This window comes from Ornithorhynchus anatinus, chromosome 17 (assembly GCF_004115215.2).
Source record: "Ornithorhynchus anatinus isolate Pmale09 chromosome 17, mOrnAna1.pri.v4, whole genome shotgun sequence".
NCBI classification, from domain to species: domain Eukaryota; kingdom Metazoa; phylum Chordata; class Mammalia; order Monotremata; family Ornithorhynchidae; genus Ornithorhynchus; species Ornithorhynchus anatinus.
In genome coordinates this window covers 282945-420913 of record NC_041744.1, presented here as the reverse complement: position 1 = coordinate 420913, position 137969 = coordinate 282945, and the positions used below count along the sequence as shown (strand labels likewise).

Sequence of the window (137969 nt, the reverse complement as noted above, 5' to 3'; positions counted from 1 at the left end):
CCATTGTGCAGCATGGCTTAGTAGAAAGAGCACGGGCTTGGGAGTCAGAGGTCGACGGTTCTAATCCCGGCTCCGCCACTTATCAGCTGTTTGACTTTGGGCAAGTCACTTAACTTCTCTGTGCCTCAGTTCCCTCATCTGTAAAATGGGATTAAGACTGTGAGCCCCACGTGGGACAACTTGATTACCTTGTATCTACCCCAGCACTTAGAACAATGCTTGGCACATAGTAAGTGCTTAACAAATACCATCATTATTATAAATGTTATTATCATGTGGGACGGGGACTGTGTCCAACTCGATTTGCTTGTATCCACCCCAGTGTTTGGTGCAGTGCCTGGAACAAAGTAAGTGCTTAAGAAATACCACCATTATTAGTATTATTATTATATAAACCAGTGCCAGCCTCATATATAAACCAGCTCCGCTCCCCTTGGTAATCCAACGTCTGGCCCATATATGAACCAGCTCCATTCCCCTATATAAACTAGTGCTGGCACCATATATAAACCAGCTCCACTCTCCTGTATAAACCAGCACTGGCCCCATAAATCAATCAACTCTGCTCCCCTCCCCAATCCAGGCCCAGGCCCATATATAAACCATGCCCTCTCCTCTATATAAAACAGTGCTGGTCCCATACTAAACCAGCTCTCGCCCCATATGTAAACCAGCTCCACTTCACTTTGTAAAGCACCGACAGAACCATATATAAACCAGCCCTGCTCTAGTATAGAAACCAGCTCCAGACCCTTAAATAAATCAGCTCCCCTCCCCTTTCCAAACCAATGCCAAGCCTATGTATGAACCGGCTCTGCTAGCCTGTATAAACCAGCTCCACTCCCCTTTGTAAACCACTGCCAACACCATATATAAACCAGCCCTGCTCCACTATATGAACCGTGTCCAACTATGTTGATTAAAGTAGCACCAGTCCTATATATATGTATGTATGTGTATATATAGCAGCTCTGTTCTTCTCTGTAAGCCATATCCAACCTTGTTGATTAAAGCAGCACCAGCCCTGTCTAAAAAGCTGCTCCGCTTCCCTTTAAAGCCACCGACAGCCCCATATATGAACCAGCTCCGCTCCCAGCTATATAGAGCAGCTCTGGCCCCTGGCACACCTCCCCCACCCCAGCCAGTCCTCGCCGATGCCACTATCGCTCGCCGCGCGCCCAGACGTCACTGTTCCCACGGCAACCCGTGCTCTCGGGAGGGGCAGCGCAGCACCAACTGCACAAACTAAGTCACAGGCACAGGTAACACAACATGTTGTGTCGGGGAGTGCTCGACCGCCGGGTGATCCTGCCGGGGAAGAGACGGGGGCATCCCAGCCCGCTGGCCGCCCTGATACCCAGCCCTGGGGCACCTGCCGGTTGAACCTTAGTAGACAGAGAGGGAGAGGACTCAGAGCCCTTCACTTGTTCAGCTGAACCTCAGAGGGGCTGGGGAGCAGGAGGACCCGGGGGCAGGGGCCGGAAGGCAGGGCTGCTGCTAGGCTCTGGTGCCCCAATTCTCTCCCCGCCGGGCTGACCGCGGGGGCCCTCCAAGGCAGCCATCTCTCCGTGAGCACAGAATTCGGATCCTCCCACGTTAAATGGAACGTTCCCTCCGCCGGTGATGCTATGTCCCTAGGGTTATGCAAACGAAGTCCTGTCCAGCCCCAGTGGTACCGGGCTGAAACTGAAGTGAGGAACCAGGTCACCTGTCCAGCTTCAGTGGTCCCAGGCTGAGGCTGTAAAGGGGGAGCCAGGTCACCTGTCCAGCCCCACTGGCCCTGGGCTAAGCCTGTAGAGGGGGAACCGGGTCACCCATCCAGTCCCAGTGTCCCCAGGGAAAGGCTGGAGGGGGGAGTCAGGTCATCTGTCTGGCCCCTGGCCAAGGCTGGAGAGAGGAGCCGGGTCACCCTACCCACCATCCTAGCACCAGCTGAATAAGGGAGTGCCCCTCTGCCATCCCTCACGAGTGTTACACTGGAGAGAGCCGCAGCGCGAGACCCGCTGGTGGTAGGACTCACCTCTCCCCTCTTCTCTTCCCACCCAGACTCCTGTTCTAGAAAACATAGGCAGCCATGGGTTGAGCTCTGGCAGAGGGAGAGGACCTCCACGTTGAGACTGTATTCACAGGCAGAAGAAGAAGAGGCTCTTCTATTGGAGAAGCAGCGTGGCTCAGTGGAAAGAGCACGGGCTTTGGAGTCAGGGCTCATGAGTTCGAATCCCAGCTCTGCCACTTGTCGGCTGTGTGACTGTGGGCAAGTCACTTAACTTCTCTGTGCCTCAGTTCCCTCATCTGTAAAATGGGGATTAAGACTGTGAGCCCCACGTGGGACAACCTGATTCCCCTATGTCTACCCCAGCGCTTAGAACAGTGCTCGGCACATAGTAAGCGCTTAACAAATACCAACATTAATTAACAGGCCCAGATTTGGCACTAACCTCATCTCCGCTGCCACAGTGTGGCCCGGCCCACATCTCCCCGGTGCTGCTGGACAATTTCCACTCTATCTCTTGGTCAAAGTGCAATCATTCATCTCCATCACACCTCCCCTCCACAGTCCCACGGCCTAGTGGACGGAGCCCGAGCCTGGGAGTCGAATCCCGGCTCTGTCGCTTGCCTGCTGTGACCCTGAGCGAGTCACTTAGCTTCTCTGGACCTCAATTTTCTGATCAGTAAAATGGGGATTCAATGCCTGTATTGTTTCCGACCTGATTGATTTCTAATTACATGTAGCAGGCGCTTAACGAATACCACGATTTTTTTTTATAGTGCCATCAAGACCATCTCCACAGAGCAGCCCAGACCCTTGCTTGGGGACACCCGAAACGAATACAATCGTATGTCAGTAACCGCACCTTTGCACGTGAACTTCGGCTCTGCACCTGCCACTAGGGTCTTGGACATACACGGTAGGAGTTTAGAATCAAGCCCAACCCCAAAGAGCACCAAGGTGGCTGAAGGAGACTGGGACAAGGATCAGTCAGGGAAGGCCTTCCGGAGGAGAGGGCTTAGGTTGATTCCATAATCGATTTTCAGGTCTTTCTCCCCCTCTAGACCGCAAGCTCCCCGTGGGCAGGGAAACACAGCTACCGACTCCGTTGCATTGTAGTCTTCCAAGAGTCTAGTGCAGTGTTCTGTATTGTACAATCCATTGACTGGCTTTTGAGGTGGCCCCGAAAGAGGGGAGGGATATGGTTCGGTGAAGCGGCTGCTGCCGCTGAAGGAAGGCTAGCAGTCGGCCCCTTTGAGAGGCAGAAACAGGGCAGCCCCATCCAGAGATCCTGGCCTGCGCCCGGGCCAGAGCGGTTTGTTTGCAAATGAGACTCTGCAGGCCTTGGAGGAGCGGAGAGAGGAGAGTGCATCCATTGCGCTCTCCGGCCAAGCTGGGCGCCCTCTGCACTCCATTTGTCAGCTTTATAAACTCAACCCGGGGCCGGGCCGGGGCTAATTGCTGTCGGTATTGATTGAATGGCCCCGGGCTTCACGTGTGCCACGAACCTGAGCAACCCGGCCAGGAAGCCCGCGGTGGCGGGGAGGGGAGGTTCGCAATCAACTCGCCCTGCCAGGGGAGGGAAGGCGGGGGGCAGGGGAAGAGGAGGAGGGGGCAGGCCAGGGAAAGAAGGGTGGGGGTGAGGCCCACACGTTCCCACTCTGGACTGCCGAATGGCCAGCGGAGGGAGACCCTGACGTTTGGATGAGAGGCACGGGGTGCCCAGGCCTGAGCTGCCTCCGGAGGGATGGGCTGAAGCCTGAGCAAGGAATTCCCGGGAGGGCTGAGATGAAGGTCTGGGATCCCGCGGAGAGATGGTGTGAAGGTCGAGAGTCCCCTGGACGGATAAGGTGAAGAGCTGGGACACCCCCCCAGAGGAATGGGATGAAGTAGTGTGGCTTAGTGGAAAGAGCACAGGCATGGGAGTCAGAGGTCATAGGTTCTAATCCCGGCTCCACCACTTATCAGCTTTGTGACTTTGGGCAAGTCACTTAACTTCTCTGTGTCTCAGTTATTTCATCTGTAAAATGGGCCCCACGTGGGAAAACCTGATTAAATCTACCCCATCATTTAGAACAACGCTTGGCACATAGTAAGTGCTTAACAAATACCATTATTATTATTATTATTATTATTATTATTATTATGAAGGCTGAGTGGGAAGTCCTCCAAAGGGACGGGGTGAAGGTCGGGACTCCGCCAGAGGGATGGGGTGAAGGCTGATCCCAGAGTCCTTGGCTCTCAGGAGGCCTCTGTCAGTGCTGGTTAGCAGTGAAAGGGCTCAGGGAGTTTCCTGGGTCCAGACCCTCAAGGAGGAACTGCTTCAGTAGAACAACGCTGTCACCACTGCCCACCTCTTCCCTAGGATCTTGCAGACCCTGACCCACCCCAGTCAGGCCCCCGGACTCTCAGAATCCTAGAACAATATCTCCCACCCAAGTCAGAGCCTGATACTCCCAGAATCCTGCAGTTCCCTGACCCTCTCCAGTCGGATACTGGAACTCCCATAACCCTGAGGACCACGACCCTTCCCAGTCAGGGCTGGGACTCCCAGAGTCCTGCAGGCCACGACCCTTCCCACTCAGGACCTGGGACACCCAGAACTCCACAGGACACAACCCTAGTCAGAGCCTGGGATTCCCAGAATCCCACAGGCCACGCCCTACTCAGGGTCAGGGACGCCTGGAATCCTCCTAGGGCCACAGAGCTGTCAGAAATCTGGTTCTCTGGGTCATGGAACCCTCAGAGAGCTGATTCCCAGGGCAACCGAGCTCTTGACTTTCACAGGGAAGTCCGGGAGCCGACACACGCATGGACACAGGCTTGATGCCCGGCGTTTTCTCTTTTTTTTTCTCCTCTCCCCACCCGGCTGGTCCTGGCGCATGGCTCCCAGAGGCTTGGCTCCCGGCACTGGAAGGGAAATAACACAACAAGACCCAGATGGTCTTGGGGACTCTGGACACCAATTTCAGAGGCATCTCCCACAGAAGCACAGCTCCGGTCTTCCCACATACTGTAAACAGCCCCCCCTCCCCCCCCCACTCCTCCCCGCAGTAAACATCTCCCTGGACACAGTCCTCCCTCCCTGCTTTCCTTCCTGCTCCTCTGCCCCACTCTGTTCCCCCTGCCCTCTTCTGCCCCTCCCTGTCCCTCCACGTCCCTTCATGCCCCTCCATGTCCCTACCTGCCTTGGCTCACCCTGAGCCAATTGGAGATGTGGAATCAGAGTGGGGGGGGTGTAGAAAGAGCATAGGGTGATAGGGGTTGGGGTGGGGGAGAGGGCAGATAGAGAGAGGAAGAGACTGAATGCCAATAGTCCGAGGAGGAGGAGGAGGGCAACAGCATAGCACTCACCCTGAAACCTGGCACCCAGATTGGCTCTTCCTTCCCACCTTGTCTCCCCCCATCATGTTGGGGTAGTTATAACTCCTGCCGACCAGCCCCTCCCCCTATGTGCGAGCACGTGCTTGTGGACCACTCTTTCCCTTTCAGCATCTCCTCCTCTCAAGGATTTCAACAGCACCTCTCCCAGGACACCTCACCCCCACCGCCAGGTTAGACACCACCAGGACACACAGCCCCAGGGCACACGCTGCCCAGAGTCCCTCGGGTGAGGTTGCCCGACCTGTCTCCCTCTGCTGGAGTTCTGGTTCACTCCCAGGGAAGGGAGGTTGTTGGGCTTTCACTCTAAGAATATTCATGCCTTTTCCATAGCGCCTGTGTAGGTGGGTGACTCAAACCGGCACGGATGATGGGCCCAGGAATTTCACCACAGCCATTCTCCGGTAGGGCGGCCAGGAGAGGCCAGGACTTAACGTAAAAGGAATCTCACGGCGGTCCAACCTGGAGTTGGCTCTGCTGGGGAGAACCAGATGAGTGGGGGCGGGCAGCTGGATCTGCTTGGCGCCCACACCTCGCACGGGGCAGAGGGTGGGGTGGCTCTGGGCACACCCTCGACTGCCTGAGCTTCCATTCGCACCTCTAGGAGAATAATCCAAGTGTGGGCAGGTAGACTCAACAAACTGGCAGCCCCAAACTGAGATCACACAACAAACCGAGGTGCCTGGCATAAATGAGCTGCCCTGGGCCGAGGGCGGGGGCTGATGGGGTGGGCACAGCCAGGAGAACACGGGTCGTTATACGGGGGGGTGCACCGAGAATGTCTCAAGGCACATGTCATCTATCGGCCCAGCTGAGAACCAAGAGCCAACGGCCACTCCTACAGGATGAAAATTTAGTGATATCAAGACCATAGTGATGATGATGGCGAGAATTCATTCATCCAATCATATTTATTGAGTGTTTACTGTGTGCAGAGCTCTTGGGAGAGTAATAATGATTATTATTACGGTATTTGTTAAGTGTTTACTTTGTGCCAAGCCCGTACAAAGCATTTGGCAGAGTAATAATAATAATAATGATTATGGTATTTGTTAAGTGTTCACTTTGTGCCAAGCACTGTTCAAAGCACTGGGGTAGATGCAAGGTAATCAGGTTGGACACAGTCCCACATGGAGCTCACAGTCTTTATCCCCACTTTACAGATGAGATAACTGAGGCACAGAGAAGTGAAGTGACTTGCCCGAGATCGCACAGCAGACAAGTAGCAGAGGACAGTATATGGTGGTGGTGACACAGCGACCGTAGTGATGATAATGGTGGGAATGGGGATCGTAGTGGTGGTGACAGCAGGAATGGTGGCCGTGATGTCATGACCACAGAGACGACGACGGCGGGAAAGGTAGCGGTGACACAGTGACCTCGACGATGACGATGGCGGGAATCTTAGCGGTGATACCGTGACCGTAACGTCGATGACGGCAGGACTGGTGGCAGTGTCGCAGTGACCACAGCGACCAGGATGGCATCAATGAAGGCAGTGATGATGTCACTTGCTCCCTCCCCTGGAATCTGCCAGGACTTGAGGCCAAGGTGTGAGGGGTGGCCAAGAGGAGGCACATCAGCTGGAAGGGTCCACGGGGGGTAGGAGTCACTCCATCCATGCCCCTGCCTTAGACAGTGAGCCCTCTGTGGGGTACCACTTGTATCCGAACCCATTTCCTTGTACGAACCCCAGCGTTTAGCCCAGTGATCGGCACATAGTAAGCACTTAATAAATACCATTATTAATATCATTACTGAGACCGGATGCCACCGGCTCCAGCCTGGGCCAATGGGAAGCTATGTTTTCCCTCTGTCTCCTGAGGACGTTCAGTGCTGGGATCCCTTGGTCTCCATCTTATAACCAGCCTCTCTCTCGCCTGGCAAATTTTCTGACAGTGAAGTCAGCTTGGTTGGGAAAAGCTCAGTCTTATCCACTGAAATTCAGTCAAATTCCTCATCAGTGCCAAAGACTTATGCAGTTCTAAATACTAAGTACAGTGTCCTGGGTTGAGAATGATGCCAAGCACTTAGTGGAGGCCCAGGGGCTTGATACAGTGCCAAGGGCTTAGTGATCTTGGGCAAGTCACTTTACTTCTCTGTGCCTCCTTTTCCTCATCTGTAAAATGGAGATTCACTATCTGTTTTCCCTCCTCCTTAGACTGTGAACCCCCATTTGGAACAGGGACTGTGTCTGACCTGATTATCCTGTATCTACCACAGCACTCATTATGGTGCTTAGCACACAATAGATGCTTAACAAATACCACAACTGTGGGGCAGGGCCAAGCACTTAGTACAGTCCCAGTGCTTATGCTGCCAAGTGGTAAGTACATTGCCCCCAAGAGGCTCTTAGTACATAGTTTTCCCTCGGGTTGATGCCAACCTGTGTCCCAGAGACAATCAGGAGTTACTGTCCCTGGGAGTCGGGGCTATTCCAATAATAATGGCATTTGTTAAGTGCTTACTATGTGCCAGACACTGTACTAAGCGCTGGGGTGGACACAAGTAAATCCGGTTGGACACAGTCCCCTCTCCCACAAAGCCTGATGAGTTCCAGAAATTGGGGGGGGGGGCAGGCTCCACCAGCCAGTTCCCCAAACTTCCAAATCATTCCCAGTCCCCAGGTTCCAGCAGGTAAGCAGTCAAACCAAAGCTTGATTTCCAAAAAGAGGAGCTTCCGTCGTCGTGAGGTCAGCGCACACCCAGTGCCATTCCAGGAAGTACCCGAAATGCTTCCTCAGCAACGAGTGACCTTGCTCCTGGAGATGAGATAGGGGGCTGGAGGCGGGACAGTCACCCTGGAGCTAGGATTAGGACAGTCCCCGGGGCCCAGGGCCCGGGGTCAAGACAATCATCTGGGACCTCCAGTGGCCAGAATTGGTCTCCACGATACAACTCAGTCTTGGCCCGGTGTGGACGGAGGAAGAGCATCTCAAATTTGATCTTTCTCTCTGTCTCTGTGCCCCGTCTCTGCTTCTCTCACTCTCTCTCTCTCCCTCTCTCCCCTCGCCTCCCCACATCTCTCTTCTGGCCACAGCCAAGCACCTGCGTGCAATCCTGGATTTCAGTGCCAGCTTGAGGAATGCTGTTTTTGCCTTCTTGCAGTGCAGAACAGAAGGGTAAATACGGCAACTTCCAGCTGAGACCCTTCCCTGAGACCCTCCCCAGCCCTGCCCATCCGGGGGTGGAGGGACAGGGGGTCTCTTACCGTCCAACTCCTCCACGGAGATGTTAGCGAGCTGCTCGCTGTCACTGCCAGCCGAGAGTGAACGGTTCAGGTAATTCCCTTTGTACAACAGTCCTGCCGTCACGTGGTGGAATGGCATCTTCTCCCTGCCCGTAACAGAGAACAGCTGAGGTCGGTCTATGCCTGCTCACCGGGGATGGGGTCCAAAGGAGGGGGCGCCAGCCTCAGCTCCACAGAACTTTTGAGAAGCTTTCAGAGTTGGGCAGCTGCGGTGGTTGGGGAGGCCTGGGATCCAGTCCTCTCCCACCCGATAATAATGTTGGTATTTGTTAAGCGCTTACTATGTGCCGAGCACTGTTCTAAGCGCTGGGATAGACAGAGGGGAATCAGCTTGTCCCATGTGGGGCTCACAGTCTTAATCCCCATTTTACAGATGAGGGAACTGAGGCACAGAGAAGTTAAGTGACTTGCCCACAGTCACGCAGCTGACAAGTGGCAGAGCTGGGATTCAAACTCATGAGCCCTGACTCCAAAGCCCATGCTCTTTCCACTGCGCCACGCTGCTTCTCTAGCACCCGATAGCACCACCCTCCCAAGTCAGCAGGGCTCCCGAGGTGTGGGCACCACCGGCCCCTCTCCTCGCAAGCCTTCATCCCGGCTAAGTGTGAACGTGGAACCACGTAGAGCAATGGGCACTGGTTACGGTAGTCACAGAACCACCGGTTACGGCGGTCACAAAACAGCCTCAGAAGGCGGCTGCACCACGTTCGACCATCTGACCTCTCCTCTTTAGGGTGCTGGGCATGTCTGATAATAATAATAGTATTTTTTAAGCACCTACTATGTGTCAAGCACTCTTCTACGTGCTGGGGTAGATACAAGCTAGTCAGGTTAGACACAGCCGCTGTCCCACATGGGGCTCACAGTCTTCACCTCCATTTTGTGGATGAGGTAACTGAGGCACTGAGAAGTTAAGCGATTTGCCCAAGGTCACATAGCAGACAAGTGGCTCCAGCTACCACTCACCTTGCCCGACCCTGACAACCTGACCCTGAAAGCTAACTTCTGATGGTAAGCAAGGTAAGAAACTACCCCAGGGTGTGACACCGGAGGGGACCGGGGCAGGGGGGAGGGCAGGAGGGCAGGTGTGATGACAGAGAGCAAGGTAGCAGCCCGTCCCCTCGCAAAGAGCCTCTTGCCCCGAAACCTCGGAGCTGGGCACCACCCCCATCCTGACCCCCTCTTGCCACAGGACACCCCAGCAGCCCCAGCGTGACCCAGCCCCTAGGGATCAACACTGAAACAGCCGTAACAAGTTGTTTCTGAACAGGTGTCACTCATTAGCACGACACCTCCACGATCCTGTTGGTTCCGTAGGTTCCTCGCCTGCTTCCCGGAGGTTTGTGTTTTTGTCGAGAAACGGGGAATTCGATAGTTTCATACAAAACAGGGCCACTGCCAGCCAGAAGCCACCTGGAAGCCAGCTGTGGCACATCTGTTGAGCTGTCAGCCCTCCTACAGTGGTGGGAACAGGGCCTTCAGTCCGTTCAGTAGGGCAGGGTACAAGAGGGGCGTGAGTGTCAGGGAGCCCCATCTGACCCGTCCTTTCCAAATCCCCTGTTAGCTGTCTGACCCACTGTCTGCACGGGTTTAAGCTTTTTGCTCCTACGTGCTTCCAACATGGCTGGAACGATGCCCAGGATGGGCGGGGGGGGGGGGGGAGAGAGCACAGAATAGGTGCCCGGTACAGCGCTCTATACACACTAGGCTCCCAGTATAGTGCTCTACAAACAGTATGTACCCAGTACCCTACTTGGCACTCAGTAGGTGCCACTTGCTTTCCAAACTGACCCTCTCTGCCCGGCCTCCAGCCCCATCCCTTCTCACTTTGTAAACACACTCGCATCCACTTCTTCTGCCCCCTCAACCGCCTCCTACAACCACTCACTCTCCGATGTCTCCTTCTCCTCTGCCTTCAAGCTCACTCTCATTGCCCCATCCTAAAAAACCCTCTGGATCCCACTGTGCCCTTTCTTAAAAATTTGGCATTTGTTAAGCACTTACTATGTCCCAGGCATTGTACTAAGTGCTCGGGTAGATACATGAAAGTTAGGTTGGACGTAGTCCTTGTCCCGCTGGGGCTCACAGTATCAGTGTCCACTTTACAGATGAGGTAATTGAGGCACAGAGAGGTTAAGTGACTCACCCAAGGTCACATAGCAGACAAATGGTGTCTCTTCCGACTCTCAGGCCCGTGCTCTATCCACTAGGCCAAGCTGCTTCCAGACTCCAGCCCTCGCCCCAGATCCGTGCACCTGCTTCTGTCCAACTTCCTTAAACAGGTTGTTCATACCTGCTGCCTCCACTTCCTCTCTGCCGATTCCCATCTCGATCCTCTGCAATCATTTCCACCCTCTCATTTTCTCCAAGGTCTCCTTTACAACCTCACATTTCCTCCTGCCTCCAGGACATGCCTAAATGGACGTCCTCAAGCTCAGTGAGTTTAAAACTCAACTCCTCATCTCCCCTCACAAGTCTTCTCCTCCACTCCCTTTTCCTCCCACGGCTGAAGCCACCCTCTGTCCCGAAGCCCACACGGTTGGTATTATTCTTGACTACTCCAGCTCTCTCAACTTTCATTTCAGTCTCTCACCAAATCCTGTCATTCCTTCCCCAGCTACGTTTCCACGATTGGCCCCTTCCTCTCCATTCAAGCGAGCACAGCGCTGGTCCAAGCACTTGTCATATCCTAACAAGACTACTGCATCAGGCACTTCGCTGACCTCCCTGCCTCTAGCCTCTCCCCCTTCCTGCCCATCCTTCGCTCTGCCGCCCGGGTCATTTTTCTAAACATTGCCCTGTGCACGTCTCTCCACTCCTCAAAAACCTCCAAAGGTTATCAGTTCCTTCCCATCAGTTCCTTCCCATATCGAGGAGAGACTCCTCTCGCCATCAGTTTTAGGGCTTTCAGTCAGCTCTCTCTCCACTACTTATCCTCACTCCTCTTCCACTTCACCCCAGCTCACACTCTTTGGTCCTCTCCAGCTAACCTATCATTGTGCTTTGTTGTTGTTTCTCCAGTTACCAACCACTTGCTCCCAACCTTCTCGCTGCGTGGATCTGCTTTATGTAATAATAGTAATAATAATTGTAATGATAATCATTATTAAGTGCATAGCCTGTGTCTATTACTGTATTAAGCACTAAAGTAGATACAAGACTATCAGGTCGTAGGACTCAGAGTTTAAGTAGGAGGGAGAACAGGTATCGAATCCTAATTCTGCAGATAAGGAGGCATAGAGAAGTGAAGTGACTTGCCCAAGGTCACACAGACAAATGGTGAAGCCAGCATCAGAGCCCAGGTCCTCTGATTTCCAGGCCCCAGCTCTTTCCACTAGGCTACGCTGCTTTCCATCTGGCAAACCACAGCTTTTCCCATCTACAGAGTCCTTCTGAAATCACAGCCCTTGAGGAGACCCTCGCCAATTCATTTCTCTCCCCACTCCTCACGTTTTATTCCCCCAACTCCCACCTGGCACTTTGCCCCTGCCACAAACTTGGGTTCACACAGTTGTTTGGACCACTTGTCTACCCCCACCTCCCGCCCAGCCCTGCAATTACTGAAACGCACATTAGCCTACAAATTCACTTCCCTTCCTTTATTTCACTGGCTGTCAGCTCCGCTAGACCAAAAGCCCTCTGAGGCCAGTGATCATGTCTTCTAACTCTAATATCTTAGTCTCCTTAGTGCTTAGTACAGTGCACTCTGTCGGCAGTAGGGGCTCAGGGTATGCTACTGATCAATTCACTGTTTGACTGTGGTTCCCAACAAGGTCTCTGTCAGGCAGGTGCCCTGGACCCCTAATCCCGGACCCTGGACTTAGGACCCTGCACCCTCAGCCCTGAACTTGGTACCCCGGACCCTGAACCCTGGACTTAGGACCCTGCATCTTGGGTCCTGTAGTTGGTATCCTGAACCCTGGATCCTAAATGCAGGATTCTGGATCCTGCACCCTGGACCCTGCATCCAACAATCAGTCGATCAGTCAATCAGTCGTATTTATCTAGCTCTTACTGTGCGTAGAGCACTCTACTAAGCCTTGGGGAGAGAACAGTATAACAGAGTAGGTAGACACATACCCTGCCCTACATCCTGGATCCCAGACCCCAACCTCTGGAAGCTGTACCCTGGACCCAGGAGGGGGATTGAACAAGCCACCTCTGAGCTGGGAAGAAGGCCCAGGAATCTGGTCTCGTTTTTTCCCTTTGTAATTAGGCGACTCCCTCCCCGTGGCCCAGGGAGGGCCGGGGCAGGACCTCCCACAGCTTGGACAATGATCCTTTCCCCCCGGAGACGAGCCCTGATCTCGTTGGGTGGCCTAACCGACCCGCCCTCCCAGCCCAGCGTCAGAGACCGTAACGGAGGGGTGCCAGTGAGACCCTCACCAACCGCAAACCAGCCCCTCTGGGGCCGGCAGGTTTCCGCGATTGAGGGAATAGCCAAGCTTCGAGCTGAGAATTGTCAGGCCCGAACGGGGCCTGGTGGATCGGCACCAGTGAGCCGGGGGCAGCGAGTCAGGGACAGCGGCCCGGGACCGGTGAGCTGAGATCAATGGGCCAGAATTAGTGAGCCGGGGCCAGTGATCCAGAAACCAACGATCTGGGTCCCGTGAGTCAGGGCCAGCATGCTGGGGACCAGTGACCCGGGGGCAGTGAGCCGCGGAGCTGGGACCAGTGCCCAGTGACAGGGGACAGTGAGTTGGGGACCAGTAAACTGGGGACAATGGGGAAGTTGCGTGGCCTAGTGGATAAAGCACTTCCCTGTCTTCCATTTCCTCCTCTCCCACTCTCTTCTGGCTGGATCACCCTTGCGCTTGGATTTATACCCTTTATTCACCCTCCCCTCAGCCCCACAGCACTCAAGTGCATATCTGTAATTTATATTAATGTATGTTTCCCTCTCTAGACTGTAAGCTCAGTGTGGGCAGGGAACGTGTCTACCAACTCCATTATATTGTAATCTCCCACGGGTTCAGTACAGCGCTCGGCACCCGGTATGTGCTCAATAAATACGATGGCTTGCTTGATAAAACATGGGTCTGGAAGTCAGAGGACCTGGGTTCTAATGTCCGCTCTGCCACTTGTCTGCTTGAGTGACCTCGAGCAAGTCACTTCACTTCTCTGTGCCTCAGGCACCTCATCTGTAAAATGGGGATTAAGGTTTGAGCACAATGTGGGCCCTGGACTGTGTCCAACCTGATTTGTTCGTATCTACTCCAGTGCTTAGTACAGTGCCTGGCACAAAGTAAGCATTTAACAAATTCCGTTAAAAAAAAAAAAAAGCACGTCTACAGGTTGCAGCTGTGGCTGCCCCGTCGCGTCTCGTTTCCAAGTAAGGTAGGGAGGGGCACAAAGGCATCCCTGCACGGGGGTCTCGCCTTTGAGAAGCAGGTCGGGGGCCAACCTCAGATGGCAAGTTTCCAGTCTCCTCGTCCCGTCCACCCCTAACTTAGAGAAGCAGCGTGGCGCAGTGGAAAGAGCACGGGCCCTGGAGTCAGGGCTCATGAGTTCGAATCCCAGCTCTGCCACTTGTCAGCTGTGTGACTGTGGGCGAGTCACTTAACTTCTCTGTGCCTCAGTTCCCTCATCTGTAAAATGGGGATTAAGACTGTGAGCCCCACGTGGGACAACCTGATTCCCTTGTGTCTACCCCAGCGCTTAGAACAGTGCTCGGCACATAGTAAGCGCTTAACAAATACCAACATTATTATTATTATTACCTTTTTCCCCACAGCTTCTGCCCCATCCCCCCATCCAGAAATTTTGCCTCAGAGAGATGGGGAAGGAAGCAACCCCGAGGCTGGGACCGAGGCCCGCACCCGCCACTCCTGCGGCCGGGGGTTGGACACCTCTCCTTGGCGCCGAGAGCACCGGGCCCGCGATGACCCCCTTCGGCTGCCTCCGCCACCACCACCACTGCCAATTCCCCTTCCCAAGGAACGGAGGCCAGAGCCCTTCCGCGTGCTCTGTCAGCTCCTGTGTTTCCGGGAGCTGCCTCGTGTGCCGGGACTCCCGAGGCCCCATGCACAGTGGGATGCCAGTTGTCCCCCTCCCCATGACCCTTTTCATCGGTGAGGTGGTACGGCGGTCATGAGCGCGACTAACTGAACAGCAGGCAGCTGGGGCCTCTTTCCTAATGAGATTGCGTACAGTCTCCCCAGTTACATGAATCTGGATGCGGAGTGGGAGGCCTGCCCTTTCCAGCCTGAGAGAAAGGTAAATATTCCCTACCACAGAACAGGTGTGGACACATCGCTTCGCTCCAGGCATTTTTCCTTACCGGCTCCCTTTACTGATCCGTGTCCCCACGACCCCGATTCTCTCCACCCCTCACTGACCCTTCTCATGGCCACGGCTCTCTCCCACACTGACTCTTCCCGCGACCCCGATTTCCCCGACCCTTCCCACGGGTCCCCCCCATCCCTCCCCCCAGCTCTTCCCCCTCCTCTGACCCTTCCTGCATCCCCAGCTCACCCTCACCATCCTCACTGTGGCCTGCGGGCCCAGTTTTGCCTTCCTACCCTTCCCATATGGCTGCAGTGTTAGATGAATGAGCTGAAATTTAATTCGGAGCCTGTCTCCCCAGCTAGGCTCAGAGCTCCTCGAGGATAGGATAGGTATCGTGTCTACAACTCTGTTGTGCTTTCCCAAGTGCTCGGTCTAAGTGCTTTGCACACAGTACGCACCCAATCAATACTAATAATGTTGGTATTTGTTAAGCGCTGTGTGCCGAGCACTGTTCTAAGCGCTGGGGTAGACACAGGGGAATCAGGTTGTCCCACGTGGGGCTCACAGTCTTCATCCCCCTTTTACAGATGAGGGAACTGAGGCACCGAGAAGTGAAGTGACTTGCCCAAAGTCACACAGCTGACAAGTGGCCGAGCCGGGATTCGAACCCATGACCTCTGACTCCAAAGCCTGTACTCTTTCCACTGAGCCATGCTGCTTCTCTACTGATTGGTTGACTGATTGGGAGATCTCCTGGGGGGATTCGGTGCGCGGACAAGTGCCGAGGGGCAGGTGGGACACTGGGGGACGTTTTGTGATGGGCGATGATGGGCCTCTCTTGAAAAGGCAGCGACTCCCCCTGAGGGTTAGATTTTGCATCTTGCTGGCAGGGCCCCTCTGGAATGCCAAGTAATGGCAGCATCTCTCCTCCTATTCCCCAACTCCCAGGACCCCAAAGGAAAGGGATGACTAGAATTCCAAGATGGAGACACAGGGTCGAGTAGGGTAATTTGGAGCGGCAGAGGGGAGGGGAGCTGGAGAAGGGCATGGAGAGTTTGGGGGACTGGGAGGGAAGGGGCTGAGAAGAGGTGGGAGAAGGGAGAAGCTGGGGGCTGAGGGGCAGGGAAGAGGAGGACCCCCCCCCCCCAGGATTCTGAAATTCGGAAATGCCAGGGCAGACTAGACTCAAATTTTCCTGCCTTTCTCTCCTCATTGCAGCTGCTCAGCGGCATAGAACCACAAGGGCAGTAGTCGGCTCTCACTCATCCACCCTGCGGGGAGAGAACGACTGCGTGTAGCCTAGTGGACTGGGAGTCCCGAGGCCCAGGTTCTAATCCCTGCCCCGCCACTGGCCTGCTCTGTGATCTGGGGCAAGCCACTTCACTTTTCTGTGCTTCAGTTTCCACGTCAGTAAAGTGGGGGCTCAATTCCTGTTCTTTCTCCCCCTTAGTCTGGGAGCTCCAAGTGGGACAGGGACTGTATCTGATCTGATCGTACTGTTTCTACCCCCGAATTTAGCACAGTATTTGGCAAATACAATCATCATCATCATCATCATCACATCATTATCATCATTAACATCCTGGCAGCCAGGAAGGCAGCTCCAGACCCCCTGCCTGGGCCTTGGAGGGGTGGGCCTGGGGAGACTGGAGAGAGCCACGGGGCTGACTGTGTATACTAGAGGGAGCCGGCTCACAGCTGCTGAAAGCTGCTGCAGATAATCTGGCCACGGATAATCGATCTCTGCCACGGATGACCCCCAGAGCGGACAACCTGCCCGTGGTTAGTTGAGAGCTGGCTGGGTCATGCCTTTTCTCTGGAGACCTCAACCCCTTGGCAAATGCCCTGGATCATAATAGGTCCTCTCTCTCGGCCTCACAAGCCCACCACCCTGCCACCAGCAGCCCCGAGCTCTCTGGCTGCAAAGCGGAGGCTATGGGGACACTTGGTCATGGAGTAGGGAAGTGACCGACAGCTGTGGAATGGGAAATCCCGGGTCCCCTCAGCCCGCGACCGGTCAGATCCGAGCGCTCGAGGAGTGAGGTCTGGCCAGGTTTACTTAGAAATCCCCAGGCAGACAAACCCTAGGATTCAACGTGGCTTCTCCAGTGGTGAGGGGAAAACTGACATTTTGGGACTAGCGGGGCCTGGAGCAGGCGGGGGTTGTCCACACTCAGACCTCGGCCCTGCAGGGGTGGGTCAGGACCCAGACCATGGCCTGGTCGGGGTTATTTCAAACCCAGACTGTAGATTGGCTGGGTTTGGTCTAGACTCGGACCGCTACCTGGTTGCGGAGGCGATTTCCGGGACTTAGACCGTGGCCGGTTTGGGGCTTGTGTGGACTCAGACCACGGCCCAGCGGGAGGTTGTCCGGACTCAGACCGCAGCCTGGGGGAGCCTGGCAATGGCCCAGGACCAGAGCTGAAGGGGAAGTCCCCAGGGGCTATACCCATGCGCCTCAGACCCTTCACTGGCCATAGTGGCCTTGGCTCCACAGCACCCTTGGCTGCCTGTAGGCCAAACAAGCCCCTGACGGGCAGGAGCAAAGTCAAATGAGGGCTAGCCCCCAAGGAAATTGGCAAACAACAACCTGTGGGGTGCCCTGCCCAACCCCCAGTCTCCCCGCCAGTCCCACCCCGCCACTTGCCAGTCTGACCCTCCTCGCCAGTCCGACCCCCTTAGCCAGTCTGACCCTTCTCTCCAGTTTGACCCCATCGTCAGCCCACCCCCCTTAACCAGCCTGACTCGTCCCACCAGCCTGAATCCCTGGCTAGCCCAACCCTTGTCACCAATCTGAATCCTCTTGTCAGTTTGACCCCTCCGCACATACAAGCCTGACCCCCCTCTCCGGTTTAAATTCCCTCACCAGCCAGATTCCCCTGGCCAGTCTGACCCCTCACATCAGTCTGACCCCATTGCCAACTCACCCCCTCTCGCCGGTCTAACTTCTTCACCAGCCCAACGCTCTTTGCCAGTTTGACCTCCCCCACCCACACACATACCAGCCTGAGCCCCCTTGCCAGTCCATCCCCTTACCTCTCCCTCCTAAATGAGAAGCAGCGTGGCTCAGTGGAAAGAGCACGGGCTTGGGAGTCAGAGGTTGTGGGTTCTAATCCCGACTCTGCCACTTACCAGCTGTGTGACTTTGGGCAAGTCACTTAACTTCTCTGTGCCGCAGTTACCTCTTCTGTTAAAATGGGGATTAAGACTGTGAGCCCCCCGTGGGACAACCTAATTACCTTGTATCTACCCAGAGCTTAGAACAGTGCTTGGCACATAGTAAGCGCTTAACAAATACCAAAATGATTATTATCATTATTATTAATTGGGTGGGACCACCCAGGGTGAATCAGCTTGTGGGCCCCAGAGGAGTTTATGGACCTGCCAGCCCGTCCTCCCGTGGAGGGCCCCTACCCAGGTCTGGTCCCTGACGGGGACAAAGATCCAGGCCTAAACCCATCTTTCCAGCACAGAACCAGATGTCCTGGTGAGACCTGCCGGCCCCTGACCCAGGCCAGGCAGCAGGTCCTAGGTGGGCCAGACAAGAAGGGGGACGCTGCTCTGGCAGCTGCCTCATTGGGGCTGGTTTGGGTTGGGGGGCTCTTGGCTCGGCTGAGCTCGACACATTTGGCCTCCCCTGAGGGTCTTGGCCGTGTAATGGCTCTCACAGTCCTAAAACCGCACTTGGGGCTCCAAGCCTGGCCAGCACAATCCCCATGGGCGGAAGGGCTGGGCGGCTGCAGTCCAGGACCCTGAGGAGATGCAAGCCCGCTGCAAATGCCCATCCTTCCATGCACCCCCACTCCCAACTCCAGGTCCAGGAGACCAAGTCCCCATGATGCCCCAGATCCATCTGGGTCAGTGCCCACCTTGACCCAGGACAGCCCGCCGGTTCTAGAATCTGCATGCGTGCGCGTGCACGCACGCACGCACACACACACACACACACACACACACGACAGGCAGCCCAGCCGCCCCGGACCCCAGGTACCAGGCACCCTCCTTCCCACTGGTGCGGGTCGGCTTCCAGGAAGGGCAGTGGTCCCAAACCACCTGTGGGGTCAGGAGGGCCTGGCACAGAAGTAACCCATTTATTGCGAGGGTGCCCAACCTGTCCACTGGGGACCTATGGGGATTTTACAGTTCTCCCAGGCAAGCCCAGTGCAGAGGCCCTTCCTGCTCCCCCTGAGCCAGGAGAGAAGCCTCGGGCTGCACTCTCCGGCCCCCACCTCTCCTGGGGGCACCAGCGCTGGCAGAAGCAGGTAATCCTCTTCCCCTGCCACCGCTCAGTGCCCTGACCAAGTGAGAAGGAAAAGATCAGGCAAAGCAGGGGCAGAGACAAGGTCAAAGACAAGGTCAGGGGCACGGGTAGGAGCAGGAATGGGCAGAGGCAGGGGCAGGGAAAGGAGCAGAGACAGGGGCAGGGGCACAGGCAGGGCAGGGATGGAAGCCGGGACAGAGTCAGGAGAGAAGACAGGGTGTGGGGCAGAGACAGGGAGAGGAGCAGGGACAGGATTGGACAGGAGCACGGTCGGGGCAGGGGCAGGGACAGAGGCAGGGAGAGGAGCAGGAACAGGATTGGTCAGAAGTAAGGACGGGGCAGGAGCAGGGGCAGAGACAGGGATAGAATTGGCCAGCAGCCAGGACAGGGGGCAGGGGCACAGGCAGGACAGGGCAGGGACGGAAACGGGGGCAGAGACGGGGATGTGAGCAGGGACCGGATTGAACGAGAAGGAGGACGGGGCGGGGGTGAAGGTGGGGGGAGAGGGAGAGAGGCAGGGGCAGGGATGAAGGCAGGGACAGGTACGGACACAAGTAGGGACCGGGCAGGGACGCGTCAGAGACAGGCACGGGATTAGACAGCAACGAGGACAGGGGCAGGGGCTCAGGTAGGGCGGGGACGGAGGCAGGGGCAGGGGCACGGGCAGGAGCAGAAACGGGGATGTGAGCGGGGACGGGACTGGACGGGCGTGAGGATGGGGCAGGGATGGAGGTAGGGGCGGGGGCACGGGCGGGGCGGGGACGGAAGCCGGGACCGGGGCAGGGGCAGAGGCAGGGGAAGAAACGGGGACATGAGCAGAGACAGGATTGGACGGGAGTAAGGTCGGAGCCGGGGCGGGGGCAGAGGGAGAGATATGAGGATCGGACAGGAGCGAGGACCAGGCCGGGGCAGGGGAAGGAGGCGGGGATGGGTCGAGGCCAGGGGCGGGCACGGACAGCAGCTAGGAAAGGGGCAGGGGCACAGGTCGGGGGGGGGGGGGGGGGGGGGCAGGGCCCGAGGCCGAGGCCGAGGCCGGGAGCAGGGCCGGGGCAAGCCCGCCGGCCGGTCGGCTCCATCCCTCGGGCCCTCGACTCTCCCTTTGCCCAGGGCCGCCCCTGCCCCTGCCCCTGCCCAGCTCCGTCCGGAGAGCCCCCCCCCCCCGGCCCCCCCGCCGAGGCCTCCCCCCGGGGCCGGCCGCTCCAGGGGCCGGGGGCGTCACGCGCGGTGCATCTTCCCGGGGGGCCCGGGCGGGGGGCCCCTCCCCTAGCCGCCCCTTCCCCCGTTACCCTCGCCCGGCGACCCCCGTGGCCATCCGCCCCCGCCTCGGCCCGGGGGGACGGGGGCGGGGGGCGGCCCGGGGGGAGGGGGGCTCCTCGATGGCCCCAAATCCCCCTCTCCGCCCCCTCCCTCCCCCCCGGCCCGCCGCGCCTCCCGGGAGGGCGCAGGGCGCAGAGCGCAGAGCGCGGGGCGCCGCTCCCGCCCCCGAACGACAACAGGTCCTGGCTCCCCGGGGGGCCCAGGCGCGCTCGGCCCCCGGCCCCGGGCGGGGGCGGGGGTGGGGGTCGGGGGTCGGCACACTCACCTCTGTCCCGGCCGGGGCCGCCGCAGGGTCCCCGGGGCCCCGCTGCCTGGGTCCGGACCCGAGGCGCCTCCGCTCCGCCCGGGAACCGAACCCAACCGAACCGAGCCCAACCGAGCCCAGCCGAGCGGCGGGGGCGGGGGCGGGGGCGGGGGAGGGACCCGCTCGGGCGGCGCGCACACTCAAGCTCACACTCACACTCACAACCCCCCAGCCTCCTCCTGACACACACGCACACACACAAGCACTCTGTCACTCACCCGGGAGAACAGGCACACACAGACAGGCACACACACACGCACCGTTACCTACATTCCCCCATCACACACACACACACACACACACACACACTCAGCTGCAGCCGAGTCTCTGCGCTCTCATCCCCCTCCCCAGCCCTTGGTGAGTCCGGAGAAAATAAACAGTATTCGTCTTATTGTTTTTTTTGTGTCCCTTCGGGTCGTGCGCTGTCCCCTGTCCCAACCCTCTCCCTGCCGGGCGGCCCGTCCATCCGTCCGTCCGTCCGTCCGTCCGTCCGTCCGTCTGTCTGCCGTCCGTCTCCCTCCCTTCCTTCTTCCCACGCACCGCGTGGGCACGGGCTCAGTCCCCAGCCCCGCGGAGGGGCCGCTGCCCCCCTAGCCCCCGGCCCTGGTCCGCCCGAGGCCCCCCGCGTGGCCTGGGCCCTCCGTCCCCCCAGGGCCCGGCGCCCCCGCCCGCCCCCCGACTGCCCCTCTGCTCGGGGCAGCCCGAACCGAGGGCCTCCGGCGGGAGCAGGGGAGACTCCCAGACGGACCCCACACCCCCCCCCCCGCCCCCGGCCCCGGCATCTCCCACCATCACTCATACGCTGACCCGTTCCTCCCCCCGCCGAAACACGGATACGAGCACAGACTCGCCCCCCCCTCCCCGCCCCCGCTAGATACCCTCACACCTCCCCTCCCGTTACCACACAAACGTACACAAACGCCCCACCGCCACAGATACCTTCAGACCTCCCTCTCCATCACCACAGAAACATACACAACCGCCCCCCACCACAGATACCTTCGGACCTCCCCTCCCAACCCGACACGAACACACACACACACGCCCAGAGCCCCCCGAATCGCCACTCTTTTCTGCTCTTCTCTGCCCCCGGTCGAGGGCCAGAGAAGAAGGGCCAGTGGCTCTAGCCAGATCTTACTGCTTGCTCCCTCCCTTGGTCATAACAGAGGTTGCCCTCATCTTCCTCCCCCCCCCCCCCCCCCCCAAGTCGGACCTCTCCAGGCAGGCCCAAAGCAGACGGGACACCAGCAGGTGAGGAGGGGGCAAGGTTAAGAGGGCAAAGCGAAGGCCACGGCGGGGGCGGAATCTCTCTCCGACCCTGCCTGCCCCCATCCCGCCCCACCCCCTCTCTCCCTGGACCCCCTGGGACTGAGCCCCGAGGGCCACAGGTGCCACCCCGCATCGTCGGAGGACGCGGGGAAGGCGGGACACTCACCCAGAAACCAGACCGGCCGGGCCCGGGCCTCCCAATTCTCCCCTGCGGACGGCTCTGCATCCACCTGCCCTCTAGCTGGCACAGCTGCCAGGGGAACAGGGCATCTGCCAGCTGGTGGCCGGAGCAGACAGCAGGCTCGGTCAGAGCCGCGTCCCCTGCCCGGCTGGGCCGGCGCCAGCTGCACATCCTGAGTCGGGGAGGGCTGCCAGGGTGACACCCGGGCCGGGGGGGGGGGAGGAGGGGAGGGTGGTTCCAGCCACCCGCTCGGCCGGCAGGGTGAGTCAGAGGAGGAATTGGGGCCAGGGTACATCTTCCTTCCCTTGTCCGCCCTCCCTCCCTTCTTCTTCTCCCTCTCCTCCTTCTCTCTCCTTTCCCTCCCATCCCACCCCAAACAAAAAGTCCTGCAGTTCAAGCCTTCCTGCGGCTGGCCGTGCCCTCGTCCTAAAGGACATAACGGCCCCAGTCCAGCCCAACCCGGGGCCCAGCCCCAGCCCGAGTTCCAGCCCAGGCTAGCCAAGCTCAGCCCGATCAGGAGCCCAGCCAGCTTCAGCGCAGGCCAACCTGGGGCCCAGCCCCTCCTCTACCTCCAGTCCAACCCCAGTCCCATCCCCAGCCCAGCCCAACCCGGGCCTTAGCCCCAGACTTAGCCCTAACCCATCCCCAGCACCAGCCCCAGGCCCAACTCTAGTTGCAGCTCCAGCCCAGCCCAGCCTTAGCCCTAGCCTCGGGTCCAGCCCCAGTCCAAACCAACTCAGATTCCAGTCTGTCCCAGCCCCAGCCCCTCAGCATTTGTGTAAATGGATTGTTTCAACTGAACATTCGATTATTTATTTTGGCTGTAGATCTTTGATTGTTTCTACCATTAGAACGTAAGCTCTCTGCAGGCAGGGAACGTGTCCCCTTTTTGTTTAGTACTTCCCAAGCACGTGGTTGCTTCCAGTGGGTGCCAGCTCGGGTCGATCGATCAATCAGTGGTATTTATCGAGCACTTACTGTATGCGGAGCGCTGTGTAAGATACTCGGGAGAGTATAATACGGGCTAGGCCCCGGGCCAAAGCTTTGGTGCCCAAGTGCCACTCTCAGAAAACACAGTCTCTAAGGCTTTCTTTGGGCCAATCCCTCTTCCATGGGGCCAAGAGAGCCAGGGACTCCGTCTTCCCACCTCTCCTCCCTGCAGATTAGACTTCTGCAATGAGAGGAATTGTGAGTTTGGTGCCTGAGGCCAGAGAAGCCAAAAGTGTTTCTGGGCCTCCATTCCAGCCCGTTGGACTAGAGCAGGAGTGGAAGGTGGCCCGGTCCTTCCCCAGCCTTCCCTCATTCTCTGCCTGCTGAAGTTCTCTAGATCCCAGCTTTATCTCAGGGGTCAGCCACAGCAGCAGTAGCGAGACAGGAGAAGGCTGGGCTTTTCTAGGGCTTTGCTCCCATAGAATGCTGCAGGCAAAGGGCTTTGGCAAGAGTAAGGCTGGGAGAGGGCAGTCCGGGATCCCGATCCTGGTTTTCCTACTGGTTCGCCTGCTCCGCGCTCACTGGCTTGGGTTCGTGCCGCTGGGAGCAGCCGTCCCCATAGGACAGCTCTAGAACGCCTGGTCTCTAGGGTTTAATAGGATGTTCTTCGCCTGTGGAGTTGAATGTTTCCAAAAGAATCGGAAGTGTATTCCAAGGCCAGATCCCAGGCTCTCTGTTGCATCCTCCGGCGTAGCGGTGTAGTATAAATTCAACAGGAGCAGACCTGTTACATAGCCCGGCCAGTTTCATTCAAGATGGGGAATGGATCGGACAGAGCACTTTCAGTTGTGACCCAACCAGACAGGCCATCTTGCAGCGATCTCCAAATCGAGATCAACTTTTCTGAGCAGTTGGATCTCATGAGTAATGAGGGAAGCAACATGGCCTAGTGGATTACAGCATGGGCCTGCAAGTAAGAAGGACTTGGGTTCTAATTCAGGCTCTACCCCTTTTCCGCTGGGTCAATCGTTTCACTTCTCTGTGCCTCCGTTGACTCATCTGTAATATGGGGATTAAGACTGTGAGCCCCATAAGGGTCAGGAACTGTGTCCAATATGATTTGCTTGTATCCACCCCAGCGCTTTTACAGATGAGGGAAATGACTTGCCCCAGGTCACACAGCAGACAGGTGGTGGATCTGGGATTGGAACCCAGGTCCTTCTGATTCCCGGGCCCGTGCTCCGTCCACTAGGCCACACTAGGTGGCCTGCAGAGCTGGGGACTTCTTCAGCTTTGGCAGCCTGCCAGTCTTTTGAAGTGTGACTGTAACTTGATTTGCATGTCACAGCACAGGTCTCTATTAACCTCTCTGTCATCCAGGTAATGAGTGTTGCAAGGTGTTATCGACCAATCGATGATATTCACCGAGCGCTTCCTGGGTGCGGAGCACTGTACTGAGCTCTTGGGAAAGAACAACACAACGGAGTTGGTAGATGTGATCCCTGCCCAACAGGCACTTGCAGTCTACAGGATTTTCCTGATGATATTTATTAAGCGCTCACTATGTGCCAGGCAATGTACTGAGTGCTGGGATAGCTTCAAGTAAATCAGGTTGGACACAGTCCGTGTTCTGTACTTATTACATATCTGTATATGTAAATTATTTATTAAATTAATGTCAGTCTCCCCCTCTAGACTGTAAGCTCACTGTGGAGAGGGACCGTGTCTACCAACTCTTGTATTGTCCTCTCCCAAATGTTTAGTACAGAGCTCTGCACACAGTTGGGGCTCAATAAATATAATAGATAATGATGATAATGATGATTACTTGCTTGGCTGCATGTGGTTCTTTCATCCCTGAGTCATCTTTGTTGAACCAGTCTTGGTGGCTTTGACTAGCCTTGCTCAGAGTCTTGGTGGCCGCCTGGAAGGGAGTGAGTATCATGCTTACACTGCTTATCCTGGAACTCAGACTGAGCTGTCTATACCATCGGGGCTGCTAGAATGATGCTGCTTGCTTCCTTGTAAGGTGTCTTCATCCTCCGTCATCATCATCATCATCGATCGTATTTACTGATTGCTCGCTGTGTGCCGGGCACTGTTCTAAGTGCTTGGGAGTGTACGATGCAACAGAATTGGCGGAGACGTTCCCTACCCACAACGAGCTTAACCTAAAGCCACCCCAGCAACCTTCCCAAGTCTTCCCTTATTCACTGTCGCCACCCCGGTCACATCAAGCCGACACCAACCTTAATACTTAGATCTGTCCCGTGCCTACCCTTAGCACTTTGCATTGGTACATTTTTATTTGTCTGTTTAATTATTTATACAGCTATTTTCATTCTGGTACTTTAGTAGGACTTCCTGTATAACCTTGTTCCTTCTCCTGCTCCCACTATTTGTAAATCGTTTCTCTCTGCCCAGCCCTTTGGACTGTTAATTCCTGGGGCTTGGGGATCATGTGCTTTCTTTCTGTTGTCTTTTCCCAAGGGTTTAGTACAGTGTTTTGTATCCAGTAGGTGATCAGTAGATACCAAGGATGATGAGGATGAGGATGGGGGAGGGACACAAATGGCACGAATGCTCAGGCTCAGGACACTGAGACCCCGAAGACTGCCACAGCTCCGGGAAGCAGATACACCCCCCCCCCTTGACTTTCTGATATATAGGAGTTGGCGGTTAATGGGGGGGCCTTACTGTATTATTTTTTAATGGTATTTAAGTTCCTACTATGTGCCAGGTACCGTACTAAGCGCTGAGGTCGAGTCAAGCTAATCAGCTTGGACTGAGACCATATTGCACATGGAGCTCATAGATCTTAATCCCCTTTTTACAGATGAGGTAACTGAGGCTCAGAGAGGTGAAGTGACTCGTCCGTGATCACACGGCAGGCAAGTGGTAGAGGCGGGATTAGAACCCACGTCCTTTTGCCTCTCAGGACTATGCTCTATCCACTAGGCCACATTGCTTCCCTGTTCCCTGCTTTGGGCAATTAGGGGAGAGGAGGCTCGGCCGCAGCCTAGGGCGAAAGGTTCCCTCAGGCTTCGCCCTGTCGTGGTTCGGGAACGTTCCCTTAGAGAAGCAGCGTGGCTTAGTGGAAAGAGCCCGGGCTTGGGAGTCAGAGGTCATGGGTTCGAATCCCGGCTCTGCCCCTTGTCAGCTGGGTGACTGTGGGCAAGTCACTTCACTTCTCTGGGCCTCAGTTTCCTCATCTGTAAAATGGGAATGAAGACTGGGAACCCCACGTGGGACAACCTGATGACCCTGTATGTGCCCCAGCGCTTCGAACAGTGCTCTGCACATAGTAAGCACTTAACAAATAACCAATATGATGATGATGATGATGATTGATGATGATGATGATGATGATGATGATGTTCCCCGCCGGCCATAAGGCTCTTTTTCCCGCGCTCCAATCCCCGTCTCCTCCCCGCCCCTCTCCCCGCCTCCTTCACGCAACCCCCCGCCCCCAGCTGGGAGCGACCAACCTGGAGAGGCGGGAGGGGGGAGCCTGCGCGGTTTTTGCCTAAATTTACATTTTTTCTTCGGGATTGCCCTGAGGTCGATGTTCCTCCGTTTAAATGAGATTGACTTGGGAAAAGTGCCGGCCCGTCCGCCCCGCTCCTGCTGAATTCACTGTGTCCCGAGGAGGCCGGATTGCTGGTGTCCCCCCCGCGATGCCGGCTGCGGTTGGTCGCGGCCCGGGGAGCGCGGGAAACGGCCTCGGCCTGGAGGGGAAGCCGCCCTTCCCTGCACAGACCATCCCCCTCCCTCCACCTTCCTGACCCCATCCCTCTAATAATAATATTGGTATTTGTTAAGCGCTTACTGTGTGCAGAGCACTGTTCTAAGCGCTGGGGGAGATACAGGATCATCAGGTTGTCCCACGTGAGGCTCACAGTCTTCATCCCCATTTTACAGATGAGGAAACTGAGGCCCAGAGAAGTGAAGTGACTTGCCCACAGTCACACAGCTGACAAGGGGCGGAGTCGGGATTCGAACCCGTGACCTCTGACTCCCAAGCCCATGCTCTTTCCTCTGAGCCACGCTCCGCATCGCCCTTCCATTCTCTGCTCTCATTCCCTTCCTCTCCACCTCAATCAGTGGTATTTATGGAGCACATAATAATAATAATAATAATGGCATTTGTTAAGCGCTTACTGTTCTACCCGCTGGGGAGGATACAGGGTGATCAAGTTGTCTCCCGTGGAGCTCACAGTCTTCATCCCCATTTTACAGATGAGGGAACTGAGGCCCAGAGAAGTGAAGTGACTTGCCCAAAGTCACACAGCTGACAGGCAGCTGAGCCTGGATTTGAACCCACGACCTCTGACTCCCAAGCCCGTGCTCTTTCCACTGAGCCACGCACTTACTCTGTGCAGAGCACTGTACGAAGCTCTTGTGCCCCTCGCTGCTCCCGTCCACCCCTCCGGTCTCCAGCCTCATCCCCTACCCCCTTCCCCTGGTCCCCCGTCTACTCTCTGGCCTCAGCTCTTCCCCGTCCACCTCGCTGTCCCTGTTTCTCCCCCAGGGCTGCCCCCTCCACTCTCTGGCCCAGACTACACCCCTCTTTTCCTCTTCTCTCACTCCCCCCTGTGAGGCCCCGACTTGCTCCCTTGGTTCTTCCCCCTGTCCCAGCCCCACAGCACTATGTACATATCTGACATTTGTTTATTTGTATTGATGTCTGTCTCCCCTGCTCTCTACAGTGCAAGCTCCTTGGGAGCAGGGAATGTGTCTGTTTATTGTTGTATTTTTGTCTCCCAAGGGCTTACTACAGTGCTCTGCACACGGTAAGTGCTCAAAAAATATGATTGAATGAACGAATGGCCTCATCCCCTCCCCCTCACTATTTCCATCTCTCCCCTGCCAGCTGCCCCTTCCTCTCTCCAGCCACATCCCCCGTCCCCCGACCCCGATCCTCCCTCCACTCTCCTGCCTTATTCCGCCCCCATCCCCCAGCCCCCCTCCTCTCCTCTCTCCAGCCTCATCCCTTTCCCCTCCACTTTACTGTCCCAATTTTTTATGGTATCTGTGAAGCACTTATTATGTGCCAAACTCTGTACCAGGCTCTGAGGTAGAAACAAGTTTATCAGGTTGGACATGGTCCCTGTCCCACATGGGGCTCACAGCCTTAACCCCCGTTTTACAGACGAGGTAACTGAGGTACAGAGAACTTTCCTAAGAGCACACAGCAGACGAGTGTAGGAGCAGGATTAGAACCCAGGGCCTTCTGACTCCCAGGCCTGTACCCTATCCACTAGACAACACTGCTTCCATCCTCCCCCCTCCACTCTCTGACCTCATTCCTTCCCCATCCACTTTGCTGTCCCCATCCCTCCATCCCTCCTCTGCATCTCGCTGGCCCCATCCCTTCCTTCCATTATTCTAAGGCCTTGGCATAGTCCCAGGAGCTCCTCTCTAGCCCCCCACCCCCAGTCCCAGGAGTTGGGGAGAGAACCTTTATGCCCCTTTTGGCGTGGCATTGGCTCCATTTTGTCCCATTTGAGCCTCAAACTGTTCAAAAGCCCCATAGGCTTCTGCAAAACCTGTCTCCCTGACCCCGGGACCCCAGGTAGCCAGCCAGCTGGACGGACGGAGAGTGCAACGTGGCCAGGGGTTGATCATCTGCCCTATTTGTAACTGAGGATCTCCCCGCTTCTTGACATGGGGAGTGCGAGGGGAGAGAGCAGAGCAATATCCTCTGCTCCTGAGTGCCTTCTCCAGCTTGGGAGGCTGGAGACCTGGGCTCCCGTCCTGGTGCTGCACCTGGCCTGCTGGGTGACCTTGGGCTGTTGGTTAACCCTCTCTGCGCCTTCTTTCTGGTCTGTGAAACAGGATAGCAATATCCCTCTCTGCCACCCCAGATTGGTTGTGAGGTTAAATCCTCATGTATAACTGTAAACTAAGTCGAGAGGGAAATGTCTCACTCAAGGTGGTTTCGAAGAGGAGTTACTACCGTCCCATCCATCCAAGCCCACCGGATATTTCATTGAAGAAAATGCTTTCGCCAGGTAAGACTCTCCCTCAGAAAGTCAGAGGTGGAGGTTTTGCAGAGAATTTTACAAGGAGCAGTAAATGCCTGTCTTCACCACATTTGAAAGATCAAATTTTGCTTTGGGGATAAAATAGATTCTTTCAACAATCACAGAAACCCCAAACCCAGATGCATCCATTTCCTGAATCAAACCTCTGTGGGTTTAAGTTGAGCTAGTCTGGGAGGGGCTGTGAGCTCCCAGGGAAATGTGCTAAATAAACACAAGAGGTAATTGTGCTTAGTGCACCGCCTGCTTTTTGCAAAGAGTAGTGTAAACATTTTTTAATGTTCATAAATCAAAATCTTTGCTTAGAAAACAGAGATGTTTCAAACAGAGAGGCAGCATGGATTAGTGGAAAGAACAGAGTACTGGGCATCTAAAGGCCCCGGTTTTCATGCCAGCTCTGCTACAGGTTTGCTGTATGACCATGGGCAAATCCACTTAACTCTCTGAACCTGAGTTTCCTCCTCGGTTAAATGGACTTAAGATACCTATTCTCCCTCCCTCTTGGCCTGGGTCCAATCAGGCTGCTGTGGCTCTACCCCAGAGCTCAGAACAGTGCTGTGGCAGGCATATAGGATGTGCTTAATAAATGCCATCATTTAGTATTAATTCTATGCAAGAGTACCTGCTCGGCTTGCCCCAGTCAACCCTTGGCCCTCCTTCGTTTTGCCCTGCCCGGGCCCCTCCACACAGGTGGAATGAAGCAACCAGCTGCCTGAGCTAAGACTGATCGCTGCTCCCTCGCCAGCTGGAGAGGTCATTCCTCAGCTAGACCTGCCCAGGCTGGGGTCTTTCAGTTACTGCTGGATTCTGGTATCTGTGAGCAACCCAGTGACCCATCGGTCAATCTGGGGTGTTGCCGGAGGGCCTGTGGGGGCCCAGAGGTCTACCGAGGGTTTGGGGGAGTACGATCGAGGTAGAAAACCTGGTCCCTGCCCTCGCGGAACTCAGAATCTAATGGAGACTCAAGATACTGGCTAATAACGGGAGCATGAGAAACGCCAATGCTCTGATGGTTGGTAGCTGGATAAATAACTGAGAATCTACATGTGTTTGGCAAGGTATTCAAACTTGGGCCAAGGACGGCTGTTGGACTGACATGACCGAAGAAAGGGGAAGATTAACCGGAAAAGGACTTGTGGAAGAGGTAGGTTTTCTAAGGGCTTTGGAGATGGGGAGAGCTGGGGTCTGGCGGATTTCAAGGGGGAGGGAGTCCTTGGCAGTAGGAAGGCCTGGAGCAAGGGGTCCGAGGTGGGAAAGTTGAGGGTGGGGGGGGGGTCAAGAGGATGATGAGTTGGGAAGGAGTAAAAGGGGTGGGCTGAAGTTGGGGGTGAAGAGAGCTGACAAGAAAGAGGGAGAGAGTTTGCCCACTGCCTGGAAGCCAGTAGTTAGGAGTTTCCGCTTTAATGCCATGTAGGCGGGTGTGGATTTTCATCGGGCTGTAAGCTCCTATTGGGCAGGGAACATGTCTCCCCTCGCTGTTGTACTTTCCCAAGCATATAATATGGTGTTCTGCACAGTGTAAGTGCTCAGTGAATACCGTTCATTGATTTCGAGGAGGGGACGGTTGTGTGGATTAGGACCAGGCTAACCCTCGGGGACTGCCGGAACCCTTTCCCCTGCACATCCCGGACACTCGGAGAGGCCCGCAATGAATGAGCCCGCGTTCAAAAATCCTGGTCTGGTCGGAAAGCTTCAAATGTCTTAAACGCTTGGTTGGGAGCTGAGCTATTTTTAGTTCACGCATCAATAAGACACATTTTTCCTTTTTCAGAAAAGAGTTTCATTCAGACATAAGTTGGGTTTTCAGGGTTGTCAAGAGGTGAACTTCATGGTGTTTTTCTTTTTTTCTCTCCAAGCTCTGCTTCCTGTCCTGCCTCTTGGTCTGTCTTCCTTGGCCCATCTCTCTCTGCTTCCATGTCTCTCTCTCTCTCTCCCCCCCACCCCGACCCAGCCCCATCTCTGTGGCCCAGCAGGACAATTCCCTCCTCATGTCTTTCTTCCCATAATAATAATAATAATTGTTGTATTAAGTGCTTACTATGTGCCAGCCACAGTACTAACGCTGGGGTGGATTTGAGCAAACCCAGTTGGACACAGTCCCTGTTCCACATGGGGCTCACTGTTTCAGTCTGCATTTTACCGGTGAGGTAACAGGCCCAGTGACATGACTTGCCCAAGGCCACACAGTAGATAAGTGGCAGAGCCAGGATTAGAACCATGACCTTCTGACTCTCAGGCCCGTGCTCTATCCACTAGGCCACCCTGCTTCACGTGGCCTGCCGACAACTTAGTCCACTGAGGCCTCCCGTCTCAGGGCGACTGAGGTGGGAAAGCCTCGCCTCGTCTCCAGAGCCCGGTTCTCTCAGAGAATCAGCTCGCCCTTAGGGAAAATGGGTTCTGCTACTTCGCTCACAAAGGATCAGTCTCTCTCTCAGGACTGATGGCCAGACAACCGAAGTTATTCTGTCCATTGTAGACCACGGGGGAAAGAACTAGCCTCAGATTATATGTGCCAGCAGTTAGCCCTGGAGAGCGCTGGGCTGAGCTCAACAGGGGGGCCCTGGAGGGGAGGAAACCGGCTGGATGTCGGACCGCCAGAATCAGTCACCCACTTGAGACCCTCGTGGCATTTTTAAGTGTTTTTCATCCTTGACCGCCCCAAACTCAGACGCTGTGGACCGGCTGGCACGAGTGGTCTAAAGGGTTTGAGGGTTGAGAGCCCCAGCCCACCAGCCCCAGGAGTTGAGATTTCCCCTGAGCTAGCAACTTCCCTCACTTTGCCAACACCTGCTTCAACTCTTCCTCCAGTCCCAGGCACATCTGCCCAGTGAGACCTCAGCTCCATCCCACCCTGAAACCCACCAGATGTCGTCAATTAAAGACTCAAATATCTTTAATATCTTGCCTCCACCCTGGAAGACTCACCCTCACTTCCACCCCAGGTGGCATTTTGCTCAGGCCTGCCCCTAGGCTGCCCCCAGCTTCCCCAGCCTCCCGAGAGGCCACGAAGACTTACCAGGCTGGGGAGTCGGTGTCGGGTGCCGGACCCCGCTGCGGCAAGTCTCTTCCTGGGGGAGTCGCTCCATCCGGCGGCCCGGCCCGTTTGGGGCCTCCCTCCGCCTGCTCCTCCGGCAGCGCATCGGGGAACCAGAGGAATGCTTCCTGGGGTGCCGGCGGCACATCAGGGAGCATCGGAGAAAGCCCCACGGCTCTGCAAAGGAATGGCAGAAATTTACTGCATGGGTTTTATCATTTATTTGAAGTCAATTTCTTAAATAATTCATCCCCCCTTTCCTCTCTGTCATCACAAGGCGGTGAGGGGCAGGGTGGCGAGGCCGGCCCAGCGCAGCAGGGCCAGGGCCACCAGAGAATAAGCCTCAGGTCGCGGGGGGAGTTCGCAGAAGCCCATTAGCTGGCCGGCCGTGCCAGCCTTGGCTCTCGTGAGTACGGTTTCCGTTCTTGCCTCTCGGGTTCTGCGGAAATTGGGGGGCACAGGCCCTGGCTGCCAGCGAACCCATACCGCAGAGGAACCCCAGGCGGTGCTGAGAAGATGAGGGGCCCGAGAGTCTGCCCTCGGGCTAGAAAGGTCCTTGAGGATGAGACCAGCCCTGGCCTGTCTCCCCATTCCCTTCCTGTCTGCCCTGGCCCGGACCCAACAGCCCCCTCCGCCGCTGTCGCTCCGGGTCAGGCCTCTCCCAACCCCCACCAGCCGACACGGCCGCTCTGCCTCAACCCTCTCTGTCCCCCTCGTCGGTTTCAAGCCAAACCCCTTTCCTCCTCTTCAGAAGCGATCTGGAGCCAAAGGGTCTCGACCCCTGGGATTCCCAACTAAAGACAGGCGTCGACTCTACAGCCTGAGCAGCTCCGCCTGAGGAGCCGTGTGGCCTCAGAAAACCACCGGGTCACAGACCCCTCGGGGCCAGGCCCCCACTACGCTCTCTCCCCGGGGCACCTGGGGCACCTGGGGCTGGGGGCAAGTCGGTGGGGCCTGGGGCTCATGCCAGCCCATTCTCTTCTGGAGCCCTCCTCAGGCTTTCCTTCTGGCCTCCTACTCCCCTCCCGGTGCTGGCCAAGCCACACTGTTAAGTGCAGGTAAACGGCAGCTGGGGATCAGTGGTGGATGGATGGGCAGCTACGTGTGTGGTGGGAGGGTTGCGCTGCTGTTGGCCCGGCGGCACTGGCCAACCCTCCCATCGCCACACCGACCATTTTTGCTCCTCAGAGCGCTAGCCACCCCCATCCACCTAGGACAGCGCGAAACTCTCTGGGAACTCAGGGACCGTTGGGGAGGGCAGGAAGGCGCTAACTTGGGGCTACCTTCTCTCCTCTTCTCCTCCTCCTCCCTCCGTCCTCCGCCTCCCTTCGCCATCCACCACGGTGTAAAGTCCTGCACCCTCCCACTTTCCCCGGGAATCCCAGAAGCAGAACGCAGAGCCGTCCCGTCCAGCTCTCAGGTAGCACGAAGCGGTCTCGCCGCTAATGGGCTCGCGGTCTCTGCGTCCGTCCATCCGTCCCGCTCCCCCAACCCCATCCTGGACCCCCGAGACAACCTCAGGCAAATCGACTCATTCGAACAACAAGAACTATCCTCCAGCGCATTAACAGAACCGGGACACTGGGAAAAAAACATTTTATTTTCAGGTTCAGGTGCGCGCTCTGTTGCCATGACAGTCCCAGCACGCCAGAGGACGTTGCCAGTGGCAGAGACAGGTTTCGGAAGGAAATGGTTCATGCCCACATAAGGAAGCACGCTGCTGCCGGGCTTCCTTCTCTCTTCTCCCTCCTTTCTCGCTTCTCCCCTGTGTCTCTGGTGCCCACAGCAGCGCCATGGCCGGGGTGGCTGAGGCAGCGGCACATCTCCAGGAACTCTGGTTAATTGTCAATCAGTTGTATTTTTTGAGCACTTGCTATATGCAGAGCACTGTTGTAAATTCGAGGAGAATGCAATAAAAGTAAAAGCCCCTGCCCTCAAGAGGCACACAACTTAATGAGGAAGACAGGCAGATAAGAATAATTTAGAAGTGTAAATCAGTGTGTACGTAACTAAGTGGTGTTAAGGAGGGCTGTTGGGATGACGTGACCCGAAGCGGGAAAATTAAGCGGATAATCCATCTTGGAGGACGTGGGATTGAGAAGATGTCATAAGTTCTTCAAGGTGCCCTAGTCATCACCATCTTCCAAAAAAAAAAAAAAAAAGTCAAGGCTCAGGCTGGCACTTATCAAAGGATCTCACTGCACTCCGGGGCTGGCACAATTCTAGCCAGAGCCCTCCTGGTCCAGCCATGGAAAAACATCAAAGACTGAATGCTCGCTGAATCCCACTATGGCTACAGCATGTCAGATACAGGAGGAGAGCAGGGAGTCAGTCGATCATATTTATTGAGCGCTTACTGTGTGCAGAGCACTGTAGTAAGCGCTTGGGAGAATACAGTAGAACAATTTAACAGTCACATCCCTCCCCACATTAATATAAAAAGGTAATTATGGGTATGGACATAAGCGCCGTGGAACTGGGAAGAGGATGAGTCAAAGGAGGCATTGTGACACGGAAGCGAGGGACGGAAGAGGAAAGGAGGGCTTAGTCAGGGAAGGCCTCTTGGAGGAGGAGATGTGCCTGCAACAAGGCTTTGAAGGGGAGGGAGAGTAATTGGAGCGACAATGGCCGGGCCCCCCCATGTTGTTCAGAGACAGACTCCGGTACGGTGTCAGACCCCGTACTCGGGATGTGGCCTACCCCACTGGGCTGCCCTGAGGCGCCCGTGAAAATCGTGAGGCTACTTCCTGACAGACGTGGCTGTCCGGGTCAGAACGGGACAAGGTTCCCTGTCGGATCCATCCCCCGCTGTCAGGCCCCGCGGGCCAAGGCTGCTCTGGCCCCGGCCTGTTCGGCCTAGGCCGGAGGCAGCGCTGAAGGGGACCCGCTGGGCCGGCTTCACGGCTCCAGCCCTCTGCCCTGGGAGCCTCTTGAGGCTGAACCTCGGAAGGGCCGAGAGCCCCCGACAGGAAAGCCTAGGGCTCGCAGCGCGGTCCGCAAGACCAACCGGAAGCAGGATCGCGAGTAGAGAAACAGGTCAACAACTGGGGGACCCATCAGGCCTCAGGGCAAATTTCCCTTCCCCACCTTCCAGGGCCGGAGTCACCAGCCCCTGCCCTCCGCCCGCCTGCTCCTTCCCTTTGCCAACAGGTCCGGGGCCCTCTGGAGCCCCAGGGAACGACTCCCTATCCGGGCCGGAGCCCTGGGAGCCGGGATGCTCTCGTGATACTCGACTGCGCCGGCGTGAGAGCCCGTGGCCTGAGCCGGGCCGGTCCAGATGGATGATTACTTAGCTAATGCTTATTGCTTCGGTGGCAGCATCTGTGTGATGCTCTTCCGGTGCCGAGCCCCCAGCACAGCCTCGTTGACGGAGCTGGAGCCGGCGTCGCTCGCTGCCGTCGCCGTTAGGAGTTCTGCCCTCCAGGGGACCTGGCCACGGGAGCCTCGTCGGCGTGGGGAAGGCCGGCTGGGGCCCAACGCCGGGAGCTCCTCGACGCTGCTGACCCCCGCCCTGGACCGGGCCTCGGGGCCCGCCCCCGTCCAGTGCAGGCCCCGCTCTGCCAGTTCTGGCCAGGCCTGAGAGTGGGCAAGATTTAGCTAATTCTGTCTCGAGGCTTTAACTTCTCCAAGTTTCACTCCTTTCGCCAAGGACCTTTTGGAGGAGAGGGAGGAGGAGGAGCGAGGGGGGACAAGAAACCTCTTCGCCATCTGGTGAGCGAGGAGGCAGCAGTCCCAGATTCATTTTGAGAAAAGGCTGTCTCCCCGTTGGAGGAGTCTGTCTTATGCAACACGCTCAGAATTGATCGGCGGTTCTCTCTCTCGCCTGGGGGAGCGAGAGCAGAAACTGGCCGGCGGACATGGGGTCAGCCAGCCCAGCGCCTCCCAGAGTTCCCGTGGGGGAAAGCTGAGACGCGGGCTGCCCCGCTCCCCTCCACCGGGGTCTCCCGGGGTGCCGCTCCTGCCCCGGGGGGCGGTGTCTCGAGATGGCTCTGGGACAGAGGCTCGGGGAGCGGCAGCCCCCAAAGGCGCCCGGTGACCGCCGTCCTGGACAGGAGGTCCATTCCATCTGCTGCTCTGCCACATGCCCTGGACACCTCCCGTCAGTCATTCTCAAAGTAGACGGCAGACGGATCAAATGACAGAGCAGGCCTCCGGACGGACGGATGGGACAAGCCAATGGACGTGGAGAGGTGGATGGGCAGGGAAGTCCGGCCGTCGGGGGCGGGGGGGCAGGCAAGGCAGGCTGACGAGCAGGGGTGGTTGGACGGACAGGGCAGCCGACTGGCTCAGACAGATGGACGGATAGGGCAGGCCAGTGAGTAGGGGCGGTCGGTTGGGCGGTATGAGCCGACGGGCAAGGGTGGAAGGATGGACGGGATAGACTGACACGCAGGGCAGTCGGACAGACAGGGCAGGTTGATGGGCAGGGGTAGGTGGGTAGACAGGGTAGGTCGATAGTCTCTGTTGCCCCAGAAGGGTCACTCTCCTTTAGGGGTGTCTGGAGGGGAACCTGGGAGCCTTTCAGCAGGGCAAGGGGAGTTCACAGCTGATCCACTGACTACATCCTCCTGCCTGCCCTCTGGGGTCGGGTGGCCCGAGCACCTCCCTGTCCCTCGTAGATGTCACTCCAAAGGGACCCGTGAGCTGTCCCCCGCCCGCTGATCGGCCGGCTGCAGCCTTGGCCACCAAACCCCCGGGACGGGGCAGTGCTGATGCCTCAACACAGACCCCCGCGGGCCGAGGCTCCGTTGCCCCCGCCACCCCACCGTGACCGTGAGCGACGGTGTTGCCCAGATTCAGTGGGCCGAGGACCCGATCCCCTTCCCCGGTCCCACACCCAGAACGGCTCCCCGGGCCAACGCGGTGAACGTGGCCGAGAGCGGTGTTGGCGTTGGCCGAGCGGGCTCTGGCCCCGGGACCGTTCCTGCTTCCCCGAGTTCTTGGGAGGCACTAGGAGGGCCCCCTCGCCGAGAGCTGGGGCTGCCAGGACCTGGGGGCCCCGGCACGGGGGACGGGACCGTCGTCCTTCCGTCCCTAGTGACTGAGAACAGCCCAGGGTTCCCGGGGGAAAGCCCTCCCCGGTTTTGGTGGAAGATCGATTGCTCTGGCTGCTTGGCGTTCTGCTTCCCGTTCCCGGAGGGTTTGCTGGGCGTTGAGGCAGACCTGAGGAGAGCCTTTCCCCCCGGCCGGCTGCTCCCGTGGGGACCGGCCAAGACAGCAGAGGTGCGGGGCAGCCGGCACCCGTGAGGTCCCCGTGAGGGTCGTTAGGGGGGAGGCTGCCGGGTGGTGGACCTGAAGGCTTTCCTGCCCGAACGACCATCTAAGTGATGGCATGGATGGGGACGTTTGGCGGGGAGAGAACCGGAATTTGCGGCTGGGCCCTCTGGGCACGTTTATTGAGATTTCAGGGGTCTGGCCGGCGCAGCCCCAGAGTCTATCCTCCTCCTTTTTCTGCTCCTTCTCCTCTTCCTCCTCCCCTTTCTTTGCCTCCTCTTCTTCTTCCTCCTCCTCCTCCTCCTCCTCCTCTGTGGAAACTCACACTCCTGGGGTTCACCTCCTCCAGGCAGGGAGATTAGGATTCCCGCAATCCTTTGGGGTAGCCCTTCGGGGAATGGGGTCTGTTGAGACAGTCCCCAGTTCCCGGGAACACCCTGTCCCCAACAGTGAGCCGTAGGCAGCGCGCCCCGCTCCGGCCGAGCGAACGGCCGCCCGTCGTGGAACCGTGTGCCTTCGCTGGAGCCGGCGGGTCAAGCCCCCGACGGGCAGGGTGTTTTGTCCGGGCGATCTGCCCCCACCCTCCGCTGACCACCCTGCTGGCCGGGAGTGGCCGCGGCCAGCAGAGCGGTGTCAGGTTGGCTCATCTGGGTTAGGCAGGAACGGGAGGGGAGGAGAAGGGCGAGGAGAAGGAGGGGAGAACGGAGGTGGAGAGGCGAGAGGGGCAGGGTCTACGCAGTCGGTCGGTCAGGCTGTAGCCCTGGAAGCCTCAGCGAGGCCCTTGGGAAGCGCCATACCTCGTGCCGGAGCCGGGCAGGTGTCCAAGGCCCAGGGTGCCGGGGCCGGTGGGTGTCCGAGGCCCAGGGTGCTGGAGCCGTGGGTGTCTCTAAGCCGAGGAGCCCGAGCACTGCAGCTCCTTGGAGGACACAGGCGCCACTGCCTCCGCCACCGAGTGCTAATTGAAAGGGTGCTTTGCCTCTTTCCTTTTGTGACCGCTCGGATTTAAAGGGCTAGGATCCCAGTTTGGGCCAGTGGAGACGCTGGCTTCGCTGCCATTCTCACTGCCGCCCGTTCTGCTGCCGCTCTCCAGGGCCGGGAAAGGCTCCGGCAGCTCCAGGATCTGTGAGGAGACGGAACCCGTCAGGGGAAACAGCTCTGCAGGGAGCACGGGGAGGGAGGGAGGGAGAGGAAAGGAAGGAAGGAAGGAAGGAGCCCTCGAGCCGCAGCTCAGCAGGCAGAGCGCAGTCCCGTGCCTGGGGCCGGGAGGGGACCCGGTGCCCGACCTGGACGGCCTGTCCTCCCAGCACTGCCCTCCCAGATGGCAAACCCGGGCTCGCAGCCGGTCTAGGCCAGCGGGGCCCCTCCACGGGTCAGGCCCAAGGCTAGTCGGGGGCGGTATCCATCCATCGGTGGTATTCATTGAGCACTTCCTGCGTGCGTGGAGGATCATCGATCAGTGGTATTTACTGGGTGCTTTCTGTGTGCAGAGTACTCTGCTAGGTGCTTGGGAAAGTACAGAACAACAGAGTTGGTAGACCCAATCCCTTCCCACAAGGAGCTAACTGTCTACCGGGGCCGGTGCAGCCCTGAGCGTGGGCCCCAAAGAGAATCAGCAGATAATAAATGGAGGAAGGCCTCTGAGTGGTGTGTGAAGGCGCTAGGGCCGGGGGGAAAGGCAGATGGGCCAGGCCCGTGGCTGAATGGCACGGCGGCCTGCGATGTTCTCGCCGGCCAAGCCGTGTTGATCTCCTCCTCTCTCTCAGCACCAAGTCAGATCATGGGGATTTACCCTGAGACCCCAGAGTGGGGCCCCCTTAGGCAGCAGATTGCAGGTGTGCCAGCTGGCACCGGCATGGCTGGCATGGGGGCCTGGAAGGGCTCTTAGGAGTGGCACGGGAGAAACATACCCCGATTAAGCGCCAGGCAGGACACCAGAGAATTAGGAGACACGATCTCTTTTCAGTCTAGTGGCAAAGACACGGTAAAGGGGTCATTAGTGGGTTTCGGTTATAAGTTGGTTTAGCCTAGACCGCTGGCAGGTATAGACCGTGAAATGGGTTAATCTAGACTGTTGGCTGGTACTGGCCTCGTGAGGTGTTCTGCCGTACCTACTGATGTGAATTCTGTACTGTTTAAGCGTTTGTATTTTTCCGTAACCATCTCCAATCTCTTCTTCCTCCTCCTCGAAATGATTCAGAGTCTGTCTTCCTCCCTGGAGTATGAGCTCTTTGAGGGCAGGGACTGTGTCTTCCACTCACTCTCCCTTGCTCCCCCAAGGGCTCAGTACCGCGCCGGGCAGGGGCTCGGCAAGAACTGCTCAGGATTGACTGTGGGACCAAGACCCGCGGCCTCGACCGCCGGGAGTTCCGCAGTCTCCCGCGGTCTCTCCCGGAGTCTAGACCAGCTCTGATGCCCTTCTGCCCGGGCTCCCATCATATGACGCAGGTGATTTTGCCGCAGCTGATCTCACTTCATATGCTAATATCACCGCCTCGGAGCCCCCGGCCTTTCCTTTAGAAAGGACTGGGGCACGGGAGGCTCTCCCCCGTGTGTTTTGCCTCTCTGGGGTATGGTGTTGATGATGTTTCTTTGGAACGGGATATTGATTATATTTCTCTCTCTTTCTAAACCTTCGTGTTCAACCTCAAGAGCTCTTTTAAAAGAAAAAAATGACATTTTTCCGTGAGCCCTTTCTGAGGGATTAGTCATGTGCTCAGATAAGAAGGAACAGAGAATTGAGATTTGGGCCCAGGCCGAGGGCAGCCCCCTGAACGGACTCAACTGCCCCCTGCCCTGGGTGGGCCGGACCGGGGCTGCCGAAGGCTCCCTCTGTGCGGGGAACAAAAACGGGACTGGGGCTGGGGATGGACTGGAGAGTACCGAGAGGAGAAAGGAGGAGAGGAAAAACTGACTCCCGCCTCTGCTGCCCGTGTTCCCCCACCCTGCAGTTGAGTGGCTCGTCCCGGGGTCTCACGTGGGAGTTTGCGGCCCTGAGGGGCCCAAGTTGTTCTGGTCCCCTGCACGGGTCAGAACAAGGTGGGTGGGGATTCCAACAGTGGTCGACCTAATCGACCCATCAGTCGTGTGTTCTGAGTGCTTACTGTGTGCAGAGCACTGCGCGAAGAACTTGGGAGAGTACGACGTACCCGTTGGTAGACACGTTCCCTTGCCCACAGAGAGCTTATAGTCCAGAGGGGGAGTCGGATATTAATGTAAATAATTTATGGCTGTGTACCCAAGTGTTGTGAGGCTGAAGGAAGGGTGAAAAAAGGGTGCAAAAAATCAAAATATTTTGATTTTCAATTTCACTTTTATTCCCAGAGAGTTTTCACATGCTTCATCTTATTTTTGTCAGTGATGTCTTCTTGGAAGACCAAGGACAACTATATATACATATATCGTTTTTGTCCTCACATCATCTCTGTGAGGTAGGTTAAAGCAGATACTATGATCCCCATTTTACAGATGAGGAAACTGAAGTGTAGAAAGGTTGAATAACAATAACGATGGCGGTATTTAAGCGCCCACTCTTCGCCACACACGGCACTAAGCGCTGGGGTACGTACGAGGCGATTTGGCCCCACGTGGGGCTCACAGCCTAGGTAGAAGGGAGAACAGATATTGAATCCCCATTTCGCCTAGGAGGGAACTGAGGTGATTACAATGGAAGTGACTTGCCCAAGGTCACAGCAGACAAGCGGCAGAGCTGGCATTAGAACTCAAGCCCGTATTCTTTCCACTAGGCCACACTGCCTTCCGTGATGGTGGAGATACAGACTATGTTGGCAGGGGCGCTAGCAGTGAAGGCAGTGGTGATGGCAGCTGTCAATCCATCAATAATAGTATTTATTGAGCGCTTACTGTGTGCAGAGCACTGTACTAAGCGCTTGGGAGAGTATGACGCCGCATAATTGGTCGACGCATTCCCCGCCCACTAGGCGAGGAGAGACTTTCGAATAAATGATGGATCTGTATATAAGTGGGGGTGAGGACGGCGGGGTGACTGTCAAGTGCTCGAAGGGTTCAGATCCAAACATGTAGGCAATACAGAAGGGAGAGGGAGTAGGAGAAATTAGGGCTTAGTCTGGGAAGACCTCTTGGAGGAGGTGTGGTTTGAGTAAGTCTTCGAAGGCGGGGAGAGAGGTGATCTGCCGAATACGAAGGGGGAGGGAGTTCCAGGCCAGAGGGAATGGGTGGTGAAGTTGGCCGTGGCGGCCGCAGCGGTGACGATGGAGACGGCGTTGGTAGGGACGGGGGTGACGCCGACGACGGCGGAGATGTCGGTGATGAAGCGAATCCCAAGCAGGCCGTGTCTGGGACGAGGCGGCCATCTGAGAGGAATTTTCTCATGAACAACCCCCAGCTCTGAGGGCGAGCCTGCTCCGCTCAGAGCAGTCAGTCGTGTTTATTCAGCGCTTGCAGAGCACCGTACCAGGCACCTGGGAGAGTACAATATAACCGCCCCGTTTCCTGCCCACAACGAGCTTACAGTCTAGAGCAGACCCCGGAGGGGCGCGGTGGGTTACGGCTGCCTGTCCCTGGGCCCTTTCAACAGGCCGGGCTGCTCCTCCCCATCCTCCGGTTGCGGGTGGGGACGGGGGTCACCGTCCCACCCCAGAGCAGCCGTGGATACCCTGGGAACTGATGGAGGGCTGGGGCGGGGGGAGGGCCCGACGCTTCTCCGTCTCCCTTGCCGTCGGCGACCCTGCTCTTCTCGGGGGCCCTTCCGCTCCGAGCCGACTGGGCGCCGTCTCCCCCACACCCGACCCCTGCGTCTTTCCCGGAACCCGGTGGCCGGCTTGGACCGGTTTGGAGCTGAATTTGGTTTCACGGGGAAAAAGAAATCACCAAAAAGTCCCACGGATACCTCAGCGTTCTCATTCGCATATACGAATCGTGCTCTGTGACAGTAATGGCAAAATCAGATTTAATGGACAATTAGAACTGAAATTAGAATAATAAAACACGTCCGGGACATTTTATTCAATCTAGTTTTCCGCTGAACCCGAGAGGAGGTGATGTCGACTGCTGTAGAGGAGCGAAGCAGCAGAAGCGTTGTCTTCCCCCATTAGATTCTAAGCTTCTCGAGGGCAGGGGTCTTGTTTAATTCTGTTGAATGCTCACGTGCCTAGCACAGTGCTCCACACACATTAGCTTCCAAGGAAAATGTTCTGCATACCGTGAGCGCCCAATACGGTGCAGCGTTTTGCACGTAGTTATGAGAAGCAGCATAGCTTGGGCTTGGGAGTCAAAGGACGTGGGTTCTAATCCCAGCTCTGCCACTTGTCTGCTGTGTGACCTTGGACAAGTCAGCATGGTGTAGTGGATAGAGCGTGGGCCTGAGAGTCAGGAGGTCATGGGTTCTAATCCTGATTCTGCCACTTGTCTGCTGTGTGACCTTGGGCAAATCACTTTTCCGGGCCTCAATTGCCTCATCTGTAAAATGGGGATTGAGACTGTGAGCCCCACGTGGGATAGGGACTGTGTCCAACCAAATTTGCTTGTATCTACCCCAGCGCTTAGAACAGGGCCTGGCACATAGTAAGCGCTTAACAAATATTGCAGTTATTATGTGGGACAGGGACTTTGTCCAACCGTGATTACCTTCTATCTAGCCCGGTGCTTATAACAGATAGTAATTGGTAGATAGTAAGTGCTTAACAAATACCATGATTATTATTAATTATCACTAGTGCTCAGCACGGTATTCTGGGTACCTCGGGTGCCCAGGACATTGTGGTGGTGATGACAATTAAGTCTATAAAGAGAAAAAGAGAAAGAAGAATCAAGGCTAGCGTGGCTCAGTGGAAAGAGCACGGGCTTGGGAGTCAGAAGTCACGGGTTCTAATCTTGGCTCCGTCACTTGTCAGCTGTGTGATTTTGGGCAAGTCACAACTTCTCTGTGTTTGTTACCCCATCTGTAAAATGGGGATTAAGACTGTGAGCCCCGTGTGGGACAACCTGATTACCTTGTATTCCCCCTCCCCTCAGCACTTAAAATAGTGCTTGGCGCATAGTAAGTGCTTACCAAATGCCATCATGACTATTATTATTAGAGGGAGAAAATCGGGACGTAGAGGGGAGAATCAGAAGTGTTGGCTGGCCCGTGCTGGGTCACTGGAGGAAGAGCTGCGAATAGAGAAGGGAGATGTGGGATGGTCTATGCTGGGTCAGTGGGGAGAGTCAGGGATGGAGAGGGGAGAATTAAGAGTGCTGGATGGTCTGTTCCGGTTCACTGCGGAAAGTCGGAGATAAATGTTCTCCCCCAATTCAAAGCCTTATTGAAGGCGCATCTCCTCCAAGAAGCCTTCTCTGATCGAGCCCTCCTCTCCTCTTCTCCCACTCCCTTCTGCGCCACTCTTTCTTGCTCCTTCATTCATCCTCCCTATCATCCCCACAGCACATATGCATATATCTGTAATTCATTTATTTACGTATATCGATGTCTGTCTCCCCCTCTAGACTGTGAGCTTGCTGTGGGCGGGAACTTGTCTGCTTTTATACTGTACTCTCCCAAGCGTTTGGTACATTGCACACAGTAAGAGCTCAATAAATAAGATTGAATGAACGGAGTCAGGGATGGAGAATTAGGAGTTCTCAGTGGTCCACCCCTTATCGTGTGGGTGAGCGTCCCGGAGGGCAGCCAGCACGTGGCTCCTCCCGGCGTCCCGCTCCCCTGTTGGAGACAGAGGTCTGGGCTGGATGGGTCATGGGGGGACCCAGTAACGACATTGCTCGCGGTCTGACTGACTCAACGAGTCTCCGTCGGTACTAATGTTCGGCTTTTCTTCGTGGAACCTGCGCTGAGCTCTCCTCCTGTCATTCTCACTTTGCCGAGGGAAGATGGAGATCAGGGTTAACTTCCCGCTGAGCGCGGGGCCGCCCTCCCGCTGCCTGCGGCGACTGTGGCTTCGCTACCCGCAGAGGAGATCAAGCCTGACCTCTTTTACATCCCAGCCAGCCTTCTTGGGCAACGGGAAAAGGGACAGGGGGAAGGAGTCAGGGAAAGTAACGGTCCACGTTATTACAAATGCCAGATTAGGGAAGTTGGACTGTCAATAAAAAATGCCAACCTGCCGGCATTCAGCACTTGTTACTTTGGGCTCGCCTGCCTTCCACATTGAACTGTAAGCTCCTTGAGAAGAGGGATGGGACCTTTTTACTTAGATGGGACGCTCCCGACAGCGTGGTACAGCATTCTGCCCTCAGCTGGTGCCCTGCCCACAGCGGGCACCCAGTGCAGCCCTCCGAGCGGCGCCCAGCCCGGGTGCTCGGTATAGCGTTGCACCCTCGGCAGCTGCCGCCCCTCGTTTTGTGTCCGGTCCCACTCCTGCCGAAAGCCGACTCCCTCTCCTGGGTCTTCTTTCGAGCAAAACTTTCTGAGTTGGATTCCCATCAGTCAGTGGGGACGCTGGAAGTGGCGAGATGGGGTTAGTCCTCCCCACCGCCCGTTTCATCCCCCTAAAGGCCTATTGAGATGACCATCGCCTCAACGCCTCTCGATAGATGCTGTCTTCGGGAACGCGCGCGTGACGACGCGCGCGCGTGCTCGTGTGAGATGCACACGTTTGGCCCCGATCTTACCAATTTGTGCTTCAAGGTGCAGAAGAGTCCTAGTTGTAGAAATCTATATCAATTGTAGTTCTATCCCAGAACCACGGACATGGTGTTCCCGTTTTCAGTTGTCGTACGTTCCCCGTGGCGGTCGGCCTGCCTCTTTCTCCAACTGTGTGCGGACATCTGTTTGTGAGGCCTATGAGTTGGCCGGTGTTCTGCGAACTGCAGTGTGGAGCAAAAGCTTCCACCCTTGACTGCGGCCTGCTGCCCTGGAGCAATCCCGGAGAGGGGATAGGAAGCTGGGGGGGTGGGGGAGGCAGCCTGAATCCCACTCCCAACGTGGCTTCCTCGGCCACCCCTTGATGGGGCCAGGCCTGGGGCCCGGAGCCAGGGGTCTCTGCCACCGTCCCTGGGCTCAAGGCCACCGTATGCTGGGGAGGCCGAAGTACTCCGGCTCCGAGCGACGGCCCGGGCACGGCTCTGGGAGAGCCTCACCCCTGAGCCAGACGCATGGGCTCTCGGGCCACGCCCCCCAGGATCGCCCGGCCACGCCGCCGGCAGGCACGCTCTCTCTCTCTCCATCAGATCTACCACACAGTCTACAACTCAAATCTCTTTATTTTCTGCCCTTGTGAAAGAGGGGTCCCTTTCCCGGACCCAGAAGAAGGAAAGGCCCGGGGCCAGCCCTTCTGCCCTGAGTGCTGCTGGAGGAAAGAAGCAGGTTGAACGAGGGTGACGACTTTCACTGCCGGCACCCCCCCAGAGCTCCGAGGGGGTCTGCTCCTAGGGGCACTGATGAGACCTGCCTCCGTGCCCGCCCCGAGGAAACAGGCCTGAGGTGGCACTGGTGGCTGGGCCACCCTGGCCGCAACCCCAGCGGTGTGGCCGGCCCCGCGATGGCCCCGGCAGGGTGCGGAGCGCTCCCCTCGGGGAGGGGGTTTAGTCGGCCACGCAGCGGCCTTTCGGCGTTCACCCGGCCCTCGCGCAGAAAGGCGCCGCTGGCTCCGGGCCACCCCTCGGCCCACGGTCTTGACCGGAGGTCAGATGGGGCAGCCCCCGGCCTCAGCCTAGCCCAGCGCGGCCCCAGAGGTTCAGAGGGAGTGCCCGGGCCGTCGTGCCGAGCGCAGGTCAGCCGGGGAGGGGTCGCGAGGTCTGGCCGGCGCTTCCCTTCTGTTTCTTCTCGGGCAGGGGCGGCCAGGACCCCAGAACGGCGGCCGCACGGGTCACCCCCTCCCCCCGCTCAGATGAGGGGATGCCAAGGCAGCTCGCTGTGAAGCTTCTTGTTCCGCCTTGGTCCTGGTCAGTCTGTCCAGGACCCCGGCGCAGCTTCCCTCGTCCCCCCGCCGGCCCACCGGTTCAGCACCCAGAGGCCTCCTTGGCCTTGTTCTTCCTCTGGAAGCGTATGTCTCTGGGGTCAAAGCCTCTCTCCTTGGCTCCGAACACTGCCCAGGGCGGGGTCTTGGCCACGTAGTCGGCTGCCGTAAAGGTCTCGGTGCCCCCGCTGAGCTCGTGCTTCCGAACCAGCTGCTGGAAACGGTCGTAGTCGATCCACGTCCACCACTCGCCCCCGATCTTGTACTGGGAAGAAGGGGGGAAAGGTCATTTGAGGCTGGGAATGGTGACGGGGACAACCGGGGACAGGGCGCCAAAGATGTCCGAGCAGAGACCCATTGGGAACGGCCTGGTCTGGGCTCTCAGATCTGCCGAATTCAGTTGAAACCCTTCCCTACCTGCCCCGTTCCGCCCCCCAAGCCCCCGACCCTGCTGCCGCCCAGAGGCTACAACTTGGCACCCGAGTGCAGCTGGCCAGAGCGCCGGTCCGGGAACCATCGGAGCTGCCGCTGCCCCGGACGTCCCCTTTGTGAGCCAGTGGATCCTTCTCCCCCGACCGGTCTGTTCGCGGCACTGTTTGGTGGGGGGGGGGGCCTGAAGGGAAGAGGGAAGGTTCAGGGGAAGGCGGGGCCGGGTGCAGCTCCCAGGAGCCTCTGCTCAGTAGTTTGGACTGCCGTTGCCCTTGCATCTGTAACACGCCGCCCTCGCCCTCACCCTCGCCCCGTCGGGTAGCTCAGATGAGCTACTTCCGTACTAAGTAAGTGTCCGCGCCCCTCTCCCCGTCCCTCTCCGCGGCTGGCAGGACCCGTAGGGCTGTAAGCGTTCAGGAAAATCACAGCCTTTCGCTTTCAAAGGGCCTTTGACTCGCGGCCCAGTGGTTAAAAGCTTTCCGGGGAGAAAACACCAACAGGCCAAGGATCAATCGATTGGTTTCTCTAATTGAGAATCTGCCGAACCCGGGGCCTCGCCGAGCCCTCGGCGGGACCTGGACGGCCCGGCCGGTGGGCTTCCGGGGGGCTTCCCGGGGCCGAGCGAGGGTGAGGGTCTGACTGCGTTTTCCCTCCGCTCTATGCTGTGCGCGCGAGTGGGGGGAGGGGGAGTAGAAGGGGAAGGGGGCGTGGGTCCCGACGGCCACGGTGCGGTCACGCTCCCGTGGCCCAAGTCCTGGCCGCCCCGTTCCCGGTTTCACGGCCCCGCGATGCCTCTGGTCTGTGCCCGCGAGGGGCTTCTGTGTTAAAGTGGGTCTGTTGTCTCGGGCCACCCACGTGAAGCCCGATGACATCGGCGACGCCGCGGGGTCCACCTGGAGGCGGGCAGGAGACAGGTCAAGGGGGAGCCGGGGCACACCCCGTCCCGTCGCCCTAGGTTCCGGGATGGCACACCCGTGTCCGCCCGACCCCAGCCTCACCCGACGTTCATATGCCGCGTTCTCCGGGAGAATTCAAGGCCACGGCCCGGTGTGGCGGGGACAGCAGATGGCGAGGCGGACCTGGGGCCGGGCCGAGCGACTCGGGTACAGCCAGTCCCACTCGAGCCGCAGCCAGCAGGCGTCGGCGGCCAACCGCCGGCCATGGGGCCACTTGCTCCTTGGGGCACCGTTTGCTTGCCAGGGGCCGGGTAGGGTAAGGCCGAAGAGGTGACCCGTCGCTGCGGGAAGAGCGGGGGGCTGGGAGTCAGGACGGCGCCTCCTTCCGGCGATACTGTTTCGGCACCAGGGAGATATGGGAAAGGTGAGGAGTGAGAAGCAGCAGCCCCTTTCTCGGGTGCCCCCAAATTCAAGGCTGAGACCAGAGAGAAGCTTGAACAATAGAAAGCTTCCTTGGAAACTCCCCCAACGCGGCGCCCGCCGACAGCCGACCCTCCGTGCAGAGGACCAGGGCCCCGGGGACCGTGGGTGTCGACGGCCGGGTGGACTGCAGTGGGCAGGGACCCGGTCGATGCTACCGCTGGCCCACTGCAGGCCGCTCGATACCGTAATGATGGTATTTGTTGAGCGCTTATTACGTGCCAGGCATCGTACCGAGCGCCGGGGTGGATACAAGCTAATCGGGTTGGATACGGCAAGAAGTGAAGTGACTCGGCCAAGGTCTCACAGCAGAGGGGTGGCAGAGCCGGGATTAGAACTCATCGGCCGTCTGCTCCCGCTGGAGGAGCTCGGCGATCCTTGGTGACCCTCCACTGACACTGGGAGACTGAAAACTCTAGCTCTCCCGCTCCCCTTCCCCTCCTCGTCCTTCCCCTCCCTGGCACCACCAAGTCGGGGCCACCGAGAGAGGGGCGCTGATGCAAAATTAGTCCGGCACGCTTGCGTTCTGCTCCCCACTGGCTTGCTCCTACAGACGTCAGGCTGGTGGAGGGCCTCCCCGCCCAGCCCCAACCGGGCCACGTGACCCCTCTGCTGGCCCAGGCTCACCCTCGTGCCCCTCTTCCCGGGTCTGAGGTGGGCGGCGCCAGGCGGGGACTTGGTCTTGGTTACGGCCGCGGCCGCCCGAGGTCCGGAACCTGGACGCAGAGGCCGTCCCTGGGGCCAGCCCGAGGGTGTCCCCGGAGCCGACACCCAGCACCGCACGGCACGGCGCCCCTACAGAGCCCGGGTCGCGAAGCTGCATTAAGCAGATTAGCCAAAACAACCACGCCAGGCGCTTCCACCGGGTGAGCTGGGCACCAACGCGGCTCTCTCCAGCTGCCAGGTGCTGCTGGCTGAGTCGGATCTGGCGCCGGAAGAGGACTGGACGTTCTCTCCCTGCCGGTCCTCCCCTGGCTCGAGCGGGACGCCCAGACCCCTGCCAGTCTGACCCCGGGATTCAAGTGGACGCTCAGCCCCACCCCAAGGGGCCCCTGCCCCGGGGTCTCTCCCCAGGCGGGGAGGTCCGTCCCCCTCGGGGCCGATCCCGCCGGGCCCTCCGGGGCTGGGGGAGGCGTGGATGGGGCGGCCGGGCCCCAGAGGGAGGAGGGCTTCCGTGTCCCGCGTGTGAGCCGACGATCCCCCTCGACGCGGCCTGCTCTCCAGTGCCGCCCCCAACCTCCGCCCGTATGTGGCCTGCCGGAAGCCAGCTCCTCGCCTCCTTTCTGTAGTTGCGGGATGTGGGGCCGGTGGACCAGGCCGCTGCCGGGGGCTTAGCCCACTGTGAGGTGGAGTCAGAGGAGCCTCTCCCACTCCTTACAAGCAGCGTGGCCTAGTGGCAAGAGCCCAAGCCCGAGAGTCAGAGGACCTTGGTTCCAATCCCGGTTCTAGCACTTGTAGGCTGTGTGACACTGGGTAAGTCACTTCATTTCTCTATGCTTCAGTTGCCTCATCTGCAAAAACGGGGATTCGATATCTGTTCTCCCTTCTTCTCAGACTGTGAGCCCTGATTATCTCTTATCTACCCCAGCACTCAGTACAGTGCTTGACACACAATAAGCATTTAACACTTACCACAGTTATTATTACTTCTGTGATTGATGTCTCTGCCTGGGACTTGCTCTCCAAGGCTCTGAAGAGAGGGAGGGGACCCTGGAAGCCCTTATGCCCACCCAGGCTTCCCCTTCCAGCCCTAAGACAAGGAGAGCTTCTGAGCTAAGACGTCTGGGTCTCACCAACTCATTTGCCAGTGACTATTACCCCCAGCCACCTCCGGATCAAACATAAACTCCTTACCGTCGGCTTTCAGACACTCAATCGGCTCACCCCCACTTACCTTACCTCACCGATCCCCTTCTACAACTCAGCCCATATACTTCACTCCTCCAACACCACCCTACTCACTGTTCCTCGATCCCATCTATCTCGCTGCCAACCCCTTGCTCACGGCCTCTCTGGCCTGGACCTCCCTCCTCCTTCACGGCCTTAAGAGGATCACTCTCCCCACCTTCAAAGCCTTATTAAAAATCACACCTCCTCCAAGTGGCCTTCACAGAACAAGCCCTCATTTCCCCTACTCTCGTTCCCTTCTGTTTCACCTATGGACTTGACTCCGTACCCTGTAGCGATGATAATAATTATAGTACTTATTAAGCGCTACGTGCCATGCACTGTACTAAGCACTCAGGTTGGACACAGTCCAACATGGGGCTCACGGTCTTAATCACTGTTTTATAGAGGAGGTAACTGAAGCCCAGGGAAGGTGACTTGCCCGAAGTCAATCAATCAGTTGTATTTATTAAGTGCTTACTGTGTGCAGGGGGCATTGTACTAAGCATCTGGGCGAGTACAACACAGTATAACAGACACATTCCGTGCCCACAACGACCTCACAGTCTAAAGGGGGAGGCAGACATTAATATAAATAAATAAATTATGGATATGTACATAAATGCTGTGGGGCTGAAGGTGGGGTAGGGGTGAATAAAGGGAGCAAGTCAGGGCAACACAAAAGGGAGTGGGAAAAGAGGATACGAGGACTTAGGGAAGGCCTCTTGGAGGACACGTGCCTTCAGTAAGGCTTTGAAGGTGGGGCGAGTCACTGTCTAATTGTCTTTTGGTTATGAAAAGGGAGGGCGTTCCAGTCCAGAGGCGGGATGCGGGCGAGAGGCCGGCAGGGAGATGGATGAGATCGAGGTACAGTGAGAAGGTTGGCTTTAGAGGAATGAAGTGTGAAGTCTGGGTTGTAGTAGGACAGTAGCAAGACGAGGTAGGAGGGGGCAACATACTTGAGTGCTTTAAAGTTGATGGTAAAGAGTTTCTCTTTGTGGAGGTGGATGGGTAACCACTGGAGGTTCTTGAGGAGTGGGGAAACACGGACTTAACGTTTCTGTAGCAAAATCATCTGGGGAGCAGAATCAAATATGGACCGGAATGGGGAGAGACAGGAGGCAGGGAGGTCAGCAAGGAGGCTGATACGGTCATCAAAGCGGGGACAGGAGAAGTGCTCGGATTTGGTAGCGGTTTGGATGGAGAAGAAAAGACAGCTTTTAGCGACAGGACTTAGCGATAGATCGGATGTGTGGGTTGAATGAGAGGAGTCAAGGATAACACCAAAGTTAGGGGCTTGTGAGACAGGAAGGATGGCGGTGCCGTTTACAGTGACGGAAAAGCGAGGGGGAGGACAGGGTTCGGGTGGGAAGATAAGAGGTGTCTTGGACAAGAGGTGTCGGCAGGACATCCAAGTAGAGATGGCTCGAAGGCAGGAGGAAATGCAAGACTGCAGAGAGGGAGAGAGATCAGGGCTGGAGATGTAGATTTGGGAATCATCCACAAAGAGGTGGTAGCTGAAGCCACGGAAGCGATGGGAGTTCTCCAGGGAAGTGGGTGTAGATGGAAAATAGAAGGGGATACAGAACTGAACCTTAAAGGACCCCCACAGTTAGGGGGCTGAAGGCAGAAGAGGAGCCCAAGGAAAGACTGAGAGGGAGCAGCCAGAGAGAAAGGCGGAGCCAGGGGAGGACGGTGTCAGTGAAGCCGAGGTTGGACGATGTTTCCGGGAGAAGGGGGTGGTCGACAGTATCCAAGGCGGTTGAGAGGTCGAGGAAGATCAGGTTGGAGTAGAGGCCGTTGGACGTGACCTTTGAGAGGGCGGTTTCTGTGGAGTGAAGGGGACGGAAGCCGGACTGGAGGGGGTCGAGTTGAGAACTGGAGGAGGAGAAGCCGAGACGGCGGCCGTAGACACTTGGCTCAAGGTCACACAGCAGACAAGTATCAGAGCTGGGATGAGAACCCAGGTCCCGACTCCCAGGCCCAGGCTCTTTCCATTAGGCCATGCTGCCTGAGGCTCAAACGGGACAATGTGGAGCTGATGCCCCGCATAGACATTCTCTCTCCTACCCCTGAGGGGCCGGAGGGAGCTCCTGGGGTTATGCTAAGGCCTTGGAAGAATGAGAGGAAGGGGTGGCGACAGTGAGCGGGGACAGCAAGGGGAGAGGGGGAGATGCACTTAGATATGCACACCACCCTCAGCCCACAGTATTTAAGTCCATATCCTGATATCCTGCCATTTCCCCTATCTTTATTTTAATGCCTGTATCCCCTTCTAGACCGTAAGCTCCCGGTGGGCAGGGAACATGCTTACCGACTCTGTTGTACTGAACTTTCCCAAGTGCTCAGTATAGTGCTCTGCACCCAGCGACTGCTTAATCTGTGCTGACTGATTGACGAGCCTCGTTCTGGATTATTCTGGCCCACTGCCTGACCTTTCTGTCCAGGTCCGCATCGCCCGGCAAAGGAGAGTGGGGAGGCAAAAGGAGAGAGAGGCTCCACCCCGTTCTCGGTCCTCTCCCAGAGCCCTGCAGGGCTGGGAGGTGATAACACAGTCCGGGGCTGACTCACTGGCTACTTTGACCTTCGGGAAAAAGATGAGAAGGTTGAGCCTGTTGGCCGTCGTCTCTACTTGTATCTTCTCTGCCCTCCGCAGGCACCAGAGACAGTGCTCTGCACACGGCAGATATGCGGAATGGCGCTCTACCCGTAGCAGGTGCCAGGGACAGTGCTCTGCACATAGTGGATATACGACACAGTGCTCTGCAGCACAGCAGGTGTCTGGGGCAGTGCTCTGAACACAACAGATGCCGGGGACGGTGCAGTGCGGCGTTCTAAGCACTGGGGAAGAGACGAGTGAATTTAGATTGGACACAGTCCCTGTCCCGCAAGGGGCCTCATAGCCCAAGTGGTTGTCAGTGGTTCCGTTGAAGAAATTTCTGGATTGTCTGTGGATTTTGATTGTCTCCTCTCTGCCCTCTGCCCTACCCGAGAGCCGGTGGAGGATGCCTGTTCCCCCACTTTGCCCCACCACCAGTTCCCACCCGTTCCCCAAGTTTGGCAAACTCTCCGGCGGCAGAGACCGGCGGACCTCCTGTCTCCCCAGCTGAAGGGAAGGTAAAGATGCAGGCCTCGAGGGGCCTCCCGAGCGAGCCCTCTCCCTGCTGCCTCTGGCGAGCGGGGCACCCGTTCGGCCGGCCAGCTGGCCTCAGTTTATCGCTGTTGTCCCGGCGGAGAGGAGGCCAAGTAGAGACTCCCGCTGAGGGAGTCCCGTCGCGGGCGAGGCCGGGTGGACCGGAGCCCAGGGAAGAGCAGAGCAAAGGCTCGTGACTCCCGGCGACGCAACTAGGACCAGGCACAAGAAAGGGGCTGCTGGACGCGGCCCCCCCAAATCCCCGGCCTTCCCGAGAGCGGTGGGGCCCGGGAAGGTGGCCGGCGCCCGATTCCTACAGGGCCCCGTGGGCTGGGCAGCCTCGCTTGGGGAGGGCTGGGGCGTGGCTCTGCCAGGCGATGTGACTCCAAAAGCCCCAGGCCCCCCAAACACTGGTTGGGGCAGGGGATGCCCAACCCCCGTGCACACCTGATTGTACCGTGTGTGCCCACCCCGTGATACTCCGTGAGCGGGGGGCACAGGCGAGCACTCCGGCAGCGGGGCGAGGGGGGTAAGCGCAAGAGGAGGGCATTGGCTGCCACCTCCCCAGCAGAGGAGGGAAGCCCTGGGAATCAGAACCTGGAATGCCGGGGTGGAGGCAGAGAGGCTAAGGGGGAAAGACCGCAGGTGAAGGTACCTTCGTGTGGGCTAGCAGGAGGCAGTTGGAGTGCTCGTGCTCACTAGCGATGTCATAGTTGGGGAGCAGCGACGCCAGCTCCCGGACAAAGTGGAGCACCTCTTCGTGCCACGGCACGTTGGCCATGGTGAGGCTGCTGGCCGAGCTCTCCCCGCAGTATGTCACACCCTGCGGAGACAAACGGGATGTTCAGAGCTCAGGTAGGGGCCGTCGGAGGAAGCCCCGGCCACGGCAGGCCCCGCCTGGAGCAAATCTGATGGTGTCTCCATGCTGGAGTCCCAGACCAGGGCTCTGCTGACCATGGGCCAGGCAGGATTCTGGAACTCTCAAGGGGGATGGGCATTTCCCTCCTGGGGAAGCCTGGGGGTCTGGGTCACCCGTAGAGGCCCCTGGGCCGGGAAACTCGGGGGGGAGGGGGGGAGACAACCAGTTCCCCGGGGACAACGGCCCCCACATCCCTGCTGTGGCTTAGAGAAGCAGTGTGGCTTAGCGGCAAGAGCACGGGCTTGGGAGTCAGAGGTCACGGTTTCAAATCCTGGCTCTGCCACTTGTCAGCTGTGTGACTCGGGGCAAGTCACTTCTCTGGGCCTCAGTGAGCTCATCTGTAAAATGGGGATTAAGACAGTGGGCCCCACCTGGGACAATCTGATAACCTTCTATCTCCTCCGGCGCTTAGAACAGTGCTTGGCACATAGCACTTAACAAGTACCATTATTATTATTATTCTCTGGGAGAACTGGCATGGGGGGCTCTGAATGAGAAAGGCGGCTGCCGTGTCCAGCTCCGAGGAACCGGGTCCCAGTCCCGCCTGCCCCAGCCTGCCGGATGACCCGAGGTGAGTCGCTGCACCACTTTGGCCTTCAGTCTCCTCCTCTGTCAAATGGGGAGAACACCAGCTGCCTGTCCCTACCTGTCCAGACTTGGCGAGGAGGTGAGAGGTCCCACCTGACCCTTCCCCCATCATGGGACTGAGGGGCTAGTACAACTCCATCCTGCCGGGGGCTCCGACGGAAATGCCTCTTTCCCATCTCTTGGATTTCTGGGTTGGTTCCCTTTTTTTCTGTGCCAAGCACTGTGCTAAGCCCTGGGGTACATATAAGCTCGTCAGGTTGGACACAGTGCCTGTCCCACACGGGGCTCATGGTTTTCAACTCCATTTTACAGATAACGTAACTGAGGCCCAGAAAAGTGAAGTGACTTGCCCGGGGTCACCCGGCAGACAAGTGGCAGAGCCGGAATTAGAACCCAGGTCCTTCTGAGTTCCAGCACCAGTTGTATCCACTAGGCCACGGCACATCCCCTGCAGTCCAGGGAGGCTCGGGTCCCTCTGCCGCAGGCCCCGTGCAATTTTCAGGCTTGGACCTCGCGTGTCTGTGGCTGGGCCCCACCCCGCATTCCAGGGGAGCCGCCCGGCCTGCCGCAGCAGAAGCCCAGGGTCAATCCGAGACAGCGAACTGGGGAACTGGGCGGCCTCGGCCCCGACCCCAGCCCTGGCGGGAGCGAGCCACCCACCTTGACCTCGATGAAGTCTGGCTCCCCAAGCGAGACCAGGTCGGCGTAGGCTCGGAGCTCATCCACGTTCCACGCTTTGACCAGCGTCAAGCGGTACACGGTGCGCTGGGGCTGAAACGCAGAATAAGACCGCTCGCTTCGGTCAGGGGCGGGGAGGTCGCTGCCTACCCCCGCCCCCCCCCCCCAAAATGGTGTCCGTCAAGCGCTTACTACGTGCCAGGCGTCGGGGCGGATACAAGTAAATCGAGTTGGATGCGGTCTCTGCCCCAAGAGGGGCTCACGGTCTCAATCCCCATTTTAAAGATGAGGTAACCGAGGTACGGAGAAGTGAGGTGACCTGCCCAAGGCCACGCAGCAGACAGGTGGTGGAGCCGGGATTAGAACCCGTGACCTTCCGACTCCCAGGCCCGGAGTCTATCCACTACAGGATCTCCGGGGCGACTGGTCGCCTGCCCCGTGCAGGATGCGGTACTGGGAACGCAGCGTGTGGTGGGCGCGGCGGGCGGTAGGGTCAGAGCGTGAGGAAAGTGTTCAGCGCGGCAGCAGGGGCCGTGTCGGTAGTGTTGAGCTCCGTGAAGGGGGCAGGGGCATGTGCAGAGTGTATGCAGAGTGCCGTGCTGCATAACACAGAGCAGAGCGCGTGCCGCGCTGCGTGCAGAGCACAGTGGTGGGTGCAGGGCGACTGCCACGTGCGGAGGGCCGTGCTGTGTGCAGAGCATGTGCCACGTGCGGAACGCTGTGCTGTGTGCAAAGCGCGGTAGGTGCAGAAAGTAGTAGCGGGCTCGAGTGAAAACCTAGAGGTAGAAGAACGAGGGCACTCGCTGCTCTTGGGGTGCCTGCAATCTAGCGGGGACAACAAGCAGACCCACCCACGCTCTCGGGACAGGCCGGGGCCGTTTGCCGTCGCAGCTCGGAACCGGGGAGAGACGGAGAGGTGAAAGACCCCAGGGTCTCTGCATCCCTTGTATGGCTGCCCACCCGCGTGCTCACAACTTCCAGACCGGGGCCCAGGTCAACACCTCCCGCGGGCAAATCCTCCCCCGTGCCCCACTACGGCTCTGCGGGAGCGCAGACCGCCCCAGGGGAGTGTTCAGCACTGCCCCGGCGGGGTCCTGGCTGATTCCCGAGGAGACGGACAGGGAGCGGATCTGGAGTCGGGAGGGCAGCAGTGGCCCGGCTGACCCTCGGGGAGCCAGACGGGAAGCGGAGTCGGGAGGGCGGGCAGTGGCCCGGCTCTCGGGAAACAGATCCGCGGGCGTGAGGGTGGACGATGACCCGGCTGACTCCTGGGGAGGCAGACGGGGAACGGGTAGGGAGCCGGGAGAGTGGGCGGTGGCTCGGCTGACTCTCGGGGAGCCAGACGGGAAGCGGAGCCGGGAGGGTGAGCGGTGGCCCGGCCGACTCTCGGGGAGCGGATCCGGAGCCGTGAGGGCGGGCGGCGGACCGGTCGGCTCCTGGGGAGACGGACGGGGAACGGACCTGGAGCCGGGAGGGCGGGCAGTGGCCCGGTCGACTACTGGGGAACCAGATGGGAGCGGGGCCAGGATCAGGGTGGCCCAGCCGACTCTTGGGCAGCGGATCCCGAGTCAGAAGGGTGAGCGGGGGCCCGGCTGACTCCCGTGGAGACGAGCGGGAGTCGGGAGGGTGGGCGGAGTCCCAAATTACTAGGCACTAAACACTCATCTGTTTGTCGGCTGAGTCGGCTATTGAGCTCATCTGGCGGGGGGGCCCGCGGTCAGAGCGCTAGCCACACCTCCCCCCCCCCCCCCGGCACGGGGACCGGGCCTCTCACCGCCGCCCCTCGGGGCCTCCGACGGGCTTTGCTGGGTTCTCATCAGCCTCGTCTCTCCTCGCCTCCCCTCTGGTCTGCACCTACCTCCTCCCCCGGGTACCCTCTCTGCAGGGCCGCATCCCCATCACAGTCACACACGGTCACAGCCTCACGGACAGACGAGTAAAACCAATCTCACACACACACGCGCGTTCACGCACCCTCCCCCCGGTGCCAACCAGGCCCGCGGCTCTCCCCCAGCCCCAGCTGAACCCCCAAACCTGGCCCACCCGGCCTCTATCCTGGCGGCGGCACAGCTGACCTAGGACACGGAGCGTGCTCCAGCAGCGACAGATGACCAAGGGGCCGGGCTTGCCCGTTCCCGGCCCGTGCAGAACCCCCGTCTCCTTCGGCCCGAACAGAACCCCACAGCAAAATCGAGCTCAGGTCCTAGGGCGGAGGGAGGGGAGACGACCCCACCCGCCCTCCGTCCCAAACCGGAAAGCCGAGGCGAAGGAAGCACCTCCAAGCTGGGCGGGAAAACGGACCGCTTGGGCTCTTGACTCCCCAAAGGCCTCGGCTAGCCGGGGTCTGTGCGGAAGGCCACCCGCCCCATGGCAAAATGTTCACTTCGCTTTCTAGGTGAGGCGAAGGGCAGAGGTACGGGGAGGACGGTGGGATGGGCCGCTGAGTCACGGAATGCTAAGACGCCCGTCCCCGGGTCACCCTAATCAGTCAGAATCCTCCCTCCGGCTCAATCGATAACACAACGCACTGCGTAACCCACAATTTCGCCCCAGAGTCCCCGCCGGGCTGTGTGGAGGACAATGAAATATGCATTTTTTCCTTCCGCGCGAGGGCAATTTCTCATTCCGTAGCTAATGGAATCAAATGGGTCATCTGGAAAACGACCCCGAGCTGTCGGAAGGTTACTTCTTCGATGGGCAGGAGGAGCTGGCGGAATCGCGCCGCCGGCCGGGCCGGCGGCAGAAAGAAACCGAGCTCGTTCCCCACCACCCGTTCCCCCCGGCCCCGACTGTGGCTGGCAGGAGCAGCAGAATGCCGAGGGAAAAGGGAAGGACGGAAGGAAGGGCTCCTAAGTCGCGGAGCTGGCCTTCCAACTGCTCCTCCTTCGGGATCTGTGCCCGCTCTCTGTTCTGAGTTTGGGCCCGGGGCCCTGGGGGAACTAACGGGGAGGAAGAGGGAGGAGGAAGAAGTTAAAGGCCTCCTCACTGGGGTGGACTTGGCTTGGCCCGTTGCCCGCCCACGGGGGTGGGCTTGGTCCGGGTGGTCGCCTGACCGCGTGGCGCGCGCTTGGCTTGATTAGCTGCTTATCTGCTGGGGTGGGCTTGGCTTGTTTGGTTGCCTGCCCTTGGGGTGCGCTCGGTCTCGGGGGTCCACCTGCCCACCGGGCGGGCTTGTTCGGGGCGGTCGCCTGGCTGCGGGGTGGGCTTATTCGGGGCGGTCACCTGCCTGCCGGAGTGGGCTTTTTCGGGGTGGTCTCCTGCCCGTGAGCCGGGCTCGTTTGGGATGGTGGAAGCAGTACGGTGTATAATAACGACGGTATCCGTTAAGCACCTCCTACGTGCCAGGTACCGCTCTGAGCGCCGGAGTACGTACAAGGCAATCGGGTCGTCCCACGTGGGGCTCACACTTCTAATGCCCATTTTACAGATGAGGTCACTGAGGCACAGAGAAGTTAAGCGGTTTGCCCAACGTCACCGCAGACAAGTGACAGAGCCTAAGTGATTAGAACCCACGTCCTCTGCCTCCCAAGACCGTGCTCTTCCACTAAGCCACGCTGCTCCTCTGTGGTGTAGTGGATAGAGCACGGGCCTGGGAGTCAGGTGGTCATGGATTCTAATCCCAGCTTTGGCATGTGTCTGCTGTGTGACCTCGGGCAGTCACTTCACTTCTCTTAGCCTCAGTCACCTCGTCTGTAAAACGGGAATGAGACTGTGAGCCCTAGGTCCAACCTGATTTGCCTGTATCCACCCCGGCGCTTCAGTCCAGTGCCCGGCGCGTAGTAAGCGCTTAACGGATACCGTAATTCTAATTATCATTATTGGGATGGGCTTGGTTCGCTGAGGGTGGGGAAGTCTCTGACGGGAGTTCAAATCCCCTACGGTGTGTCCGTTAGTCCCCGAGACCCGAGGCCCAGTGACGGACGTTGGCCATCTGAACTTCCGCCCTCGGCCGCGTGCGAGGCCCCGCCTTCCCTCCGTCCGGTCCCGCCCAGCCTGGGCTTCTGCCGCGGGGCCGGTATTTAATAGTGATGTCGGTATTTGTGAAGCGCTGACTGCGCGCAGAGCACTGTTCTAAGCGCTGGGGTAGATAATAATGTTGGTATTTGTGAAGCGCTTACGACGTGCAGAGCACTGTTCTAAGCGCTGGGGTAGACACAGGGGAATCAGGTTGTCCCACGTGGGGCTCACGGTCTTAATCCCCATTTTACAGATGAGGGAACTGAGGCCCAGAGAAGTTAAGTGACTTGCCCACAGTCACACAGCCGACAAGTGGCGGAGCTGGGATTCGAACTCATGAGCCCTGACTCCAAAGCCCATGCTCTTTCCACTGAGCCACGCTGCTTCTCTACAGGGTCATCAGGTCGCCCCGCGTGAGACTCATAGTTAATCCCCATTTTACAGATGAGGTAACTGAGGCACAGAGAAGTGACTCGCCCACAGTCACACAGCTGACAGGCGGCAGAGCCGGGATTCGAACCCACGACCTCTGACTCCCAAGCCCGGGTTCTCTCCACTGAGCCACGCCGCCTCTCTACCGAGAAGCGGTATTTACTGAGCACTCCCCAGGCGTCCCGCGCCGCACCCAGGGCTCCCAACCCCGGAACCGTCTCATTTGTGTTCAAGGCTCCCTGCGCCGCCGGGGAACTGGGAAAGAGCCCGTGCCAAGAACAAAGCCCCCCGACAACTTCCTCGCAGAGACCTGTCTCGTCGGCGGGAGGGGCCGCCGTGACGCAGCAGCCTCCGGGGATTCTTCTGGAAGGTGGCCCGGGACTTCGGGATCGGACTCCGGGACGCTGGCTTGGGGGTGGCCCCGGCCGAATGCCCCCACCTGGCCTTTCCGCTCCAGCCAGTCCCACCCCACACCGACCCGAGCCCAGTCTAGCACCGCCCCCCCCCGCCCACCCACCGTTCCTGGCTTCCAGGATGCCCACCTGCCAGACTGTCTGGCAATCAGCTGCAACGGAAACAAACTCTTGTTCGGGACGGGTCTCTGCCTCCCGGCCTAATGGCCGGCAGCCCCCCGACCCCCTCCCCGTCGGCCTCACGGCAGATTCCCTTCCGACGGAATCCCGGTGGAGCACGCCGCTCTCAGTGAGCCGTCTGCACCCGGGGGCCCCGAGCGTCCGTCCGCGTCCCTCCCTGACCCCAACCCCGGAAAACGACACTATCCACCCGACCGGCCGGAACGCACGGGCCCGGCGCCGCCCCGACTCTCACTCGGCGGAAGGGGAAGGTGGGCGAAAGGGGAGGACGGCGGGGGCGTTCGGCCGTAGATGACCGCCGTGAGCTCCCGCGGGCCGGGTGCGGCGGTCCGGGCCTAGCGCGGAAGGGGTGAGGCGGAGGAGGTGTGCGTAGGGGGGGCCGGGGGGCGGGGGGGGGGGGGCGCGGACCAGCGCGGCGCAGTTCCGGCTCGAAGCGGGAGCTGGCCCGGAGGGATCCCGCGGTTGACGGTATTTTTAGCGAGGACAAATGAGTCAGCGTAACTGGGGCAGCGACGCGAGCTCCCGGGCTGCTCTCAGCGTCGCCCGGCCCCGCCGGGCCGGAGGGGACGGGAGCCGGGAGTCCCGGCTGGCGCTCACGGGCCCGGGACGGGGCCGCCGGCCGGCCGAACCCCGCCCCGGCGGCCGCCACCGGGCCGCCTGGCCGGCCCGATTTCCCGCTCCTGTAACGGTTGCCGCGGCAACCGGCAGGCCGGTGGGAGGGGCCGGCGAGCTCACGTTCACACCGCTGTCCCCCGGAGGCGGAGGGGTCGGCGGGGCCGGAGCCGGCCCCCGGCCCCTCGCCACTTCTGACGTCACCGCCCCCGGACGGGCTCTCCGCCCGCTCCCTCCCTCCACTGAGGCCTGGCTAAGGTCCCCGGCCACGCCCGGGTACAAGCCCCCCGGTGCGGCTCACGGCCTGAGCCTCCGGTCTGAGCCCCCAGCCAGGCCGTCTGGAGAGGCGAGGGGCACGGGCGGGCCGAGCCGTGCCCTCGACCAGGGAGGGGACTGGGGGGGGTCCTCGGGGGGGAGCGGGGAGCTCCGCCGTCCGGCGGCAAACCCCCAAGTCGGTACCTTTGCGGCCAAAGCTCTCAAACTGTCCAGGAACCGTCGCCAGAAGTCCTTGAAGAGCGGCCGGTCCACCCTCTTCAGGGCCGCCTCGGTGCCGGCGTCCACGCTGACGTACAACTGCGTCACCGGCCCCAGGGTCCTGAGCGCGGCCAAAAAGACGCAAGGGAGGCCGGGATTTAGCCCGTCGGCGGGCCGGCAGAGAGAGCCCCCTCCCCGGGCCGGGGCCGCCGGGCCGGGGTCCCGAGCCGGTCAGCCACGGCTACGGCCGGGGCCACCCTCCCGGGCCCGGGACTCGGGCTGGGTCTGCGGCGGAGGGGAGTCGCAATTCGCTTCTCCTTCCCGTGGCCCCCGGGGAGGCTCGTCCGTTGGGTCCGTCCAAACTCCTCCGGCTCTGCCGGTGTCCCGGCCGCGGGGCTCCGAGGGGCCGCATCCCCTCGCTCGCCCCCGCTGGGGGACGTCAGCTTCCCTGCCGTCTGACTCCTACGTGCCACCCTCTGCTCGCCCCGCCCACCCCGTTCCTCGTCGGGCTCTGCCCCGCCCCGCCCCGTTCCGGCCTGCGCTTGCTGGGGAGGGCCGCCGCGACCGGTCCGCGGCCGGTCACGGGGAAGGCTCCCGAATGGGGGCCCGGCCCCGTCCACCCGGAGGGAAGGCCGGCCGCCCCGGAGAACAGCCCCTCTGCCCAGAGGCCAGGGCGGGCGGAGAGGCACGGGGGCCACGGCAGCGGCCGGGGATGGGGCGCACGGGGCTCACTCGCCTGCCTCCTCCTCCCCGCAGCCTCTGGAAAAGGATGCCAGGCGGAAGCGAGAATGAATCACTTCCCAGAAAACTGGATTCTCGCCCCACTCTCTGGGCCGGGAGAGATGGGGGAAGACGTTCCAGGAGAAGAAAGTGGAGACCTCCGGGAACCGTCCCCCCGGCCGCCGTGTCCGGCCCCACCCGGCCGGGCCGACCCGCCGGTCAGGCAGGCGGCGCCGAGGTGGGCCCGGCGGCTGTAGGGGGGAGAGATGACCAGCAAAGCTCCCCACCTGCAGTCGGCGCCGGGGGGGACGGGGTGGGGCCGGCCGGTCCGCAGAGGACCTAGCAGCCAGTCGGGGACACAGTGACCAGAGTCCCCCGGCCTCGGGTCACCTTGCACGGGAAATGCCTACGGGAAGAAGCCGGCTCCCCCGAGCCAAGGGGAAGCAGCGTGGCCCAGAGGCAAGAGCACGGGCTTGGGAGTCAGAGGACCCGGGTTCTAAGCCTGGCTCCCACACTTGTCTGCCGCGTGACCTTCGGCAGGTGACGACTTCTCTGTGCCCCAGTTACCCCATCCGTAAAATGGGAATTAAGACCGTGAGCCCCACGTGGGACAGGGACCGTGACTACCTCGCATCCACCCCGGTGCTTAGAACGGGGCTTGGCACATCACAGGTACTTAACAAACACCACCACGACAATAATAACTATTATCATTACTACTAAGCAGGCGGCAGGGACGGTCCGGGGGCCCCCGGACCGAAACTCTGGGACCAGAGGAGACCGGGCCCAACCGGACGGGACCGGCTCCCCGGCACGGCAGACGCCCACCCGTCGGCGCTCACCGGATCTCCGCCGGAAACTGGGCGTTGGTGACCAGGAAGCTGGAGATTCCGCGCTGGTGGAGGAGCTGCAGGAAGCGGTTGATCTCCGGGTACATGATGGGCTCTCCCACCAGCGACAGGGCACAGTGCTTCACCGCCATCCCTTCGGCAAAGCGATCCGCCCGCACGCCCGGCACGCCTGGGGACCGAAAGGAGCCGGCTGGAAGGGTCCCCTTCCCCCGAGTCACGTCTCCCGGTAAGAGGTGCCGGGACACCCTGCCGACTTCTCCGGGAGCTCGGTCCCGGGAGCGGCGGAGCCAGGGCCCGCTGGGCCCCGAGGTGGGTGGATCCGGACCTACGTGGGTGGCCCGCGGCCTCAGGGGTCTGGGGGACCAAGGGAACGTGTGGAGAGGGGACACGGGTCGTCATCAGACGTACGGGACGGAGACGGGGGGATCGGGGGGGGGCCGGGTCACCGAGGGAGAATCGGGAACGGAGAAGAGACGGTCGGGGGGTGTTGGATGGTTCCGCGCTGGGTCACGGGGGAGAGTCGGGGGTAGAGGGGGGACAGCCAGGGGCGTCGGATGATGCGTCTCCAACCACGAGGGCCGGGGTCCAGGAGGACAACCAGCACCCAGCTCCTCCCGGGGTCTCGGTGCTCCCGCTGGAGACGGTTCTGGGCCGAGCAGGCCGCGGGGGTCACCGTGTAAAAACCACGCACGACTGTCTCGTTGTTGCAATCTCAGGCTGCCCCGTATAAGAGAGTCTCCCTCGGGCAGGCTGTGATTTCTCAATGGACGGACCCCTCCTCCAGGAGGTCTTTTCTGATTGGTCCCTTCGGCTAAACCTAGAAAACCTAACCGTTTTCACCCTTCGACTCCTCCGTGTCTACTCTTCCCACTTGTGGGCACTGCCTTGGGAGAAGTAAGAGTCTGGGAGAGCAAGGGATAAAGCATGGGCCCGGGAGTCAGCCTGGGTTCTGATCTCGGCTCCGCCACTCACCCGCCGTGTGACTCTGGGCAAGTCGGTTACCTTCCCTGTGCCTCCAATGCTTTATAAAAGGCAGTTGAAGACTGTGAGCCCCACGTGAGACACTGGACCGTGTGCAACCTGATCGGCTCGTATCTTCCCCGTCACTCAGGACGGGGCGAAGCATCAGGGGAGGGAAGAAGGGATGGGGGATGGAGGGTTCTGCTGAGAGCTGGCCCTCCCGGCATGCCGGTTCCCCATCGCAATTCTCGGCCAGACAGGGCCCTGGAGACAAACTTCAGAAAGGGCTGAGCGGTGCCTGGGGCGGATGAGTCGAGAGACCCCTCTCCCCTCCCCGTCTCCCGCCGTGCCCCGAGCCAGGTAGGGTCACGGTACCTTTAAACTGTCTGATCATGCTCTGATGGCTTTCGATGGCCTCCTGCAAGATGGTCTCGGGCCGGTCCATCCTCCACCGCCATCTGGTGCCCACCGGGTTGGCGTGATGCCTGCGGAGACGGGCGCCCGGGCCGAGTCGGCGATTCCGGCGAGTCGGCCGGACGGCCGCTTGCGCGGTCGGGCCCGTCGGAGGGGCGGGCGGGCCGCCGGAGAGGCCGGGGGCTCTCGGGAGCACGGCGGGGCGAGGGTCGGCACGAGAGGAGCCCGGGGCCCGGCCCACGTCTATCGCCCTTGAGGCCACCACCCCACGGCCCGGAGGGGTGCGGGGGAGGGTCGTCCGACGGGAAAGGATGGGACGGACGCACCGGGCGAGGAGAGAGGAGGTCGGGAAAGCCCCGAATTGGATTCCGTAGAGCGCGGGGACGCCGCCGTGGCTCCGCTGCTCCTCCCTGGCAGGGAGGCTGCCGCGGTTCCGCCGCCCCTCTAAACGAGCCCGCCGGGCCCGGGGGTCGGTCGGCCCAGATTCTGGCGGATCGTTCTTTCCTCCGGAGGATGCGGAGTGGATTCTGAGGAAGGGACCGAGCCTGCCGGCGGCCGAGCCGGGGTTGCGGGGGGGAACCGGCGGGACGGGGACCCCGCGGCTGCTAGGGGAACGGCGTGGCTCGGTGGCAAGAGCGCGGGCTCGGGAGTCGGAGGTCGTGGGTTCCGATCCTGACTCCGCCACTCGTCCGCTGTGTGACCTTGGGCGAGTCGCTTCACTTCTCTGTACCTCGGTTCCCTCTTCCGCAAAATGGGGACCGCGAGCCCCACGTGGGACAACCCGACGACTCCGTATCTACGCCAGCGCTCGCAACGGTGCTTGGCGCATAGTAAACGCTTAACAAACACCATCATTATCGTTACTGCCAGGACATCCCAGAGGCTGGCTGGGCGGAGAGGCTCGGGCCGGAACTAGGCCACGTGGCCAGGCCTAACTCGGATGGACATCGACGAGGTAAAACCGCCGTTGGTTTTCACTGCTCCCGCCCCCCCCCCCCCTTCCCCTCTGCTGTTAGAGACCCCGTTGACCCCTAGTGCTCCCATTTTGAGGGGTCTCCCGTTTGGACCGGGATTTCCTTCTCGCAGATTGCGACCTCTCTCGAGCACCCGGCAGAGTAAGGGCCTAGGATCTAGGGGGGGATCGGTTTCCTGCGGCCTCGCCTGGGAGCGGGGGGACGGCCGGGTCGACCCCACGGGATCCCATCCTACCCAAGGGACCCAAGGCGTTGCAGAGGCTGAAATCCATCGGCTCGACGGAGGCCGGTCCCGTGCCCTTCTGCCCACCCCCACCCGGCGCAAGCCCCACGCCCGACGCCCCTGCTCCCACCCCGCTGGCCGCGAGCTGCCCACCGTGCCGCCCGCCGGCCCACCTCCAGCAGAAGACACACTTGTTGGCACAGGCCAGGCTGGGGGTGGTCTCCATGCAGCGGTGGCTTTCGATCCCGTAGAAGGTGTGCTTGTAGCAGCCCCCTCGCCCCCGGAGCATGGCCTGCCGGGGGCAAGGCGGCGGCGCTCGGTGCCGGGGTCGGGGGCTGGGGGGGGCCTCCCCTCCGGGGCCTGGGTCGCCCTCCCGCCGGGCGGCACCTCCTCAGCCCCCAGAGCGGCCTGGCGCGCCGCCGGCCGGCGCTCTCTCCCTGGCCCGGGAACCCCCGCTGCCGCGAGCTCCGGGTTCCACCCCGCCCAAGGAGTTCGGGCACGGAGCTCGCAACCCCACGGGGCGCCCGCCGGCGGACGGGCGCGGCGGCGACCACGGGGCCGGACCCGCAAGGGAGGGGGCTCCGGGACCGCGGCCCACCCCCGCCGAGAGGCCCGCGGGCAGGAGTGAGGGGCGGCGAGGGAGGGAGGAGGAAACACCTTGGTCCAGCGGCACAGCTTCACCCCGGAGTGACTCCCGAGCAGCCGGTAACCTGGGGGGAGGGGCGGTCCGGTCAGCGCCGAGGGGGCGGGGACTCTCGCACGCGTAACAGAGCCCGCCCCTCCGCCGCTCAGCCCTTTGGGGGGCATCCAGGGAGGGGCCGGCGTTGGGCCCGGGGAGTGGCCGGCATCAGGCACCTGGTGGGGCCTCGGAGGGAGTACCGGCTTGAGGAGAGGGGACGGAGCGCCGAGTCAGAGGTCAGTCCCAGAAGACTGGCCTGGGGCCCAGAGGTCCGGATGGAGATGGGCGCGGGGAAGCACGGGACGACGGTCCGTCGGCCTTCCCGGCCTCTGCTGACCGGTCCCGAGGCTTGGGACTCGGCCTCCTCCCCCCCCCCCCGCCCCGCCGGCCAGCCCCCACCCCGGGGCCCCGAGACGACCCTTCCGAAAGAAGAGCGTGAAGTCTCCGGGGAGGTGGTGCCCCACCTTGCTTGGTCAGGGCATCTCGGAGGGCCGGCGTGATCATCGCCCGGGGCTCGCCGCCTTCGCCCCGCTCCCGTCCTCCCTGCGGGAGAGCGGAAGGACCGAACTCCGGGACCGGTCACGTTTCTCACACTGCCCGGGCCGCGGACGGAGCCGAGGCCCCCCGAACCCCCGTCCCCGCCCGGGTCCGCAGACGCCAAGGGTGGGAGGAGAGCACCGCTCACGGAGGCCCCTCGAGGGAGAGAGAGGGGTGTCCGGAGGCTCCTGTCCCACTGACGCCGGAGCTCAAGCGGCCGCGGCCACGGCTCCACCGGACGCCCCGCGCCGCCCGGCGGGACCCTGGCCTCGCCTCTCCCGGACCCCCGGAGACCGGACGGCAGCGGGGGCGACCGCTCCCCTGCGCCAGAGGGGCCGCCGCTCCCCGTCGGCTCGGACGAGCGGCAGACGGCGGGACGGAGCCGGCGGCCGGGACCGACGCCCGAGCGGCTCTCTCCGGGGCCCCGAGCGGGCGGCGCGGCGGCCGGGCGGAGGCCTCGGCGGGGAGCGGGGGTCGGACCGCCTCCGCGGTCGGCCCGGGGCCCCCGGCGGGGTGGGCCGACGGCCACGGTCGGCCCCGGGACCCGGCACGGCCAAGACCCGGCGACGGCGGGCCGGGCGGGAGCGGCCGGAGTGAGCCGCCGGGGGCCGAGGCGCCCGGACCCGGCTTTCCCCGCGGGCCGTCGGTCCGCCGGCGGATCTCTGCGGGAGTGGGAGTACTTGGGTCTCGCTGCCTGACGGCGGCGGAGGCGCTGGGCCCCGGGGGGCCGGTCCCGGTGGGCCCCTGCCCCGGCCCCCCAAATCTGGTTTGTGCTTCCTTTGGTGCCCTCTGGTGGACACTGGGTGAAATGCGGCAGAACAAGGCAGAGCCGTCACCCTGCGGGGGTCCCCGGACCTCCCCCCAAACCCCTGACCCTCGGTGCTTCCTTCTTTCCCTCTCCTTTTCTGCCGGAGACTCTCCTCCGAGGCCCCGGCGGCGGCAGAGGGTAGGGAGGTGCCGGGGGGCCGGCGCCCGAGGCCTCCGCCCGGACCCTCCGGTCGTCCTGCCCCGATCGATGCCGACCCCCGGGGGCCCCGGAGGGAGAAGACGGGCGCCTCCCCGTCCCCTGCAGCCGGGGGGGATCCCAGGGCCACGCGGCCGCTCGGACCCACGGGCAGGCGGGACGGGCAGAGACAGACGGGCGAGGAGACGGGACCGGCAGGGACGGACTGACGGACGGGCGGACGGACTTCCCGTGGGAAGAGCGCCGCCCGTCGACTGGCCCGGAGCGGGTCCCCGAGCCCTCCCCCGGGTGGGCGCCGGTACCTTGGCCGTCTTCACGGCCGCCACGACGCCGCCCAGGTCCTCGACGTCCACCACCGCGCCGGGAACCGGGGCCTCCTCCGTCCCCGACTCCTCGTCCTCGCCGACGCTCCCGGCCGGCTCCTCCCCGTCCCGGACGCCGAGAGAGAGGAGCGACGCTGTGCCGCCGGCAGAGGCCCGGCCGGACCCCGCCCCCCCCCCCCGGCACCCACCCCGCCTCGGGTGGCTTGGGATCGGGCCGGAGGGGGCGGGGCCCGGGGCGCCGGGGACGGGGAGAGGCCGCGCCGGCCGGAGCCCGACCCCGGGGGAGACCGGACCTCGGGGCTTGCCTCGCCCCGCTCTCCCCGACTCCCTCCCGGGGGTCGCGCCCCAGCCGCCCCCGCCTGCAGGTACCTGGGCATCCGAGGGGGGCCCGCCGTCCAAGCCCGCCGTTCTCCACGACGTGCGCCGGCCCTCCCCGGGTTCTCCCCGGCGCAGGGCCCGCAAGCGCGCCAGGAACCCGGCCCTCCAGGCGTCGAAGTCGGCCTCCAGGCTGCCGCGCGCGCTCCGCGCAACGTTGCCGTCCCCCTCCCCGCGGGGCAGGAGGCGCCGGGCGCCCAGCATCCGCAGCCACCTGTCCACCCTCCGGCCGACCTGCGGGCGGGTAGGATGGGGTGGCTCGTCGTGGGCCCGCCCTCCCGAGGGCGGGGAGCCGGCGGGCCCCATCTCCGTCCGGACCGCCCCGGCGACCGTCTCGGACCGCCCACCTCAAGCCCGTCCCGGCCGGTCGGCCCCCGGCGGCCCCCCGGAGAGGAACGGGCGCCGACACTTGCCGTGTTGAAGTCCCGGGCGTACAGGGAGTCTCCCAGTCCGAACACGGCGTAGTTCAGGTCCTTCAGGTAGGTCCGGCCGACCCTGAAGTCGTGCGCCGCCTCCTCCAGCCACTTGCAGAACCAGGTGGCGTTCTCGGGCGGCCGCCCGTCGGCGTAGGTAGCCAGCAGGAAGACGCACACGTTCCCGTTGGCTGCCTGAGGGGGGAACCGCCCGGAACACGGGGCACCCGCTGTGACCGGCCGCGGGCGCTGCCCACCGGGGAGCCGCCCTGGAGAGACGGCATCGGCCGCGACCGCCCCCCGAAGCCCTCGCCCCTCTCGAAAATGACCGAAGCAGCTCCTGCTGACCCCTGGACGGTCCATTTCCAGCCAGGGCGAAGCTGAACAAGTGAGGTGGGGCCCGCCGCCCCTCGACAGCGTCCCCCCACCCTCCCCCGCGGCTTCCTCAGAGGGTAGGGTCCGTGTCCGGCCAATAGGTAAAACACAAAGTCCCCAAGACTCCGACCCGGCCCACCGGGTCTGGGCCGACAGCCGGCTCGGGAGACCGACGCGTAATCCCCCCCACGGGAGCCCCCCGAAACGGCAGGGCTGGGGAGCAGCCGGGCACCGACTGGCCGGTTAGCCCGGGAGATGCCCCTCTATCCTCCCACCCGGCCGTGCGGGCACCCGCAGAGAGAGGGAAAGCATCACCAACCTCGCCCACCAGCCGATCCTCGGGATCGTAGTCTCGGAGATCGACCACGTCCACGGGGGAGGGCAGGGCGGCCGCTGCTCCGGCGAGGATCGTGGCAAATCCCTGCGGGCAAACCGAGCGCTCGGTACAGCCCGCAGCACACGCACGATAAAGACGACTGACCGACCGACGGACCGAGCCCGTGCGGTGCCACGAGCGAGGGAGTGGCCGTCGGCGGACCCTTCACTCAGTTCAATCGTCTGTCGTGCGCTTACAGTGTGCAAAGCGCTGTCCCGAGCCTCTGAGAGAGTAAGCTACGATGGTACGTAGGTTTCCACCCCGTTACGAGCTTGCAAACTAGAGGAGGCGCTTCACCCAAGCTGCAGGGGAAAGGGAGGCGGGGTTAAGAGGGAGTCTAAGAGGATACCGGATCCCTTTTACCTTCGCCGTGCCCGTCTGGGAGCCGTAGAAAATCCTCACCGCAGCAACGCGATCGTCCGGGTTTCGGAGGGGCGCGAGGCCATTGGGTAGCGTGGCCTCGGATCCCCGTGCGGGGGCCGCTTTTCTCCGAGACTGGTCACCCTGCGGGGCAAGACCGACCCCCCCGTCACCAAGGAAGCGGGACTTGGTCCCGCCCTCGGGGAGCTCACGATCAAACACGAGAGACGTGCAGGAGCTCATCCACAGAGATGCCCGACAGATTCGACGTCCCCCCCCCCCCCGACTCAAACACGTGAGCTTGTCAGAAGCAGAGCCAACCCGAAGAATCATTTTAGGACCTTAAGAGTTCATCGATCTATCCTTCTAAAAGTATTTACCGAGTTTCTGTTCTGTGCAGAGCCCTGTCCCGGGTACCTCCTGTGTGCGGGGTGCCGTACCGGACACCTAACTATGGGCAGAGGGCCGTCCTGGACATCTGTGCGCCAAGTGCTGAGATGGATGGTATTTATTGGGTGCTTACCGTGGACAGAACGCTACTAAGCAAGCGGGAGAGTACGATACAATAGCAGACGTGATCCCTGCCCACAAGGAACAGTCTAGAAGGGAAGGCGGGCATCATAATGAATTAAAAATAGAGGAAAGAGAGTATAAGGGTAACTCTATATGTGCTGCAGGGATGAGGGTGGAGTGAATGTCAAGAGCTTGAGGGGTCCAAGTGCATACGCGACGCGGAACGGAGAGCGGGGAGGGGAAAGGAGGGCTCGGCTGGGGAAGGCCGCTTGGAGGAGGTGTGATTCATGAGGGCTTCGAAGGCGGGGAGAGGGGTGGACCGTCGGATATGAAAGGGAGGGAATTCCGGGCTAGAGGAAGGACGTGGGCAAGGTGCTTGGTGCGTGGATCCCCCACTGTTGTAGAAGCACCTCGAGAGCAGGGATCAAGTCTTCAGACTCTCCTTTTCTCCCAAGCGTTTAGTTCAGCGTTCTGTTCTCGGTAAGCGTTCACTCACTGGGAAGGAAGGAGGAGCTAAGGTCGACCGGCAGGGAGGGACCCTTGGAGGGGATGGGATTCCACGAGAAGCAGCGTGGCTCAGTGGAAAGAGCCCGGGCTTTGGAGTCAGAGGTCATGGGTTCGAATCCCGGCTCTGCCACTTGTCAGCTGTGTGACTGTGGGCGAGTCGCTTCACTTCTCTGGGCCTCAGTTCCCTCATCTGTAAAATGGGGATGAAGACCGTGAGCCCCACGTGGGACAACCTGATGCCCCCCGTGTCTACCCCAGCGCTTAGAACAGTGCTCTGCACATAGTAAGCGCTTAACAAATACCGACATTATTCTTATTATTCCAGGAGGCTTTGAAGCTGGGCAGAGCAGCAGTCTGGCAGATTCTAAAGAAACAACACGGCTTAGTGGAGAGAGCCCGGGCTTGGGAGTCAGAGGTCATGGGTCCCAATCCCGGTTCCGCTGCTCGTCAGCTGTGTGACCCTGGGCGAGTCACTTAACTTCTCTGTGCCTCAGTGACCTCGTCTGTCAACTGGGGATGAAGACCGGGAGCCCCACGCGGGGCAACCTGATTACCGTGTAATAATAATTATATTGGTATTTGTTAAGCGCTCACTATGTGCCGAGCACTGTTCTAAGCGCTGGGGTAGACACAGGGGAATCAGGTTGTCCCACGTGGGGCTCACGGTCTTCATCCCCATTTTACAGACGAGGTCACTGAGGCACAGAGAAGTGAAGTGGCTCGCCCACAGTCACGCAGCCGACAAGTGGCGGGGCCGGGATTCAAACCCATGACCTCGGACTCCAAAGCCCACGCTCTTTCCACTGAGCCACGCTGCTTCTACCCCAGTGCTTAGAGGAGCGCTTGGCGCATAGTAAGCACTTCACTAATACCGAGATTATTATTTATTCTTATCACTATTATCGCTTGGCGTAGAGATCCCATCCCTCAGCGCCCCCAGGGTCTGGCCGAGTCTCTGGCTTCTCCGGGTGTGGACCCCCGGCCCTGCCACCCCTCGGGGCCTGGTTACCCGCTTTCTGCTGACAAGCCGGAAGAAGAACCAGAGACTGAGGCCCAGGGCCACGCAGGAGTAGATGTAAAATCGGTTCCGCCACAGAGTCGCCGAGTGAGTGTAGATGAAGCTCCCGGGCTCGGAGAAGGCGTCTGAAACGTAGACGTTCGCAAGCGGAGTCACCTTCCCGTAGACGCCCCGAATCCCCCGGTCGGCGGGGGGTGGCCCGAAAGGGACGCGTGGGCCTCCGACCAGGGCTGATAATAATGACTATGGTATCTGTTAAGGGCTTAACTACGTGCCAGGCACTGGACTAAGCGCTGGGGTGGATACAAGCAGATCGGATTGGACACGGTCCCTGTCCCACGTGGGGCTCACGGTCTCGATCCCCATTTTCCAGGTGAGGTAACTGAGGCTCAGAGAAGTGAAGCGACTGGCCCGAAGTCACACAGCCGACAAGTGGGGACGACTGCCAAGGGGCCCGGACCCAGGCGCTGGGGCGCGATCGGTCCGGGGGCCACGGGAACGGCGCGTGCACACGCACGTGTACGGGACTCCCCCACTCCGGGCTGGGGGGTCGGAGGTCATGGGTTCTAATCCCGGCTCTGCCGCCTGTCAGCTGTGGGACCTTGGGCGAGTCATTTCACTTCGGGCCTCGGTGACCTCATCTGTCGAACGGGGGTGAAGCCTGTGAGCCCCACGTGGGACCACCCGAGGACCCTGTATCTCCCCCGGCGCTCAGGACGGTGTTCGGCCCATACTGAGCACTTAACCGATACCGACATTATTATTATTATTAATTCATTCAATGGTATTTATTGAGCGCTTACTATGGGCAGAGCACGCTACTAAGCGCTTGGAATGGACAACTGGGCAACAGATAAAGACCATCCCCGCCCGATGACGGGCTCGCAGTCTGATCCCGGCCTCGCCACCCGTCAGCCGCGCGACCCTGGGCAAGTCACTTGGCTTCTCGGTGCCCGCACGGGAAGCAGCGTGGCTCGGTGGAAAGAGCCCGGGCTTGCGAGTCAGGGATCGTGGGTTCTAATCCCGGCTCTGCCCCTCGTGGGCTGTGTGACTGTGGGCAGGCCACTTCCCTCTTCTGTGCCTCGGTTCCCTCATCTGGAAAATGGGGGTGAAGACTGTGAACCTCACGTGGGACCACCCGATGACCCTGTATCCACCCCGGCGCTTAGAACGGTGCTCTGCACATAGTAAGGGCTTAACAAATACCAACGTCATGATTATTATTAAGAGGGTGAGCCCCACGTGGAACCACGCGATGACCCTGTATCCACCCCGGTGCTTAGAAGAGTGCTCTGCACATAGTAAGCGCTTAACAAATACCAACATCATGATTATTATTAAAAGGGCGAGCCCCACGTGGGACCATGCGAGGACCCTGTATCTCCCCCGGCGCTTGGAACGGTGCTCTGCACATAGTAAGCGCTTAACAGATACCAACATTATTATTATTATTATTAAGAGGGTGAGGCCCACGTGGGACCACGCCATGACCCAGTATCTCCCCCAGCGCTTGGAACGGTGCTCTGCACAGTGTAAGCGCTTAACAGATACCAACATTATTATTATTATTATTATTATTAAGAGGGTGAGTCCCACGCGATGACCCTGTATCTCCCCCAGCGCTTGGAACGGTGCTCTGCACAGAGTAAGCGCTTAACAGATACCAACATTATTATTATTATTATTATTATTATTATTAAGAGGGTGAGGCCCACATGGGACCACACGATGACCCTGTATCTCCCCCAGCGCTTGGAACGGTGCTCTGCACAGTGTAAGCGCTTAACAGATACCAACATTATTATTATTATTATTATTAAGAGGGTGAGTCCCACGTGGGACCACGCGACGACCCCGCATCTCCCCCAGCGCTTGGTACAGTGTTCTGCACAGAGGACGCGCTTAACAGATAGCACCATTATTCTTATGATGATGATTAAGAGGGTGAGTCCCACGTGGGACCACGCGACGACCCCGTATCTCCCCCAGCGCTTAGAACAGTGCTCTGCACAGAGGAAGCGCTTAAGAGACACCAACATTATTTATTATTATTATTATTATTATTAAGAGGGTGAGCCCCACGTGGGACCACGCGATGCGCCGGCGTCCGCCCCAGCGCTCAGATCAGCGCTCGGTCCATAGTAAGGGCTCAGGAGGCAGCAACATGAGGAGGAGGAGGAGGAGGAGGAGGAGGGAAAGCGGGCCCCGGGGCCCGACCTTACCCATGGCGGGGAGCCTGCGGCGGGCGGCGGCGAGCCGAAGGGACGGACGGCCCTCCACCCACCGCCCCGTGGGCCAAAGGACGGGCTGAGGGTCCTGGGCGAGGGTGGGTTTCGCAGAGGTCAGGGCCTCCGGGCCGCCCCCGGGCCTGCTTCTCGGGGGCGGGGAAGGGAGGCCGCGGGCGCGCTGCACCCCGGAACCGCACACGACGGCCCCGCGGGTCCCGCCGGACCGCCCACCGGGGGGCACATCCGGGCCGGGCCGGGCGGGGGGAAAGGGCGAGGGGGCTTCAGGCGGGGGCGGGGCCGGGCGGGGAGGCCGCGATCTCATTGGACGCGGCTCCGCGGCCTCGCTGCTCATTGGCGGAGGCGGCCGGGGAGGCCCGCCTGCCCCGACGTCCAGGCCGGCCCGCCTCTGCCGGCGCGGGCGGGCGGGCGGGCGGTGCGGGCCTCGGGCGCCTCTCCTTCCTTCTCCTTCTTCTCCTCCTCGTCGTCGTCGTCGTCGTCCTTCTGCTCGGCGCCGTCGGGCCTCCGGCCGTCATGTCCATCTTCACGCCCACCAACCAGATCCGCCTGACCAACGTGGCCGTCGTGCGGGTCAAGCGCGGCGGGAAACGCTTCGAAATCGCCTGCTACAAGAACAAGGTCGTCGGCTGGCGCAGCGGCGTGTGAGTGGCCGCGGCCATGGCCCACGCCTCCCTCCCTCCCTCCCTCCGCACCCCCAAACACCTCCTCTTTAATAATCACAATAATAATAATAATAAACAACGGGGGTAGGTGTTAAACGCCTCCTCCGTGCCGAGCCCTGTCGTGAGCGCTGGGCGGATCCGAGCCGATCGGTCGGTCGGTCGGTCGGTCGGGTCCCGTCCCCGTGGGGCTCGCGGCCTTCACCCCCCATTTCGCCGATTTCACCCCCCGAGAAGCGAAGGGACTGGTCCCCGAGTCACCCAGCTGACACGGCCCGATTCGAACCCACGACCCGGGACTCCCCAGCCCGGGCTCTTGCCACGGAGCCGCGCCCTGGGCGGGGCTCTGTACTGAGCGTGGGTCGCGGGATCCGCCCAGTCGTTTGTCCTGAGAAGCAGCGCGGCCCCGTGGCAAGAGCGGGGGCTGGGGAGTCACGGGTCGTGGGTTCAAATCCCGGCCCCGCCGCTTGTCAGCTGGGTGACCTTTGGGCCAGTCGCTTAATGATAATGTTGGTATTTGTGAAGCGCTTACCAGTAACTAGTTACATAGTAAGCGCTTCACAAATACCAACATTATTGGTATTATTATTACTAGGTGCAGAGCACTGTTCTAAGCGCTGGGGGGGATACGGGGTCATCGGGTTGTCGTCCCTCGTGAGGCTCACAGTTCATCCCCATTTGACAGATGAGGGAACTGAGGCCCAGAGAAGTGAAGCGACTCGCCCACAGTCACACAGCTGACAAGTGGCAGAGCCGGGATTCGAACTCATGACTCTGACTCCCAAGCCCGGGCTCTTTCCACGGAGCTACGCTGCTTCTCTGGGCCTCCGTGACTTCATCTGTAAAATGGGGATGAAAACTGGGGGGACCACCTGATCACCTTGTATCCCCCCCGGCAGCGCTTAGAACAGTACTTCGCACATAGTAAGCACTTAACAAATACCATCGTTATTATTATTTCCCTCAGTCCCTCCTCCCCATTCCCCCACTCCCTCCCTCTGCTCTTTCCCCTTCCCCTCCCCACACCACTTGTGCATATTTGTATATATTATTTATTCCTCTATTTTATTAATAATGTGTATATATCTATGACTCTGTCTTGACGGCATTGATGCCTATTTGTTTTGTTCTGTTTTCTGTCTCCCCCTTTTAGTCTGTGAGCCCGTTGTTGGGCAGGGATTGTCTCCATCCGTTGCCGGATTGTACATTCCAAGCGCTTAGTACAGTGCTCTGCACACAGCTCTCAGTAGATACGATTGAATGAATGAGGAGTTGATGAGACAGAGACCCCGTGGCTTAGTGGATAGGGCACGGGCCTGGGAGTCAGAAGGTCATGGGTTCTGATTCCGCCTCTGCCACAGGTCTGCTGTGTGATCTTGGGCAAGTCACTTCACTTCTCTGGGCCTCGGTTCCCTCATCTGTAAATTGGGGATTAAGACTGTAAACCCTATGTGGGACAGGGACTGTCTCCAACCCGATTTGTATCTCTCCCAATGCTTAGACCAGTGCTTGGAATGTAGTAAGTCCTTAAGGAATACCGTGATCATTATTATTATCTAGCGAGGGAGACGGATACTAAAATAAGTTAGAGACAGGAGAAAACCACACACTACAAGGGCGCAGCACACCGGGTGTGGGGACGAGAGCACCTCAGTGCTCAGGCGGTGTGGAATTTGGTGTAGAAAGGGGAGAGATGAGATGAGGGGTGGCTTCCCGGAGGAGATGCGACTCCAGGAGGACCCCCGCGACCTGTGGTGGAAATCAGGGGATGTGGTTCTTGATTCTATTTATTGCCATTGTTCTCATCTATCCGTCTCCCCCGATTAGACCGTAAGCCCGTCAGAGGGCGGGGACCGTCTCTATCTGTTACCGATTTGTCCATTCCAAGCGTTTAGTACAGTGCTCTGCACGTAGTCAGCGCTCAATAAATACTATTGAATGAATGAATGCATGAATGAATGGTTCTCGGGTCAGTGTGCGGCCCAGGGCCGCCGCCTCCTCCCCACCGTTCCCTCCCCGTGAGGGCAGGCCCAGAGAACCTGTCCCCGTCTGGAGCCCTGCCACCACAAGCAGGAAACGAACTTCTCTTCTTTAACGGGAAGGCACTCTGCATACAGTAAGCGCTCAATAAATACGATGGAATGAATGAATGAAATGTGGGGGCCGGAGCATCGGCGGGCAGCACGCATGTTGACCGGTCGTCGCGAGGCTTCCGCTTGCCCCGAGGGGTGAGGGCGGACCCGGGCTCCCGAGGACGTTCTTCCCCAGCCTCCTGCCGCGGTTTTTTCATTCATTCATTCATTCAATAATATTTATTGAGCGCTTACTATGTGCAGAGCACTGTACTAAGCGCTTGGGATGAACAAGTCGGCAACAGATAGAGACGGTCCCTGCCGTTTGACGGGCTTACAGTCTAATCGACGGGCTTACAGTCTAATCGGACGGGCTTACAGTCTAATCGGACGGGCTTACAGTCTAATCGGGGAGTTTTTTCCAACTCCCCAAGGCCTGTGTCCTCCCGTTGCTTCTCCTTCCGCCTCCCCCACCCTCAGACAGGTTCCCGGGACTCCCTTCCGAAAGCCGAGTCAGATCGGGTCACGCACGATCTCTCCCAGAGTCCAGGCTGGGCACTGGTCTTAAGCACCGTGGCAGGAGCTGAGGAAAGGCAACCGGAGAAGATGGTGGTAACAGATGAATGGAAAGTTGACAAACTATTCCCGGGGTTCTCAGATCGTGACTTTCTTTTTTTCTTTTTTTTTTTTTCCCCTCCCCTTTCCTCCTCTTAGTGAAAAAGATCTTGATGAAGTTTTGCAGACTCACTCGGTGTTTGTAAATGTATCTAAAGGTCAGGTGGCCAAGAAGGAAGATCTCATCAGCGCCTTTGGGACGGATGACCAGACTGAAATCTGTAAACAGGTTAGTGCCCCGCAGTCCACTGCCCATCGCTCTCCGCCGCCTTCGGAGTTCAGAACCCTGCGCTGCTGACTCCCCCGTCCGGGTGGGGTTTTGAAAAATAGGTGGGGCGTGTTCTGCCCGTGGAACACGTATGAGCCACGTGACCGCAAGGTAGTGACCCACCCCTCGCTCAGCGCTCCCTGAGGCCTCCTTCCCTGAGCGTGCCGCAGGTGTGTTTTCAGGTCGGTCAGTTGTCATTTGATAACTTTCCCTCCTCCTCCTAGATCTTAACCAAAGGAGAAGTACAGGTGTCAGATAAGGAGAGGCACACCCAGCTGGAGCAGATGTTCAGAGACATTGCAACTATCGTGGCGGATAAATGTGTGAATCCTGAAACGAAAAGACCGTACACGGTCATTCTCATCGAAAGAGCGATGAAAGACATCCACTACTCTGTCAAAGCCAACAAGAGTACCAAACAGCAGGTCGGTGTGTATTGGTACATACGAATGTGTCCGCGGGTTTAGCTTGGCATTTAAAGTGATTTTTCCCCATTTTTCCCTTGGCCCTCGGCTGCCCCCACAGCCAGTGCCGACGAGAAAAACGGTATGTCGTAAAGCCGAAGCGGAGCAAGTGTAGGAAAGTCCCGTGTGCCACTGCAGGTTGGCATCCGGGTACGACGTGTGAGCGGCACGCCGTTACGGCCGACGACCGGAATGGATCTGAGTGTTGGGTGACCCTCACCTTGGCCTGGCTTGATTTCTCCCTCCCGGTTTAGGTCGGAACCTCAGGGATGAGAAAATGGTTTTTAGTTACTTGGGGAGACACTGTTTTCCCCCCAAATGGTGGGGGGGAACCCCCCCCAACCGCCCCCCCCCCCCCCCCCCCCCCCCATTCATACATGCGTGCATGTGCGCTTCGGATGAGTCAGTGGTCCTGCCACAAAACTAGAGAATGGCTGATGGGGCCAAATCCCTATTTTCGAAGGGGTCTTTTGTGCAAAAGTGGGACCCTTGACCAACAGCAGCCTCTCTTCCCTTGCCTGTCTTGGGCACGGAGCCTCTTGTGAGAACAAGAGACCACCAACACCTGCTTTTATTCATAGGCCCTGGAGGTGATCAAGCAGCTGAAGGAAAGCATGAAGATCGAACGTGCTCACATGAGGGTGAAGCTCGTCCTGCCATCAAGAGAGGGAAAGAAGCTCAAGGAAAAACTCAAGCCCTTGATCAAGGTTATAGAGAACGAAGACTTCGGCGACCAGCTGGAAATCGTAAGATCAAAATGCCTTGGTTCTTCTTGCCTTTGCCCTCCTTTAAATCCCCAGGTGGTTTGGTGGTGCTGCGACACTGAATGAAACGCCTCCGTTGGCGGGTGCAGGGAGGTGGGGTGATGGGGGGGACACCCTGCGACGAAGAGAATTCCACACCAATACAGTACAATAGAGGAAAGGAAGGGGCAGGTTAACAACTAAACGCCCCCTTAGCCCACCGGCTACCGAGGACTTACCGGAGCCTCCTGGGAGTGCTCGGCCCTGCGCCGTAAGCCGGGGGTCGGGGGCAAGTGGAGGGAGAGTGAGGATGGTCTGCGGGGGCTAACTAGCGGAGAAGACAGTGGTATTGAGTGCTCAGTAGGTGTAGAGCACTGTACTAAGTGCTTGGGAGAGTACGGTCTAAGAGAGTCGGAAGACACATTCCCTACGCGCCAGGAGTTGACGGTCTAGGTCGGGGGGTGGACATTCAGATATAAAGTATGGACATGTGTATGAGTTCTGTGGGTGGAGTATTTCGAATCAAGTGCGTAGGTGACCCGGGAGGGAGAGGGAATAGGAGAAATGAGGGCTTAGTTGGGGAAGGCCTCTTGGAGGAAGTGGGGTTTTTCTTCTTTTTCAGTAGGGTTCTGAAGGCGGGGAGAGTGGTGGTCCCCTGCCCTCCGTAATGGGGTAGGGAGGGGCCGTCTGCACCCCGGCGACCACGTGAGACGCGGGGCCGTGGGTGGGCAGGATCGCGTCGACCGACACCCTCGGGCTCTTCTTTCCCGAGCACTTGGTCCGGCGTTCGGCGTGCACGCGCCCTAGACGCTGAAATCGATTGCGGTTTACGACTCTTGCTCACGAGAACCTGTACGCAACTGCCCTTTCTGTGATCAGTAACTCGACGAAACCCATTTCAGGTCTGTCTGATCGACCCAGGCTGCTTCAGAGAGATCGACGAGCTCATTCAGAGCGAGACCAAGGGGAGAGGATCCCTGGAAGTTCTCAACCTGAAAGACGTGGAAGAGGGAGACGAGACGTTTGAGTGAGGGGGAGGGGGGGCCCCCCCGGGGTCTCCGGCTGGACGTGCGACGTCTCCTTCCGCTCTTTTCTCACACCTTAACCCGTTCACTTTCTCCGTGTTTTCCTGCCAAGTCTCTGCTCGTGTCACCTGATTGGTAATAAAGCTTTGGTTGTTATAATTAAGCCGTCGACTAGGGGTTAGGCAAGAGAGGCCCGTCCCGCCGGCTACCGTGGGGCGCGCGCCCGGATGTTCCCTGGGGTCTGACCCGGCGAGTGGTTCTGAGGGACGTCCGCCTCCACTCCTCCCAGCCCCCGCCCTCCTGCCGGGCCGTGGGCGTCGGGGAGGGCCCCGGGTTAGCGTCACGTCCCCCGACGGCCTTTGTGGGCACCGGATGTGGGGGTGGGTTTTTTTTCCACGGGGACCCCCCCGAGAGGGGGTGACGGTCTGCAGAAAGCGAGAGGTGAGGGCGAGCTCGGGGCTGGTTTTTTCCATGGGGACCCCCAAAAGGGGGTCACGGTTTGCAGAAAGCAAGAGGCGAGGGCGAGCTCGGGGCTGGGGTTTGATCTCGGCCGGCCCACGGGGAAGCCTGGGTCCCAGGGGAGCCTGGGAACAGACAGTGACACGGTCGCCGGGTCAGCGGCAGAAGTGTCGCCTCCTGCTGCCAAATTTAAACTAACGACGATGCTCTAAAAAAAAGTCATTTATCGCCACTTTTGTTAAATGTATAATATGTTAATACAAGTTAAATTCTATGGAGTAAATAAAAACACTATTCTTTTTATGAATCCGTTGCTTCTTTGTTCCCAGGCAGCCTCCTTCATATTTCCCTCGGCTCTGGAGTCAGTTTAGAAGGACTGTGCCTTCTCCAACTAGCGGTAGTAACGGTGATATTATTATCCATCTGTCTCCTGGGGGAATCCCTTAAAATGACTTCTGTCTCCTTCCCACAGTAACTAAAAGAGAACTGTTAAAAAACAAGAAAGCTAATTTTTGCCCTCAGGGAGTCTGCATTCTGGAAGAAAAGATCCCCCCCACCCACGACATCCAGAAGTGCGCATTGTGTTTCGACAAATGGTACGGTTTTCCCTTTTGAGAATTTCTTTTGAGGAAAATAGCAAACCAACACAAATGGAGGCCGAGCTCCCAGCCTGGACCGGGCCTCCTGGGGGCCGTCGGCCCCGCCCGGCTAACGGAGCCCGGCCCCGTCACGCTTCGATGTCAGTCTGGGCAGCGGGGCCTCGGCGCTCCCTCCGGCAGGCGGAGGGGGGAAAGGCCAACGGCCCGGGTGCCTGCCCGCGCCTTCGGGAGGCGTCCCCGCACACGTTCCCCTGCCCCCCGTCCCCGAGAGCAGTGACGGATCCCGCCACTGAAACGGCCTGGAGGAGGGGGCCTTTGGGGAAGCGGACTGCAGACCCCCGAGGATTTACGGAGTCGGGGTAACGCTGCCTTGCGATGCGTGTCTTTGCCGTCACTGGCGGCGGGAGAGGTTGCGAGGCTGAACCGACCCGGCCTCCCGGGTTCAGTGGATCCGGTCCCCCTTCCGACGGAGGGGTTCGGCGTCTGGCGGCCTCTCCCGTGGACGAGGGCGCCTCCTCTACAGCCAGCAACTTTTCTAAGGGAGCTGGGGGTGGGGCGCGGCTGGAGGAGCCCCTGATGCGGGGTCGGCCCCCGAGTTCCGGCCCGGCATTCTCCACCTCTGTGCAAAGGAGTGCGAAGCCAGAGGCTTTCTCCTCTGCCGTGAGCCGGTGCTACTTTTTAAGTTGCCATAGCGGTAAGGGCACTTCAAGGGTGCAGAGGACTGTATTAAGCGGCGCTGGGAAAGAACACGGCGGCGGGCTTTGGACGTGGCGTTGGCACTCGGGGCTTCCCTGGCCTCAGCTTCCAGGGCACAGCAGGCCCCCAGGACCCAGCGACTTCACTGCCGCGGGACCCCATCGCGGGGAAAACTTGGCTAGCGGAGCATCCCGTCGCCTTCGGCTCCGAGAGGGCTCCCGGGGTCGGGCGGACCCTCCCTGGTTCCCTTGGACCCCTGGCTTCGGAGCAGCCGCGGGCTGCCACGCCCCGGGGGTCCGCCGGCGCCTCTGCTCCCTCCCCTGTGAGGGTTCCGGCCTCGTCAGATGTAGATCACGTCGGACTCGTGCTGTTGAACCTGCAGGGGTGAAACCAAAAGTGTTTACACCCCAAGTCGGCTGAAGAAGGTGTGGGGATGGCCGCCCTGCTGGACTCCGGCTCCTTGCGACTTCTTCCTCCTCCTCCCACTCCCACTTCACCCCTGGACGAGGACTAGGGAGAGCACGTGTGCTTGGGCGGCAGGAGGAGAAACGGCCGTGAAAATTTCGTGGGACCAAGCTGGGAAAGGGAATTGGACTTAAGGACGTGGTCCTCTTCCTGCCTCACAAGAGAAGCAGCGCGGTGGTGTGGTTAGAGCGCCGGCCTAGGGGTCAGAAGGGCACGGATTCTAATCCTGGCTCTACCACTTGTCTCCTGTGCGGCCTTGCGGTCACTTCACTTTTCTGCCTGTTACCTCATCTGTAAAGTGGAAAGCGAGACCGCGATCCCCAAATTGAACAGCGACCGTGTCCGACGCGATTTACACGTATCCACCCGAGGGGACACTACCGTGCCCGGCACATAGCGCTTAACAAATACTACAATCGGTATTATTATCTAGCGTTATTATTACAAGAGCCACCGCTGCAGTGGGGCGAGAGCAGGCGGGCCCCCTGGCAACGCTTTTCCCCCGAGGGCCCGCTCCGCGCAGCGTCCGGCTGACGGACGGAGACCGGGCTGGGGGAGCGGTCGGAAACGGGACTACGTGTACCTTGATGATGTTTCTTCGGGCCGCCGTCCCTGCGTTCCTGGAGACCGGGGTGTCGGTCGGAAAAGCGTTTTTTCCCACTGTGGGTTGGAGGCAGTGGCCGGTGTAGACCCAGCTGCCCGGAGCGTGGGCGGGGTGAGCGGGGAAGGACGCGGGCATATTTTCATCCAAGGCGGCTCTTCCCGTGAAGGTCGGCGTCCAGGACGCGGCCTTCGAGAGCGGGGATACATTAGGCCAAATGGAGGAGCAGCAGCAGCAGCTCACTAAATCTACAGGCCCAGCTCCCTCGACAATAACCCGAAACTCTTCCGCCTCCTTGGAAAACCTTCTCTGAAGAAGGATTTTTCTCTGCCCTGGTGAAGTGCCAGAGAGGGCCTCACCGCTGCTGTGAGGACTGAGGGGTGCAGCACGGGATTCAATCTCCCCCCGGGAGCACCGGGGCACTGGGACGAGGCCGCCCGTCACTCTCCTGGGCGTCCACCCTCCACCTCTCAAGGAAGGAAGGGTCCGGACCGAAGCTTACAAGATGGCAAAAACCCCTGGCCCCACATGACCCCGAGAAAGCGCTCTTACACGGGGACGAGTCTGCGTTCCGGAGGCTCGAACCGGAAAATGGCGGGTCACCACTGTGTCTCCCGCCTTCCCCTCCCCGTACCTTCCCTAGAGCGTGGCCTGGGGGCCCCGGGGCCCCATCCCAGGGTGGGAACGCCCCAGCTTGTTTCTCCTCGAGTTTCATGGCCTGGATTTCCAACTTGAGTTCCTTCAGTCGGTCTTCAAACTTTCTGCTCTTCTCCAGGTAATCTAGCCTGTGGTAGAGGGAACGTGAAGAGGCTGCGCCGTTCCCCACCGCCCTGTCCTCCACCTCCCAACCCCCTCGCCGTGTGCCCTCTCCCTCTTTCGGGCCCCGCCTCGCTCTGACCCCTGACCTTCAGGCAGGGAGGAGTCAAAGGAAGGAGTGTGTGGGTGGGCCTGGATACTTTGGATACTGGATACTCATCCTTTAGGATTTGTTGCAATTTGTGAGTGGCTTGTGGTTTTGAGCGGTTTTTGGGGTTTGGGTTTTGTTATTGGCAAAAGTTTCCATGGAAAAAGGCTGGGAGTCCATGGCCCCGGTCCCCCCACCCTCGGACCACAGCGCGTCACCCTCAGAAGATCTCCCGGTCGTGACAAACATTGGGTGTCCCAGCGGGCAACTAGCGGGTCTGTGCCCATTGTTCCCTGCCTGCCTCCTGCCCACACCAACCGCTCCATGGCAGAGAGGTAGACGGGTGGGGGTGTGTGTGTGAGTTTGGGGCGGTGTCAGGAGACCCTCGTCACCCCGGTTCCTGCTCCTAAAGCAAAGCCGCTTCCGACAGGCACCCAGAGCGGACCTCTCTCTCTCAATCTCCAGGGACAGGCGCTTTAGGTCTGCGTCCTTCAGGTCCTGCTTCACGAAGCCTCTCTCAGAACCGGCGTCTCTGGGTTCTGCCAGGGGGAGGCCCGGGTACCCGATCGCCTGCCGAAAGGAACGGCGTCGTTGCCACGGCCCACTGGGGTCCCCCCGACTAACGAGGCCTCCCCCGAGGCTTTATTCTTCCAAGCCCCAACCAGGACAGAGCTGGGACAGTTACGGTTCTCGGCTCCAAACCCCCACCCAGGCCACAGTGGCGGTGGGGAGCCGGGGGCAGTGTGCTTGTGTGCTGGGGCGGGGGTCATACGTGCACTGTGAAGTCGGAGCATGATGGCCGGAGGATGGGGAAGGAGCCAGGTCGCTCACGATGACCAGTGTGCCCATTTTGGCAGGACAGTTCTGAAATCCGAAAGTCTGCCCCGCCCCCCGCTTTGGGGTTTGGGACGCCCATTTATGGCCCCCAAACCGGGGTGCTGCCCCTCCGCAGAGTGTGAGGAGAGAGAATGGGGCCCAGTCGGACAAAAGATGCCCCGTGGTCGGGACCCACGGGATCCGGGGTACGGGCTTCCACTGCGAGCGGCGACCCCCCAAGCAGCCTGACAGCCCCCCGGCTCGGTCATCCCCCCCCCCGCCCGGGGCCCTGGACCTGCCGCCTCAGCCACCACCACCAGCCAAGATGGTGCTGGGAGAAGGCGAGTCCCCGGCCCCCGCTGTCCCCGTCCTGCTGGGGCTCCCCAGGCTCCAGTCCCACACGGGCTCCAGTCCCACGCGGGGAGCCGCGGACGCACCGGAGCACAGAGGCGCGTCACCTCCAGCAGCCTCAGCTTGGCCTTGCGGGCCGCCTCTCTGGCTTCCTGCAGATCTTGTTTCAGGTGTTCGGCCTCTTTGGTTCTGGCAGACCGAATGCCCCCGTGTGAGGCCCCGGACCCACGGGTCCCGGGGAGGGGCGGGCGGCGGGGAGGCTCCCGACGAAGGGGACCCAGTCACCCGCAGCGGCCTAGCGGACCGAAAGGGAGAGGGCTTCCCCCTTCCCTGCGGGAACTGCATTTCACCATCCCGGGAGGGCAGGGCCCTTGGGTGGCCCCAGCGGGCAGCAGGAGTCGATCTTCTCCCTCCTGCCCACCGCACACCACCCTCCCTCATCTTCTGCTCTCCCTCGTGGACCGCTGTTTCCAGGCCCGGTCGACAAAGCCCTCGCTGAGCCAGGGCTCGCTCTCTACCTGCCCTTTTCTGACTTGCTCCTCTTCTCTCTCAGGCCCGCCTGACTTCCTGCCTCTCCAAATTTCCAAGCACAGGCCACCTTCGATTTCGGCCAAAGGAACCCCGATGACTCTCCCTGTTTGGTTCTGGGTCTGCACATGCAATAGGAGCTTCTCCCGCCTCAGGTCGGTCTGGCCACGGGGCTCTGTGGGGCAGGGGCGGCCAGGAGCCGAGACGGAAGATTCCTCTCTAACGTTAGGCCTACCGACCGGAGGAGCCCAAGTCCCGAGGGGAAGACGAGACGGCTCCTCCGAGGCTCTCCGCCCCCGGGCCATCCCCCGGACTCCCCCGCCTGATGGGGAGACCCGGGTTGGGCTTCGTCCAGGGGCCTGCAGAATGGGCCCCGGGGCCAAGCCCCCGGGAAAGCGGCCCCTCCGAGGGCCACAGCCTGGGCCGAGGCTTCTCGTGGGTGAGGGATTCCTTTGGCTTCCCACGCTTTCTCCTCGAGGGGCCGGACGTTTACCCCCGACCCCGCTCCCTCTGGCCCGGGCCCCCTTGTCTCCGGGAGACGGTGAGGCCTTGTCCTTCTCCTCACTCCCAAGGTCACTAGCCAGCTGGCCCGGCCGCCACCCGCCTCCTCCTCGTCCTCTCCCCGCCGCTCCGCCCTCACCTCCGGTCGGACTCCTTGACCAGCTTCACGGCAATCAGCTCGGCCTCCCTCATCTTCTGCTCCATGAGGCGTTTCTCCTCCTTGGTCTTCAGGGCGGCGAGCTCCAGCCGCTGCCGCTCCTGCTCCGCCTCGGCCGCGTTCTGGGCCAGCAGCTTGGCCTCCTCCTCGGCGATCTGGGCCTTCTCGGCCAGCAGCTCCGATGTCTCCTGGGAGTGGAGCTGAGAGGAGGGCGCGGGTCGGCGCGGGGCCGCGGAGGGCGGCGGGGGGCCGGCGCCCCCGACGCCCACGGATGCGGCCGGGGGAGAGGGGACTGGCCGGGCGGGATCCCGTCCTGTCCTGCCCATCCCCCAGGAGCCTCACCAAGGCCTCGTTGGCCTGCCTGGCCTCGGCTTCCAGCTGGAACAATCTCCTCTCCAGCTCGCCTTTGGCTCGCTCTGCTTCTTCTCTCAGCTGCTTCTCCCTGGCCAACCTCTGATGCTCCATCTGGAAAAGCGATGAGCGGGGTGGGAGGAGGGAGGAGAGGCTTGGGCCTGCAGATCCACTGGCCCCTGTCTGCATGGAGCTGCAGGAGAGGAGGACTAGGCATCTGTGAACGTGTGTGTGTGTGTGTGTGTGTGTGTGCGTGAGTCTGGGAACTGATCAGACAATGATATTTATTGAGCACTTACTGTGTACAGAGCACTGTACTAAGTGCTCGGAAGAGTAAAATATAACAATATATAGATACATTCCCGGCCCATAATGAGCTTTCAGTTTAGAGGAAATGCACGTGGGAGGACCCGTGAGCACACGTGTGCAGGTGGTCAGTGGCCGACAGGAATGCAGGTGGCCGGGCCAGGACCCCGGAGGGTCAGTGGGTTCCTAGGCGCCAGCCCGTCTCCCCTGCCTCCTGGTGCCAGAGCCCCACACCCGGGCCAGGCCAGAAGCAGGTACCCGGAGTCCCAGGCGTAGCCATGCCCCCGCCCCCACTGCCGCCGCCACCGCCCACCTTTTTCCGTGCCTTCTCCTCCTTGGCCTGGGCCTTCATGTGCTGGATCTCCACGGGGTCGACTCTGCGCCGGCGCATGAACAGGTCGTGGTTCCCGATGCACAACTGCAGGATCTGGAAAAGGGGCGTGGACGTCGGGGTGGGAACCGGAGCCCAGTCCCCTTCTCCATGATGCCAGGAGACGCCCCTGCCCCACCCTGCCCTCGATAAAGCGGCCATCTGGCGTTTCATTTCCCTTTAGGGGTGTCGCATCAGGGCTCGGTCCATCCCTCAGGTTCCCGGGTTTCTGCTGGGCCGGGGGCCGGAGAGGTGGGATGTGGGTTGGGGGAAGGGGAAGGGAAGCGGGGGTTCACAGCCATTCCATTTCCTTTCTCTGCAGGGCCACAGAGCCGTTCCTTTCTCCAGGGCCCACTACACTTAAACTTCCCGCCAGTCTTTCTTCCCCGTCAACCTGTCCACTGGTCAGCGGCCGAGGGTTCAGGCTTCTTTCTCGATGCCCCACGGCGAGACCCACTCCCCTCGGCTAGGACTGATTCCCACCCCAAGAGCTCCGTGTTGGAGGCTGGCACAGCCCCACGGTCCGGTCAGGGATGGGACGGAAGGGGCGGACGGGACGGTGGGCTCTAGAGCTCTGGACCGGACCCGCCCAGAACGCCAGTCGACCGATCCCTCGATCAAAGGAGCAAGCGCCCTGTCCGCCTGGCCTCGGACATCCGCTGCGTCGCCACGCCGACCCGGTGATCGGGGAGAGGAAACCGAGGTGAAAATCAGGGTCACCGTTTGGGCAAAAAGATTCTGCCTGGTCGCCGTTCAGTTTTTGGAAAGGTGGGGAAACGTGCTTACCAATTTGTTCACTTTCAGCTGTGAGGAAAAAAACTTGAAAACTTCAGCTTTTTTGTCAAGCGGCTTAATGGTGAGCTGCAGAAGAAGGGGAAAGGACCCAGTGAAACACCAAGCACCCAGCACTCCAGGCCGGGCATTCCGTATCCAGCCCGCCATCCCCAGTACTCCACTCCCAGAGCTCCGTGCCCAGAACTTTGCGCCTGGTGTTCCGTGCCCAGTGCACCACCTTACCTCTGTGCCCAGCACTATCCCCAGCACTCCTTGCCCATTGCTCTGTGCCCAGTGTGCCACCCCCGGCACTCCACTGCCGGAGTTCCATGCCCAGGACGGCTCCCCCAGTGCCCCGTGCCCTCGTGCCTCACCGAGCAGGCCGCCCCGCTCCGGGACCCAGCTCTGGGCCTCTTTCCCCTTATCCTGCTTAAGGTCTAACAGGCAGGACCCGGTCCCACAGACCCCTGATTGTCCTTGTCACAGATTCCAGATTGTGGAAGATTCCCCCCCTACCCACCGGCAGGAATTTAGGGTCCTGTACTCCAGGAGTGTGTGTGTGGCGGGGGGGGGGGGGGCCTGGCTACCCTGATCCTCCCCCGGATCATTCGCCTCGAGCCTTTTGACTCTCAGGAGCTGGCCCGATGCTGCTTTCCGGGGCCAAAACCCACTCCGCCTAGGTAATCGATCAATCCATCCATGGTAGGTAATGAATGCTTACTGGGTGCAGAGCACTGTACTGAGCACTTGGGAGAGTGCAGTACAATCGAGTTGGCAGACGTGCACCCTGCCTACAGAGAGCTTACAGTCTAGAGGGGGGAGACAGACAAATAAATTACCCGTAGGGGAAAGGGTAAGAGAATAAGGATGTGGATATGAGGGCTGTGGGCTGAGGTGAGTATCCAAGGGCTTAAGGAGTTCACAGTCCAGTTCACAGTGGATGCAGAACGGAGGGCGGATAGGAGAAATAAAGGACCTGGTCAAGGGAGGCCTCTTGGAGGCGATGGGATTTTAGGAGGGCTTTGAAGATGGGGAAAGTGGTGGACTGTGGGATATGGAGGGGGAGGGAGTTCCAGGCTGGAGCAAGGGGTGGGTGAGAGGTCGGCAGCGGGACAGACAGAGGGATGATAAGATAGAGTCATTCAATTCAATCGTATTTATCGAGCGATTACTGTGTGCAAAGCACTGTACTAAGCTTTTTGACCGCATTTAGACTATAGGGAAGCTCACCCTCACTCTCCCTTGTGTCCCCTGCCTCCCGGCTTCCCCTCTCCTCCACCCCCAGCTGCCCCTCAGTGCCTCCCTGCCCCTCACCTCTCTCTCGCTGTAGGAAATGTTCCTGATTCCACTCCACTCGAAGGACTTGTTGGGCGAGAAGCGGTTGTCGACGCTGTAGACGTGAACCCCCTTGGCGTCGACGCCCAGCAGGAGGTCCGTCTGCCGTTTATTTTGCTGGGGAAGACGGAGTGTGGGAGTCGGCGGATCCTGGGCCTCCGGGAGCCCCGAGCCCGGAGGGACTCTTGGGGTTTCTCGGGAGCTCGCCGGGGCCCAGGCACCGGGCCGGGCGCTGACTGGGGGCTGGAGCTGGGTCCCGTGCCGGGAGCTCCCTGTGAGCTGGAACTGAGCAGCAGGCCGGGAACTTGCCGGGGGCCGGGGATAGGCACCGAGCCGGGCGCTCTCTGGGGACCGGGGATGGGCACCGTGCCAGCTGCTCACTGAGGTCCGGGATGGGCACTGAGCCGGGCACTTCCTCGGACCTGGGACTGGACTCTGCGCCAGGTGCTCACTGGAGGCTGGGGCTGAGTACCGGGTAGGGGGCTAGCTGGGGGCCGGGCACCACGCCGGCCCGGGGGTTGGGTACCGTGCCGGGCACTTGATGGGATCTGGGGCCGGACATTGCGTCGGATACTCGCCGGGGGCCGGGTCCTAGAATGAGTGCTTGCCGGAGGGCGGGGCTGGGTGGCGGGCCGGGCACTCGATCAGATCCAGAGGGCAGGGCGAGAGCTCTAACCGCTGTGCGGCACCACTAAGCTCCTCAGGTGCACGTTCTAAGTGTCCCCCTGGCCCTGGCCCTACCCACAAGGCTTCGCATAAAACCTCTAGAAGAAGAAAGTTTCTGTGCGCCAAGCCCCCACCTCATTCCGCAGCGCAGCCCCCACTGCGGCCGGAGAAACGGTCAGCGGTAGCAGCGAGCCGACGGTCCGGGTGCACTTACTGCGATGGGGAAGTAGTTGACCCCATACATGTCCAGATCCTGTGCGATCTTCAGGTAATTCATCTCCGCTTCGTCCCTGAGGAAGAGAGGACAGAAGCGCGGTTAGACTCGGGGAAGCGCCCAAGAAGGAGGCGGGGTCCCCGTGGCCCATCTCCTGCCCGCACCCTCCTCCCTCCCACACCTCGCCTCGCAGCTCTTCCGTGGGTTCCGCCTGAAAGGGAGAGAGGGCTTGCCCGTATGCACCCCCGGAGCTTAGTACGGTGCCTGGCACATAGTAAGTGCTTAACAAATACCGAAATTGTTATAATCATTAGGGGCTATCTGGCATTTAGTGGGGTGGGTTTGGCGGTTCTCTCTCCAGACTCTCGGCTCCCGCCCTGGGCTGACCCGGCCACAAATTCTGCACCTGCTGCCAAAGAACCCAGGCCAGGGGCCAGAGAACCTGGGACAGGGGCTAGAGAACCCCAGGGGCAGAGGCCAGGGAACCCCAGGGCGGAGGCCAGAGTCCCGGGGCAGAGGCTAGAGAACCCCAGGGCCCAATCCACCATCCGCCTGCCCTTTCCAGGTGGCCACGTTTGCAAAAACTCTTCCTGCTTCTGGCCGCCTCGGGGCCACCTCCTTCGAGCGCGACCTGGCTCGGTGTGGGCAGAGCGAAGCCAGCACCCGCAGAAGCCCCTGGCTCTGAACTGGGGGAGGGGAAACTCCCAGAGGAGGCCCGTGTCACAGTTGGCATTTCCCTCCAGCTGCTCTAGCTCTTCTCACCCCTGGTCCCGACCCCTGGCCTGAGTGGATTATGGATTTCATCGCTCGGGATCGCTCACAGGTCAAGACCCCATCCCCACACTGGTCAGCTGGGGGGGGGGGGGCGTGGACACTCGACAGAGCTGGCTGCTGGCCAGGGCTGGGGCTGGGTGCCGAGGCTCGGGGGGACAGGGGTGGGCGGCTGTCACCCACGGTGGCAGTGTTCCCGGGTGCCAGACCTCTCCCCGGGGGATCTGTTGGGTGAAGTGCAACTAGCCGCTTCCCAGGCGGAAGGAAGGAAGGAAGGAAGGAAGGAAGGAAGGAAGGAAGGAAGAAGGAAGGAAGGGGAAGGAAGGAAGGAAGGAAGGAAGGAAGGAAGGAAGGAAGGAAGGAAGGAAGGAAGGAAGGAAGGAAGGAAGGAAGGAAGGAGGAAGGAAGGAAGGAAGGAAGGAAGGAAGGAAGGAAGGAAGGAAGGAAGGAAGGAAGGAAGGAAGGAAGGAAGGAGGAAGGAAGGAAGGAAGGAAGGAAGGAAGGAAGGAAGGAAGGAAGGAAGGAAGGAAGGAAGGAAGGAAGGAAGGAAGGAAGGAAAAGCAGGGGAGATGGCTATCAGTGCCGTCGGCTCCGCGGCTGGACCCTCCCACGGCCAGGGACCCCGGCTGGGCAGCGGCATCCCCTGTTCCCCCACCCGGGCTCACCTGGCCGTGCCCCGGTGCTCTGCATACCAGGCCGTTATCTTTTCTTCCCACATATCTGCCGTCATCTGATACTGCTTGAGCACCTGTCGGGGAATGGGAGGCCGGGGAGTGGAAGTCCAGAGAGAGTGGTGCTGGGGAGTGGGTGTCCCGAGAGAGGTGGGGCCAGGGAGCAGGAAGCTGGGGAGCGGGAGTCCAGGAAGAGTGGGGCCGGGAGGCTGGGGAGCAGAAGGCCAGGGAGTGGGAGCCCAGGGACCGTGGGGTGGGAAGCACCCAGCTTGTCAGACTGCAGACAGAAGCAGCCCGGGGCGGCCAGCGGGGGACCTGTCCCTGTGCCCCGAGGCCCCTCTCCCCTCCCCCGCCCTCCCCTCCTCTGAGGGCCAAGCCTCGGGCTTGGACACTTACTCTTTTAGGTAAGAGCTCCTCCTGGGCCAGGAATCCGGGCTCATGGAAGCTGGGGTCGTAGTCCCCGAACTGCAGGGGAAGAGTAGGCGTTCCAGGGTGAGAGGCCCGGTGGGAGGGTGACACAGGGAGAGAGTGACCGGAGGCCGGCCAGAAAGACGGCTCGGCTCAGGCTCTGGGCTGAGGACCGCACGGTCCAGTACCCGGTTCCGGTGGGGTGAAGTGGACCCCGAGGGCAAGTAGAGGTCTCAGGGCCTCCACGACCCACGGATTTCCACCGTGTTCACCCCTCTGAGAGGATCCGGCCGAGCACCGGGCTCCCACGGAAACAGGGGTCACCCCCGTGAGCCCCTGCGCCCCCACCCACTCCTCTTCCTCACCCGGCCCACTCTCGTCACCCACCGGACCCCTCCACAGCTGCCGGGGCCAGCGGGGGTGGCCGCCAGTGGAGCCCTCGGCCCTGAGTGGCGCGCTTAGTCGGCCCTGCCAGTCAAAGGCAGTTTGCCACTGGAGGCGGTTTGGTCCCCTCACCTTGGCCTGGACGGCGTACGAGGCGAGCAGTACGGTGGCCTCTGGAGAGCAGTAGATCTCTTCATCCAAAATCTGCTGCTTCACCTGGCGCAAAGAGAGACGGCGGCGGGGTGGAGTCGGGCCCAGCCCTGTCCTGTCCAGCCCTTTCCAGCTCAAGGAGACGAACCCGGGACCGCTCAGAATACCGGGCCCGACGCCTCGTTGGCGCCCATGGCCGTCGACTGCCGAATCCGTCTCCCTCAGCCCCGGGCCCGGTCGACGTCCACGTCGGCATCCCACTGGCCGAGTGGACGTCCTGCGTGGGTCCAGCTGGACGGACTGCCCTGGGAGGCCTCACCACAGGGCCCAGACTCTGTCCGTGTCCTCCTCTCTTTCATTTAGATAAACAAGCCACCCTGGGGGAAATTGCCAGAGGAGAGGGGAAACAGGCATTGAGAGGGAAATCGGTCGGAATAGTGTCCTAGGGTCAGGGTTCGACAAAGCTCGATTTGGGTCACTGTCCCACTGAGCTGTCCAGGGGTTTCTGACCAGCAGCCAGGTGTGCACTCTGGGCCGGTGCTGCTCGCCGGGCCTGGGACAATTAAGACCCAGGCATGACGGGGCCCAGGGACAGCCAAGCCCGGCATGGTCCGCAGGGCCTGTATGGGCCACCCTGCAAGGTTCCCCTCAAGATCACTGAGGTCTGAGGGGCAGGAGCCAAAACGGGCAGGAAGTCAGACTAAAAAGGCTGGCAGGCAGATGAATAATGGATAGGCAGGAAGGCAGGCAGACAAGTGGAGAGATGGGCAGAAATCAGGCTGGCAGATGGACAGTGGGGCAGGAAGGCAGGCACCCGGACAGGAGGACTGAAGGACAGGAAATCATGCAGGCAGAAAAAGTCTAGACGGACAGGAAGTCAGACAAACAGGTGGACAGACAGGCAGGAAGTTAGGCAGGCAGATGCAAGGGCAGGCAGGCAAGACTGACAGAAAGGCACAGACCTCTGGGTTCCATCTGAACATCCCAAGATCAGGAGGAAGGAGGGTGGCTTTGGCATGCAAACGTTGAGAGTTAGGGGCCAGGAAAGTTCTTGTTTTTTCCATGTGAATCGCTGTTTAACTCCGAATCGGGGAAACGCTGGAAAAAGCGGCATTTGAGACTCAGACCCAGAGACTCTGAGGGTGAGGGTGAGGGTTAAGGTTCACCGATTCCTCGTCTCTCTCCTCCCCCACCCTGCCCCATAGGGCTCTCCAAGTTGGCCTCAAGATCGGCACTGGGACCCATCGGGGGGAAGATGCAGGCGATGTGCTCCGTAGCTCAGCCTGAGCAGACAAATTTTCTCTCTAACTCTCAGTTCCTCCAGGGACTCAGTTGTTTCTACCCAAAATGCTTTCCCCCAGAATCTGGGGAGAACAAATTATGAGGATAATTTGCCTATTTAGGCCACTTCTGAGTGAGAGAGGATCTCCCCCACCCCCATCAAAAGCCGACGGGACTATTCCCTCCCTGGGAGCCTTCAGCAGCTCCGGGTCAGGGAAACTGAGGCTCACTGGCCAATCTTATCTTCCTTTGCAGCATGCTCAGGGGCGGTAGGGACATGACAGTCGGATTCCTCTGCCTTCATCCACCGGAGGACAGAATCGATGGATCCGACTGCTATTGCGGGTAGAGCTGGGCTGAATTGTTCCAAAGGAAAGCTGGAAACTACTTTTATTTCCAGAGTGGAAAGAAGATGGTTTTACACTGTCACGCCGATGCAAGCATTCTGTAGAAGACCTTAGCATGTGATCGAGATGGAAATTTTCCATACGAAAAGCCAACATCCAGGTGATGGTTGTCGATGCTCATTCTGCAGATCTTTGTCTTCCGGCTAACCGGTAAGGGCAGTGAAGGCAGTGTCTTTCCATCGGTCAATCAGTGGTATTCGCTGCCCGTACTATCACAATATCACAGGTCAGCGGTTGAGGGCAGGGACGAGTCTACCGACTCTGTTTTAGTGTACTCCCCTAAGCATTTAGTACAGTGCTCTGCACACAATATGTGCTCAATAAATTCCCCTGGTGCTTGTTTGATTGCTTGATTAAAGAGTCAGGACGGAGACCAGTCTGCCCCTCTGGATGGGCCTCTCCCTCCTCCCCCAGGCTAGGCTTTATATCTCAGCCCTCAGGGCCAAACCCAGGTCTAACAACGCCCAGAACTGCTCGGGTGTGGCGAGAAACAGCCCAGAAGCTCCTGGGAGCAGCCAGGGGTCTGAACATGTTCTGCCACTAACGGCCAGGTGTGACTCTGGTTCTCTACCACCGGGCCGCTGCACAAGTCCAGATTCGTTTTTGGAACTTGTTTTCCTGTTTTGCATCCAGAAGAATTTTGCTAATTGCCTCCCTAAACGTTAAGGCCAGTCGAGACAAGCCTCTAAGGAAAGTTAGGTTTAAAAAGTCCAGGGTTTCTTAGAGGGGGAAAAAAATACAAAACGTTTACCCTTGGTTTTTCATCCTGCGAGAGACTACCGACATCTCCCTGCAGATGTTTGAGGTTCAGAGAACCTGCCCAACAGCATGAAAAAATTCCACTCACCAATATAAGTGTTTTCTGGCTCTTACAACAGTACCTATGGGAACCTTAATTTCTTTTCCATTTGCATCCATGAGCCTTCTCACCATTCCTCCATGACCAAGGGAGCGGAGGGAACTGGAATTTGGAAAATGACCCAACAAGAAGTAATCAAACCTTCCAGGTTCCAAACCTATTCTCGTTTTTCCCTCACAAGGGTGAGACTTTCTTCTTATCCTGCTAGACCGTAAGATCCGTGAGGGCAGGGGTGGTGTCTACCACTGTTTTATTCCCGAGCGCCTAGTACAGTGTCCTCTGCATACGACAGGTAGGCAGTACAGTGCTCTGTGCACTATAAGCACTCAGGAAACATTATCGACTGACCTACTCTTTAGCCTTCCACAGCCACAGAGCCAATCGTGGCCTAGGAGAAAACACACAGCTCTCCAAGTCTGGCCGTGACCCGAGCGATCGTCCTCGTCTCGGACAGGTGCGGAGTCCCAGTTTAGCTGCGTGGATGATATAGTCAGAAACTGAGATCCAATTCATCCAGTGGGGGTAAACACAGTCACTGACAGTCTCCCTTTTCAAAAATCGGAGAAAATGGCACCGACACGCCCAGATTTGCACTCCTGCTTTATAAGGTAGCTGCTGAAAATGCTCCATGGCCCAAGGTGGAAAAAGAGGCAACGGCATCTTTCTCCTGGATGCTAAAACCAGCCTCTTTTGCCTGTCATGGGTGGAAACTCTGGCCCGAGCTCGCTAGCGGGCAGGCAGGTCAGTGCAGGAAATGAAATTTCAGGTCCTGGTCCAGAGAAGCGACGATTAGGTCCTTCCACTGTTTATGCCTAATGAGCTCACATTGTACTTTCCCAAGTGCTTAGAACACTGCTCGCTCTGCACACAGTAAGCGTTCGATAAACACCACTGATCAGTTGCTTGACAGTGTGATAGTTTGATTGTTTGACACCCAGCTAAAGTAGGTGTAAGAGTGAGAGCAGGGACTGTGTCGTAGCAGACCGGAGATCTACCTCCCATTTCAGGGAGCCTGACGGCACCCTACTCCGGGAGCCACCGAGCCTTTGGTTTGGGGCAGGGCAGCAGGACGGGCCGTCAAATACCGGGCCAGTGTTTCAGAGGGCCGGGATCCGACTGCCCACCCAGAGCTTCTCCTTTGTGTCAGGATCCGTTGCTGCTGACCGAGGGGCCTGCCCACGTGAGCACCTGCGGTGGAAAGTCCATCACGTGTCCAATTCGTGTCCACATGATGTCCACGCGTAGACGGACCTCTGCAGGGCGATGCTTCGGCCTCTGTTTGGCAACCCTCTGGGCACCTCCCAGTCTTCCCACGGTTCCTGCTCAGGCGGTGCTGGCAGCGGCTGCTACCCACCGAAGCAGTCCGTCTACTGCGGTGCCACCCCTTCGCCTTCCGACCACTCTGGGGCATGGTCTGAGCCTGCCCTCGCTGTCCCTTTGACCCTTATCCCTTCTGCCCTCCTGGCTCGTGGGTTTCCATCGCCACCCGACTCTCAGGGTCTGGTGAGGACCGGTAGTCACCCTCTGTCCCTCTAGTGCCACCCTGCCAGGCTGGTTTGGAAGCGGGTGAACCGACTGTGCCCCGGGACCCCACAGGTGGTGATTCCATCCCGCCAGGTGAGGTTGAGGGTCACCCGCGACACCGAGAAAGTACCTCAAGCGGCCAGAGAGGCTTGCTGTGTTGGGCCCCAATCTGAGAGCTGCAGATTGGAGTGGGCGCTCCTTCAGCAATACGGATCTGCAGTGGACGTGAAGCTCAACCATAATGCTCCACTGTTGCCACATTTTGCCCATGGGCCGGAGGACCCTCTAGACATCTCGACAGGTGCCCCATCCGGTCAACGACGAGCCGTTCCGGAAAAGGTGTCTAGTAAGTGGCTTCGGATTTTGCTTTCGAGGCCCCGTTGGATTAATGTTTCCGGTAAGTTTTCTAAGAGTCATCAGGAGTGAATGATAGCTCCCCGGGACCGCAGTGGCGGTGGTAGTTGTTAAGTAGTAGTAGAAGTTTTCTACTTCTTTGTATGGCGAGGCATCATGAACTAGTCTTCTGCCTAAGTAGCAGAATTTGGGGAGGAAATAAGCTCCGTGTCGCTGCCGGAAAGCTTCAGGCACACAAGCAGGCTGCTCTGCCCTGAGATTTTTGGGGCTGACTGTCAGTCCTCAGGGTTGTGCTGACCTTGGAGTTGTAGCATCCCTGACGTGTTTTCTACTGACTGAGTCCCTGGAGCCCAGTTCCCCCCAGGACCCCCTACTACCCACCGCTTCCCCGCCCCCACCCCGCCACCATGACCACCTCAGAGATTTTGGATAGCTCCCTGAGGCTGTCGCATTGGAAGAGTTCCCCGGTGAATATGGACCGTATCGGACACCTACTCCCTGTTCCCTGGTCCTCCTTCCCTCCTTCCCTCTCCTTCCCTCCCTCCCCTCCTCAAACATGGCGGCACCGAACAGGTTGAATGGGATCAGACCTGTCACCCAGCTCTGAGCCCGACAAGGAGAGGGAAAATGCACCTGAGGCAAAGATAGCGTCAAGAAGCAGCCCAGAGGTCCAGGCTTGTTTGGGGCTCAGCACCTTGCCTAGGGCCTGCTCCAAAGGGGTCCTGACAATTATCCAGTAGTTTGGCAAGACTAGACTTGAGACCAACCTGGAGGAGGCCGAGAATTAGGAGAGATTTTGGGGGAAAATCAAAGTGATCTGATTGCCCTGACCTGCAGGAAGAAGAGGTGTTGGGTGATTTCCTGAAGGAGCTCTTCTTCCACCTTTTCAGGATAAAACTTGGCCACAAACCGAAATTTAATCGGATCTTCTTTTGGAATTTCTTGCTCCAAAACCTGTTTCAAGAGGGTGTAGATAGAGGCGGGGTGAAGACCGGGCAGCAACACTGGCCGTTGGAGAGATGAGCAAGGGCAGTGCCCCTGCGCTCCCTGCCAGCCCTCCCACCCGGGGGAAGGTGTGACCAAGCTAGATGGTCCAGGGTCTGCGCCTTAGTCTCAGCTGGAGGCCCAGGTGCCCCATCCAGCCAACGACGAGCTGTTCCGGAAAAGGCGCCTAGTACTCCTCGCTTTGGATTTTGCTTTCAAGGCCCCGTTGAATAAATGTCGCTGGTCAGTTTTCTGAGAGTCATCAGGAGTGAATGATGGCTCCTCGGGGCCACAGTGGTGGTGGTATTTGTTAAGCACTTACTAAGTGCCAGGCACTGTACTAATCTCTGGGGTGGATACAAGCAAATTAGGTTGGACACAGTCCTTCTCCCACATAGGGCTCCAAGTCTTAGTCCCCATTTTCCAGAGAGGGAACAGAGGCATGGAGAAGTGAAGTGACTTGCCCAAGGTCACCCAGCAGACAAGTGGCAGAATCGGGATTAGAACTCAGGTCCTCCTGACTCCCAGGCGTGTGCTGTATCCACTAGGCCCCACTCAGTGACACCAAGGCCCTGTGTGACACATTGGCCGACCCAGGTCAATCTGGGGTCCCAGAGCGCCTCCCTTGGCCTGCCTTACCTTCTTTTCCATTTTCAACCAGACGCTCATTCCCTTGGAAGTGTACTGCAAGCCAAAGAACCAGCTCTCCCTCAGGCCCAGGGCTTTGCACACCAAATCGAACAGGTCCTTCCCCTTCCATTTCATCTGAAAGAGGAACCGCGACGGAAGCCCATTGGATAACGGCCGAGCCCTGAGACTACTGGGAAGCGGCATCTCAACCAGTCGGTCAGTCAGTCGTATTTATTGAGCGCTTACTGGGTGCAGAGGACTGAACTGAGTGCTGGGAAGAGTACGATACAACAATAAACAGACACTTTCCCTGCCCACAACGAGTTTCTTCTACTCTCCTCCTGCCTGACTTTAATCCGGTCTTCCTCAGACCTCGCCTCGCCCACGGGCGGTGGTCCACAGAGACCTCGGCGCTAAAAATCGCTTCTCCTCCGGCAAGACTTCCTGGACTAATTCACCTGGCCCTGGCCACATCAACCCGACCCCTACCTGAGCGCTTGTGGATTTTATTCCTAACTTCAGCACTCACGTTCTTACCCGTGTGTAATTTAATTAGCACATATCCTGGTATATTCAATTATTTAGTCAACTATTCCATCTTGCTACATTTGTACTCGCAGCTATTAATCAATCAGTCGTATTTATTGAACACTTACTGTGTGCCCAGCACTGTACTAAGCACTTGGGAGAGTACAATATAAGAGAGTTGGAAGGCACTTTCCCTGCTCACAACAAGTTTACATTTTAGAGGGGAAGCCCTACATTAACATTAATACAGAAACTACGGATCTGCACACAGGTGCTGTGGGGCTGAGGGAGGAGTCAATAAAAGGTGCAATTCCAAACACTAGGGTGACACAGAAGGGAGTGAGAGAAGAGGAAATGAGGGCTTAGTTGGGGAAGCCTGGAGGAGGAGTTCTTTTAATAAGACTTTGAAGGCGGGGAGAGTGATCGTCTGTCGGATATGAATAGGGAGGGCATCCTAGGCCAAAGGCAGGACGTGGGCGAGAGGTCGGCGACGAGATAGATGAGATGGAGGTACGGTGAGTAAGTTGGCGTGAGAGGAGTAGTGAAGTGTGCGGGCTGGGTTGTAGTAGGAGAGTAGCCAGGTGAGGTAGGAGGGAGCAAGGTGAGGTAGGAGGGGGCAAGGTGATTAAGGACTTTAAAGCTGATGGTGAGGAGTTTCTGTTTGTTGCAGCAACTGAAAGTATTTTGAGCAGTGGGGAAACATGGCCTGAACGGTTCTGTAGAAAAATGTTAAATGTTAAATCATTGCTCTTCCTCCAGCTCCTGTTCTTTGTAAGTCATTTTTGTCTGCCCGCCCCATTCTACTGGTTATGAGCCTGGAGGACGCATCGTGGTGTCTTGCTTCATCTGGACTTCCCCAAGCACCTAGCACAGTACTCAGTACAGAGTATGGGCTCAATAGGTATCACTGATGATGAAACCAACCTCACGTCGGGCCGGGAGACAGGGAGCCGACTCCAGGGGGGACTGGGAGACAGATCACTGACCCCATGGTGGACTGGGAGACAAGGTGCCAAACCCACGTGGGACCGGGAGACAGAGGCCCCCCCCCCAATGAACCAAGGGGGCTCAGGTGCCATTGAGCCGCTCAGACGGATCCTTCAGCCAACTCAGTTCTTAACTCTGATCTTGGGATAAAGACCATCTACTCCTCCCTTCGGGCTTGGTGATGCAGTGTTCGCCCTGATGATATGGCATATTGACAAGGGACCCAGGGGAGGGGGAAGTGGAGGCGATGATGTCATGGCAGACCACTCTGTTGATGGGCAGGTGACAAATCAGGTCAGGAAATGAGAGTCAGAAGGCCCCCCGCTGTCCCTGACCCTTCCTGTCTCCCAGTGGTCGTGGGGAACTCTTCCAGACTAAACATCCCTGGAACCCTGAGCCCGAGCCTGGAGCCCCTGATCTCTGAGGGGCCCCTGGAAGCGGGACTTGGGAAGGGGTCGTAAGAAAACACGCCGCCACTGTTCTGACCTCACAGCTGAACTCCATCTCTGCGTCCATCGTCCCCACTTTGACCTTGAAAGTCTTCGGCTGCTTCTTCTTCAATCCCCTGATGGACATTTTTCAGAGACGGCAATCTGGTGGGCCGGGGTGGGGCACAGGTCCTGAGAGGGAACAAGACTGCATCAACCGGGACTTCCCGACACAAGAGGCCGAGACTTTCTCCTCAAATGAAGACGGGAAAAGCTTTTTGGGATCTGCTGAGGCTCTGCCGTAGAACAAACCCCATCATGGCCCTTGTGCCATTTCATCCTCTCCAGGAAATCAATCAATCAATCAATCAATCAATCAATCGTGGTAATACACAGAAATAGACCCTGTTTCTGAAGGCAACACACCCACACCTTCCAGCCGGAGAGAATCATTTTAAGGGTCAATCATGTGTATGAGGTGCTTAAAGAGTGCCTGGCGCCATGCTAAGAGTGAGGCCACACTACCTTGGGCCACTGCCAGCACACAGTAAGTGCTCTATAAATATGACTGACACTGACTAAAAGAGAAGGGTACAAGTCAATCAGTCGGTCAGTCGAATTTATTAAGTGCTTACTGTGTACAGAGCACTGTACTGAGAGCTTGGGAGAGTACAGTAGAACAATAAACAGAGACATTCCCTGCTCACACGCTTACAGTCTAGAGGGAGAGACCAACATTAATATAAATAAATCAATTAGAGATATGTACCTAAGTGCCGTGGGGCTGGGAGCTGAAATGAATAAAGGGAGCAAGTCAGGGCGACGCAGAGGTGAGTGGGAGAAGAAGCAGCGTGACTCAGTGAAAAGAGCCCGGGCTTGGGAGTCAGAGGTCATGGATTCTAATCCCAGCTCCGCCACTTGTCAGCTGTGTGACTTTGGGCAAGTTACTTCACTTCTCTGTGCCTCAGTAACCTCATCTGTAAAATGGGGATCAAGACTGTTAGCCCCACGTGGGACAACCTGATCACCTTGTATCCCCCCCACCCAACGCTTAGAACAGTGCTTTGCACATAGTAAGCCCTTAAATGCCATCCAAAAGAAAAAAAAGAAGAGGAAAGGAGGGCTAAGTTTGGGAAGGCCTCTTGAAGGAGGTGTTGCTTCAATAAGGCTTTGAAGCAGGGGAGAGTAATTGTCTACTGGATATGAGGAGGAAGGGCGTTCCAGGCCAGAGGCAGGACTTGGGTGAGGGGTTGGCGGAGAGATAGAGATCGAGGTACAGCGAGAAGGCTGGCATTAGAGGAGAGAAGTGTGTGGGCTGGGTTTAGTTGGAGAGTACCAGGAAAAGACTGCAGACCAAAGTGTGTTCTTGATTGGGGGGTGGGGGGAGAGCCCCTGGTCAGTGCCCCTCCTCCCACCAGCAGGGACCCTGCAGAGGGCCACCTAAGGGCCCCCCTCCATGCGGCCTCCAGCGGGGAGTCTTCTGGGGTTGGGGTGAAGCGGGAGATCTAGGATGTCTCCATTTGCAGGCTGAGTCAGGGCCGGCCACGGGGGCTGCCGATCCAATGCCTCCTTTGTGAAGGGAGGAAACCTGCAGCTGACCCCCGGGCCACGGGGCAAGTGACCAGACGCCTCTCTGGGGTAGCCCAGCCCCAGAGGGCCACGGGCAGCCGGATACTCAGCAGGGCACGGGCTTGTCCTGAGCTCCCTCTAGGCCCGACGGCTGACACTGTGACACTGAGAGGCTTTGCTGAGGATCGGGGAATCCAGAGCTGTGGCCTTTGGGAGGCCAATCATACTTCAGGATGAATCAATCAATCCATGGAATCTATAGAGCCCTGATGGTGTGCAGAACCCTTGGGAGAGTCCAATACAACAAGGCACATTCCCTGCCTTCAAGAGTTTACAGTCTAGAGGAATGGCTAGGAACTCAAGGGAGAAAGACAGTTTCCCAATTAATCGCTTGGCTGTCGCTCAAAGATTTTGCTCTTCGATGAAAACAAAACAGCCAAGGTGGATACCTTAGAGAAGCAGCAAGGCCTAGGTGAAAGAACCTGGGCCTGGGAGTCAGAGGACCCGGGTTCTAATCCAGGCTCCACCACTTCTCTTCCAAGTGACAATGGGTAAGTCACTTTTCTTCTCTCTGCCTCAGTTATCTGTAAAGTGGGGATTGAAGTTGTGAGCCCCAGGAGAGACATGGACTGTGTTCAACCCGATTGTCTTGTCTCTACGCCAGCACTTAGTACAGTGCTTGACACATAGTAAGCACTTGAAAAATACCATTAAAACCCCCCCAAACTATGGTTTAACATCTTACAGATGACAGGATCCAGGGACTCGGCAGAGAAGAAATGGTTGAAACCCTGTAAAACCCGGCACAATAGAATTCTTTATTTTTAAAATTTGTCTATGGTATTTGTTAACCACTTACTACGTGCCGTGCACTATCCTAAGTGCTGGGGTAGATACAAGCTAGTCAGGATGAACACAGTCCCTGTCCCACCTAGGTCTCACAGTCTTAATCCCCATTTTACAGATGAGGTAACTGAGGCACAGAGAAGTTAAGGTCACCCAGCAGACAAGTGGCGGAGCAGGGATTGGAACCCAGGCCCTTCTGGCTCCCAGACCCCAGCTCTATCCAGCAGGCCATGCTGTTTCTCTGAATTCATTCCTGAAGTGACTCATCAACGAGCAGGATTAATAATGGCTCTTCCGCTTCCCCACCTTCGCTTCCATTGCCGAACTCAGTCAGTGCTGGGAGGAGCAATCCAGTCAAACCTTCCAGAATTTCCTGCTTTTTTGCCTCCCAGGGGAAAATGGCTGTCAAGCACGCTCTCTGCCCCCAGCCGGCCCACCCCCTCCGTTGGCGGTGGTGGTTTGGCGGGGTGGGGGCCGAAGCTCTGGGCTCCGGAGAAGCCCCCAAACCAGGTTCAGAGGGAGATGGCGATTCCGAAAACCAACGAGGTGCCTCTTGTCTCTGGGGCTCAGAATGCTGATGAAAGTAGGTAAAAGGAGCAAGAGAAAAGCTCTCCTCCAGACCGTAGCCCAGACAGAGAAAGAAAGCAAGAGCGAGCAGTAATTCCACCCCCTGGAACAAATCCGTTCCAAATACTACAGATCCCAAAGAGACGGCCTCAGGGAGCAGCGTCCACCAAAACCCCCTATAGTAGCCCTTGAGTGAGGACTTTCCCAGACGCTCCCTAACCCTTCATCCTGACTTTTCTTCACCAACAGAACAGCAGCGAGGGTGGGGGTGCATTTAGACAGCGCCTGCTTTGTGCTGAGCACTGTGCTACTTCTTGGGATGCATATGAAATCAGCCGATTCAGACGGAGTCCCCCGGGAGGCAGGAGGAGCTCACGATCTCGGCGGAGGGGGCAGTGGCAACTTGGAAGAGACGAATGCATTCTAGGCCGCAAGGCCACAGACAATGGGACCACTTAAAATCCAAGGATCAAGAGCCAAGGGAGGAGAACAGTCCAAGAAGGGGGCAGAGCGCCCCACCCCCACCCCCACCCCACGGCACAGTGCTGGATTTCAATTGTGAATTGAATTAATTGTGGAGTGAATTAATGCTTTCAATGTGCACTGAAATCCCCAGATGAAAAGAGCCACAGAAAAATAAAATATAGGGAGGTGTGTGTGTGCGCACGCGCACACACATGCGCTCTTACGCCTAATTATACCTCAAAGAGTATACCACAACGTAAATGCACCCCGAACGTTACCGAGAGAGACAAAGCCTGTGTCTGGTGCCCAAGGTGGTGGTGATCGTAGCCTGTTCAGGGATGTTCAGTCAATCATTTAATCGTATTTATTATTTCTTGAGTGCTCGCTGTGTGCAGAGCACTGTACTGAGTGCTCACTTTGGCGTTTCCAAAGGCCAATCCGGGTGACGGCACGACTAGGTCATCGAAACGGTAAACGCTCTCCTTGAAAAATCTCATTTTCATGCGTTGCCTGGAGCTCTTATTTGCTTAGAGTCCATCCAACTTTCCAGATCCCTTAGACTTTCAGTCTGCTCCCTAACTGCCAAAAGATGGGCCAACTCTACGAAAGAGTACATTTATTCATCTAGAGCTGACTTGAAAACCTCTCGAAGTGACTTTCCATACTCGGGTAGAGACGATACATGTACTCAGGGACCATAGTTAGGGACCATACATGTACGCAGCACTTAGGCAGATAGCCGTAATTTATGTATTTTTATTCATATCTGTCTCCCCTCTAGACTGTAAGCTCACTGTGGGCAGGGAATGCATCTTCAAACTCTGTTATGCTGGACTCTCCCAAACGCTTGGTACAGAGCTCTGCACACAGTGTGTGCTCAATAAATATGATTGCTTGATTGATCATTCTCTCTAAATACACACTTACCTCTATATAAAAATCTCTTCTGCAGAGTTCGAAGGCGTATCATCGGTCCCCACCCACGAGGAGATAAATAAATAAATAAATAAATAAATAAATAAATAAATAAATAAATAAATAAATAAATAAATAAATAATGACAACCCTTTTGTTCCGAGTCTCCATCAGTTTAGCTTCAGTAAATTGTTTTAGCTTTTCCTGTTTCCCTATATGCCATGAAAGGAGCGAGCCCCAGAGCCACTGCAGATAAAGAAGGCGTAGGAAGGGACAGTCTATTTTCCTGTCTATGGCTTTTTAAAATCAAGATTCTTCAGCTTCAGCAAATGCTGTTCAGCCAGCGGTGGTCTGCATGGTTCCCGCGACAACGTTCTTACCTCAGAGCGGGTTAGTCTTGGAGCCTGAGATTCCCAAGGGGTGGGAGGTCAGGGGGGCGGGAATCAGATCTCTGTTCAATGTCTTCTTCCAACCAGGGTTGTCTGGAAAGGGGGCTCGAGGTCCCAGGTGGTGCATTCAGGGTTCAGCGCTGCTCCAACCACCATTCGGGCCTGGTTTGTGCCCCACAGGAGTTGGAGAGTTGGAGAGAGGTTCTCTCACTCTCTCTCTTTCTCTCTCTCCCTCTCTTTTTTCCCTCTCTTTCCCTCTCTCACAGCAGCTTCTCCTCCTTCCCTCCTTTTCTGTGAGCAACAGCAGCAGCAGCAGCAGCAGCAGCAGCAGCTACTTAGCGCCCTCTGACAAACCCACCAGTGACTAACCCAGGTAACCCGAAGACCTGTTAACTCCTTCCTGCTCAGGGAAAAGGGAACAAACCAGGCCGAGCTCGGACTTTGACCAGACTCTGCCCACACCTGGTCACGCCCAGGGAGACCGGGACACCCCACAAAGCTGGACCGGCCAAGACTTGGCAGGTGGTAGCTCAGAAGGCGGGCTTTAGAAAACGCTGATTCCGGCCCCGGCTCTCCCCCTGGCCCGCTGGGTGGCCTCGGAAAGGTCACTTTGTCTCTACGGGCCTGTTTCCTCCTCTGAAAATGGAGTTAAGATACCGGGTCGCGCTACCTCTCCCATCCTTTCTAACCTCACTACTTCTGTCTCCTTTCTCACGCTCTTCGTCCTTGTCAAGTTGACTGACTCTCTGTGCCTCTTTAAACTTCTTCACTCAATTCAATCAGTCATATTTATTTAGCACCTACTGTGTGCAGGGTACTGTACAGAGTGCTTGGGAGAGTACAGTATAATAGTAAACAGACCCACTCCTTGCCCACAGTGAGCTTAAATTCTAGAGGGATCTTACAGTCTAGCGGACTGTACTGTACTCTCTGGTCCTCCTCCTTGTTTCTCTCACCTCCAAACCTTTACACCCTAGGGAAGCAGCATGGACTAGAGGAAAGCGCTCGGGCCCAGGAGTCAGGACTGACTGATCGGTGTCGATTCCCTGGTGGGGGGCGGGGGCCACGAAGGTGTTGGGGGCTGGAGTTTTGGGCTGGGAAGAGGACAAGGAGATAAAATAGGATAATCTCTGACCACCCTGGATGCCCCTTTCTTTTTTCCCCCATTGGTGCCAGGACTGGGGGTGTAGTCTTAATGCAGAGAAGCCCAGTTTAAAATTCCCATTCTCCCCCTCTAGATGTAAACTCGTTGTGGGCAGGGAATGTGTCTCTTATATTGCTGTGTTGTACTCTCCCAAGTGCTTAGTACTGTACCCTGCACAAAGTAAGCACTCAATAAATACAATTGATTGACTGATTGATTTAATCAGTTCTCTTACTTGGGGAAGTTTTCAGGCCCTCCCCAGATTTAGAAAGATTACACTGCAGGAGTCAAGGTGGTCCTTTTTTTTTGTTTTTTTTTTTAATTGTATTTGTTAAGTGCTTACCGCGTGCCAGGCACTGTTCTAACTGCGGGGTAGGGACAAGCTAAGCAGGTTGGACACAGTCCATGTACCACAAGGCGTTCACAGTCTCAAATCTCGTTTTTCAGATGAAGAAACCGAGGCCCAGAGTGACTTGCCCAAGGTCACCCAGAATACAAGTGGCAGGATTAGAACATGGATCCCTCTGACTCCCAGGTCCTCACTCTAACCATTAGACCACGCTGCTTCTCCACTAGGTGAGTTGATACTGTGTTTAGGGAGCAATCTTGAGGCATCCAGTGTTGTCTGAAGCTCTTATTTGCCTGGAATCTATTACACTTTGCAGTTCCCTTTGGTTTTCATAGTCGGTACCCTAACTTTGAAAAGATGGGATAACCCAACAAGAGTGTGCGAAGAGTACATCTATTCATCTACAGCTGCCTTGAATTTTTCTGCAAGTGCCTTTCCAATCTTGGGTAGGGACTGTGCATATACTCAATGACTATAGTTAGAGACTATACATGTTCACAGCTCTTATGTACATAACCATAATGTATTTATTTATATTAATCTCTGTCTCTCCCTCTAGACTGTTAAACTCCCTGTGGGTAGGGAACGCATCTACCGACTCTGTTATATTGTACTTCTCTAAGCGCTTAGTACAGTGCTCTGCACCCAGTAATTGCTCAATAAATACCATTGAATGATTGATTCTCATTAGGGTGGCTACTAATGGACAAGTATGGGAGTAACGCATACATGAGGCATTACGTGAGACGTGTCAGTTTTGCAGGATAATGGAATGGAATCATATGGAACATTTTGAGGACATTCTGAGCCCACATGGTTGCCAAGCAACTCTCCGGGGGACCGTGCCCCACTCCCTCACTCCAGGGTCACGGTGTCCCTCTCCTAGACGCCCCGGATCACAGGCACTGCTTCTGAGCCACAGTTCTTGGTGGCAGGAACTGAGGTGGAGGAAAATGGGGCATGGAAAATTAGAGTATCGGACAGAAAGCTATCTGATACCGCAGCCAGAAAGGGCAGGGTCCAGACCAGATGAAAATCCTACTTCTAGTCCCAGTTCTGAAACTGGAAATAATTAGAATAATAATAATAATAATCATGGTATTTTTTAAGTGCTTACTATGTGCCAACTACTTTACTAAGCACTGGGGTGGATACAAGCAAATCGGGTTGGACACAGTCCCTGTCCCTTTGGGGGCTTACAGTCCTAATCCCCATTTTACAGATGAGGTAACTGAGGCCCAGAGAAATGAAGTGACTTGCCCAAGGCCACACAGCGGACAAGTGCTGGAGCCAGGATTAGAAGTCATGACCCTCTGACTCCCAGTCCCATGCCCTATCCGCTATGCATGCCGCTTCCTGGCAGGCTGCGTGCCTAAGGTCAAGTCACTTAGTCTCTTCGGGCCTCAGTTTCCTCATCTGTGAAATGGGGGCAGCGCCTACTCACATTCATTCAGTCGTATTTATTGAGCGCTTACTGTGTTCAGAGCACTGTACTAAGCGCTTGGACAGTACTACTCAGCAATAAAGAGAGACGATTCCTGCCCACACTGGGCTTACAGTCTAGAAGGGGGGAGGCAGACATCAAAACGAGTAAACAGGCACCAGTGTAAATAGAATTATAACATAACCTATAAACCCAGTGTGGGCAGGGATTGTCTCTCTTTATTGCTGAATTATACTTTCCAAGCACTTAGTACAGTGCTCTGCACACAGTAAGCCTTCTATAAATACGACTGAATGACTGAATAACCTTCCATGGATGATGTGAGCTTAAGCGGTGGAGAAAGCAGAGCCTCTGCCACACAACTCAAGACATCGTGTTGTTCTGTTTCCCCACCCTGGCTGAGCTGCCCATCATTCAATAGTATTTACTGAGCATTTAATGTATCCTGAGAACTATACTAAGCGCATGGGAGAGTTCAATAGCATTAGTAGACATGATTCCTGCTGCCTAGGGGTCAGACATAGGGGAGCAATAATGTATAAGGTTACGGACATAAATGCTCTAAGGGTGAGGCGGGTTGAGTATCTAAGTGCTCAGGGGATGCCGGCCCTGGTGCCCGGGACACCCAGGAAGGAGAATAGGGTTGGGAGATGAGAGGTTAGTCAGGGAGGGCTTCCTGAAAGCAGCGTGGCTAAGTGGAAAGAGTGCAGGCTTTGGAGTCAGAGCCACAGATTGTGAGTTCTAATCCTGGCTCTGCCACTTGTCAGCTGTGTGACTTTGGGCAAGTCACTTCACTTCTCTGTGCCTCAGTTCCCTCATCTGTAAAATGAGGATTAATAATAATAACTTTGGTATTTGTTAAGCGCTTACTATGTGCCAAGCAATGCTCTAAGCGCTGGGTAGATACAACGTAATTAGGTTGCCTCTTTCCACTGAGCTATGTTAAGACTGTCAGCCCCACGCGGCACAACCTGATTACCTAGTATCTCCCCCAGTGCCTAGAACAGTGCCTGGCACAGAGTAAGCACTTAACAAATACCATCATTATTGATTATTGTTATTATGGAAGAGATGTGATTTTTGAGTAGAGCTTGGAATATGGGGAAAGTAGCGGTCTGGCGAATGCGCCCAAAACGAGGAGAAAGGGAGGGAGGTAGGGAAGAGGCTTGAGAGTCAGTGGGGCTCAGTGGAAAGACCCCGGGCTTGGGAGTCAGAGATCATGGGTTCGAATTCCAGCTCTGCCACTTGTCAGCTGGGGGACTGTGGGCGAGTCACTTTCCTTCTCTGCGCCTCAGTGACCTCATCTGTAAAATAGGGATGAAGACTGTGAGCCTCACGTGGGACAACCTGATGACTCTGTATCTCCCCCAGCACTTAGAACAGTGCTCTGCACATAGTAAGCGCTTAACAAATACCAACATTATTATTCTCCGGGCCTCAGTTCCCTCCTCTGTAAAATGGGGATTAACTGTGAGCCTCACGTGGGACAGCCTGATGACCCTGTATCTCCCCCAGCGCTTAGAACAGTACTCTGCACATAGTAACCCTCTTCTCCTCCCCCTCTCCCGTCCTATCCCCTCAGCACTGAGAAGGATAAATAGGGATGAAGACTGTGAGCCTCACGTGGGACAACCTGATTCCCCTGTGTCTACCCCAGCGCTTAGAACAGTGCTCGGCACACAGTAAGCTTTTAACAAATACCAACATTATTATCACTGTATATATACTGTCTGCTCAACTGTATATATCTTCATTACCCTATTTATTTTGTTAATGAGATGTACATCACCCTGATTCTATTTATTTGCTATTGATTTAATGAGATGCTCTTCCCCTCGATTCTATTTATTGCCATTGTTCTTGTCCGTCCGTCTCCCCCGATTAGACCGTAAGCCCGTCAGAGGGCAGGGACTGTCTCTATCTGTTACCGATTTGTCCATTCCAAGCGCTTAGTACAGTGCTCTGCACATAGTAAGCGCTCAATAAATACTATTCAATAGTATTTATTTATTGAAATACTATTGAATGAATGGACAGTAAGCGCTTAAGAGATACCAACATGAATTAATGAATTAAGAGGCTGACACCGAAGCCGGCCAACCCCCGGAGGAGCTCCAAAGCAACAACGACCACGGGCCTCTCCGCACAGAGCAGCGGGTACTCCAGGCCGGGAGGGGGCGCTGTCCCGAGTCCGTTAGGCAATCAGACGCCACGCATGCGCGCTGCCCCGCCAGTCGTTTAAGAGGGGAGGGGGGGCGGGGAGGAAGCGGGGCGCTGACGTTTGCTCCCTCAGGATTCCCACCACGCAGGCGCCTCATCTGTCTGCGAGCCCGCGCACGCACACGGACGCCCCCCGAGCCCGCGCACGCACGCCCCCTCCCAACTACTGGCTGACTGGCAGACTTGCAGTGCGCAGGAGGGAAGAGGTGAAGGGGGTGAGGGGGTGACCCCGGGGGGCTGCAGGGGGGGCAGAGAAGATGGGGGGACGGGTGTGCTCGCCCTTAAGCGTGCCTCAGTGGAAAGAGCCCGAGCTTGGGAGTCAGAGGCCATGGGTTCGAATCCCGCCTCTGCCACTTGTCAGCTGTGGCACTGTGGGCGAGTCACTTCACTTCTCTTTGCCTCAGTTCCCTCATCTGTAAAATGGGGGTTAACTGTGAGCCTCACGTGGGACAACCTGATGACCCTGGAACTCCCCCAGCGCTTAGAACAGTGCTCTGCACATAGCGCTCAACAAATACCAACATCATCATAGAGGGTAATCACGTTGCCCCACGTGGGGCTCACGTTTTTTTTAATTCCCACTTTTACAGATAAGGGCAGTGAGGCAGAGTGAAGTGATTTGCCCAAGGTCACACGGCAGACAGATGGCGGCATAGGGATTAATAACAATAATGTTGGTATTTATAGCGCCTACTATGTGCAGAGCACTGTTCTAAGCGCTGGGATAGATACAGGGTCATCAGGTTGTCCCCCGTGAGGCTCACAGTTAATCCCCATTTTACAGATGAGGTCACTGAGGCACAGAGACTTGCCCACAGTCACACAGCTGACAAGTAGCAGAGCCGGGATTAGAACCCAGGGCCTTCTGACTCCCAGCCCCGTGCTCTAGCCACTAGGGCACACTGCTCCTCTTAAGACTTGAGGGGGCCCGGGGCGAGCAGGAGGGGCATGACCTTTTGGGGGGGGGGTCAGTCTGGATTCTTGAGCGGGCAGGGTCGGGGCAGCGGGGGATGGAGCCGACCCCCCGTGGGTGCCCACCCAGCCCTGCCCGGGTGGAGGGGGTGGTAGGAGGAGGCATGGCGGGGCTTTTGAAGTTGGCCTCCCCACCGGCCACTGGGGCGGTTTGCGAGGGAAAAGGCGCTTCCGTGTGTGGAGCGCCATCCTGGCATCTGTCGTATTCCAGAAATCTGCTTTCCAGGTCCCGCGACCAAGGCCACCATGTCGATAGTGCACTCCTCGGTCCATGCCAAGTGGATCGTGGGCAGGGTGATAGGAACAGCGATGCAAAAGACGGCCAAAGTCCGAGTGACCAGACTCGTCCTCGACCCCTATTTACTCAAGGTAAACGACCGGTCCGGCCCTCGGCCGGGGGCGAGTGCACCCCCCGCTCCCCACTCTTGCCTAGTAATAAAAACTGTGGTATTTGTTAAGCGCTTACTAGGGGCCAAACACTACTAAGCTACTGGGGTGGATACAAGCAAATCGGGTTGGACACAGTCCCTGTCCCACATGGAGCTCGCAGTCTTAATCCCTGATTTTGCAGATGAGGGATTTTGCAGATGAGCTCCACGTAGGACAGGGGTTGTGTCTAGGCTGATTATCTTGTATCTACCATAGAGTTTAGCACAGGGCTTGGCTCGTGGTACATACTTAATAAATGCCACTATCATCGTCATCATTAGCATCATTGTTTCGACTCTCAAAGAGTTTTGATGTGGAGACCAAATGGGAGAGAGGACTGCGTCCTGAATGGCGTGTAAGGAAGATGATCCAGAAAGCCTGAAAACGGTTAGACCGAAGAGGGGAGAAGCGAGAGTCAGGGAGACTCACTACTGAGTAGCTGGGAGGGGTCGAGAGCTTGAACAGAGTGGAAGCCGTAGGGCTGGAGAGGAAGGGGTCGGGTCCCAGAAATAGTGCTGAGGAAGAAGGGGCGGAGGGGCAAAGACAGACAGACGGATTCACTTTGGACCTTCAGATGGACTCTTTCTTCCGCTTTTACTCCTTGCCCGGTGCTGTGTTTTTGCCAAAGGCTGATTAACTCGGCCCTTCCTTTTCCACCCCGTGACCAGTACTTCAATAAACGAAAGACCTACTTTGCCCACGACGCGTTGGAGCAGTGCACCGTTGGGGACATCGTCCTTCTCAAGGCGTTACCCGTGCCCCGCTCCAAACACGTGAAACACGAACTGGCTGAGATCGTCTTCAAAGTTGGAAGGGTCATCGATCCGGTGACGGGAAAGGCGTGCGCGGGGACCACGTACCTCGAAAGCCCCATCGGTTCCGACGTATCTCACCTGAGCAAAACGCTACAAGAGCTGGATGTGTCTTCACCCTAGCCACGCCAGGGCTGGAAGAAGCCCCGAGAAGGCAGCTTTCTAGATAAGGTCTGCCGGAACATGGGGAGGAGGAGGAGATGATCTTGTCGACTGCCCCTGCATCGGCTAAATTCCTCAGAGATATTTGGAGCTCTGTTTTCCAGAGGCCCTAAACTCTAGGGCCACCAACAATAAGGTTTGGAACGGCTGCCTGAAACCGTGAACGCAAAACCGTCCTGTTAAAGGGCAAAACGACAGGGGCAGGTATCCCTCACCCTCCAGAGTAAGAAGTCTTTGAACTCACTCCAGTTGCTTTTTTATGAGGAGAAAACAGTCGGCTGCCTGTTCGTACACTCTAAATTTTTGATGGTGTCGCAGTGAAGACCTGAAAATGCCATATTGAAATTTGCATGAGAAATACCCGTTTCTGCTGTAATCCAAATCAAAGCCAAGTAAACATTTTAAAGATTTTTTTTTTATTGATTTCCCTCCGAATTAATTGTGTTGGCATTGTCGATTGGTATCCCTGAGTTAGGCAGTGACCTTTACATCCCCTTTCTGTAAACCAAGGGGTAACCCCAGATTTCCAACAGTTGCAGTATGTGTGTGGCGATCAGCAAACATAAGGTTGTTTTACAGAATAGCCAACTATTGTCACTCACATTTCCTCACATCCCCTGGACACATCTGTTTGGCTGCCTCACCGGCTACCCTATCAGAATAATAACGGTGGTATTGAAACACTATCCGCTAAGCACTGAGGTAGGTGCATGACGGGAACAGAGAGTGCAAGGTAGGGTGTCGCAGGAGAAGGGAGCTGGTTAATTAGTAAGGAGGATGCAAGTGGTGGAGAGTATTTTGTAGGTGTTTTTTTTTACAGTATTAACTGTTATTCATTCAATAGTATTTATTGAGCGCTTACTATGTGCAGAGCACTGTACTAAGCGCTTGGAATGTACAGTTAGGCAACAGATAGAGACAATCCCTGCCCAGTGACGGGCTCACAGTCTAAAGGGGGACAGTCTCACTTCAGTCAGCACTAGGGTAGATACAAGCTAATTGAGTTGGACACAGTCCATGTCCCACATTGGGCTCGCAGCCTTAATTCCCATTTTACAGATGAGATAACTGAGGCACAGAGAAGTTGAGACTTGACCAAAGTCTCAGAGCAGACAGGTGGCAGAGCCAGGATTAGAACCCGGGTCCTTCTAACTCGTAGGCCGGTGCTTCTCATCTAATGATAGTGTAGTCTAGTGGATAGAGCACAGGCCTGGGAGTCAGAAGGACACGCATTTTAATTCTGCTTTGCCACTTCTCTGCTGTGTGTGTGACATTCTCTGTACCTCAGTCATCTCATCCGTAAAGTGGGAATTAAGACCGTGAGCCCCATGTGGGACGTGGACTGTGTCCACCCTAACTTGTGTCTACTCCAGCATTTAGTACAGTGCCTAAAACATAGCAAGTGCTTAGTGAATACCATTAAAAAAAAAAAAAATCATACCCAACACAGCCCGTGTCCCAAATGGGTTCACCATCTAACGGGGAGGGGTGGGGAAATGGACAGGTATTTTATTCCCATTTTACAGAAGAGAAAACAAAAGCCCAGAGAAGTTAAATAATTTTCCCAGGGTCACACAGCAGTAAAAAAAACACAGTCAGGATTAGAACTCAGGCCTCTTGGTTTCCAGATCATGCTAAACTCAACTCGCCTAAAACTGAAACACTCATCTTCCCTCCTAACTCTGCGGCGGCAGTTAACGACTCTGTATTCTCAGTCCCGAAGCCCAGCAACCTTGATGACGTCTTCAGCTCCTTGCAGTCTCAACTCTTGTGTCGTCAGTTTGGTGTTTCCTGGTTGTTTTTTCCCCACAACATTTCCTGGGGCTACCCCTTTCTCTCCAAAAGTCCACCGCCTTCTTTTGTTCAATCCCTGGTTTTTACTGGGCGCTTGCTGAGTGCGGAACACTGATCAAGCCCTTGGGAGAGGGTCGTCCAACAGAGTTGATGGACACGTTCTCTGCCCCAAAGGAGCTTACAGCCTAGAAAGGGCAGATGGACCTTACTGTAAATAATCAATTGGATCGAGTGTTTACTGTGTTCAGAGCACTGTACTAAGCGCTCAGGGAAGTCGGTAGGCATGCTCCTTGCGTATAATGGCCTTACAGTCTAGAGGATAAATAACAGATATATGCGGAACTCCTGCCTGGAACTCCCCCTTGCTTCAAACCTGGCAGAGTAGAGCTCTCTCTGTCTTCAAAACCTTTTTGAGATCTCCCTGCTTGTAGGAAGCCTTCCTCGATTAATTCCTTACTACAACCCAGCCTGCACACTTGGCTCCTCTAATGCCAACCTACTCATCGTTCCTCCGTCTCATCCGTCTCACCACCGACCTCTCGCCCACATCCCGCCTCTGGCCTGGAACCCCCTCCCGCCTCACATCCAACAGATTACCACCCTCCCCACTGCCGTACTCCTCCAAAAAGCCTTACCTGACTAAGCCTTCCTTTCCTCTCCTGCCACTTGTGTCTGTCACGCTGATTTGTTCCCTTTATTCATCCCCCCCCAGTACTTATGTACATATCAATAATTTATATTAATGTCTGCCTCCCCCTCTAGATGGTAACCTTGTTGTGGGGTGGGAATGGGTCTGTGGTTATAATGTACTCTCCCGAGCGCTTAGTACAGTGCTCTGCCCCCAGTAAGGGCTCAATAAATACTCAACTGACTTACATTTCAGTTTATTTATTGAGCATGTCTACCAACTGTTGTTCTCTCCCGAGTACTTACTAAATGGTCATTAAATACCATTGACCGATTGACCTCATCATATTCTTACTGTTACAGCTTGTCCAGTCCTCTAGACTGTAAGTTTGTTGCGGGCAGGGAATGAATCTGTTTATAGTGGTATCGTACTTTCCCAAGAGCTTAGTACAGTGCTCTGCACCCAGTAAGTGCTCGATAAATACAGTTGAATGAATCCCCCTGTTCCTATTTGTAAGGAGTTTGAGCCAGTCTCGCCCCTTAGGCGGTCATCTCCTTGAGGACGGTCTGGGAATTTCAATCTATCAGTGGTATTTATTGAGTATCCATTATGTGCGGAGAACTGTTTTAAGCACTCGGGAGAGTACGATACAAAGAGACACCTTCTCTGCCGATTAATAATAAGCTTATGGTCTCGAGGGGCAGATAGACATTAATTTGTGCTTCTGTACTCTCCACCTGCCGAGTTCCATGCTCCGCACTCAGGAGGCGCTTCATAAATTCCAGAGTTCAATCGATCGAGTGACTCTGAAGCCCTTGATCTTCAGTGGGGTGACCCGTGGGGCGTTGGGCATTGCCGGAAGGGGAAACGTCCCCTTCGGTGCTTAGGCTTCCCCCCGCCTAAGCGATCGGGGCCTGTATCCACCCCCAGCGCTTAGTACAGCGTCTGGCGCGTAGTCAACGCTTGACAACTACCACTGTTATTATTGAGAAAGCAGCGTGGCTTAGTGGAAAGAGCCCGGGCTTGGGAGTCAGAGATCGTGGGTTCCAGTCCCGGCTCCGCCACCCGTCAGCTGTGTGACCTTGGGCATTTCTCTGGGCCTCAGTTCCCTCATTCGTAAAATGGGGATGAAGACAGTGAGTCCCCCGTGGGACAACCTGATGGACCTTGTATTCCACCCCGGACAGAATAATAATAATAATAAAGTTGGTATCTGTTAAGCGCTTACTATGTACCGAGCACCGTTCTAAGCGCTGGGGGAGATGCAGGATGATCAGGTTGTCCCACGTGGGGCTCGCCGTCTGCACCCCCATTTTACAGATGAGGTAAGAGAGGCACCGAGAAGTTAAGTGACTTGCCCCAAGTCACACACGGTTTCCCCTCTTCAAAGCCCCACTGAGAGGTCACCTCCTCCCGGAGGCCTTCCCAGGCTGAGCTTCCCCTTTTCCCTCTGCTCCCCCTTCCCCTCCCCTCGGCCAAGCCCCCTTTCCCCGCCCTTTCCCGCAGCTCCTCCCCCTCTCCCCTTCCCCTCCCCTCAGCACTGTGCTGCATATAGTGTCTACATTTTTATTCCCCTACTTATTTTATTAATGAGGTGTCCCTCCCCGTGATTCTATTTATCGTTTTTAAGGTTGACTCGTTTTTGTCCGCCTCCCCGATTAGACCGTGAGCCCGTCACTGGGCAGGGCCCGGTCTCTATCTGTTGCCGAACGGTAGCGTCCGAGCGCTTCGTACGGTGCTGTGCACCTAGTAAGCGCTCAGTAAATACTACTGAATGAAAGAATGAATAAGCGCTTAAGAAATCCCAATAGTATGATTGACGACGGTGATGATTGGGGAAGGGGCGGGCGCCGGGGGCGCCCCCTGGCGGCGGGGGTTAGGCCCCGCCCCTCCGTGTCGGGGGGGCGCATGCGCAGATCGGGAAGGGTGGGGGGTGGCGCGGAGGGGGGGGGAGGGGGAGCCCAGCCGCCACGAGAAGATGGCGGCGCGAGTGCTGCGGGCCCGGAGAGGGGCCGCCCTCGCCGCCCCTACCGCAGCCGCCCCCGCCCCCGCCGCCGCCGCCGCCGCCGCCGCCGGGCCCCGCCGGCCCGCGCCTCCCGGCTTCGCGCCCGGCCTCAGGTGAGCTCCCGCCCGGGCCCCTCCTCGCCCTGCCCTGCCCTGCCCTGCCCTGCCTTGCTCTCCCCTTCCCTCCCGCGGCCCCGCCTGCCAGCCCAGCCGGTCCTCGCACAGCGGCGGGGCCGGGGGCGGGGGCTGCTGCGCGGGACGCCACGCCGTGTCGCCGGGGCCTGGCCGTCCTCCCGCACGCCTGCCCTCCTGCCCGCCCGGGTCGGGCTCTCCCCGCCTCAAGGTCACCGCCCGCCCGCCCCGGGGCCGGAGGGGCGGAGCCGGAGCGGGCCCTTCCTCCTCCTCGCCTCCCTCCTCTTTTCTCCTCCCTTCTCCCTCTTCCTTCCTCCCTCCCTCCCTCTCCCTCCTCTCTCCCTCCTCCGCCATCCCTCTTCCTCTTCCCTCCTCTCCCTTCCTTCCTCCCATATTCTTTTCCTCCTCCTTCCCTTCCCCACCATCCCTCTTCCCTCCCCCTCCCTCCTCCGTCCTCCCTTTTTCCACCACCATCCGCCTCCCTCCTCCACCACGACCCTCCCTCCTCCATCGTGACCCTTCTTCCATCATGACCCTCCCCCCATCGTGACCCTCCCTTCACGGTGACCCTCCCTCCTCCACCATCCCCTTCCCTCCTCCACCATGACCCTCCCTCCACCATGCCTCTCCCCCTCCACCATGACCCTCCCTCCTCTGCCATCCCTCCTCCCTCACCACTCTTCCACCATCACGACCCTCCCTCCTTCATGACCCTCCTTCCTCCACCGTGACCTTCCCTCCTCCACCCCCCCCTTCCCCCTCTCTTCGCCCCTCTCTCCTCCGCCTCCCCTTTCTCTCCACGCCCCCCCCCACCTCTGCCCAGGGATCCAGGTTACCCACCCACCCACCCAGGCGATATCCAGGTGGGGGGCGGGCAGGGACACGGGCTCCTGGACCCTGCCTAGGCTCAAACCCGCCCCCGACTTTATGTGGAGGGGTCCCTCTCTTCAGACCACCCGCCAAGCAAGGACCCCCCACCCCCACTTTCTGCCCTAGAGGAGCCTTGGTTTGCAGGGTAGGGGGGACAGGGGGGTTCGTGCACATGCGGGATGGAGCCAGGCCCCACGTGACCCGGTCACTCAGGATGTACTCAGAATTTCCCTCCGTTCACTTATGACACTCGTGTCTCAAAACTTGCCGGCACAAGCCGCCCGTGTCGTCTCTTGGCGGTGTGCTCCTTGGCCGGGTTTGGGAGCGAGAGGCCCGAGGGGGGGCTTGCCGTCCCGACTGGTCCGTGGTGTTCATTGAGCGCTTACTGCACCGGGCGCACCGGGCTGAGCGTTTGGAAGAGTACAGCGCAACGGAGTTGGTTAAACAGAATCCCTGCCCGCAAGGAGTTTACGGTCCAGAGGAGCCCCGACTGCCCAGCCTCGGGCCGAGGCCCTCCGTCTTTCTCCGTCTGACCTCCTAAGCCAGGCGCGTGCTACCCACCAAAGCTACGGGCAGAAAGCCCCCGTCTCTGCCAGAGGAAAGACAGGAGACGCAACCGGTCCCGAAATCCCCTAGGTTGTCCTCTGAGGGCTACTGCTTCGAACTGGGCCAGAGACGGTCGTGATCCAGACGGGTTGTCGTACGTGACCTCGTTTCCTTTTGCCACATCTTGTGAGAAGCTGGCGTCCCCAGAGTTCAGGTGGTTGCAGACGTTTGGCGCTTTAGTGGAGAATGGCTGTGTCTTTTGATCAGACCCGGGGGGAAGATTGCATACCCGGAAGGGTTTCCCATATCGTCCTCTTTCGCCGGAGACGCGTGTACGTGCTGTATTTCATAAAAAGAGTTTCCTTTGAAGTTCCGAGCGAAGACAGGGCTGCTTAGACACAAAAAGTCATGCTGGGCCTGGCTTATCACCTGGAGCGTTTCATTCATTCAGTAGCAGTTATCGAGCGCTTACTATCAGCGCTTCAAACGACTTGTAACTTGACAGACCCTCCAAGCATACGTCCGGTCCCGACATCAATAAAGTTGATTGTCATGAATCGCTCTACGTTTACTGGGTTTGGTCTTATTCCAGTTTTCTCAACTACTATCCTCCAGTTCTCTCGTCGATGGTCTTGTCTTGTGAAGGAATGTTATCAACGAATACATTTAGAGAGCTTGATTTTCAAAAATAAGAATGGTAATTGTGGCATTTATTAAGAGCTCAATACCTGCCAAGCCCCTGTACTAAACGCTGGGGTAGGTGCAATATCATCAGGTCCCACGAGGGACTCAGAGCCTAAGTAGGAGGGACAACAGGCATTGAAACCCCTTTTTGCAGATGAGGGAACTGAGGCACAGAGACGTTAAGTGATCTGCCCGAGGTCACAGCAGACAAGCCGTAGAGCCGGAATTTGCAGATTGAGTGTACAAATGGGCATTCCTTCATCATCATCGATGGTATTTATTGAGTGCTTACTGTGTGCAGAGCACTGTACGAAGCGCTTGGGAGAGTACAGTGCCCCAGAGTTGGTAGACACGTTCTCCGCCCACACCGAGCTTAGAGTCTAGAGGGGGAGTCGGATAGTGATATTAAATAATTTATAATATATAATTTAAAGATAGGTATGTCAGTGCTGTGGAATCGAGGGTGGGTCCGTTATCCGGTGCCCAGAGGTTGCACATCTATTTTCTGAGCCCACAGTTTACCTCACATAGGAAAGAAGGATTGATCCATCAGTAGTATTTATTGAGCACCTACTGCGGGTAGGGCACAGTCCTAAGCACTTGGGCGAGGACAGCAGGGTTAGGAGACACCATCCCTGTCCTCGAGGAGTTTATCATCTAATTGGGGAGGCAGACGCTAAATTAATTTACGGACAAGAGGAAGAAGGAAAAGGAGATAAGAATACGATGAGTTGGGGTTTAAGTGAAAGGATTGATAAGTCGGTGTGTCCGGGAGTGCCGTGGGTGATCGTGTTTACATTCATTCATTCAGTCGTATTCATTAAGCGCTTATTGTGTTCAGAGCACTGTACCTAGGTGTGAAGTTGGAGGAGGTGTGTTGAGTTGGAAGTTGAGTGGGCTGCAATCTCCTTGGGGAGTAGAGATTTCCCAAAAGCTTTGAAGAGGGAAAGAGCTATGGTCAGGCAGGTTTTTAATGATGATTATAATTGCAGTATATGATAAGCACATACTACGTGCCAAGCACTAGGTAATTACAAGTTAATCGGGTTGGACGCACAGTCCCAGTCACCCGTGAGACTCGCCTCCTTAGGAGGAGAGGTAGTACGGAGCGCCCGTTTTACGGATGAGGAATGTGAGGCCGAGAGAAGTGACGCGACCTGGCCCAGGTCACACAGCAGTCGTGTGATTGAGGCGGGATGAGCCCCTAGGTCCTCCGATTCCCAGGCCTCCGCTCTTTCCACTAGGCCACCCTACTCCTTGGGTGAGATTTGGCTTTGGAGGGAGGTCCAGGCAGCCGGGCGGGCTTGAGCAGGAGGCGGGCGGTGGCAGTGGGGTAGAGGAGGTGGCTGGGGGAGCAGGCTGACTCCCTGCCGGGAGGAGACCCCAGGAGACCCTGGGGGTCTGGGTCGGGGGACAACGCCTTGACTGAGAGGTGAATTTAGCTTAGAGCCGCTGGGCCTCCCCTGTCTCCTGCTCTTGTCTACTGCCATTTTTTTTGTTGTTTTTTATGGTATTCATTATGCACTTAATAACTCAACTTGTTAGGCACTGAACTAAGTGCTGGGAAGATACAAGTTAATCAGGTTGAACACAGTCCAGTGTGGGGCTTATAGTCTTTATCCCCGTTTTCCATTCATTCGTTCATTCAGTCACATTTACTGAACGCTTATTCTGTGCAGAGCACTGGTGAGGCGACTGAGGTGGAGAAAGGGGAAGTGACTTGCTCCTGTTCTACAACACCTGTGATTGTGGCGCTGGGAGAGCAAGGCTTTTCACATCTGTTTTCCTGAGAGAAGCACCGAGAGTTTCTTCATCATTTTATTCGTATCCCCCACCAGCCCCACAGTACTTATGTCCGTATCTGTTATTTATTTATTTCTATTAATGTATCTCTCCCTCTAGACTGTAAGCTTGTTACGGGTAAGGAATGTGTCTGTTATATTGTGCTCTCCCAGAGACTTAGTACAGTGCGCAGCCCACAGTAAGCACTCAGTAAATACGATTGACTGGCTGGCTGACTGATTTTGTGGCGCCGAAGGTGACCTTCCAGATCCCAGCAGCTGTGTAGCTCCCTCCCATGCTCGCTTCGCGCCGGAAGCTCCCGGCCCTGGGCCCTGCGGATGGGGCTGTGGTCGGCATTGGCCTGGGGCCTCTGACCCAGTGTGGTGGCTGGTCTCCCTGCCCCCCTCCCCCTCCCCCATCACTCCCCCCATGTTTCGGTGAGCATGGAAGCTGGCCGAGGTGTGCCCCTCACCCTCTCCCTAGGTCCTTTCCGCTGCCTCCCTGGCTCTGGCCTGAGCCCAGCAGCAAACAGCCCCGCTCTAGGCGTCCGTCCCACGTTTTGTAATAATAATAATAATATTGGTATTTAAGTGCTTCCTATGTGCAGAGCACTGTTCTAAGTGCTGGGGTAGCTACAGGGTTATCAGGTTGTCCCACATGAGGGTCCACGTAATCCCCATTTTACAGCTGAGGGAACTGAGGCACAGAGAAGTTAAGTGACTTGAGAAGTTGAAAAGCAGCGTAGTCTAGTGGATAGAGCATTGGCCTGGGAACCAGAAAGACCTGGGTTCTCATACCGGCTCTGCCCCTTATCTGCCGTGTGACCTTGGGCAAGTCACTGCATTTGGGCCTCAGTGACCTCCTCTGTAAGAAGGAGATTAAGACTCTGAGCCCCACATGGGGGACAGAGTGTGTCCAACCCGATTAGCTCGTATCTAACCTAGCACTTAAAACAGTGCCTGGCACATAGTAAGTGCAAATACCATAAAAAAAAAACCACAAGCAGGGAGGGTGGGGTGGAGTGGGGTCCAGTCTTGCTGGATGCACAGTTGTCTCGCGGGCTGCTGAGAATGCGCGGGCAGGGGCGCCTGCGTGTGTGAAATGTGTGAGCGTGATGTGACCGTCCCCGGGAGGCAGGGAGGCGGCTGCTCTTTCACTTCAGGATGAAGGGCACGGGCATGAAATGGAGGCCCGGTGGGGCACCCGCCTTTTGACCCTGTGAGCGTGTTCAACTTGGCTTCCGCCGCTCTGCCCTCCCCCAACCTCCAGACCCCACCCCACCCCACCCCCCCAGGGTCTGCCCTGTGTCGGGCTTTTCCAGCTCCCCGGGAGAGTGGGTCCCCGAGCTCTGGGTGATGCTTTCTGCCTGCTCCCCCGCCTGTGCGTTCTGGGTGTTCAGGCCCGGCCCGGGACTCCTTGGGCTGACAGAGCATCCTTATCATTGTCGTTCATTCATTCAATTGTACTTATTGAGTGTTTACTGTGTGCAAAGCACTGTACTAAGAATTTGGGAGAGTACAATATAATAAAAAGCAGGCACATTCCCTGCTCACAAACGAGCTTACAGTCGTCTTATCGTTTTTCTCAGCTTTGCAACCTAGACCTTAAATCTGTATCTCTCGACAACCAATGAGCCGCCAGGCTCGGGCAGTGCGGGTACGTTCTGCAGGACACCTGGGAGCAGAACCCTGTGCTGAGCGCTCGGGTGGGTACAGCCGAAGCAGGACGCACATTCTCTGCCCTCCAGAAGCTCACAGTCTAGCGTTGGGTGCGGCAGTGGGAGCCGGAGGAGGAGGAGCAGATAGAGAGCCGCTGGTAGTCCAAGGGGTCAGACCGAATTAACCGGTCAGAGAAAGCGGATGGCCAACGGTGCCTGAGGGCCGGGATGTCACCGTTCGAGTTTTCTTCTAGATCAAGTTAACAGATTTCTTTCCACTGGGCCACACTGCCTTTTTCTGAAGAAGCAGTGTGGTCTACTGGAAAGGGCCTGGGCCTGAGAGTCAGAGGACCTGCTGTGTGACCTTGGGCAAGTCACTTCACTTCTCGGTGCCTCAGTTTCCTCATCTGTAAAATGGGGATTAAGACTGTGAGCCCCATATGGGATAGGGACTCCGCCTGACCTGATGAACTTGTATCTACCCAAGTACTTAGAACAGTGCTTGACACATAGTAAGCGCTTAACAGTTGCCACAATTATTATTATCAGCAACAACAATAATAATAATAGTTATTGTTATCTCCTCCAGGACCGTGGCCTCGTCCCCCAACAGACCCCGCGAAGACAGCTGGCTGAAATCTTTATTCGTCCGTAAAGTCGACCCGAGGAAAGATGCCCACTCCAACCTCCTGGCCAAGAAGGAGACCAGCAGCCTGTACAAACTGCAGTGTGAGTGAGAGCCCCCGCCCGCCACCTGGGCCCAGCGTATCAGGCCCTTGGGGTTCCTAAGGTTCTCACCCCGTCGTCTCTCATTTCAGTTCACAACGTGAAGCCGGACTGCTTGGAAGCGTACAACAAAATCTGGTGAGCGGCAGTGTCCGAAAACGTCCGCGGCCTCGGTCCCAGCGGGTGTCCCGGCGACCGGCCCCGTCGAGGACTTGCCTGGAAAAGGGAGCGGGAGAAAATGTCCCTGGGCCCTAGAGAGTTTCACACCGAGCCGTCCTCGAGACGTCCCGCTGTTGGCACCGTCCGACTGGCGGTCGGTTTTCCTCCCTGGGGTCTGAGCCGACCTTGCCAGAGAATTCTCAGGGTGGGAGTCGTAACGTGCGTTCTCTGTGCCAAGCAATGTAATAATGTTGGTATTTGTTAAGCGCTCACTATGTGCCGAGCACTGTTCTAAGCGCTGGGGTAGATACAGGGTCATCAGGTTGTCCCACGTTAGGCTCACAGTTAATTCCCATTTTACAGATGAGGTAACTGAGGCACAGAGAAGTTAAGTGACTTGCCCACAGTCACACAGCTGACAAGTGACAGAGCCTGGATTTGAACTCGTGACCTCTAACTCCCAAGCCCGTGCTCTTTCCACTGAGCCACGGTGTACTAAGAGCTGGGGTAGATAGAAGATCATCAGGTCCCACATCGGGTTTACAGTCCAACTAGGAAGGAGAACAGGATTTGAACCCCCATTTTGCGGATGAGGAAACTGAGGCGAAGTGAAGTGACTTGCCCGAGGTCACACAGCGAGTACGTGGCAGAGCCAGGATTGGAACTCAGGTTCTGTCACTCCCGGGCCCAGCCTCTTTCAACTAGGCTGGGCTGCTTCATGTGTAAGCAATAAACTCCCTGGAAAGCTTGGAAATTATTGTTTGAGGCAAGCAGTGTGTTTGTGAAGGTGTCAGCCGCTTGCACACACACAATGTCTCTCCCTCTCCCCGTCTCCCTCTCTCGCCGCCCCCCCCAGTGCTCGCCCCTTAGGGCAGAATCTCATTCGGAATGGACAGACTTTATGCTGGTTTCCCCATCTGCAAAAAATGAACATGATGATAATAATAGTGATAATAACGGTATTTGTGTGGGCTCACTGTGCGCCGAGCACTGTAACTACTGAGATACGTACAAGATCGTTAGATCGCACACAGTCTTTGTCCTACATGGGGCTCACAGTAAGAAAGAGAACAGGTATTGAGTCCCCATTTTATAGGGAACTAAACAGAGAAGTTACGGGACTTGCCCTGTGGTCACATAGCAGGCAGTTGGCATTCAATATGCGTTCTCCTTCCTCCTTAGATTGGGAGCCTTACATCTTACAGGTACCGTGTCCTACCTGATGATCTTGTATCGACCCCAGTGCTTAGCACGTAGAAAGGGTGACACCAGTACAATGACCGTCCCGCCTGGGGGGTCAGGGGACACCCGTCACGGTCAGGCTTTCTGGTGGGCCGGGACTGTCCGCTCTCCCTGTGGCCGTGGCTCTCGTCGAAGCTCACGAAACTCCTCTCAGTCCCAGAGAAAGCCCAGGTTGCTCGTGCCGTCCCGGCCCCGAGAGCTGAGGCCGCCCCCGCACGAGCAGAGCGGGTCCCGGGTGGCGGGGAAGGTCCAAGGGGGCTCTCCGGGGTGGCGCCCGGACGGACCCGAGCATGCTCTGCTCCCCTTTCAGCCAGGAAGTGCTGCCCAAGATCCACGAGGAGAAGCAGTACCCGTGCACGTTGGTGGGGACGTGGAACACGTGGTACGGGGAGCAGGACCAGGCCGGTAGGGAGCCCGACCCTCTGAGCGACCCAGTCACTCCCGGGGCGGGGGTGGGGGGACAGTGTCCTGTCAGAGCCGAAAGCCCCCTCGGCGCCCCGGGCCGGGGGGCGAGGAGGGCCGTCCCGGTACTGAAATCGGCCGGGGACCTCTTGCCCCATATCTGATGTGTTGGAGGCCCACGCCGGGCTTCGCTGTGCCCCGCTCTGCTCTGTGGACCGTGGCCGCCAAGTCCCTCGGGGGTCTTGGGGGCCGGTGCGGGTGTGGCTCACGGGCCCTGAGTGTGTGCCCGTGTCTGAAATTCTCTTTCAGTCCATCTCTGGCGGTACGAGGGAGGCTACCCGGCCCTCACTGAGGTCATGAACAAGCTCAAAGAAAATAAGGTATGCTTTCAATGTGTTTATTAACTTCGGGGGCAAGGGGAGAGAGGAGGTGTCGGGGTAGGGGAAGAGGGTCCTTTCACTGGGCCCCCGGAGTTTTCCGTTAGAGACGCCGGCCACTGGGAGCGTCCGCCGTCTTGAGGAGAGCACAGTTAAGACGCAGCTTTCTCCGCAGAAATCCCGGTGGCCGGGGCACTTGGGCTTCGGAATGGATTCGAAACCACCTCAGGGATCGGGCTGTATCAGTCAGTCATATTTATTAAGTGCTTACTGTGTACAGAGCACAGTACTAAGCGCTTGGGAGAGTACAACATTCACCAGACACGTTCCCTGCCCACAACAAGCTTACAGTCTAGACCCTCTCTGTGCCGAGAGGGTCCACCGGGCTGGGGCCGGGACCGGGGCCGGGGCTGGGCAGAACCTCGCTAAGGAGTCCATGGGGCCCGTGTGAAGGGCTGACGAGAACCTCGGTTGTCTCTGGAAGGAGTTCTTCGAGTTCCGCAAGGAGAGAGGGAACATGCTGCTGTCTCGCAAGAACCAGCTGCTGCTGGAGTTCAGCTTCTGGAATGAGCCCGTTCCCCGACCGGGCCCCAACATCTACGAACTGCGGTCCTACCAGCTCCGAGTGAGTGTCTGCAGCGCCCCCCCGGGGGGGCGAGGGGAGTGGTGGTTGTGGGGGGTGGGCAGGGTGGAGGTTGGGAACCCACACTCCCACAAACCCTGTGCCCCGGTGGAGGCTCCAGCTGCTCAGTCCGGAGAGCCCCAGCCCCCCCTTCCTCCTGCTCCTCCTCGTCTACCCCCTCCTCTTCCTCCTACTCTTCCTTCTCCTCCTGCCCTTCCTTTTCCTCTGCCCCTCCTCCTTCTGCTGCCCCTCCTTCTCCTCCTCCTCCCCACGCCCGGACCTTGGTTAGTCTTTGTTCTCCCTTAAGCTCCTCCTCGTCCCCGCTTGGTGGATCTGTTGGGGTTCTAGAGACGCCCTGACCCACGAGCTGACCCTCGGCTCGTCCCGTGCGGACAAAGGCTTTCTGGGGATCTCCTGGCGAGTGGCCCCCTGGGACGGGGTGCTGTGTGGGTGCTCCGAATGAGTGGCCCTGACCTCCCCCACACCATCTCCCTATCTTCCCTCCCCCCAACACCACCCCATGCCTGCTCTGCCCATCCCCAGCCCGGCCTGGCCCAAGCCCAGCCCGGCCCCAGGCCTGAGGGCCTCCCTGCACCTTCTCTGTTTTGAAGGAGCAGTAGTTGGGGTTGGTGTTGGGCTGGGGCCAGGCTGGAGCCGAGTGGGGGCCGAGCAGGCGAGAACCGGACAGACGCGGTTTATGTTGTGCGTTGCCCATGTTGGCCACCTGCAGGTAGTTTCCGGGGCTGGGCCGAACCCCTCTCCGTCCTCAACTTGAGGCCTCCATGAGGAAGAGCCGGAGGACCGGGTCTGGGGGCGCAGGAGGGGTCTGGGGACACCCCTCACGAGCCGTTTTCCTGGTGTGGCTCGGCCAGATCAGCGTAGCCACGGCCAAGAGCCTCGCTGAACTGGTGGCCTCACGGGTGGGTGCCGGGCTCGTGGCCCCGCAGCCAGCCGGCTTGTGGAACACCGGGCCGGTGAGTCGGAGGACCTGGGTTGTAAACCCAGCTCTGCCACTTACCTCCTGGGGGACCTTGGGCAAGTCACTTCGCTTCTCTTGGCCTCAGTTTCCCCATCTGTAAAATGTACCAGTACAACAGTATCTGTTGTTCCTCCTCCTCAGAGTGTGAGCCCCATGAGGGACTGTCAGTGACTCTGATCAGATCATATCATGTCTCCTCCAGCACAGTGTTTGGCACCTAGCAAGTACTTAATAAATACCACCAAGATTATTAGGACCTTGCTGCTCCCAGAGAATCTGCTCACCTCCCTTGCTCATTTTTCCTAAAAAGAAAGGTTAAGCTATTTCCTGTGGAATCTCTGAGCAGAACTAAGAGTACTAGCCAAGGTGGGTGTTTGAGGCAGAGTGGCGAGTACTAACCGAGAGGTCCTAGGGGCCAAAACGAAGATGTTTGAGTCCTGGGAGGAGCCGCTTCCCATTCTTGGGCTCATTCCCGTTCCCATTCTCTACATCTGCCTAAATGGGAAGAGACTGGGACCTTGGAGGGGCAACTGGGCCCACCGGATGGGATTGGGGTCATCGACACAGGACTTTAGAAGAAGCTTGGGGGACCGGCACCCCACTGTCCATTCTTACTAAGAACCAAGATGTGGATGTGCATGTGGGAGAGGGTGGTCTTGTTTTGCAGTTTTCTTGGAAGTCCTTCCAGATTTCTTTGTCCCTGAGTTAACATGCCACAAATGTTTCTTTCAGCCAGGAACGATGATCGAATGGGGCAACTATTGGTAAGTGGCCACAGCGGGTGGCAGCGGGCCTCCGGGCCAGTATGCTGTCGGCATCTCTAATGGACTGTTCCTCCTCCCCTGTTCGCGGTAGAGCCGAGGACTCTTGGGGCTCCGGGGACCTCCGATCCCGGCCCGAGCACGGGCACAAGTCTAGCTTTGCCCAGGGTGCCGTTTGCCCCCGGCTGCATCCCAGCTCTGGCTGGCGCACACGGCCCCCGGCTCGCCCGCGACCCCGAGGCTCAACTGCTGCTGCTGCGTCTCGTGTTGGCCCAGGCAGCAAAGTGCCAACGCCAGGGCCGAACTTCCCTTCTCCCCGCTGCCGCCTCTCTCCTCCCCCCACGCCCTTCTCCCCTGACCCCTTCCCCGAGTGCAGTGGCGGTGGTGAGGGTGTTTATCGAGTGCCCTCTGGGCGCCGGACGCTGGACGAGCACTGGGGGCCTCCTAGGATGAGAGTCAGGCTCACGGTCAGCCCACGATTGGGCCCACGGGGGCTTCTGGGCTCAGGATGCAGTCGGAGATGGGAGAGACGCACAGGTACCGAAAACGGTACGCGAGGGTCTTGTCCTGCACCGGGAGATGGGTCGGCGGCAGCTGCAGAAAGAGGGGGCGGAGGCAGGGACGCTGGGGGGTTTGGCCCTCGCTCGCTGTGCAGTCCGACCTGGGTGGGAGCACGGGGCTGAGGTCTTCTAACCCCTGGAAACGTCAGGGAGGGCGGGGGGTTGGGGAGGCGGTCGCCGATCACCGCCCGGGGCAGCCCAGCCCCCGCCTGGGCCAGCACCCTGGGCCCAGACTCCAAGCAGGAGGGAGAGAATTCGGATCCAGAAGGGAATCGGCTAAGGGAGCCCAGGGGGGACTAGGCGAGTCGGGGGTCTTCGGTGTGGAGATGGGAGACCTGAGCGCCATCAGTCACTCGGTACGATTTACTGAGTGCCTGCTGTGGCACTGTGCTGAGCGCTTGGGGGAACCCAGTGGAATTAGGGAACGCAATCTCTGTCTTCAGTGAGCTTACAATCGATCAGTAGGTGCTTAACAAATACCGTTTAAAAAACAACAACAATTGGTAGTATCGACAGAGTGAGTACTGTGGGTGGACTCTTTATTAAGCCCTCAGAAGAGAAACGGTTAAGAGTCAAGTGAGTTAACGGTAGAGTTAACCTGATTCGCTTGTATCTACCCCAGCACGAAGTACAGGGACTGGCACGTAGTAAGCATTTAACAAGTACCATAATAATTATTTTTATTATGGCAAGATGCCTGACCTCAAGAAGCTTACGGTCTAATGCGGGAGGTAGACACTAAAATAAATGACAGAGAAGAGGGAGTTCGGGGAGTTCCGGAGGCCCGGCTTCTAGTGGGACAGCGGAGCCACCCAGTGCCGCCGCCCAGCTCGGGGACCACCCCACCCCCACCCCCTCCACTCCCCGGGAGCCATCACCTCCAGCTCACGCCCAGCCTGGCAATGATTTTCCACACTGGAACTTCCGATTTTATTTTAACACCTAGGTGACCGTTTAGGCGGCCCGCCCAGCCCCCGCCGGCCCGGCCCACCCCGCCCCGGTTCAGGGTAGGTTCCCGGCTCCGGCCGCCATAAAGCGCCGTAAGTGTCCCGGACTCGCGCTCCTGAGTTAGAGCAATTCAGAGTGGCCCGATCGATGGCGCTTTAGATGAAAACCAAGATCTTCTCCTCGGAACTGACGTGCTGGGCCGTGATTAGGGTAATTTCAGTAATTTGCCAATGAGGTTGGTCTTTCACTTTGGGCTCGAAAATAATAAATCAGACGTACAATTGTGTAATAGAAAACTGATGACCTAACACTTTTCTTAATTCACGGGCCATGGACTAATTCTCTGAATCTTTTCCAACTGGTTTTGGTGGTTATGCAGATGTCTGACCCTTCCCCCCGACCCCCTCCCCGACTGTGGGGAACCAGCTCTGTCTTTTGAGAAGTAACGGTGGCTCGCCCAGAGCCCTTTGGAAGGGAGCAGGAGGACGGGAGCGAGGCGGCGGGAGGACGGGGTCCCCGGCGGGCCGAGGAGGAGAGCCGCTGCAACCGGGGGGTCGGGCCGAGGGGGTTTTCCCCACTGAGACCACTTCCGCCGGCTGGTCCACGGGACAGGCGGGGGCTCGGCCGGCATCAGAGACCCAAGGCTGTTTGTGTGTCCGCAGGGCCCGGGCCATCCGCTACCGCCAGGACAATCAGGAAGCCGTCGGAGGATTCTTCTCTCAGATCGGCCAGTTGTACATGGTGCATCACCTGTGGGGTAGGGTCCTCCTCTCTCCCCCTTCCCCTCGCCCCCGGGCCTCCGCGGGGAAGAAGGCAGTCTGTTCCGTGCCCCCCCCCCCCCCCCCCCCCCCCCCCGTGTTCCCACGCTCCCCTGCCCCTTATTCCCACGCCCGCCTGGCGACTGACCACCACGATCAAGTTTCCGGCAGGGAGGCACCCCGGGGGCCGTCCGGGCTCGGGCCCAACGGTCGAGGGCCAAGCTCCACATTGAACGCCGGTTTGTTTCCACGCCGGCCTCCCTGCAGGACCCCAGGGTGGCCGAGCCCGTCGGGCTGGGGGGCGGCGGGGCGGGCCTCCACGGGACTGTGACTGCCAGGGAGCCTTAAGGTCTAGCCCTAAGGTTCCTTTGTGGGAATTCCCCCAGCATACAAAGATCTCCAGTCCAGAGAAGACACACGGAACTCGGCCTGGAACAAACACGGCTGGGAAGAACTCGTGTATTACACAGGTACGGCCCGGCAATCCCTTTTTTTTAAAATAGTATTTGTCGAGCGCTTACTATGTGTCAAACACTGTTCTGAGCGCTGGAGTAGGTCTGTGTTAATTAGGTCGGATGCAGTCCCTGTCCCTCGTGGGGTTCACAGTCTAAGTATGAGGGAGAAAGGTATCCCCGTTGTATAGCTGAAGAAACTGAGTCACAGAGAAGTGAAGTGACTTGCCCGCGGTCACACAGCAAGGAGTTGGCAGAGCCAGAATTAGAGCCCAGGTCCTTTTTACTTCCAGGCCTGTGCTCTCCACTAAGCCAGGTTGCTTTCCTTCCTGGGAAAGTGCTTGGTATTCCCCCACGTCTCTTCAGTTCGCATGTGGCAGAGATCATTCCGTTTGTGGGCTCTTTGGGAGAGCGAGGCTCCATGCTGGGTGCCCACTTTGTTCAGACCGCTGTACGGGGCACATTCGGTGTGCAGAGGCTGTTCTGGATGCCCACTGTGTGCAGATCACTGTTGTGGGGGCCACCTGGGTTGCCCAGCACTGTGCTGGGCTGGGTTGTTGAGCCCCATCAGGTCCTCCTTTGTGTTGCCATGTTCTTGGAGAGTCTGGATGCCCCCCACCCGGACCCGCCTCCCCGACCACCACCACTGTGTGGATGCCGGCCTGGTCTGGACCCCAACCCAGCAAGGCCCAAACCTTTCCCTGTCACGAAAACTCCCCTGACCCCTTGCCAGCCCAGGAGGGTGGGGAGAGCACCAGGTGCCCTGTGTCCGTCCACCCTCTGGGTAGCTTCCCTGGGCAGGGAATGTGTCTGTTATATTATTACACTGTACTCTCCCAAGCGATTAGTACAGTGCTCTGCGTGCCATAAGAACTCAATAAATACGATTGACTGACCCTCTCACCGCCTCTAATTCTCCCCTCTCCTTTTCAGTGCCCCTCATTCAGGAAATGGAGTCCAGGATCATGATACCGCTGAAGATCTCGCCTCTTCAGTAAAGCTGGGATTGACTTCCTTGTGCCTGCCTAGGTCTAAGTGACAAGTATTTGTCTTCAGTTAATTTGGTGGTATACCCGGAATATCATGGTGAGAGAGTAGCATCGCAATGTGAAACTGCTGTGTGTCGCTTATCAAAGATTGAGAGAGAGAGAGGCGCCTCTTTCCTCCAGAGTCTAAATAGCAGTGGGCCCCAAAGAAAAGTGTCCCGGCTCACTGGCCGGTGGTCCCGGGGCTCCAGGACTTGCCCCCCCCGAAGCGGCCAACAGGCCCGTCTCCGGGGGGAGGCTGGGATGCCGCGTGAATCGGAACCACCTAAAATTAGAATCCAATCGGGAACCCAACTTCTATCCAGTTTTCTCTAGTAGGGCAGCATCGGCGGCGAGCCCGTCCCCGCAGACGTCCCGCCGGCTGCAGCCAGTTCTGGGAGCGCCGGGCCACGTGGTTCGCGGGGCTTCTACCCCGGCTGCTCCGGGAGCCGCTCAGACCACGCGTGGGCGCGTCACCCACTGCGACGTCCCCAGAAAAGTTCCAGATGGATAGATGCCGGTAGCGTATCCCTTCCCTGACCGGGTGGCGGTCGGTCCGCGCATCCAAGAGAGTTCCATCCTGGGAGAAACCGATGCCCAGATGCGAAATATCCGATCTCTAGGCTGGGCTCGGGTCTGTGGGGGCAAAATGTCACCCCCGGCCCACGTTGGACCAGAGAAGGAGCCGGAGGCACAGCTTGGTCTGGGGTTTGGAAAAGAAATTCCTTCAAGAGCACTGAGTGTTTCTTTTTAAATTACATTTTCCACAATCGAAGCAGAGAGAGGCTAGGGGAGGGGTCCGCTCTCCCGGCCATCGGAGTTGGGAGACCTGCCGCGGCAGACATTTCCCCGACGGCGCTTGGAAAGGGTGTACGTAGGCCAAGACCCCCCCCCCCCCCGGGTGTCCGTGTCCTGTCCGTTTCTGTCAGATTTCGTTTCTGAGTGTTGTGTTCCCGCCGTGTCCGTGTCCGTCATGACGTGAAATCTTGTCGCGATGATATGTTACCGTCTGCCCCAGATAGCTAAAGTATCGCAGTGTAAATTACAGTGTGTACAAATCACAGAACAGATGTCTAATTTGTACATTTGAATGGTTTTCTGCTAGAGCACATAAAGTCAATAAAATCCCTTTAATTTTCACATACAGCTTGTGTTGCTTTAGTGGCTCCCCTGTGGCCCTCCACTCTCTTGCCCAACATTGCGGGGAGAGAGAATTGAGCCTCTGAGTTGGGTTTTTTTTTTTTTTACGGTATTTGTAAATGCTTATTAGGTGCCGGAGACTGTACTAAGCGCTGGGGTAGATACAAGACAGTCAGGTTGGAAAAAATCCATGTCTCACATGGAACTCATAGTCTTAATCCCTATTTTGCAAATGAGGTAAGTAAGAGAGACATCAAGTGACTTGCCCAAGGTCATACAGCAGACAAGTGGTGGAGATGGGATTAGAACAGGTCCTCTGAGTCCTTGCTCTGTGTTCTTTCCACTAGGCCACACTGCTTCCTTTGCACCGACCTTCCAGGGAGGTGTGTGTGTGTGTGTGAGAATTGTATATATTGAGGACTTACTCTGTGCAGGGCACTGTACTAAGCACTTGGGAGGCTGTGTGCATGTGTGTTTGTGCGTGTGGGCGAGCACAGTTGTGAATTCTCTAGGTCCACCGTCCCTCGTTCCCTAGTTGAGAAGGGCAGTGAGTTGTGGAGGAGGGAGGCCTATCTGGGGTATGGTTGCACAGATTTCCAACAAATGGACTGGAGCAGGAAAAGACAAGGGGACACACCTGCTCCCTGGGGCCCCAGTGGAAACCAGGCTTACTTTGACTGTAAGTGAGAAAGAGAAAAGCCACCCCAAGTCCAGCCCCTTTCACTCTGCTCGGAGCCCGAGAGGACTTCCTTTCTGGCCTTCCTGCCCCCTGTCTCTCCCATACTTCACTTTACTGCCCGGATCATTTTTCTATCCCCCGCTCCTCAAGAATCTCCAGTAATTGACCATCCACCTCTGCATCAAACGGAAACTTCTTAAAACATTCAATCCCCTTGCCCCTCCTCTCTCGCCTCCCCGATTTCCTACGACGACCCAGCGCACACGCTTTACTCCTCTAACGCCGACCTTCTCACTGTACCTCAGTCTCGTCTATCTTGCCACTGACCCCTCGCCCACATCTTGCCTGTGGCCTAGAATTCTCCCTCCCTCCTTACGTCTGACAGACGACCACTCTCCCCACCTTCAGTGCCTTATAAAAGGCACGTCTCCTCCGAGATGCCTTGCCGACTAAGCCTTCATTTCCTCTTCTCCCCTTCCCTGTCACTGTAGCATTTGGATTTGCTCCCTTTATTCACTTCTCCCTAAGCCCCACGGCACTTAAGTATATATTTGTAATTCATTTATATTAACGTCTGTCTCCCCCTGTAGACCGTAAGCTCCTTACGGACAGGTATCGTGTCTGACGACTGTTAAATTGCACTCTCCCAAGAGCTTAGAAACAACCTCTGTACCCAGTAAGTATTGGATAAATACAATTGATTGATTGATTATCGATCGATCTTTTCACACCATCTGAAGCCCGTCACCGTCGATCCACTTTAGGCACGTGCTGGCAGAGCTGGAACCTGTGGCCCCTTGGGTCCAAACTCCTGGGAGCTTAATCAATCTGGGGGAGAGGCGCCCAGGAGTCTGGTCAGTGTGGGGATCAAGGTTGGGAGGCACAAGGGACCGGTTGCCTCATCTCTCCAGGAGGCAGGTGGGGAGGATCAGCTCCTTTTCCAGGAACTGGAGCCTGGATGGAGTGAGCGCGGCTTGAATCACGTCCCTATTTTAAAATTGCCCGGGAGATTTCTGTTCTCCTTGTGGGCAACGGGATTCACAGAGGTAATGGCTAGCTTCGCTCTGGCCATCCGGACTATGAGGGGGAGGCAGGGAGAAGGGGTGGCTCCCGGGGTCCCCTGGATTTTTGCCCTTCCCTCCCACTGGCTCCGCTTTACGAGTCAGAAACCACAGAGTGCTGCTTTGCTTGGGAATTACCTTTTTGCTCTCATTTTCAGAAAGAGAGCAGTTGCCCACTGTCATCCCGAGAAGATAGAAGGGGAGAGAGGGCCGGCCCTGGGTGGGCGGGCAGGCCGGGACTGAGGAGGCTTGCGTGGCTGTAGCGTGGGCAGCTTCACGGCCGCCTACCCAGGGGCTCCCCGCAGGGCTGGGCTCCCTGTGCACTATCACCTGGAAACTCCAAGCCCTCTGACCAAGTCCTCAAGGTTGGGAGTCAAATGCCTTGCAGAGGTTGCTGAAATTTTCCGGGGCAAGGTAGTCCCCCAGCGTTGCCCTCTGAGACGCTCCTATCTGACTAGACCCTGGGGACTTTCAGTTGTTGTTTTATCTTCTTTTACCTCCTTCCTGTGGGAGCCACGATCCCAGGTTCTTTCTCAAGGTTCCAACCCCCAGGGCTCTCCCCAGCTCCCCAGGATTCTCCCCAGGCCCTCACTACTCTCTCCAGGCCCCCGGCTGCCTGCACCTGCTTCTACTCTCTAATTTCCAATCAGTTGTTCCGAAGAGCCTAAGAGTCTCACTTAGTGCTCCAGATGCCCCCCGCTCCTCCTCTCCTCCTCTTCCCATTCCTCCTCTCCTGTTCTTCTCCCTCCTTCTCCTGTTCCCTGTGTGCCGCTCCACTCTTGGCATGGCAGCTAATGGCTGCCTGCCAGACCCGCCACCCGTCCTTGCCACCGGCAGGATGGCCTAAGCCAAAGGAGGGGGCATTGCCACCCTTTCTTCACACCCTCGGTAGTCAACAGAAGCCCTGGGCTGGGATTTCCTTTCTCTTGGACATAAATGAGCATTCTTAGTTGCCTGAGGTCTTGTCCCTTCCCGCTTTGGACTCTGTGAGTAACAATCACACCCAGAATAAGCAAAAGGGGAAGAGTTGAAAGAGAGGTGCCCTTGGGGGACCTTGTAGGGAAGTTTTAGTTTTCCCAGTGAAACGCGGTTAGCTCCATCACTTCTTCTACACAGGATGTAGGAGAGGGCTGGCCGGGGCCTGCCCAAGCTTGCCTTGTGGGATTTCCAGCCCCTCTCTTCACACGTACACCCCACCACACACACACATACGCACGCTTGCGATCACACCCACGCATGGGCACATACACGCATACGCATGCGCGTACACGCCCAGATCCACTCGAACCCACACACGATCACACAGGCCAACACAAGCTGTTTGCTCCACCTTGCTGGGAGCCGGAAGGTCCCTCGGTTAGCAGCAGAGGGGACCGACCCCTTTGGCTCAGGTCCCCACGTTCCAGCGGCCTGGACGGGGCTGAGCTGTCCCTGGCCCCGTCTGACAACCCGTGTGGGGCAGACTGGCCCTCGGCAAAACCACACAATGCCTGCTCCGTCAGTGGCGTTGGGGGGAAGAGGCTGTGACTCGGGGTCGTTCCGGGCCTGCTGCTCCCGAACACCGGGAGAATTTTGTAGCCAAGTGATCCAGAGTGGCTAGTGGTGGCGGGGACACTGGGGGCCACCTGATGTCTCTCTGGGGCCACAGATCCTCCCAGAGGGCCTGAGGTGGGGGTGGGGGAACTCGACCCAGAAGCTCCGACCTGTCTGTTTCTGGACCAGCAGGTGCCCGGCTGTAACCGGAGCCCTGAGAGAGCAGGGAGTCGTGGCTGACCGCCAACCCGCTTGGGCCGCTTAGCTATTTCTGTCCTCGCAGAAGTGCTGCCAAGCTTGCATCCCGGATCTCTCTTCCAGGGCCGCCGAACTTCCCTCTCGGGATTTTGGCGGCTAAACAATAACCCATTTTCCAAGTGATTTTGAATTGGAACTTCTAAACGCCAACTCCAAGCCACCTCCGGCAGTCTCAGTATTTTGCTGCCTCCTGCTTTGCCATCCCGCCTTCCTACCTCCCTAGAGAAGGGCAGAAATCAACTGTGTTCAGGAGTAGCTGTCGTGATGGTGTTTACTGGGTCGCAGCCTACTGTCTGTCCGGCCCTGGGCTGGGTGCCTATTGAATGGAGAAGCAGCGGAGCCTAGTGAATAGAGCCACGGGCCTGGGAGTCAGAAAGACCTGAGTTCTAATCTGCCTCCACCACTTGTCTGCTGTGTGACCTTGGACAGGTCACTTCGCTTCTCTGGGCCTCAGTTACCTCATCAGTAAAATGGGGATTGAGAATGTGAGCCCCTTGTGGGACAGGGACCGTGTCCAACTCGATTTGCTTCTATCCACCCCAGCACTTAGTACAGTAAGAATACAATTATTATTATTATTATTATTATTATTATTATTACACACAGCATGGGAAAGTACAGTCCCGCCTTGCCACTTGCCTGCTGTGTGAGCTTGGGCAAACTGCTTACTGGGCTTCGGGTTCCTCTTCTATAAAATGGGGATTCAATACCTGTTGTTCCTCCTACTTAGAAGGGGAGCTGATGATCTTTACCCCAACGCTTAGTACAATGCTTGGCACATAGCGCTTAACAGTTATCACAGTTACGGTTATTATTACAACATATCTCCATTCCCTGCCCACAGAGAGCTTGTGATCTTACGGAGTCTCTGCTATTTCCTTTTCCCTGCCTTGGCTCAGAATAAAAGTGTAAATTGTATATCTTTTCAAGCCTTTGTCTCAAGCCTACTTGGCATCCATGCCATTTGTTAGTAAAAGGGTGAAAAGTTTCTGACTCTCAACTTAGGTTTATAATATTTAGTTTGATCTGATGATACGTGTTTTTAAAGATCGGTGATCTCATTTGGGGTTCTCCTATTCTGGAGTTGACGCTTTTTGAATCATTTCCATGAACTTTCTATGGGACGAAAAGCCATCTACTCCATTAGCTCAGTCCCTCCTAGTGAAATTTCGCCAGGGATTATTCCTTTCCGCAGTTTCCCCGGGTGCGTGGTACTGTGATGTTCAGGGAGTAGATGTTCCCCCAGTGCTCGTGGTGGTGATGGAGGTGGTGGTGGAGAGGAGGGTGATGCTGGTAAGGTGATAGTGATGTTGATGAAGGTGATGGAGGTGAGGAAGGTGAGGGTGGTGATGTTGATGAAGAAGATGATGATGGTGGTGATGTTGACAGTGCTGAGGGAAGCGATTGAGGTGAGGAGGTGATG

General features: G+C 58.0%; 6 protein-coding genes across 10 annotated transcripts in view; 3 read left to right on the top strand and 3 right to left on the bottom strand.

Annotated features, from left to right (window-relative positions):
- CALN1 (calneuron 1) overlaps positions 1-38498 on the bottom strand; it is a 62680-nt gene extending 24182 nt beyond the window's left edge. The window contains exons 1-3 of one of the 3 annotated variants that reach the window (XM_029082005.2): positions 38201-38498; positions 32172-32366; positions 8583-8707 (exon numbers count right to left, since the gene is read on the bottom strand). In XM_029082005.2, the coding sequence (XP_028937838.1) occupies positions 8583-8707; positions 32172-32347 (301 nt within the window). In that variant the 5' untranslated portion in view covers positions 32348-32366; positions 38201-38498. Of the gene's footprint in view, positions 1-8582; positions 8708-20692; positions 20800-32171; positions 32367-38200 lie in introns of those variants that run through there. The other 2 variants (XM_029082007.2, XM_029082009.1) reach the window with 2 other exon arrangements.
- Positions 38499-45560: 7062 nt separating this feature from the next.
- On the bottom strand, positions 45561-74367 carry TYW1 (tRNA-yW synthesizing protein 1 homolog). The gene is made up of 15 exons (XM_039914530.1): positions 74156-74367; positions 71925-72058; positions 69899-70039; positions 69479-69580; positions 68785-68979; positions 67976-68605; positions 66637-66715; positions 66151-66203; positions 65667-65785; positions 64258-64367; positions 62914-63091; positions 61337-61472; positions 55266-55376; positions 53754-53921; positions 45561-46538 (listed from the first exon to the last, which is right to left on the bottom strand). The coding sequence occupies exons 1-15, from the start codon at positions 74157-74159 to the stop codon at positions 46317-46319; spliced, it is 2382 nt and encodes a 793-aa protein (XP_039770464.1). The 5' UTR covers positions 74160-74367; the 3' UTR covers positions 45561-46316.
- Positions 74368-74599: 232 nt separating this feature from the next.
- On the top strand, positions 74600-80791 carry SBDS (SBDS ribosome maturation factor). The gene is made up of 5 exons (XM_029082370.2): positions 74600-74820; positions 77625-77754; positions 78018-78218; positions 78839-79003; positions 79903-80791. Exons 1-5 carry the CDS (start codon positions 74693-74695, stop codon positions 80029-80031), a joined length of 753 nt encoding a protein of 250 aa, XP_028938203.1. The 5' UTR covers positions 74600-74692; the 3' UTR covers positions 80032-80791.
- Positions 80785-105471, bottom strand: LOC100093617 (merlin). Its single transcript, XM_029082368.2, has 18 exons — positions 105227-105471; positions 100543-100676; positions 98551-98676; positions 97759-97881; positions 92485-92568; positions 91957-92025; positions 91555-91637; positions 90119-90194; positions 89218-89355; positions 87916-87990; positions 87073-87186; positions 86445-86567; positions 86085-86302; positions 85003-85105; positions 84195-84319; positions 83480-83630; positions 82828-83034; positions 80785-82155 (listed from the first exon to the last, which is right to left on the bottom strand). The coding sequence occupies exons 2-18, from the start codon at positions 100630-100632 to the stop codon at positions 82120-82122; spliced, it is 1941 nt and encodes a 646-aa protein (XP_028938201.1). The 5' UTR covers positions 100633-100676; positions 105227-105471; the 3' UTR covers positions 80785-82119.
- Positions 105472-110495: 5024 nt separating this feature from the next.
- MRPS17 (mitochondrial ribosomal protein S17) lies at positions 110496-113190 on the top strand. Of its 3 annotated transcripts, none has more exons than XM_029081601.1 (3): positions 110496-110598; positions 111591-111733; positions 112462-113190. In XM_029081601.1, exons 2-3 carry the CDS (start codon positions 111611-111613, stop codon positions 112726-112728), a joined length of 390 nt encoding a protein of 129 aa, XP_028937434.1. In that variant the 5' UTR covers positions 110496-110598; positions 111591-111610; the 3' UTR covers positions 112729-113190. The 3 variants fall into 3 exon arrangements, with proteins under 3 accessions (XP_028937434.1, XP_028937435.1, XP_028937436.1); XM_029081602.1 differs by having other exon boundaries at positions 110511-110598; positions 111576-111733; XM_029081603.2 differs by having other exon boundaries at positions 110543-110607.
- A 4067-nt stretch (positions 113191-117257) lies between these two features.
- Positions 117258-133019, top strand: NIPSNAP2 (nipsnap homolog 2; the record flags this gene model as incomplete). The annotated part of the gene is made up of 10 exons (XM_029082459.1): positions 117258-117307; positions 123454-123593; positions 123683-123728; positions 125302-125396; positions 125703-125773; positions 126255-126395; positions 128104-128135; positions 130303-130397; positions 130785-130868; positions 131784-133019. Coding segments are annotated over 10 exons (819 nt in total), but the record flags the coding sequence as incomplete, so codon positions are not given.
- Positions 133020-137969: the final 4950 nt, after the last annotated feature.

Coding starts and splice junctions, on each gene's coding strand:
- TYW1 (XM_039914530.1), bottom strand. Junction 64,368..65,666: donor AAGTGTGTCTTCTGCTGGAG/GTGGGCCGGCGG, acceptor CCGTCTCCGCAG/GCATCACGCCAACCCGGTGG. Junction 46,539..53,753: donor TCCTGCTAGCCCACACGAAG/GTACCTTCACCT, acceptor CCTTCTTCCCAG/TACAAGATCGGGGGCGAGTG.
- SBDS (XM_029082370.2), top strand. CDS start 74,693: ATGTCCATCTTCACGCCCACCAACCAGATCCGCCTGACCAACGTGGCC. Junction 77,755..78,017: donor AGACTGAAATCTGTAAACAG/GTTAGTGCCCCG, acceptor TCCTCCTCCTAG/ATCTTAACCAAAGGAGAAGT. Junction 78,219..78,838: donor ACAAGAGTACCAAACAGCAG/GTCGGTGTGTAT, acceptor TTTTATTCATAG/GCCCTGGAGGTGATCAAGCA.
- MRPS17 (XM_029081601.1), top strand. CDS start 111,611: ATGTCGATAGTGCACTCCTCGGTCCATGCCAAGTGGATCGTGGGCAGG. Junction 111,734..112,461: donor TCGACCCCTATTTACTCAAG/GTAAACGACCGG, acceptor CCCCGTGACCAG/TACTTCAATAAACGAAAGAC.
- LOC100093617 (XM_029082368.2), bottom strand. CDS start 100,632: ATGTCCATCAGGGGATTGAAGAAGAAGCAGCCGAAGACTTTCAAGGTC. Junction 90,195..91,554: donor GAGCACCGGGGCACGGCCAG/GTGAGCCCGGGT, acceptor TCTCTTCCTCAG/GGACGAAGCGGAGATGAATT. Junction 86,303..86,444: donor GGCAGGCCAACGAGGCCTTG/GTGAGGCTCCTG, acceptor CCCTCCTCTCAG/CTCCACTCCCAGGAGACATC.